Below are 137,333 nucleotides of genomic sequence, written 5' to 3'. Positions count from 1 at the left end.
CTCTCAATGTCTCTCTGTCCTGTCAAATAAAATGAAAGGGGCATAAAAGGAGCCAAGAACAGTGGATCCATCATGCAAGCACTGAGCTCTAGTCATAACCCTCATGGCAATAATAAATTAAAAATAATAATAATAAAATAAAAATAAGTAAAGCGGCCAGGCCTCATGGTCATCTCATGCAGGCGGGGGGGCCAGGCAGAGGTCCAGATGAATAGCTGACGTCCCCACTGCAGGTATAAGAGGATCCTGGTGAATGCGAAGAAGTTTGAGCTAAGCCAGCACCAGGTGATCCTGTGCACCTGCTCCTGCGCGGCCTCGGTTGTCCTCAAAAGCCTGAACGTCCGGCAGGTGCTGGTGGATGAGGCGGGCATGGCCACAGAGCCCGAGACCCTCATCCCCCTGGTGAACTTCCCCATGGCTGACAAGGTGAGGCACTGGGCACACCCTCCTCCAGGCTGAGTGCAGAGTGGCAGAGTGGGGGAGGTGGGGGAGGTGGCGGAGTGCCTGGAGGTGTCCGGACTTGCCTGCCTTTCCCTCCAGGTGGTTCTCCTCGGGGACCACAAGCAGCTGCGGCCTGTCGTCAAGAACGAGCAGCTGCAAAACCTCGGGCTGGACCGGTCTCTTTTCGAGAGATACCATAGGGAGGCTTACATGCTGGATATACAGTACCGCATGGTGAGCCCCTTGGCAAGCTCTGTCCCCTTCCTGCTGGTGTCCTACTCTGTGCTGTGCCCCCCTGGGTGGGAGACAGGGTAACCTCCACTGATGCATGGCCTTGCCTTGCAGCATGAGGGGATCTGTGCCTTCCCCTCCATGGAGTTTTATAAGAACCAGCTGAAGACCTGGCAAGGCCTGCAGCGGCAGCCTAGCGTCCTGGGCCACGCAGGCAAGAACAGCTGCCCTGTTATCTTTGGCTACGTGCAGGGCCACGAGCAGAGCCTGCTGGTGTCCACGGATGAAGGGAACGAGAACTCCAAGGCCAACCCGGAGGAGGTGGCAGAGGTGGTGGGTGTTAGCTTGACCATAGGGTCCCTGTGGCCATGGGATCCCTGGAGGGCAAGGTGGGTGCAGGAGCAGCGGCCAGGGCAGCCCCATACACAAATATCCCCTGGGTCCGGCAGGTACGCATCGCCAAACAGCTGACCCTGGGCAAGACAGTTGAGCCCAAGGATGTGGCCGTCCTCACGCCCTACAATGCACAGGCCGCGGAGATCAGCAAGGCCCTGACCAAAGCCGGCGTGCAGGGAGTGACGGTGTGCTCTATCACCAAAAGCCAAGGTGAGGGACTAAGGGCAGGGGATGTCAGGGGATGTCAGGGCAGTGAGGGAAGGCACCCCAACCCCTCCGCAGAATCCCCTCCCCCAGGAAGTAGCCCCCCTCACATTGCTCCCCTCCACACCCCGCAGGCAGCGAGTGGCGCTATGTTCTGGTCAGCACAGTTCGCTCCTGCCCAGAGAGCGACATGGACCAGCGGCCCACGAAGGGCTGGCTAAAGAAGTTTCTGGGCTTTGTGGTGGACCCCAACCAAGTGAACGTGGCTATCACTCGGGCCCAGGAGGGGCTCTGCCTCATTGGTGAGGGCTGCTCAGGGGACAGACTGGCTACTGCCAGGCAGGGCTGTGGAGGAGAGGCCTCTGCGGGGTGCAGGACTACTGCTCAGGGGGCGGGCTACTGTGTGTGGGGGGCATGTTCCTGGGGAGGGGCTGCTGGGCTGCTCCTAAGGGTGGGTTGCTTGTGGGGGCGGAGCTGCTCCTAGGGGCGGGGTTCTTCCCGCCCTTCCCGCTCCTAGGGGCGGGGTTCTTCCCTGAGTGAGAGGCTGCTCTTGGACGCCTGGGCCTTGGGGCTGGGAACTGTTCCTGGGGGCATGGGGTCCTACTTGGAAGCGGGGTTTGTCCCTGGAGGAGGGCCTATTCCTGAAGGCGGGTGGCCTTTCCTGGGGGCCGGGTTCCTCTCTGAGTTGGGCTGTGTCTGAAGGTGGGGTTCCTTCCAGGGGTGCGGCTGATTGGGATGGGGTTGCCTCGCTGTGGCATAGCTGGGGGCCCCCTCCCTGGAGGCAGCCTGGCAGCTGAGGTTAGGCTGGAGCTGAACTCCACTGCCTCCTCCCCATGTAGGTGACCACCTCCTCCTGCGCTGCTGCCCGCTCTGGAGTCGGCTTCTGGACTTCTGCCAGGCCCAGCGGAGCTTGGTACCAGCAAGCCAGGTGCGCGTTCACAGGAAGCCTTTGTGAAAAGTCCACTTCTGCACCAGTGGGCCCCGGGGGATTGGCGGCCTCCCTCTGCCGCTGTCTTGGCGACCCCACTCAGTGGGATCCCACGTGCCTTCGGTGGTCATCTGGCCACCTCCTTGGCCGGCCAGGGTGGGGGAGGCCCGCCACGGTTGTGCAGTGTCCACTGCCTTTTGGTGTCTCTGGGAAGGTCTGAGAAGTTGAGGCTGCTCCTTGATCTGTGGACACCATCCTGGACCAGACTGGATGCTGCCCCGTGGAACTCAGCTTTATTTTCTACTTGGAAATACATCAAGCCAGTGTCTTTTTTTTTTTTTTTCTCCCCTGGAATGGGATCCACAGCCCAGGCTCAGGGCAAGAGGTCTCCCTGGATGAGGGATTCTTTTCTCTGCCACCACAGCCCCATCTGGCTTGGGGACCATGGCCCTGTGTCCTCCAGGGGCCTCCCTAGCAGGAGAGGCAGCTCAGAACCCTATGCCCACACCACCCCCCCTCAATGTTCCGGGCCTGCTCGTGCAATACTTCCTGGGGTGTGGGGGTGTCTGGGATGGAGGCAACCCTGCACTGATGCCTTGTGATTCCACCCTGAGCTCTGCAGATCCTGGACCCTGAAGCCTGGTTATCAGGGCCCCAGGGACAGCCTGTCTGGGTATCTCTGCAGGGTGCATTGTGTCCTGCCTTCATTCTGGCCCCTACCCCCAGCCTGAGTCTCTGTGATCCTAAAAGTGTGACTCCGCTCTGTGCAGTACTCTCTCCCCCCCACCTGGGGGCGCTGCAGGCACCATGTTAATTCCCAGAGGGAATCTGCTCCCCCTGGCTGCTCTGCATGGGAGTCGTGGCAGTGTCTGATGCTGATGTTTTCTACAAATCATATTTCTACATTCCATTTTTAAAATCTTTTCTTAGACTCTGTATTATATGATTAAATGTTAATTTTATTATCAAGACCACTCTGCTTTCACTTTAGGGTATCTTGACGTTTGACTAGGGATCACACTGGGTGGGGTTAGGGGGAGGCTCCACTTGCTTTAGGGTTAAAAAGTGACTGCCAGGAGTCGGGCGTTAGCACAGCAGGTGAAGCGCACGTGGCACAAAGCGCAAGGACCGGCGGGAGGATCCCGGTTCGAGCACCCGGCTCCCCACCTGCAGGGGAATCACTTCACAAGTGGTGAAGCAAGTCTGCAGGTGTCTATCCTTCTCTCCCTCTCTCTGTCTTCCCCTCCTCTTTCCATTTCTCTCTGTCCTCTCTTAACAGTGATGGCATCAATAACAACAACAATAATAACTACAACAATGATAAAAACAAGGGCAACAAAAGGCAAAATAAATAAAATATTTTTTAAAAAGTGACCGTCATCGGGAGTCAGGCGGTAGCGCAGTGGGTTAAGCACACGTGGTGTGAAGTGCACGTGGCACGAAGTGCAAGGACTGTCATAAGGATCCAGGTTCGAGCCCCTGGCTCCCCACCTGCGAGGGAGTCACTTCACAGGCGGTGAAGCAGGTCTGTAAGTGTCTATCTTTCTTTTCCCCCCTCTGTCTTCCCCTCCTCTCTCTATTTCTCTCTGTCCTATCCAACAACAATGACATCAATAACAACAATAAATAATAACTACAGCAACAATAAAAAACAAGGGCAGCAAAAGGGAAAATAAACCAAAAAAAACTTTAAAAGAAGTGACTGTCTAGCTGTAGGGCCTGTGAATACAGTACACCTGCTTTGTCATGGGCACAAACCCAGGTTCAAGTCTAATCTTAGTGCACTGAAGGAAGCTTTTGTACTATGTGTCTTGTCTATGTTTTCCTATCTGGGAAAGTCAGCTTGGAGTGATGAAGCCCCCAGTGACTAAAAAAAAGAAAAAGAAAGAAAAGAAACTAAAAAGACTGTTGTAGCCAGATGCTAGGTAAGAGGCAGTCAGGGCTCTTTTACCTGGAAGGATAAGAACTACTTTTGTGGGACCAAGGGAGCTGAGGTGGGGGTGATACGGCCCAGAGGGCTTATATCTGCTGAACTGTTCCAGGTGGCACAGGCTCACCCAGGCCACTGAACTCTGTTCCAGGCAGGGCTGATTCCAAAGCTTAAGTTCAAAGTCCCTGTACTATCAGCCTTCATGATGTCTTGCCCTGTCTGGAGTCCAAAAGTGACTGACCCCAATGTCTGTGGGGGCCCCCCCACTCCCTCAAAGCCCATCTCTTTTTTTTTTTTTTTTTTTCTTTTTCTTTTCTGCTCAGCTCTGGCTTGTGGTGGTACAAGAGATTGAGCTTTGGAGCTTGTAGCCTCAGGCATGAAAGTCTTTCGCAGAACCATCACACTTGTTCCCCGGCAAGAGGAGCTCCATCCAGGTCCAGATATCCCTGCTGAGGTCTTTCCAAAAGTGTGGGCAGCCCCCAGCAAGACAAACCTCCATCAGTAGAAGGGCTGGTTACCCTTCCACAGCCATCTTGTCCTCACAGAGGGCCTGCTGTCTGTCATGGCAGTCTGACAGTTTTCCTCAACCAGATGATACAGTCGTCTTTCCTGCATGTGGAAATAGCCAGCCTAAGCAGCAAGCCTTGGGCATGGGGAGGGTTTGTGAGCCGACCACATGGAGGTCACAAGAACACTGAAGGGCAAGAGGAGACCTTGCTGTGTCAGCAACACAGCAAGGGGCAAGGTGCCACCAGATTGGGTCCTGGAGTGGATCTTGGGGAGACCCCCCCCAACTAAGCTGCCTGGCTTTAGGACGCTCACCATCTCAGGATGAGGTTGCAGGTGAACTTCAGCTTCTCTCTCTCCCTTGCTTAAGATTTTATTAATGGGAAAGATAGAGGAGAGAGAAAGAACCAGACATACCCCGGTTCATGTGCTGCCGGTGATAAACTCAGGACCTCATGCTTGAGAGTCCAATGCTTTATCCACTACTCCACCTCCCAGACCACTTTTTAAAAAAATATTTATTGGACTTTAAAGTTTTGTCACTTTAAAAATTCTTCTCTTGGACAGGGGTAGATAGCATAATGGTTATGCAAACAGACTGTCATGCCTGAGGCTTTGAAGTCCCAGGTTTAATCCCCTGCACCACCATAAACCACAGCTGATCAGTGCTCTGGAAAAAAAAAAAAAAATTGTTCTCTTGTGGTCTGGGAGGTGGCACAGTGGATAAAGCACTGGATTCTCAACCATGGGGTCCCAAGTTCAATCCCTGGCAGTGCATGTAGCAGAGTGATGTCTGGTTCTTTCTCTCCTCCTATCTTTCTTTTTTTTTTTACTTTTCCATGTTGCAGTCACAGTTGAACCCAATCTGTTTCCCCTACTTCAAAATCCCACTGTAGGGCCAGCAAGATAGTTCACCTAAATAGCGTGCTTGCTGTGCCAGTCATGCAACTCACATTTGAGCTTGGCCCCTGTAACTTCAGTGCTGTGGTGTCTTTCTTTCTCTCTTGAAAAAGTCAACCTAGTTGACAATAGCAAAGCCCGTGGCGATCATTTCCCCGGATACACTTTGCCTCAATGTTTCTTTTTCTTTCTCTTTATTATTTTTTAAATTTATTGATTCCCTTTTGTTGCCCTTGTTGTTTTATTGTTGTAGTTATTATTGTTGTTGTTGGCTAGGACAGAGAGAAATGGAGAGAGGAGGGGAAGACAGAGAGGAGGAGAGAAAGATAGACACCTGCAGACCTGCTTCACCGCCTGTGAAGTGACTCCCCTGCAGGTGGGGAGCCGGGGCTCGAACTGGGATCCTTATGCTGGTCCTTGCACTTTGTGCCACCTGCACTTAACTCGATGCGCTACCGCCCATTTTCCCTTTTTTTTTTAAATAATTTATTTCTTTATTGGGGAATTAATGTTTTACATTCAACAGTAAATACAATAGTTTGTACATGCATAACATTCCCCAGATTCCCATTTAACAATACAACCCCCACTATGTCATTCATCATCTTTCATGGACCATCCTCCTATCTTTCTCGTGAATAAATTCTTTAAAAAAAAATTGTTCTCTTGTGGCCCTGGAGGTGGTGCAGTGGATAAAGCATTGGACTCTCATGCATGAGGTCCCTGCATTGAATATTCCATAGTGATGCTCTGGTTCTCTCTCTCCTCTGTCTCCTAAATAATGAATAATATATTTTTTTAACCCACTTGGCTTCACGCACCCTAGCTCCGACAAAGCTGCAGATGACAGTACAGGGATCAATAGGGCTGTCTCCTGAGGGGTCAGGCTTAACCTGGGGTTGTCACCCCCCCCTTGAAGAACCTAGACCAAGATGGCAGGAAGAATGTCCCCAAAGCCGTATCCTTGGTACTGTGGTCAGGAGGCCTGTGGGGGAGACACAGAGTAGGCAGGTGCCAGCCCAGATATGTCTGTTCCATGGTCAGTGGCACTGGGAGGTTCAGCCTGGAGCTCTCCCTGGAGAAGAGGCTGGTGGGCGAGAGGGACCTGGTGAGAGAGGGCTGGGTCAATTGGGGAAAGACACTCAAGTGACTGCTGCAGCTTTTGAAACATGAGGAGGCTTGTGTGGCCAATGGCATACGTATGTTTATACTCCTCTTTATTAGTGGATAAATATTAGAAAATCATCTCTGGGAAGGCATGGTCAGGGGCAGGCCGGCCTTGCCCAGCCGACGGGGGGTGGGCCCCTCGGGAGGCCCTGGCTTGGTGTGCAGGGTGAGGCTGTCCCTCCAGGGCTCGTACACCAGCGTGTAGCTCTCGGCTCTCTTGACGGTGAATCTGTATGAGCGGTCGGGCAGCAGGTTGCGGACATCGAAAGTACAGGCGGCCACAGGGATAACGCCGCTCTGCAGGCCCTCCTGCTGCGTCCGAGGCTCCAGAAGCTTAAAGCGCAGCTCAAACTGCTCAGGCACTGCCGGCTGGATGGTGACGAACCAACGCAAGCTGACCCAGTCCCGGTGGGCCACCGACTCCTTGCGGTCAAACATGACAGGCATCTTGGTGCTCAGCATGAGCCGGATGTGGGGGACCTTGGTGGAGCCGATGTCAGACACCAGCCGGTGTTTGATGTGCAGGCGCCCTGGCACCATCATGGCCAGGAAATTGTCCATGACAGCTGACAGGTCAGCCAGCCGCTGCTCCACTAGTCCCCAGCCTGCCAGGAAGGGCCTTGGGTCAGGGGACTCCAGCAGGGCGTCCAGCTGGGCGCGGCCTCGGTCCAGCTGCTCCAGCAGGTCCCCCAGTAGCAGCAGCTGGATCTGGGTCTGGGCTGTGCCCACTTTCTTCATGCGCTGGAACTTCCAGGGATCGATGAGCTGGAACATGGTGTCGGGCAGCACCAGCGGGTTCTGGTCGCCTAGTGCCAGGTGCTTGGGGAGGATCTCGATGTAGTAAGAACACTTTCTGAGCAGCTCCATGCGAGCGTGATGGCGCTTGAGCAGGTGGGGACTCAGGTCTGAGCTCAGGAACTCGCGCAGCGCTGCACGCCGCCCCATGTAGGTCCGCCAGGCCTCCGGCTCCAGCAGCTGCCGGTCCTCCGCCTCCTCTGCCTCCTCCTGGTCCAGGAAGGACTGGGGAATGTCCAGCTTTCTCTTTTCCAGGCCCAGGCCTGTCATCTGGAAGTTCATTGTCTGGGAGCTGGAGGTGGAGGGCAGGGCATCAGTACAAAGAGACCATCCCCTAACCCCAGCTCCACTTCAGCTTGGGAGTAGTTCAGGCCACTGACCACCCCTCCCCAGACCCTCTGGCCTCCCCAATGGCCAGAGTATGGGGATAGCATATCCTTTGGACTGTGGGTCTGGATAAAAGTGAACACTGAAATGGCCTAGGAGGTGGTACAATAGATAAAGAGTCAAATTCTATAGCACAAGATCCTGAGTTTCATCCCTGGAATAGCACTTTGCCAGGATGATGCCCTGATTTTTTTTCTCTTTCATAAATAATCTTAAAAACATTGGGAGTCGGGCGATAACGCAGCGGGTTAAGCGCACGTGGCACAAAGAGCAAAGACTGGCTAAGGATCCCTGTTCGAGCCCCCGGCTCCCCACCTGCAGGGGAGTCGCTTCACAGGCGGTGAAGCGGGTCTGCAGGTGTCTATCTTTCTCAACCCCTCTTTGTCTACCCCTCCTCTCTCCATTTCTCTCTGTCCTATCCAACAACGACAACATCAGTAATAACTACAGCAATAAAACAACAAGGACAACAAAAGGGAATAAATATATATAAAAAAAAGAAAAGAGGGAGTCGGGCTGTAGCTCAGCGGGTTAAGCGCAGGTGGCGCAAAGCACAAAGATCGGCATAAGGATCCCGGTTTGAGCCCCCAGCTCCCCACCTGCAGGGGAGTAGCTTCACAGGTGGTGAAGCAGGTCTGCAGGTGTCTATCTTTCTCTCCCCCTCTCTGTCTTCCCCTCCTCTCTCCATTTCTCTCTGTCCTATCCAACAACAATGACAGCAATAAGAACAACAACGATAAACAACAAGGGCAACAAAAGGGAAAATAAATAAAAATAAATGTAAAAAATATATTAAAAAAAACATTGAAAAAATGTGGCCACTGAGACCAGGTGGTGGTGGCACCCAGTAGAGCACGCACATTAGAGCCAGTTTGAGCCCTCCATCCCTACCTGTAGCAGGGGAGTCTCACAAGTGGTAGAGCTATGCTGCAGGTGTCTCTTTCACTCTCTGTCCCTCCAATTTCTCCAATATCAAAGCGAAAAAAAGAAAAAAATGGGGAAGATGCTGGAAATGACCACTGGGAGCAGTAGATTTGTCAGTTAGGCACCAAGTCCCAGTGATAAACCTGGTGGCAATAAAAATAAATAAAAATACCTAACTTTTTTAAAAAAAAAGTGGCCACCAAGCTAAGCATCTCACCAAGAGACAGCCTCCAGGCCTGTTATGCTGGTGCGGCTGGGATACAGCCCTTGGGTCAGAGTGGCCTGGGCAGAAACCTGGTCACTGGCTATTGGAATGGCTTGTGAAGCTCAGTTCCCCTGGAATACGCTACTTCCTGAGAGGTTTCAGTGTGACATCTTGAGGTCCCCCATGCCCAGTGACCTGTCCCCTCTTCCCTCTAGGGCCAAGACTGGCAAAGACAGTTGAGAGAGAGAGGCAGGTGCCTGATATCTCTGAGCTGCTGAGTCCAGCCTGCTTGAGGCTCCCCCGTGCTGAATCCACTGCCCCCACCAGAACAGCCTCATAAAGAGGCAGGGTTCTACTGTCCCATCTCAAAGAGTTTAGGGCTAAGATACCCCCTAGGGACTTCTGTGTAGAACTTGAACCCTGTCATTAACCCCAGGACCTGAGTCCCCTTCTATTTCCCTTCCGGGCCCAGTGTCAGTGGGAAGGTTCCAATGTGTCCCACAGCTGGGTATTCTTTCAGTCCCAGGTCTCACTGGGACAGGCCACAAGGACAAAGCCTGTGGGGTTTCTTGGACAAGTCCAAGGTCTGAGTCCTGTGCTCCTCTCCACCTCCCAGGTCCACAAGTCATATCCTGGTGATTTCACTTGAGAGATCTGGGTCATTGGGAAGGTTGGTGAATGGCGGGGAAAGGGGTAGCTGCGTGGGCAGCAAGGCTGGGGTCTGCCTGCATTCTTCCCGGGGTCCAGCAGACATGGCCTTGGACACACAGAGAGGTTCTCTGGGGTGCAGTGCAAGCAGAGGCCAGCCACCCAAGTACTGGCATGGGCAGACCTCACACACATCCAGACACTTCTTCAGGGAAATCTAGGCCTGGACCTAACTATGGGGGACCTTGCCAAATAATTCCAGAAAGAAAACCACCAAGGAGGGTCTCCTCTGCCCACATCTCATCTCCCCACCCCCTTTCCTCAGCTCCCCAGCTTCCTGCTAGATCCAAGTCCCCCTTTGGGCTCCAGGCCCCCCTGTCCAGCCCCAGGTTCACCTGTACAGCCCCAGGACTCCTGTTCAGCCTCAGCCCATATTCCCCCTATCCAGTCCCAAGCCCTTCTGTCCACTCCCACCCCCAGTCCAGCCCTAGGCCCCTTTGTCCAATCCCAGGTAGTTTGCCTACTCCCAGGCCCACCTTCCAGCCCCAGACCACCCGTCCAGCTTCCTCTATCCAGTCCAGATCTCCTGTCCAGCCCCAGGCACCTCTATCCAGCCCCAGTCCCCCTGTCCAGGACCCTTTGTCTAGTCCCAGGCCCCTATGCCCAGTCCCAGGCCCTCGTCCAGCCTCAGGCGGCGGCCTCCAACCTCTCCCGCCCACTTGCCCTCTGTCCGGGAGCCAAGCGAGCTGAGCTGGGTGCTGAGAGCTGCGGGCGCCCAGCCTCTTGCCGCAGCCGCAGCGTCCAGCAGGTTGCCATGGGGACCACCAGCCTTTGTGACGTCCCGCCCCAGTGGAGGGGGCGGGGAGACAGGGCGGTGTGGGGGAGACCCAGCGGGCTGAGGCCAAGCGAAACCGCCCGGCAGCTTGGGAACCCGGTCCACACCTCTCCTCCGGGTGCAGCCCGCGCCCCGCCCCGAGGCCTCCGCCCCCACCTCCGCCCACCAGCTCCTTGTCCCTCTGGTGGAGGTGGGACTCACCCAGGTGGTACACGGACCCGCTCTCTCCCTCAGGCCAAACTCTAGGGTTCCACCAGGGGTAGACTGCGGTTGGCTGTTCTGCGGAGGACCCAGCATGGCGCCGAGGTTCTAGGGAGTGGGGAGGGGCTTTGCTACCTACTGCACCCCTCACAACAATATTTATCCCCTCCACCCCCAGCCCATCACAACATCCGGGTCTCCCATCCTGCCAAGCCCACGCCCCAATCTGAGCCTGGACCGATGGGGTCCTCCAACTCCCAGGAGTTGCTCAGTACAGTCCCAGACCCTTAGGAACTACAGGCTCCTTAGTCTACCCAGGGACCCGGGGTAGGGTCTCAAGATACTCTAAAGCCTCTTTGTGTGTCAGGTGCTGTCCCCTTCCTGAGTCCACAGACAGCTCTGGAGGCCCCCACTGCACCCCACTACACCCTCTCCGACCCCCCCCCCCCCAACATAGCCTGCTCCTGCACCCTCCCTGCTCTGGACTCCAGTCTGTAAATTCAGGCCATTACAGTGCAGGCTCCCTGATATCTGGGGTGTCTGAGAGAAAAGGGGAAGGGGAATGATGTCTGAAGGGAGAGGGGAAGAGGGAATAGCTGCTCTCAGCCCAGCCCCTGAGGTGGAAGGGAGCAGCAGAACTCCTCCAGCTTCTCTGCTATCAACCCCAGTCTTTTTCTGATTCTAGTTTTTCAGCTAATTTTAAAAACTGAATTTGTTTTTTGAGATCATTGTTTAAAAGGAGGAGGAGGAGGAAGAGGAGAATGGCATGTGGGGGGCTGGGTGATGACTCACTAGGCAGAGCACACACGTGTGTGAGGACCAGGGTTCAAGTCTAATCCTCACCTCTGGGTATGGAGGGCTTCATAAGTGGCAGAGCAGTGCTGCAGATGTCTCTCTTTTTCTCTCTTTCTCTCTCTGTCTCTCACCCTCTGTCAAAAAGCAAGAAAGAGGAAGTTAATCGCCAGGAGTCCTGGAGCTGTGCAGGCACTAAGCCCTAGTAATAAGCATGGTGGAAGGGGAAAAGGCATAGACCCCATATCCCTTCACCTGGTCTCCCAGCGATGCGATTGTTCAGAACTGCAAGACCGTGACAGTGATGCAGTCAAAGCAAATTCCACAGCGACACCTCATGTCCTAATCACAGTACCCCCTCCCTCCCCACCCTTCCTTGTCCATCATCCTACTCTCTTCTTCGTCTCTGTCACTATGTCACTTCTGAGTGTTGTGTGCACAGAACTGAGCAGCTCATGACATTTGGGGACTGCCCCCACTCCAGGTCCTTCATGTCCTTCTAGTAGCATGTGGGGGTTGTGGTAACTCCTCTCCTTATGGGATGTCCATGGGGAGGGCACACTCGTATTCTGTCACTTCTGACCCCATCTGCCATTACCAATTGTGCTGTTCCAGAATCCAAAAGGTGGTGTTTTGAACCCCATGGGGGCACAGAGATCCTGCAGTGTGTCATTCACACACAGGGTGCCCAGGATGGTGACACTGGACCTACAGTGGATTGCTCTGAGCCCATTCTCTTACTGCTCAGCCTGGGTTCTGTCTGAAAATGTTCTGGTCTGATGCACAGTGTCTCCTGATTTATAGGAGGTACCCAGATTGGGGTCTTTATGGCAGCTAGGACAGGCAGCCCACCTTGCTGTCCCTCCACTTTCTGGGACTCTTTCTGAGCTGACAGAAGATGTAGGAGGCAAGGCCAGAGTCCTGAGGGTGAGGAGGAAAAATGCTGATCCTGCAGGCCCTCCCCCCCCCCCCACACACACACACAGCAAAGGACAAGGAGTGACCAGGAGGAATCTGTGTGCAGAGTGCTTGACCTCAGGCCTGTCAGCACAACGGGTCCTCCCACATCAGGCTAATTACCCTGAAGCTGCTCCTTTGCAAAGCACAGCTGGATTCCTGGAGGGCTTCCTGGAGGAGAAGGATGTATATAGGCACAGAGGATTTAAGGAAACCTGTGGGAAGTCGAAACATACATACACAGCAAGTAGGGGTCTGGATTCACCAGTGCCCTTTCAGGGCGTCTCCTGATTTTGTACATATCTTCTTGGCATTATCCCTAGTGGGGTCTCTAGTCTGTTAGGCCTGACCCTGGAGTAGAGGCCTAGCCTGTATGACTCTGAGTCTCCTGGGAGCCTCTACAAGTGTACACAGTGGGGTGATGACAAATGCCAGCTCATAACATCACTGTCATAGAAGCTTTCAAAGAGGTGACCAGGAGGGGCTGGATGGTGCACCTGGTTGAGCATACATGTTACTATGTGCAAGGACCTGGTTCGAGCCCCTGGTACCCACCTCTAGGGGGAATGCTCTGCAAGTAGTGAGGCAGTGCTGCAGGTGTCTTTCTCCCTATCTCTCTCTTCCCTCTGGCTGTCTCTATCCAATAAAGATAAAAAAATTTAAAAGAATATATATATATATAGATACATACATACATACATATATACATACATACATATATATATATATATATATATATATATATTGCCTCCAGGGTTCTCAGTGGGGTTCAGTGCCTGCACTATGAATCCACTGCTCCTAGAGGCTATTTCCCCCATTGTGTTGTTCTTATTGTTATTACTGTTGTTGTTGTTATTGCTGCTGTTGTTGGATAGACCAAAGAGAAACCGAGATAGGAGGGGAAGACAGAGAGACACCTACAGACCTGCTTTACCGCTTGTGAAACGACCCCCCTGCAGTTGGGGAGCCAAGGGCTGGAACCGGGATCCTTACATCAGTCCTTGCACTTTGTGCCATGTGCACTTAAACTGCTGTGTTACCATCTGCCCCCCAAGAATATATATGTATATATATATGTATATATGTATATATATATATATATGAAATAAAAGGTGACTCAGGAGGTGGTGCAGTGGATAAAGCCTTGGACTCCCAAGCATGAGGTCCTGAGTTCAATCCTGGGTGTCACATGTACCAGAGTGATGCTCTGGCTCTCTCTGTCTCTCATGGATAAATAGTTAAATTTTTAAAAAAATATTTATTCATTTTCCCTTTTTGTTGCGCTTTTTTATTGTTATTGATGTCATCATTGTTGGATAGGACAGAGAGACATGGAAAGAGGAGGGGGAGACAGAGAGAGGGCAAGAAAAAGACACCTACAGACCTGCTTCACTGCTTGTGAAGCAACTCCCCTGCAGGTGGGGAGCCAGGGGCTTGAACTGGGGTCCTTTTGATGGTCCTTGTGCTTTGTGCCACCCGTGCTTAACCGCTGTGCTACCGCCTGACTCCCGGGTAAATACATTTTTAAAAAGCACAACTTAAAAAATTAAAAAGGAGCCAGGAGGTGGTGCACTAGACAGAACTCACACACTATCATGCACAAGGACCCAGGTTCAAGGCCATAGTTCCCACCTGAAGGCTTCCTGAGTGGTGAAACTGGGCTGCAGGTCTTTCTCTCCCCCTCTGTCTCCCCTTCCCTCACAACTTCTATCTCTGTCAACAAAAGAAGGGGGTGGAATGGCTTCTAGAAGTTGTGGATTTGTCATGCAGGCACTGAACCTCAGTGATAACCCTGATGGCAAAATAAAATAAGATAACAAATAGTAAAATAAAATAAACTTTCAGAGAGAAATGCTCCAGAAAAAGTGGCTACACACACCTCATCTCTGTGGTTGGAAAACCTCACCTCTGTGTGTGGGGCCTGTAGATGTGGAATGTAGATGGGGAACCTTCCAGCACTTCCCATTGAGGGGGGGATGCATCTATCACCGAAGTGTTGCTATGCTTCACATTGGTTTGGTCTCGCTCTCCCCCCACCAGGAGAATTGGTTTGGCCCTTGCTAGTTTCGAGCCTCTCTTTCTCCCCGCCCCCTATGCTATGACGTAGCCGCCAGAGGAGAAGGATGCAGGACAGATCTGTGTGGTGATTAGTTTGGGTTAGTTTATGAATCGTTGTTCATGAATAAATACAGCTTCCCGGCCCAGCCATGTGTCCTCAAGTCTCTGTTTACCACCGCAAAGCTAGCCCGGCCTGCTGGAGTCCTGAACTATAACAAAAAATGGCGCCCACGTGGACCTGACCTGCACATCTCTCAGATAAGTGAAGACAATTTGGCTACCTATGCACTATGGCTTTCTCTTCTGCTTGTGAAGAGATCTCCAAAGGCCTCTGCCCTTTCTTCACGAGACTGTTTCGCTGTTTCTGGAACATTTATCTCTGGACTACTCTGTGGTTTCTGCCCAACGCCAGCCCACAGGAGCCCAACGCCAGCCCACAGGAGCCGGCTTTCCGCCGCGTGGCGCGGGGCATTGGGCATGGGCTCCTCCCACACTGCTTGGCTGCCAAGAGCAGGGCACCAGACATGGCAGGCAAAGCTGTAGCCTCTCATGGCCGCCACCCTGGGGCACCTCGGCCTGCGCCTTCTGCACGACTGGCCCGCCCGCCCAGCTGCTATGAAGTCTGGGCAGATCCTGGACCACCCGGAGACCACGGGCTCCCTGCCGAAACTGGGCCCCCTGGCCGAGATCTCCAGCTTGGGTCTGAAGGCAGACGAGCTGGAATATGCAGAGATTCGTCCAGAGATCGCAACCTACAATTCCTAGAAGTGGAGCTGCGCTGGAGGCCACCTCCGGATGGTGATCCCCCCAACAACTAAGACAGTATAGATCTAAATTCGTGTTTAAAATGACATGTCTTCATAACAAAGGTTTCTCTCCTTGTGTATTAAAGACCATGTTTATGTGTGTGTTTAAAGTTTGGCAAACATTAACTTTAAGGTTAAAAATGTAACTTTAAGGCTATGTTCTTACCAGACAGAGTTAAATGATAAAGGTTTTCGACATAGTTCTCATAGAGGTAAAATTAACTTACATTCAAAGTCTGAGTAAAAAAATAGTTAAAAATCAATATATTTTAACTAAATTAGTCTAAAAAAAACAACCTGCGCACACCTAGGGTGTGTCTCCATCTTGAATGGGTGTAACAAAAGGTTAAATTGACTTATTGATATGTAAAATTCTCAAATTCCTTCTCAATTAAAAACGTTAGATTGCGCTATGGTTATGCTAATGATTCTCATGTATGAGGCTTTTTTCTTTCCATGCTTCTTATGTTTACCTTTCCACATTCTATTGTTTAAACTTTAAACAACCTTAAAATTATACTAAAAAAGACTTCCAATTGTAATAGAGTCATCAATTGTGATAAACTTCTTCTTTTTTTTTTTTGGAGGGGCCCTCCTCTTGGTGGTTGCGGTTGCTGGTGTGGTGCTGGCGAAAGGATCTTGGCATTCAGACGTCACCCTTCTGACCATCAGCTTCCTCTTCCCCCTGATTGGCCATGCCACGGGCTTTCTGCTGGCTCTCCTTGCCCACCAGTCATGGCAGAGGTACAGCTAAGTCACCCAGAAGCTTCTTAACGGAGAGGAAGTTCAGCGCCGGGCAGTGGGCGGGTTTTACACTCTGATTGCTCAGGACACATGAAGAGTTTTGTCTTCACAAGGTGGAGGGACCAGGAGGGTTTATCAGAAAGTGTGTGAGAAGGGCCAAAGAGTTCTGCACAGCAGCGGTGCACAGGGCTTGCCTGTGAGAAGTCTCAGGTTCAGTCCCCAGGAACCACCAGTAGCCAGAACCAGGTGGTGCTCATGTCAAACAAGTGAAAAAAGAGGATGAAAAGATCATGGTAATTCCATATGCAGAAAAGAGTGAAGGCTGAACTGATGGGAAGATATCATCTGAAATTCAAATTGGAGTGTTCACACAACTTGCTGAATACAATTCCATTATTCTGTTCTGCTCTCTTCTTTCTAGTAATTTTTTTTTTTTTGCCCATCTCAGCCATCCTTTATTTTTTTTTATCCCCTGAGGGGAAGTTTTTTTTTTTATTTAAGAAAGGATTAATTAACAAAACCATAGGGTAGGAGGGGTACAACTCCACACAATTCCCACCGCCCAATCTCCATATCCCACCCCCTCCCCCGATAGCTTTCCCATTCTCTATCTCTCTGGGAGCATGGACAATTGTGATAAACTTCTAACCTGCTACAAGTTTTGTTTCATAGTAAGTAAATTGCAGCTGTCAAGTTCTCTACAGAAAAGCGAATTCCAACAGCTGACCTTCCTTATACAACTTTGCACCCCCTGGCATTCTTCCGTGGACATCTGCTTTGGACTGGCATTTCTATCGGACTCACTGGTACACCTCTTGGACACTTTGCACAAAACTAGCAGCTTCCCTTTATGCTGCTGGGTTTCTCAAAGACTCTAGGCTTCACCCTCCCCCCCATGCTAGAAAATGCCTGTCTAGGCAAGTAAAGCCCCCCAGAGGCAAAAAAAAAAAAAAAAGGTCCCCCTCAGGCCTTCCCTTGGCAGCACACTGGTTCTTGTTACTCGCTTACATGTTCCTCCATGTTTGTGCCAGTTTCTTTTTTTAAAAAAAATGCCTGTACGATATAGGTTTCTGTTCACCCCACACCCCTGATACTATGGTCATTTAGTTAAAAAGAAAAGGGGCAATTGCTGCTATGCTTCACATTGGTTTGGTCTCGCTCCCCACCCCCCCAGGAGAATTGGTTTGGCCCTTGCTAGTTTCCAGCCTCTCTTTCTCCCCACCCCCTATGCTACGTAGTTCAGGAGTTCTTGGCACTGCAGAGGAGAAGGATGCAGGACAGATCTGTGTGGTGATTAGTTTGGGTTAGTTTATGAATCGTTGTTCGTGAATAAAGAAATACAGCTTTCCGGCCCAGCCATGTGTCCTCGACTCTCTGTTTACCGCCTCTCTGTTTACCGCCGCGAAGCTAGCCTGGCCTGCTGGAGCCCCGAACTATAACAACACCGAAGTACTGTGGAACTCAGAAAAGTCCTATAGGCAGTAAAGGGACTGGGCGGAGGGCAGGCAGCTCGGGAAGGCCTGCAGTGATCTCAGGCCCCACTCAGAGAACCACAGGAACCTGTCCTCTCCCACCCTGCCCAGCAAAGGCTGACCCTCAGGGCTCAGGTGACCTGACACTGTCATACTCAAGGGCCCACCTTTCCTGCCACTGCCACCCCTATTTATACCCCTGAGCTGGAGGACCTGCTGCCTGCCTGCCTTGTCCCTGCAGTGGCCAGGTGTGTCCTGGGCTAGAAGATGATGGAGCACTTCCTGTACCCACACTCGCCCCCAACCCCCCACCCCCGCATCTGAGAACCAGGGAGCAGAGCCTTTGCTTCAATTGGGGAAATTGCAGAGGTGGGGGAGGGGTGGAGAAGGACTGGGGGGAGGGGCTTGGCCTTTGCTGTCGGGGCACAGGGTTTTCACCTGTAGTCAAGGGTTTGACAACCTAAGGCCCCAAGCAGTTTTCCATACCAAGCCGGCACACTGCCAGGCCACCTATGGCTGCTGCTGCCCACTAATTTTGCCCCTCCTTTGTGAGCCCGGCTTCTTGGAGGGTAGGGCTCAGCTCCTGGGCAGGTGTGGGAGACACCTGTGGCTCGCCTTCTGTAACCTCTGCGGGCGGCTGGGGGCAAAGGAGGGAACTAACTGCATGCCCTGCAGGACCCCTTGGCCTCGCCCTAAGAACCTGCATCCCTCAGGACCTGTTGGCAGGAGCCCGGCCCCATCCTATTTTGAGGCCCCACCCCCGAGGCCCCGCCCCCGGGGCAGATCGGGGGCGACTCCCTCAGCAGTCCAGAGCGCCTTGCTCGTGAGGTCCCCGGGAGCAGCTGCCCCGGCCTGGGCGCAGGGCAGCCCCGCAGCTCCGCACCCCCACCTGGTGCTCGCTTGTTGGGGGGGGGGCCCTGGAGAGCCCCGGGCCCCAGTCCCTGTTCAGGGAGGCTGCCACCGGCCATGTCTCCCACCCTTCCAGTTTCTCCCCCCTGGGAGGCCCCAGTCTGGTGAGGGAGGGTATAGCTGCGGCCGCAGGCCACCCCCCCCCACCTCAGCGCCCCCTCAAGAGTGCGCTGACCCGGTCGCCCCCAGTCCCCTATGCGTCCCGCTGCTTGCGTTCCCCCACCACCGCCGCTCCCTCCGAGATGGAGCCCTTCCTCAGGAAGCGGCTGGCCTTCCTGTCCTTCTTCTGGAACAAGATCTGGCCAGCCGGCGTGGCAGATCCGGTCTCGGACCGGGAGCTGGAGCCCCGAGGCGCGGAGTTCCCAGCGGAGCCCGGCAGCCCCCCTGCGCCCGCGCGGCTGTTCCGGGCGCTGTCAGACTTCAGGGCGCGTTGCGCGGGGGAGCTGAGCGTCAGCCGAGGGGACTGGCTGTTCGCGCTCCAGGAGGATGGGGAATACCTCTTCGCCCGCCGCCTCTCCAGTCCGCTCTGCACAGGGCTGGTTCCCATCACCTGCGTGGCCAAGACCAGCCCGGAGCCCCTCTCAGATCAACCGTGAGTACCACCGGCCGCTTGGTACCTGCTTGGAGGGGCGGGAGCAGGTGGCGGCACACAGGTGCTGGGGTCCCAGGCCGCCCTGCTGCTAAGAGGGAAAGTGGTGTCTGCCAGCTGAGCACCCCACCCTTGACTAGCCAGCCTCCTGCATGTACTCAGGAGCAGGGCCTGGCCGGGAGCCCTGGCATTCTATGGTGTTTGCTGTGTAGGTGCTGAGCGGAGGGGCGGGGGCTGGGGTGCAGCTCAGAGGAGAGAGACACAGCTCACCCCAAACCCATTGCCACCCTCAGCAAGGATACAGGTGAGCAGAGACCACTCTGAGGTCCCCTTGTGTCGAGAGGAAGAGGTGGTGAGCTGGTGAGGTCATGTGGGATCAGAAGGGGACACTCCCTGTCCCTCTTAGCTGTCCACACTCTGACAGGACAGGTAGAGTGAGCCTAGCCCCCCACCCACCCACAGCCAGTTCAGGACACCCTCTTCCCTCCAGGTTGGGGGCAACCTGGGAAGGAAGAGGACCCAGTCAGGCTGCCCTGGAGGTCTTCTCAGAGAAGGTGCCCCAGAATTAGGGTCTGTGTTGCCTCCTGGTCCAGATGTGTGCTGGCTGATCTGGGCCCTCCCATGTGGGTAGGCACCACTGCAGCTTCCCTCTCCCCCATTTCTTGACCTGTTGAGAACCATGGGGCCAGCTCCCCAGTCTGCTACCCAGATCCTGGCTTGAGTGGCCCCTGTGCTGCCCAAAGTGATGCCAGCCTGACCTCGCCCCCCCCCCATGGCCCCTGCAGACTGTGTAGTCTCTCAGCCCTACTCAGGGTTCAGGGTTAGAGAAACCGTGGTGTCACAGGGGCTAGCAGGTAGCAAGGGAGCTTGGGTCACAGGACATGCTTTCTGGAGGATAGCCCAACCCCACCCCAGGCCAAGTGACCCCCAGATGAGGGGCCCAAAGCCCCCCCCCATTGTGGTGGCAGGGCAGGTCTCCTGGGGGAGGGAGGGGCAGGGATCCAGAACTAATGACTGTTTTCCTGGGCCCCAGATGAAATGATGGGCCACACTTACGGTGTCATTAGCCCCAAATGCCTGGCTACTGTCCCTGGGCCAGGTGACCAGGCAGGGGAGGCCCCTCCAGCTTCATAGCAAGTCTCCCACAGCCACAGGGAGAGACCCCAGGACAGCCCCAGAGCCCAGGTGTGCTCAGGGGCTCAGGCTTAGAGCTCCAGTTTCTCCCTCTGGCCCTCGACTCAGGGGAGCAGGGCTTTCTGCTGGAGGCCCACTGTGGACAGAGCTCAACAGCCTTGTGGGCTGAACCCTTGCTCCTCAAGTGAGCTGGCCAGCTTTCCCAAGCCTGCTGCCTCCCACTCCCTGCCACCAGGCCTCTTCTCCAGGCATCCACATTCATGCCCTTCAGTCTCACCTCACTCTGACTCACGCCTCTGCCTGCCGGCCCTGCTGCTAGTGCTGCCACTACTGACCCCTCCATGACTGCTGGTGCTCCCACTGCTAACTCCTCCATGATCACTGATGCTCCCACTGCTGGTCCCTCTGTGACCAATGGTCTCCTACTGCCAACCCCTCAGTGACCGCTGGTGCCCTTCTGCCAGGCCCTGTACCCCACATTCCAGAATGCCATAGCTTTGTCCACCTGGTCCCCTTTGGGGAGGACCCCTTTACCTTGTGTCAGCTCACTCTGAGTCATTTGGTGTCCTCTAGAGTCACTGCTGGTTCTCCCTGACCAGATCTGACCCTGCCTGGACACTGTTCTGTGCCTCCCTATTGTGGTGGATGAGGGGCTGTGCCCACAGTGGGGGCCTCCTGTCTCAGGTACCCCCAGAAGTTCCAGGGTGTAGGCACCTCCAGGGAAGAAGCTGATTTGGATGTGGGGTTCCTTTACCTAGTCTTGGGGGGCAAACAGGCGAAGGGAGAGGACAGGGAGTCACACCTGGGGTGAATCAGGTAGACCACCTGCCAGAAGGAGTGTCAGATGGGGAACCCCCGCTGGCCCCTACCCTGTCTCCTACTGAGATGTGGGCCCCTGAGTTTGGGAATCCTACACCAAGTGAGGAGTAGCCTTGGCATGGGGGTGGGGTGGTCAGGGTGTTCGATTCACAGCAGGCATCTGTGCACAGATGCCTGCTGAAAGGAGCTTGGGGCTGGGGCTTGTAGACCCATGAGAGGCTGGTGGTCATTCTATGGGGGAAGGTTAATGGAGAGTCTGAGGATGAGGAGGTGTTGCCCCCCTGTGGGGACAGAGCAATGGTCACTTCTGGGGCTGTCCTGGTAGTAATGCCACCTGGAGCTGGAGGTGGCAGCCCTGTGCCCCTAGGCTCTCTGGCCCTTGTTGAGTGCATGAGTGGCACTGTTTCCTCTGGCCAGTGCAGGGTAAAGTGCTCAGGCTGGGCCTGCATGGTGACCATGTCTGCCTTCTGCAGCTGGTACTTCGGTGACATCAGTCGCACCCAGGCCCAGCAGCTGCTGCTCTCTGCTGCCAATGCACCTGGGGCCTTCCTCGTGCGGCCCAGTGAGAGCAGACGTGGAGACTACTCACTGTCAGGTACCAGACCCCCACCGTGCTCTGCCCGGCCCCACCAGCCCTGGACCTTGTGTAGGTGCTCCTAATCTGGAACCATCAAGGCCCGAGAACACCCATGCTAGTCCCCTTGGTGTCTGCGGAACCATCATTCATGTGGTCACTTATTCACACATTCACTCATTTGTACACTCATCCCACACTTGTGCATTTATTCACTCATTTATTCCACTCATGAATGAATTTATTTGTTCACTTGCTCACTCGTTCCTTCTCTTACTGGGGGCTGCATTCTAGAAGCACCCAATGAGCTCTTTGCTCTCTGTACCATATAGGAGCCCTTCTCACTGGCTCCTGGTCTGAAGCTGCCCACATCTCCTCCTTCCACACCCTGGCTATTTCGACAATTGTCTGGGTGTCTCAGAGAGGTGGGAGTTGGGGCTCTGGGTCAGAATGCAGCCAGATGTGCACCCAACCCCTGTGCCCCCAGTCCGGGCCCAGGCCAAAGTGTGCCACTACCGCATCTCCATGGCTGAGGATGGAGGCCTCTACCTGCAGAAGGGTCAGTGCTTCTCCAGCCTGGAGGAGCTGCTCTCCTACTACAAGGCCAACTGGAAGCTGCTTCAGAACCCACTGCTGCAACCCTGCATGCCTCAGGTGGGCCCGCCTACCCCAACCCGCCTGCTGCTCTCTGCTGGCTTGAGATGGGAGGGGCAGCCATCTTGGGCTGTATGAGGGGGTATCCTGCAGGGCTGGGTGGTCCCATGACTCTCCCCCATGCTAGCTGGGACAAGGGCTCTCCATCTTTGGGGAACCCTGGGCAAGGAGACTGCAGATGCCTTCTCCGAAGGCCCTATTCTGCAGGGGAGAAGCAAGGAGGGCTGGGCCAGCCCAGGAGGACAGGGCTGCCCCAGTGCCTCAGGGCAGAAGTTGTGGGAGGAGATGCCCAGCAAATGCCCACATGGGCCTCAGTATGCTCCTCCCCCCACCACCAACAGCTAGCCAGACAGGGGCCAGGCCACGATCCAGTTCCTCTGGTCCTGTAATGACACCCTGACCAGGGACAGTAATGAGTGCTGATGGATGCTTGGCAGGCCCCAGTCCAGTGTCACTTAGGCCTCAGAACCATTAGGACAACCCCCCACACACACATGCACCAAGATCAGCACCCAGTCGTCCTTTTGCCCCAGCCAGGTTAGCACTGTGTGCTGGGCAGAGATGCCCAGGCCTGGTGCCCCTCACCACAAGAGAAACTACCCCTCCACATGGTGTGTGTGTGTGGGGGGGCAGACGAGGTCCTGAGTCTCCTCCACCCTGCAGAAGTCCCAGGAGCAGGACCAGTGGGAGCGGCCGCGCTCTGAGTTCGTCCTGCGCAGGAAGCTGGGCCAAGGCTTCTTTGGGGAGGTGTGGGAAGGCCTGTGGCTGGGCTCTGTGCCAGTGGCAGTCAAGGTCATCAAGTCAGGTGGGTGCACTTTTGCCTGCACCCTCATGTACCCCTGGGCCGTGGTGTGGTCAGTCCTGGAGCGCGCCCTCTCCCGCAGCCGACATGAAGCTGGATGACCTGGCCCAGGAGATCCGGACGCTGAAGAGCCTGCGGCATGAGCGCCTGATCCGGCTGCATGCTGTGTGCTCCACGGGCGAACCTGTGTACATCGTCACTGAGCTCATGCGCAAGGGCAGCCTGCAGGCCTACCTGGGCGGTGAGTGTGTCCCCTGCAGGCCTACCTTGGGAGTAAGTGTGCATCCACAGCAGAGCCCCCTCCAGGTCTCTCAGAGGACCTGTCCTCAGCACCAGATGCCCTGCATTGTTTGAGCTGCAGATTTCTGGTCCCGTGGGTGGGGCACTGGTTAGCAGCAGGTTCAGGGGCCAGGCCTGGGCTTCATGGTCCTGGTACAAGCTTCCCCTGGGGTTGACCTATCCCCTTATGCCCCCTTCCACCCCCCTTCGCATGTGGCCTCCCCTGTCCCCAGGAGGCTTAGTGTAGTGGATGAGCTGCATGACTGTGACTTGACACTCGGCCTACTGCAGCTTCCGTGGGCAGTACTGTCCCCACCCCCACTTAGAAGTGAAGAAATGGAGGCTGGGGGCACAAACTACCCACCTGCCTGTCTACCCTTCTGAACCCTGGCCTCTCCCTGCAGGCCCTGAGGGTCGGACCCTGAGCCTGCCGCTGCTGCTGAGCTTTGCCTGCCAGGTGGCCGAAGGCATGGGCTACCTGGAGGGCCGGCGCATCGTGCACCGTGACCTGGCCGCTAGGAACGTGCTGGTGGGGGATAACCTGGCCTGCAAGGTGGCCGACTTCGGGCTGGCCCGACTGCTCAAGGTCAGCAGGGGCTCGGGTGGGGGGCAGGGCTGGGGAGGGGCTCAAGTGGAGGGCACACCAGCCACTGTTGGCTACTCCCCCAGGATGATGTATACTCCCCGAGCAGCAGCTCCAAGATCCCCGTCAAGTGGACGGCACCTGAGGCCGCTAACTACTGCATCTTCTCACAGAAGTCAAATGTGTGGTCCTTCGGCGTCTTCCTCTACGAGGTCTTCACCTACGGACAGTGTCCCTACGAAGGTGGGCCCCATGGCCGGGAAAGAGGTCAGCCCCCACCTCAAGAAAGGAGCTCTGGGCAGTGAGGGTGTGTGTGGCTGGGGGGGGGGTGGTCCCCACACCATACTTGCATGCCCACAGCACTCCTGTCTGTGCTCTGCAGGAATGAGCAACCATGAGACGCTGCAGCAGGTGATGCAGGGGTACCGCCTGCCTCGACCGCCCACCTGCCCCGCTGAGGTCTATGTGCTCATGCTGGAATGCTGGAAGGGGAGCCCCGAGGAGCGCCCCGCCTTCTCTGTGCTGCAGGAGAAGCTGGGGGACATTTCTAGATGCTTCTACCCCACCTGCACATGACCAGGGCCCAGCCTAACTGGGGCCCTCCCAGGCTGTCCACCCAGAGCACAATGTGGGTCTGTGCCCACACACACCTGTCTGCACATGCCAGGGCTGCTTTCCCTGCCAAGGAGAGACTCAATGCAGGGCCAGGTGGCCTGTGCTTTCTTCAGACCTCACTAGACATGACCCCTACTGAGGCCCCTCCTGCCCACCCCTTCTCATCTGGTTGCTCACAGGCCCGAGTGCATAAGCAGCTTCTCATCTTGGTCCAAAGTCTCCAGGATCAGTGGCCCCAGAGCTGGTCCATGGTGCAGGCAGGGCACCTGCTGGGCACACCTTGAGGTGGACAGACCTGTTTGCATAGGAAGTACCACCCGACCCCCAGTTCCTCACCCCTGGGGTATCTGGGTACTGAGGTTGGAGTGGAGATCAGGTGTGCTGTGGGTGGCACAGATCAGACTACAGGAAGGACCAGACTGTGGTTGGTGGTCATTTCTGAGGTTGTCTGACTCCCTGGGGTGGGGAAAAGGACAAAGAAACAGAATGCCCCCTCAGTGGAGCAGTTTCTGGGGTGCTGATGGAGCTGGGTGTGTGGGTTCCAAGCTGGTCCTGAGCCTTCAGGAGACACTGTAAGCCAAGCTACATGGCAGCTTTGGCCTGAAATAACTGACCTCTGTGTCTTGTTCTGGGCCCAGTGGTGCTCTGGGCCTTGGGTTCTGTGTTTCCCTGACAGTCCTGACAGGAGAGCACATGGGGGCCAAAGTACCCCCCAGCCTGAGGCTCGGTACCATGAAGGGCTCCTCCTCATGCTGCCAGGGCTGGGAATCAGCCTCCCAGGAAAGGAATGTGCTGGCTTGGCCACCAGCCATGGCGGCAAATGTATGTGTGTGTGGGGGGGGTGTGGGACGCTGGGCATTCCTGGGGTGCCTGCCAGCCAGTGGCAGAACGGGTTTGCAGCCAGGGCCCGGGAAGGGCTTGCATTCCCATCTGGGAACTACTTCCTGGTGTAGCTCACAGGGAGGCAGAAGCTCTGCACCCAGGCCAGGGGACATCCCCTCAGCCTCACCCTCCCTGCAATGCCCACCCCCCCCACCCTAGTTTGTCGGGAATGTCCATGACCTTGTCCAACACATCCTGTGATAATCTCAAGGAAGTCAGTGGTTCCACTGTCTACAATAAAGGGAGGTGCCTGCAGTGGCTGGCCTGTGACTCCCTAGTCTCTGTGCACACCCTCCCTACCCACCCTGCAATGTGGGGGAGGGGTTTATATACCAGAGTCCCTCAGTTGCAGACAGACTGAGCCAGCTCTGGGACCTCTCCTGGCTAGATATGAGGGCTGTGATCCCTGGCTCCTGGCTCCTGAGTGGCATTTTTCTTTGGCCGATGGAGGCCCCTCAGTCCCTCAGTCCTGCTCAGCTCAGCATTCTGGGTCTCTCAGCCTGTCAGGTGTGGAGAGGTGGGGAGGATGGGCTCCCCAGGGTGGGGATACATCACTCTCCTACACAGCCAGCTCAGTGCTCTGGGCCACATCCATCCCCCCATTCAACTCGAGGTTTCATTGTATTTTCCTTTAGTGCCCAGGGGACAGTGGCCATTTGCACCTTATTTGGGCCTCTAGGTCTCAGGGCCAGTGTGGTCGCCTGAATGTTGGGTGATGATGGTGTCCAGATTCCAGCTATGTGGGGTCCTTGGCCCGAGGGTGTCAGAACAGTCAGGTCTGTGGGGCTTGCAGAGTGTGCCTCAGGCTGAGTGGGAGACACCCAGAGAGGGTGTCTGTAATGGTGTGGGTATGGACAGTTGCCCCACCAGGAAATAGATCTGATGGGGCAGGCAGGTGTGGGCCTGTCAGCATGGGCCCCGCCCACTGCCCTCCCAGTGGCTGGTACAGTCAGTGGCTCTGGGCACAGGCCTCAACAGGTAGCTCAGTCCTGCCACTGCACCCACTATGGTGTCCCGGGGCTGTGCCCTGCCGGGCCCCATGTACGTGGGGCTGTGGGACTTTGAGGCCCGCACAGAGGAGGAGCTGAGCTTCCAGGCAGGGGACCTGTTCCACGTGACCCGGAAGGAGGAGGAGTGGTGGTGGGCTGAGCTGCTGGACGCATCGGGCCGGTCCCTGGCTGAGGGCTATGTGCCCCACAACTACCTGGCTGAGAAGGAAACCGTGGAGTCTGAGCTGTGAGTGGCCATCAGGCCGGAGGGTCTTTCCACGGGCCCTGAGGCCCCTCAAGACTCAGGACAGGGCTGTCACAGAGCCATGGGTGCTTGTGGTTGGGCCTGGGGGAGTGAGAGCACTGGACTGACCCAGGATACTGGGGACCCCTGCCTCTATCTCCCTGTGCCCTCAAGTTGAGGCTGGGGCAGGGTCTTGATCCCAGGGTCTCTGTTGACTTTTTTTCCATGTGACATAGAGGCATGGAGGCAAGACCCCCCAGCTCCCCTCAGTCACTGTGGAGCCAGGACCCAGCGAGGACAGCAGGTTGGGCAGTGGGCTTCCAGGCAGTGGTTCATCCTTGCAGGAGGCAGGGAAAGGAGGCCTTTGGGTGAGAGAGGCTGCACTCACTCTCCAAGTAGCTGAAACCAGCCTCGTGACCTAGTTGAGCTGCAGGAAGGCCATTTCAACACATCTGGGTGTGGGTTGCAGGCTGGGAAGGTAACTCACTGCCCCTTCTTGTCAAGATGACCTGACCACAGTGGGCAGTGGGCATGGGTGCCTTCAGCTGTCTCTGATTCTGGGCAGGGCAGCATCTGGCAGGGTCTCCCTGGTCAGCCCTCTGGCAGCACAGTAGACCCAGAGAAGGCTGCCTCCCCAAAACCAGCAGCAGCGTGAAGTGCAAGGACTGGCGTAAGGATCCCAGTTCGAGCCCCTGGCTCCCCACCTGCAGGGTAGTTGCTTCACAGGTGGTGAAGCAGGTGTCTTTTTCTCCCCCTCTCTGTCTTTCCTTCCTATCTCCATTTCTCTCTATCCTAACAACAATGAAATCAATAGCAACAACAATAATAACTACAACAACAATACAAAACCAGGGCAACAAAAGGGAAACTAAATAAATATTAAAAAAAAAAAAAAAAAACACAGCAGGTCTGGATTCAGGCAGAGTGGCCCCAATGACACAGGCCTATGGAGTGCCAGGACCCTGAGTTCCCAGCGTCTCCAGATGTAGCAGGGAGGCAAGAGATGGGAGCATCATGGACAGGGGCATGAGCCCACAGGCTGGGATGGGGGAGGGCCATAGGACACACACAAGACACAGGAACTACCAGGCCCTGCCCAGGGGGCCAGAGTCCAGCCTGGTCCCTGACCAGGTGGTGTGTCCTGCCCGACTGTGGGCGTGACTGTGAGGAGTGGGTGCCTGCTGGGGCTGTGTGCAGGGCTCGGGTGTGTGTGAATGTGTGCACACATGCACAGCCCTGCTCAGTGACCCTCCCTCCTGGTCCCTTCAGCTAGCGAGGTGCATGTAATAGCATGGGGCCACAGGGTCACCTTGGGGCTGTGGGGCACCCAGTAGGAGGAGCTGGCTCTGACCCTGTTGGGAGGTGATGGTACCTCTCCTCTCGGTGGCAAAGAAGGGACCTCTGGGCCAGGGGTTAGGATTTGAGAGTTAGGATTAGAGGGTTAGGGTCAGAGGGAAAGGGTTAGGGGTTAGCAGGTTAGGTTTACATGGTTCATGCAAGGGGAATCATGGGTTTGAGGTTAGTGTTTAGAGTACTAAGGTTGGGGTTAGAGGGATGGGTCAAGGGTTAAGGTTTGCCATTAGCACGTTAGAGATTTAGATTCAGAAGCTTAGTGCTTACTGGGTAGAGGGTTAGGCATAAAGGGTTAGTGTTTTATAGCATTAAGGTTTGGGTTAGCAGGTTAGGATTGCAGGGTTGGTGGGTTATAGTTTGTTAGGCTTAAAAGGTTAAAGTTACTGGGTTGGTGGACTACTGTTAGTGGGTTAGGGTTAACAGGGTTGGTGGGTAATAGTGGGTTAGGGCTAGTGGGTTGGGGTTACAGAGTTGGTGGGCTAGTGTTAGTGGGTTATGGCTAGCAGGATGGGCATTCAAGATTGGTGGATAATAGTAGGCTTGACTTATAAGGTTGATAGGTGTTGGTTAGTGGTTAGCAAGTTAGAGAAGGTCTGATACTCAGGGTAGCAGGTTGGGATTATGAGTGTCAGGATGGGGTCACAGGTTCATATGGGGTCATGGGTGGCTCCCAGAATTGTGGAAGCTCAGCAAGGACCCCACCACAGGTGGTTCTCCGGCTGCATCTCGCGCTCAGAGGCATGTCACCGGCTGCTGGCCGAGGGCATGGAACAGGGGGCCTTCCTGGTCAGGGTCAGCGAGAAGCCAGGTGCTGACTATGTCCTCTCAGGTAGGGTGCCCCATGCTCTCATGCTTCTGTGCCCCTCCCCACACCCTTACTGGGGAACCTAAGGGTCCCCTGCTCACATGCCCCCTCTCCCCAGTGCGTGACCAGCAGGTGGTGCGGCATTACAAGATCTGGAGGCGTGCGGGGGGTCAGCTACACCTCAACGAGGCTGTGTCCTTCCCTAGCCTGTCTGCACTCGTGGCCTACCACCAGGCCCAGAGCCTGTCCCATGGTTTGCGGCTGACTACACCCTGTTGGAAGGTAGGCCTGACCACTGGACACAAGGCCTCAAGCCATGGGGAAGGGTCTAACTTGGGAGGGGGCAGGGGAGGCCCCCCACAGCTTGAGGAGGTCACCTGGTTCAGGGCTGGGCAGCCTGGGGACAGGGCCACACTGTGGTCCACCTGAGTGGGGCTCAGATCAGTATCCATCCAGAGAGGGGAGGGAGGGTAACCTTGAGGGTAGGACAGGGGCAGCTGCTGAGGCCAGACTCACTGGACATTCACCCCACAGTGATGGCCAGGTTAGGGCTCCCTGGCCAGGTCAGAGTGGGCCTCCCACAGGGATGGGCAAAATGACCAGCCCCCCCACCCCTGCTTCTCCTAGCATGAACCTGAACCCCTACCACACTGTGATGACTGGGAGAGACCCAAGGAGGAGTTCACACTCTGCAGGAAGCTGGGCTCTGGCTATTTTGGGGAGGTCTTTGAAGGGCTCTGGAAGGACCAGGTCCGAGTGGCCATCAAGGTGATTGCCCGAGGTGAGTGGCAGGGATGGGGGATTCTTTGGGCCCACCCAGTCCTGAAGGCCTTGCAGGCACTGAGGTATCCCACTTCCACTGCCTACACTCACACCTGCACTTGTTTAAATTTTAAAAATTATTTTATTTTTGTTTTGTTTTGATAGAGAATGAGACACACAGAGAGATAGAGATTAGAGAGATCTACAGCTTCTCCCCCTGAAAGTGGGGGTTGAACCCAGGTCCTCATGCTTGGTAACATACGTGGTCTATCAGGTGCACCACCAACTGATCGAGTTTTATTTTTGTATATGTGGTGTCAGAGCCTTGCACATACGCATTCTGCCACTCCTGGGAAGCTTTTATCTTTTTTTTATAATCTTAGAGAAGAGGTGGAAGGAAAAGAAACTACTCCACAGCGTTTCCGCGTGGCTTGGGCTTGAACCTGGCGTCTCTGGCATGTTGAGGTGTGAACTCTAGCAGGTGGCGCTATCTCCCATGTCCCTCATATTTCATTTATTTATTTACTTAATAAATATTTCATTTGTTTTTATTTTGAGATATAGAAAGATACACACAGAGACAGAGACCAGAGCACTGCTCAGCTCTGGCTGATGGTGCTAGGGATTTAACCTGGGACTTCAGAGCTTCAGGCATGAAAGATTTTTGCAGATTTGTAGAGCTGTCTCCTGGACCCTTCACATTTCTTTTAAAGGGGAATGTCAAACACCCAGGAAACGTAGTCACTGAAATACACAGCTCACTAGAAATGGGCAAAGCTTCACCTGGATCCATGGGGACCTACACTTGAGGGATCAGAATGCCCTGGGATTGTGGGGCCTTGCTGGACAGTGGCAGATGGACACAGAGGCCCCATCATTCAATACCAGGACTGGTGCTAGGGCAGGGGGTTCCCCCAATGTCAGCTGGCTGTTGTGTGTCAGAGACAAGGGTGCAGCTCAGCACCTCAGGTCCTCACCCACTGGGCTGCCCTCACAGATGACCTCCTGCATCAACACACCTTTCGGGCGGAGATCCAGGCCATGAAGAAGCTGCGGCACAAGCACATCCTGGCTCTGTATGCTGTGGCGTCCATAGGTGACCCTGTCTACATCATCACAGAACTCATGCCCAAGGGGAATCTGCTGGAGTTGCTGCGGGGTGAGCATCATTGGGGATCCCTTTCAGGGTGGAGGGGGCACAGGTAGCACAACAGGAAAGAGTCATGTCACCAGGCATTGAGGGCTTCTAGGCCTTTCAAGCCTCTCTTGCCTAACACATGGCTCTTAGCACATGTGCTCAGTGTGTCTCCACTTCTGGTGGAGTGGGCAAAGTGGAGGGGCAAGAGGTGGGAGCCCACAGTGCTGCCAGCAGCAGGGACCTGGACAGTTTAGGGGGCTGCTCATCCTTGTAGACATGTCCTTCCTGGTGTCTGTATGTGCACACTCACACACCAGCACACTGCACCACTCCTCAGACCCCAACATACTACATTCTCACACACTGGATGGAGCTGGAGGACAGTAAATAGCCCCCCTTCTGGGGGTCAGGTGGTAGTGCAGTGGGTTAAGCGCACGTGGCACAAAGCACAAGGACCGGCCTAAGAATACCAGTTTGAGCCCCCACCTGCAGGGGAGTCGCTTCACAAGTGGTGAAGCAGGTCTGCAGGTGTCTTTCTCTTCCCTCTTCTCTCCATTTCTCTCTGTCTTATCCAACAACGATGACATCAACAACAATAAGTACAACAATAAAACAACAAGGGCAACAAAAGAGAAAATAAATAAATAATAAGTCCCCCTTCTGGAGTCGGGCAGTAGTCCTGTGGGTTAAGCGCATGTGGCACAAAGCGCAAGGACCGGCTTAAGGACCCCAGTTCAAGCCCCCAGCTCCCCACCTGTAGGGGAGTTGCTTCACAGGTGGTAAAGCAGGTCTGCAGGTGTCTTTCTCTCTTCCTCCTCTCTCCATTTCTCTCTGACCTATCCAACAACAATAACTACAACAATAAAACAACAAGAGCAACAAAAGGGAATCATTTTTTTTAAGTCCCCCTTCTTTCATGCCCCTGCCCAGTGGGGCCTGAGTGCGCAGGTGCTCCTGGGAATAGTGTGCATTGTTGCTGAATCAGAGCCCATATGCAGTGCTCCCCACCCCAAGCAATATTTGTGATTCTGAGCACAAACTGCTTAACAGATGTGTGATTGCTGCAAACACATGTGTGGTATGAACTGTTCTTTCAGAAGTAAAGCTGTGTAGCCCAGGAGGTGGCACTGTGGGTAGAACACTCGAATCTCAAGCATGAGGTCCCCACTGAATATGCCAGGGTAATACCCTGGTGCTAACTTGTAAACCAATATTTAAGATAAAGGAAAACTGGGCCTGGGGAGATAGCATAACAATTTGTTATGCTATAGCAGGGGAGTGGGCAGTAGTGCAGTGGGTTAAGTGCACACAGAGCAAAGTGCAAGGACCTGTGGAAAGATCCCGGTTCGAGTCCCCAGCTCCTCACCTGCAGTTGAGTCACTTCACAACTTGTGCAGCAGACTTTCATGCCTGAGGCCTAAGGTTCAAACCCCAGCTCCTCTATAAGCCACAGCTGAATGGTGCCTTGATGAAAAATAAAATTTAAAAGAGGCCTTTTAAAAGTATTAATAAGAGAGGAAAAGGATGAGAAAAGAGTCAGAGCACCATCCTGGCATATGCAATGCTGGCGACTGAACTTGGGACCTCAAGCTTGAGCATCTAACATTTTATTTACTGCATTTACTGGGTGAGCTTTCTCTTCCCTCCACTCTTGGAAGTCAAACTTTTGAGTAGTGTAACAGTGCTGAAGAACATCTCTGTGCCTGGCACTGCAGAGTCCCTCTGGCTTTAGTGTAGGTTCCCACAAGAGCCACAGGGTGAAAAGGAATGTGATGCCTCTGGCCCTTGTGCAAGGCTGCTTCTGGAGGGCTGTGTGGATGTTTGACCCTGCTGTCCTTTGCCCTGAGCCTGTGCCTAGGTGCTCTGGAGCCCGGGCAGAGGCAACTGGCCTGGGCTGACCTGGCCTCTTCTCTCTGCTTTGAAGACTCCGACAAGCAGGCCCTGCCTGTTTCGGAGCTGGTGGACATCGCCTCACAGGTGGCCGAGGGCATGTGCTACTTGGAGTCACAGAACTGCATTCATCGGGATCTGGCCGCCAGGAACATCCTTGTGGGGGACAACAACATCTGCAAAGTTGGGGACTTCGGACTGGCCAGGCTCATCAAGGTGGGGCTCCAGGGGGTGGGAGACATAGGGTTGAAGGCATAGAGGAAGTGTGGGGCATGGAGTCAGGAGAAGGGGCTCTCTGTGCAGAGCTGGGCTTTGTGGGGGGATGCTGCCACCTCTCAGGTGCTAAGCTTTGCTCCAGTGGTGCAGGGTGTGGGGGGTACATGATAGCATTGCACTTATGGAAGAGGTGGCTCTAGGCCCTGGTCCCAGGCCAGCACCAGAGGCCAGGTATGTGGGCTGTGCATGAGGCCTGCAGTGTGCTTCTGTAAGCTTAGGGGTGTCTCATCAGCTGTCTCCTCTCCTAGAAGTTCCCCCTTCATTTTGTGAGGGAATTTCAAGGTGCAGGTATCCATATGAATCCCTGTGCTGTTATCTCCAGTCCCCCAGTATTGGACATGTTTCTAGAGGCCCCACTCCAGTTCCTCCTGTGGTTTTTGCAGAACCTGGTTCCGTCTTGAACTTTCACACTAGGGGCCAGAGTCCAAGTCCATTATCACTGGATCATTGGGCAATGCACTGTGCTGCTTCCTTCCTTGCTATAAGCTAGATGTTTCTAGGAAAAGACTCCCTGGGGGTCAGGCAGTGGTACAGCCAGTTAAGCACACATAGTACTATGAGCGAAGATCTGGGCTTGAGTCCCCTGCTTCCCCACCTGTAGTTGGGACACTTCTCAAGTGATGAAGCAGGTCTGCAGGTGTCTGTCTCTTTCCCTCTCTATCTCCCCTCTCAATTTCTCTCTAGCCTGTTGATTAAACTGGAAAAAAAATAAAAGGAAAAAGACTTCCCTCATCTACTCAGTGGCTGACTCTAGGATGCTCACCCATCCCACCCCAATGCTAGGGTCCTTCCACATGACCTGTCAGCTTTTCCTTGGCAGCTGGAAGCTCAGTGGCTCAAAGGTCTCTGGGACTCCAGCTGGCAGTCCCTCCCATGTCGTACTCACACTGCCCATCACTGGGCCCCAACATGACCAATAAGGGCCATGCTCAGCTGACTCTGAACTTCCAGCCGCACCCCCCCCCCCAATCTGAGGAAAAGCAGAAGACAGGATCTGGGCTGAGCGTGTTGGCAGCACCCCCTGGTGGCAGCATGCAGAGGAGGTGCCCTACCCCAGGCAGGGGACAGAGTGGGCAGCCCCCTCCCTCCCAGCCCAGCACAATCTGCTTGCAGGAGGACATCTACCTCTCACACGACCACAACATCCCCTATAAGTGGACAGCCCCTGAGGCGCTGTCCCGAGGGCTCTACTCCACCAAGTCTGATATCTGGTCCTTTGGAATTCTGCTGCACGAGATCTTCAGCAGGGGCCAGATGCCCTACCCAGGTACTGGGTACCCAAGGTGGCAGCTTAAAGTTCCTGGGTGGGTAGGATGTGGGACTTCCAGGGGTGGGGCAGAAGGGTTAGTGGGCAGGCAGCCGGCTCTTGGCCCCCAGCTTTTCTTATGACATCTGCCTCAGGCATGTCCAACCACGAGGCCTTCATGAGGGTAGATGCTGGCTACCGCATGCCCTGCCCGCTGGAGTGTCCGCCTACCGCACACAAGCTGATGCTGTCATGCTGGCACCGAGACCCCGAGCAGCGGCCCTGCTTCAAGGCTCTGCGGGAGCGGCTATGCAGCTTCACCCGGTATGAGAACCCCTGAGCACTGGTGCAGAGCCACCAACTTATCAGGACTGGCTGTCTCCATACCATAGAAGGGAGGCATGGCTCTGCCTGCCTCTGGACTTGGGGGACATGACTCCCCACCATGCTGCAGCAGATATGGCACCTGGTAGGAAGGTACTGATGGCTGACCCCCGGGGGCCAGGTCACTGTCACTGTCCTCTTGCCAGCATAGCTGTGTCATGTCTGAACACTGCTGGAAAGACTGAATGGGGGCTCGGGCAGCCCTGTGGGGCACTGCATCTGTGGGTGCAGGTTAGGGGTAGGGAATAAGGACTGTTCTACCCAGCCCTGCATGGACCATATGGCTTGGGACACAGGACCCTGGCTGAAGGCACAGCCATGGATGGCTAGGGTAGATCCTTGGGCTGTTTTGGGGGTTGGGGGGAGACCTATGCATACCCCAGGACAGACCCACCCTCACCTCCAGTCAACTTGCCCCACTAAGCTGCCTCCCCATTTCCCCAGCAGGCTTGGGTTCCCCTGTAGTGGACATGATCAGTTCACTGTTGGCTCTGCTCTCAAGGACCCTGTATCCCCCCAAGTCAGATTTTTCTCAGGGTGAGAAGGTCCCTCCTGGTATCCCTGCTCACAGGCTTGAGGTCTCTGAGTTAAAGGTGACAGTCTTGCAGGAAGTTGCTTGTCACAGCATGGTCCAACTCTCAAGTCCACAACCTGCCCCTTCATTACCCCATGCTGTGTGTGTGACTTTATCAAGGTCACCCCAGCTTGGCCAGGACCCAGATTGTGGGGAGGCTTCTGCCCTCAGCATCCACCCTGTAGATTCTCCAATGCCTACTCTTCCAAACTCAATAGCAGAGGGGCCCAGGAAGCAGGGCCCTTCTCCACCCCCTTCAAGAAGCTGGGAGGTTGAGGGGTACACGGACCACTCATCCCACCTGAGTACTGGCTGCTGGGAGTTTATTTCCACTAAGGGCAAGGCACGTCATCATGGTCATCATGGTATAAGGGAGTGTGCAGTGTGAAGAGTAAACAGCTCAGTTCCTCAACTTCCTTGTTTGGTCTGGTTGTTTTGATACAAAAGGAGCCAGCCCAAGGGGCAGGGAAGGGGGACATCCGGGTAGAAGCGAGGTGGTAAGCGAGGTAAGGGGGCACTCAGAAAGGGGGTCCAGCAGTGGTGGTGCTGGGGCTGCCAGGCTGCTTCCTCTCCGCTTCCGGTGGCAGGTGACTGCGAGTGGTGCCACTCACTGCACGAGGGACTTCGGAGCTGCAGAGAGTGCTGGGTCACAGGTTGCCCCGCACATCCCCCCTCCCAAACTGGCACCCAGGAGGAAGAGACTCACTGCTCCGGTGATTCCAACACCGTGGCCATGAATGGCAGAGTGGACTTCCCGAAGAAGAAGCTTGCCCACCAGTGCCCCGGGTCAGCCTTGGGGAGCCCTGGGAGAAGCAAAGTAGAGTCAGGGCGCCGCTGGCCTTCAGCCCCCCTCCTTGAGGCGCTGCTGCACTCACCCGGGTGGTGGGGGATGGTTTCCCCCGGGCACTCGGCACTTCCGCAGGAGCTGTTGCTGGAGGTGGAGCCCAGGCGGCCTGCAGAGAGGAGGGGTCACTGACCGGCCAGCGCAACCGGCCCCGGGGGCCGACAGGGGCGGGGCTGCCGGGGGGGGGGGTGCACTTACGCCGGTAATAGTCGTGGGTGGCCACTAGCGAGCCGCCGGACGGGATGGCCGCCATGGCTGCTGCGGGTTGCTGGGGACCTGCGGAGTGGGAGCAAGTCACGGCCGCCTGGGAGAAAGCCCCATCCCCCTCCCGCGGGCTCGCTTAGTAGGCGGGCTCCGCCTCCCGGCGCCGGCAGCGCCAACCAGCCCGAACCGGCCTCGCGGCGCAACAAAGGCGCTTTGTGCACCGGGTTGCCGCCCCCGGGCTCCGAAACCCGAGTGTGCACTCCCGGCCCCCGCATCCCCCTTCCAAAGGCCCCCTCACGCGCACCACCCGCGTCCCCAGCCCGGGCTCCTTTCCCAAGCCCATCCTCCCATCCGCGAGTCGGACCAGCTCTCTCCACACCTCGCGTCACCTGAGACTGATCTTGGCGGCGAACCTTCCCCGCCGCGGCGCGATCAGGGGTGCCGGGACCCGGGTACTAAGCCACCAAGTCCATTAGGGAGGCACGCAGAAACGAGGTGCGCACGCGCGGACACGCCCTAAGCAGTTGCTACTTTGGCCGGAGTCCGGGGAGGCGCCGCCCTCAGCCCCGGCTAGACCCACCCGCTAGCCCTATTGGCCCTCACCCCTGGTAAGCCACGCCCCAGTAGAAGAGGCCATGCCCCCACCTTGTTAGATCCCTCAACTAACCCTCTTGGGCCTCAGCCCCAGAGGCCATGCCCAATCTCTAGAACCCCGCGGCGCCTGGCTTCCGCCGGCCGCTTTCCGAACTCCGCCCTCTTTGCCTGACAGTCTGGCTCCGGAGGAGAGCAGTCTCTGAGCGCTGTGCAGTCCCCGCCAGGAATCAGAGAGGATTCCTGCGTCCTAGACAGCGCTTAGTATAACGGCGTGTCTGGGCCTGTCGCCCCCATTTTGAAAGAGGTCCCCTTTCCTCTATCAGGGCCTGTCCCCCTTCCCCAGCCCTGGCTATCCTTGCCCAGCCAGTCTCCGTCTCTTGGGGCGGGGTGGGGGCGGGAGTGAGTTCCAGACAGCACCCCCAACTCCAGATTTTCCCTCTCAGGCTCAAGATGCTCCTCTCTCACCCAGATGGGGAGCGGGGGGGGGGGGCTCATATTGTCTATTGCACGGCTGTCAGAGCAGACATGGGCTTCCAGCCGTGTCCCCCCTCACAGCTCTTGTGGAACCACCATTCCAGTGACTCAGCTCAACCCAGGTCCACCCACTTGTTAGGAGCTGAGGAGGTGTGGGGAGCATAGAGGGGAAAGAGGTAGGGGAGGCTGATCTGAGTGGAGGATGTATGCAGTAGCTGGTAACAATGACCCTATTCCATTTCTGAGAGCCCAGAAACGCTGGGGTTTAAATCAAGGATCTCTTACATAGTAAGAAATGTGCTCTAGTGGGTGAATTGTTTCCTAATCACTCTAATTTCTCAATGTTTATTTACTTAGAGACATAGAGAGGTTTCCCACTTTGGGAAACCCCAGAATGCCTCTCTCCATGAAGGTTGGGGCCCTCACATCCCTGTCAGTAGAAGAGGGCAGCTTCAGATTCCAACTCTTTAGCCGGTCTCTTCCCTGAAAATTGGGACGGTTTTGAGAGGCATGTAGGGGCTTCAGAGGGGAAGCGGTAGGGCAGACCCCCCAAACTCCCTCTCCTAGGACCTCCATCTCTTCACTCTCCAAAGACCCCCCAGGATTTCCACGTCTTAGTCCAACTCTGAAATCACCAGATAAAAAAAATCCCTGTGGGAAGGGAGCTCTGGCCATCCGTGGGCCCGACCCTTGATCTGGCTGTTGACTTTCTATGACCTGGCTCAGGTACTGGTGAGGCCCAGAACTCCCTGGGAAAAGGAGGAATTATCCAGCCATGGAACTCTCTTCCCCACTTCCCTATCATTTCCTGCCACCAGGTCCTGGCCCCTGCTGGCTACCAGGAAGAGGTCCCTTCCAGGGTCTTCCCCTGCCACCTACCTTCATGGATCTCCCTTGTATTTCCAAGCAAACTGCCTCATGTAGGCAGCAGCTGGGTTGCACACCCACTGCAAGAGAGGTGTGGTGTGTGGTGCCTGTGGGCTTACCCTCAAAGTTGTAGCCCCAAACCCCACTTCACAGCCAATGACCTCCTCACACAGACTATCAGCACCTGCATGCAGTTCAGAGCCAGCATCATGAGCTGATCTGAGTCCTGCCCCCTGTAGGTTGTAATTTGATCATAAACTGGGTGAGATTTAGTGAAAGTCAGTTTCTCTGTCTCTCAGTTGATCCCAGGACCTCACATTTGTGTAACACCACTGAATGTTCTACAAGGTCGAAGTTTTCAGTCTTTTGCTGTTGCTGCCACCAGGATTATTGCTGAAGTTTATAGTTTACTGCCTGCAAAACAAAATCCACCACTCCCAGTGTTTTTTTTTTTTTTTGCTTTGTTTTTGATAGGACAGTGAGAAATTAAAAGGGGAGGAGGAGATAGGGAGAATGAAAGAGAGACACCTGGTGAGACCCAGAGCACTCATGAGGCTCCTCCCACCACCACCACAGGTGGGAAGTTTGTTTACTCTTTAGAAAGAGACAGAAAGAGAGGACCACAGCACTGCTTCACTACCATCCACAGTGGTAGTGAATCCACAGAGCTTCCCTGTGGTGCTGGGGCTCAAATCAAGGATCTCTTACATAGTAAGAAATTGCCGGTCCCAATTTGGGGCGCCAGTTGCCGGTCTAGCTTCTCGGGCAGGAGACAGACGACCAGGGACTCATGGCTGAGTTGGGAAAGCAGTATCTCATTTATTAATCAGATACATCGCCTTTTATGCATCTCTTCACTGGAAGTGGCAAGGGAAAGGAAATGACAAGGAGAGGGGGTGAAGCAAAAAAAAAAAAAAGAGCGAGAATAGAGCATAGAAAGCTTCCATCTAACCAGTGGGGATTAAACCAATACCCTGCAGGCAGGGCGGGACCCAGGTAAAACAGTGGTTATGTAAATAGCCACATTGTAAGTAATACAAGCAAACCTAATGTGATGATCAAAACAGAAGGTCTTATAAGCAGAATTTAGAAGCATACCAACAAGAAATGTGCTGTAGTGGGTGAACTGTCTCCTAATCACTCTAATTAATTTTCAATGTTTATTTTCTTAGAGACAGAGAGAGGAGACTATAGCTATTTTTTTTTCCATTTTTGTTTTCCTTGTTGTTGGATAGGACAGAAAGAAATTGAGAGAGGAGGGGAAGACAGAGAGGAAGAGAGCAAGATAGACAGCTGAAGACCTGCTTCACCACCTGTGACATGACCCCCCTGCAGGTGGGTAGCCAGGGGCTTGAACTGGGATCCTTACACAGGTCCTTGCATTTCACACCATGTGCGCTTAACCTACTGCACTACTGCCCAACCCCCTCTTGATTTTAATTCCTAAGAAATGTTTTCCACCCCTTCTACTCACTCTCCAGCCTCTACACCTGCTGTGGATCCATTGCCTTGAAGCTGCTCTGGGGACTGATTGGGTCCATGCTGGGCTGGGGATCTGGGAGCTACCTGTCTGCTGGAGAGGCTATCTCCCTCCAGGTCTCTGACGCTAGCTAATCCTGAGCCTGGGTGGGGGGCAGAGCACTTTGCCTCAGCAGGCCAGTGTGCCCCCAGCCTGATGCCTGCACAAGGTGGCTATGCCTGCAGATAGACACAGTGGCTCTGTACCCATGCCTGAGTAAGGATGGTTCCCATGTGAGCTTGAAGGTAGATGGGACTGGATGTTTCCTGGTTTGAGAAGGTGGTGTGGGTGGCTGAGTGTCAGCTGTATGCTGGGTGCTGTGGGCAGGAGGGGCCCTAAGCTGACCCTGCATCTCTGTTTACTCAGTGTGCAGCTATTTCAATAACACAGGCACCTTTTTCATTCAGATATAAAGGGAGAGAGAGAAGTGCAGAGAGATAGATACAGAGAGGGAGAGACACTATAGCATCCCCCATGTGGCAAAGCACCTCCCATGTGGTTCTGGGGCTCAAAGCTAAACTGCCTGCATGACAAAGCACACACCTCCCTGGTGGTCTATCTCTCCACCCCTCACTACACAGTTTCATTGAGCAGTTGCTGTGTGCAGGTGACTCAGCCAGATTTGGGAGTGATGCAGGGGCCAGGCAGGAATTATTATTCAGTGTAGCCACCAGGCTACAGGTCAGGGTTTCTCTCTCAACAAAAAAGTTATGAATCAGTGAAATAGATCACTTGGATAGTGTACTGTTTTTTCCAGATGAGCCCAGCCCAGGTTCAAGCCCATACCTACCACACTGGAAGAAGCTTGGTGCTGTTATATCTTTCTACCTCTCTGTGTCTATCTAGAAAAAAGAAAATAAAAAAGAAGCCCTGAAATATTGCTCCAAGAGAACACAGTAGAATGATCTTTCTAGAACTGGGAGGTGGCTGGGTGGTGGTGCTCCTGGCCAAGTGCTCACATTACAGTGTGCAAGAAATGGAATTTAAGCACCTGGTCCCCACCTGTAGGGGGAGAACTTCATGAGTAGTGAAGCAAATGTTGTAGGTGTCTCTCTCTTTCTATCTCTGTTGGGCTAGCTTCGCGAGCGGGAGAGAGAGACGACCAGAGACTCATGGCTGACTGGTATGTAGTTCAGTCTTTATTCATGTGGAATGCAGCGCAATCTAAGCTATCTCTAATCACAGTCTTGTCCTTCTCTATTCTGAGGTGGAGAGTCAGGTCCAAAAAGGATGTAGGTAGGGTAGGGGGTGGGGAGAAGGAAACAGCAATGGAATCAGTGGGGATTAACCCAATGAAAACAATGATTATGTAAATAGACTACAACGTCAAGCAGTGTAACAGAAGGGGTCTTAGAAGGAGAATTAGAAGCATACTAACATATCTCCCCTTCTTTTCTCTATTTCTCAGTTCTGCCAAATTTAAAAAAAAAAAAAGGAAAAAATGGTTGATAATAATGGTGGATTCATTGTGTAGGCATTGAGCTCCATTGATAACCCTGGTGGCAATAAACAAAAACAAACCAATTGAGAAGTGTGTGCACTCTTCTGTGCATGAGACCATGAGTTTGAGGCCCAGCACCACTCATGGTACTGGGGGAGCTCCATGGATGGTGGAGTGCTATCCTCCACTCCCTGAATCTCTCTCTCTCTCTCTCTCTTTTTTCCTCTCCCTACAGAAAAAGGAAGAAGGGAAAACTTGGGTTTGGGAGGTGCTGCTAAATGGTGCCTTGCATGCATGAGGCCCTGAGTTCATTCCCAGGACAATGTAAATAATAACAATGATACTACTACTACTAATAAGCAGCAGCAGAAAGGCCAGGGATCTGGGTTGGAAGGACCTGAAATGGAAGAGGTAGCCAGACTGGGGGGCCACCAGGAAGTCATGGATAAGGCAGGTGGATGAATTATTTGACACCAGGAGGTTAAACATTCTGGCAAGACTCAGGTTGGGGGGGGGCAGAAGAGCACACATTTTACCATGCATGAGACCCCCCAGGAAATTTCGTACAAAGAAAAGCTTAAAGAGCAATGGAGCAATGCTCTGATCTCTCTCATTTTTTCTCTCCTTGACAGGTGAAGAAGTGGAAGGAAGAGAAGGAGGAGAGATGGGGGGGAGGAGGGAAAGAAGAAGAGAAAGAAGATGAAGAGGGAAGAGGAGGAGGGGAGGTGGAAAAGGAGGAGGGAGAGGTGGAAGAAGAGGGGGAGATGGAAGAGGAGGGGGAGGATGGTAAATAAGGGGAGAGAGAGAGGATAAGGAGGAGGGGGGAAGGATGGGGCAGAGGGGAAAGGGAGGAGGAGGGGACCCAGATTTGCTGCTTGTGTAACCACTCTCAGCACCCTGGACAGCTCACTGGTTTCAGGGATCCGCGTTTGAGCCAGAGAAGTGAGGGCTGAATCTGGGTACGGGGGCTACCATGGCTACTCCAAGGGGGTGCAGTAGCTGCACTGAGAGCCAAATACCCGCCCCCACCACACGCCTTCTGGACAGGATCCGGAGAACTGGGTTGCGGGGAGCACAGCTGCAAGGACCAGCAGGTGGGGTCCAATGGGCTGACCCATTCTGTGTGTGTGTGTGTGTGTGTGTGTGTGTGTGTGTGTAGGGGTGTGATCTGAGGGAGCAGGAACGGGCTGGCGTGCAGCCCCCGCACCCAGGGACCCTCACGCCGGGCCTGGAGGCTAGGTGCAGCCAAGCTTCCAGGCCGGGAGAGCCAGGGCTCTCGGAGCTGTTGTCTGGGCTAGGCCCGCCCTTTGGGTGCAGAAACGTGACCCCGATCTGTCTCCCTGCACTCGGGCTTGGGGACGTCACTCACAGCCCTCCAGACATTCGGCGCATGCGCAGAGCTTATTAGCGCCAAGCTGGAGATCCCGGCAGAGTAAAGGGAGAAAGATGGGGGGCGTAGGAGGGAATCTATGACACAGCAGCAGCAAGCTGTGTCATAGTCCTTGGGGACTCAGCCCCGGGCTCCCAGGATCTCGGACTCTCCGTGGGGGCTGGGCATAAGGGTGGGGTGACGGGGAGGGGGAAGGAAGAGGGGTTGGAGCATCTGATACCGCTTCTCCAGACTTCAGGAAACCCTGGGCTGAGTCTGCTGGGGAAGCGTTGGGCAGGGGAGCGGTGCACTCCCAGAGCCCGGGGTTGAGCCTAGTTCCTCCTTCTCGGTTGACTCATCCTCCCCAGAGTGTCCTGTAGACAGGGCATTGGGGGTCTGTGATGAAACCTGGCTCCTGTTTCCTGGAGTCACCCTGTAGGAGGGGAGGAGTTTCACCTCAACAGGCAGGGCACGCATGCCACCTGCTGTGACCGCCTTCCATCTAGGTGTTCCTTCTGCAAATGCCACAGTCCAGAAATTGGGTGTAGGGGGCATTGGATGCAGGCCAGGTCAGGGGGGAGGTCACTTGGATGCAGAGAGGACCCCGGTGGGCTCAGTCTGTATAGAAGGCTGCTTCAGACCCCCAGGGCAGTGCCTTTCCCTGCCGCCCCCCCTCCTGCTGGCACCAGATATAGTGCGTCCCCTTTTTTCCAAGGGAGCCCCAGGGCGCAGCAGCCCTGGTTAGGATGACCCTATGAGGCCAGCAGAGGGCGCTTTGTTCTAATCACTAAGAGCACTCCAGGCCTCCTTCGCCCCCAGACATATCTCTCTGCACTCCACCTTCCTTCTCCACCTCACCTAGGACTTCCATGCTAGAAAGTCCAAAAAGAGTTTTCGTTTTTGTTTTTCCCATAAGGCAGAAATGTAAAGCTGCATTTACTCAGCAGCATTTACCCACCTGAAGGCTGGGCCGGTCTGTTCCCACTGCAGGGACAGTGGAGAGAGTGGTGGCATGTCCCTGACTAAAGCAGGGAGGAGGGGAAGTTGCCTCTGATCCCCCCCCCCAAAAAAAAAACACCCATGTGTGTGCAGACCTTTCACCTCCTCCCTGGCACCATCTTGCTCTCTGGTCCCCAGGGAATGGCTCTAACTTTGGGAGTGCCCAGATTCTGGAGCCACACAGCCCTGAGTCTGCCTCTGCCTCCTCCTGGCAGTAGGGCTTGGCTTGGAGGATTCACAATGGGCAATGCTGTTTCTGGGTAGGGGGCCATGCATTCTAGTACTGTCTAATTGGAAGCATTAGGGGGAAAAGCCAGGATTCAGGCTGCCTTTTCTCACATACTCAGAAAGAGTATGTGAGAAAAGAAAGAGGACACCAATATATAGAAAGAGGAATCATCAGCAAAGGGGCAGCTGTCACTATGATTAGAGGGGAAGGCGGTGTTCTTGGAATGGAAGGATGGCAACTTTCTTCCAAGCTTGACATTATTTCCAAATTAAAACATTTTAAATATTTATTTATTTTCCCTTTTGTTGCCCTTGGTTTTGTTGTTGTTGTAGTTATTGTTGTTGTTGTCGTTGTTGCATAGGACAGAGAGAAATGGAGAGAGGAGGGGAAGACAGAGAGGGAGAGAGAAAGATAGACACCTGCAGACCTGCTTCACCACCTGTGAAGTGACACCCCTGCAGGTGGGGAGGCAGGGGTTCGAACTGAGATCCTTAAGCCGGTCCTTGTGCTCTGAGCCTCGTGCGCTTAAACCCTCTGCGCTACCACCCATTAACACATTTTCAACTTCAGCTTGCAGCTAGGATAAGGCATGGGTAGTGGGTTGGGTCTGCCTCTGGAAACAGCTCTGACACCTGACTAGCCAGGAAGAGGACCAAGAGGGGAGTGAGTGGCGGGTGGGGTCGGGTGGGGTGGAGGAAGGCAGGAGGTTCAGGCAGCCCACTCCTGGGGAGCTTGTGTACTACAACACTGCACTTGGGGCTCTGGTCAGAGCTGGTGGTCCCTGTGAGCACAGGGCTAAGGTCTGGGTGCAGGGCAGCTGAAGGGGGAGATGCTGGGCAGGGGGCTGATCTTTGTGGGGGTGCCCTCTAGTCTTTGGCTGAGGACTTGGTCAAGCAAGGAGCAGCCTCTCTGGTCATCTTCTGCTACATTATTTGAAATATATATCTTTCCACCAGGAGTTTTGCTTCAGTTTGAGCTTCCATGATTGCAGTGTTCACTGTTATTTACTTACTTATTTTTATTTATTTTTTTCTTATTTATTTTTAGATAGAGTGTGAGAGACAGAGAAGATAAGTGAAAGAGAGGAGAGACACCATGGCACTGATTCAACACTTGTGAAGCTTTCCCTGTGCAGGTGCTCCCATGTAGTGTGACTGGGGACTCAAGCCCAGGCCCTTGCATGGAGAAGAGTGTGCTCTACCAGGTGAGCCATCTCCCAGCTTTTTTGTTTAATTAATTTATTTTATTGCCACTGGGGACTATCACTGCGGCTTGGTGCTGGGACTAGGAATCCATTGCTTCAATGGCCTTTTTTTTTTCTTTCTATTTGATAGGATAGAGAAATTGAGAGGGGGAGAGGAAGATAGAGAGAAAGATAGACACCTGCAGACCTATTTTGCTACTCCTGAAGCATATCCCTTGCAGGTGGGGAGTGGGGATGGGCTCAAACCCAAGTCCTTGTACATGGTAATGTGTGCACTCAACAGGGTGTACCACCACCTGGCTCCTGCCCCTTTATTTGTTTTTACTGGAGTACCGTTTAGCTTTGGCTTATAGTGGTATTGAGGATTGAACCTGGTACTTCAGAGCCTAAGGCATGAGAGTCTTTTTGTGTAATCACTATGCGGTCTCCCTGCCTTCCTCCTTTATTTATTTACTTATTAGATAGAAACAGAGAAATTGAGAGGGAATGGGGAGATGGAGGGGAGAGAGGGACTTGCAGCCCTGCTTCACTGCTTGGGAAGCTTCCCCCCCTGCAGGTGGAGACTGGGGGCTTATACCTAGGTCTGTGCATGCTAACATGTGTGCTCAGTTAGATGTGCTGTTGTTGTAGCGGTCTGGTGTCGGGCTGCACTGCGGAGAAGAGAGTGGACGTCCAGAGCAAAGTGGTACACAAATCTTTATTATAGGATGGGGGGGGTTTGGTTCAGACCACGTGGAGCCAGCCGGCAATGGCCGTCCCCACTACCTGACCACGGGGAGAGAAAAGGGGGCGAGATCTGAGAGAGGGGGAGCTGAGAGCCCAGAGAGAGGGGGGGTGAGGGGGCTTTTTATTGAGCGACAACCAGGGGTGATGTGTGGGGCCAGGATTGGTTGAAGGGGGCACTGCTAGGATTTTGCGGGGTGTAGTAAAACCTGGGGGCGGAGACTGCATCAGAATAATTCCTCAACAACAACGTGCTACCACCTGCCTCCTCCCATTATTTATTTTAATGAGGGATCAGAGCCATGCTCAGCTCTGGCATGTGGGGGTGCAGGATGAGCCTGGGCCTTCAGGCATGCTGGCCCTGAGCTCTAACACTCTGAGCTCCCTTCATGCTCTACTGCACTTACTGTGTGTCTCATGCCCTATTCCTAAGGGTGTGAATCAGGGCAAAGGTTAACCTGGTCCTCTGCTCAGGTTTCAGAGTGCCAGCAAGGTGATACTTTTTTCCTAAGGCCCTCCTCTGAGGGGTGCCTGGAGTTGGCAGACCCATTTCCTTGGGCTGCAGTACCAAAGTCCCTCTATTTGAGTGGCCAATGGCCTGAATGGCCCTCTGTATTGAGAGTAGCTCACAGCTCTGGATGCATGGCCCTCAGGCCCATCTCAGAGCCAGCTCAGTCCTGTCTTCCAAGACAGACTCCAACAGTGCAAACCACCCAGTCGGTGTTGGCCATCACCTCTGTCACCATCTGGATGCAAATCATATTTCTCCCTTTAGGGAGAGGATGCTGCTCCAGGGTGTGGCTTTTTTGGGGCACCAGAAGTGGCATCCATCTTGGGGTGTCATAGAATGAAAATTCTAGAACACAAATGGTACTGGGCAGTGCTGGCATTAGGGTCAACTCACATGGAGAGACCTTTTCATTTTTTTAGGAGAGAAGACTATACTCCATAGGAATGCCCACTTAAGACTCAATGGAAAGGGCTGGGGAGATAGCATAGTGGTTCTCCAAAAAACCTTCATGCCTGAGGCTCTTAGGTCCCAGGTTCAACTCCCAGGACTACTATAAGCCAGAGCTGAGCAGTGCTCTGGTCAACAAACAAACAAAAGACCCAATGAAGAAAAGTTAAAATCAATCCCCTTAAAGATTCACAGTAGGAAGATGGGAAATTGGATCTAACCAAGTTAGAGGGGTTGGGGGAAAACTCTGAGCAGGCCACATACATAAAATCAGGATGTACAGTGCAGGGACTCCGAGGAGGCTGGAACAAGAAGCAACAGTCCTCTGAGGAACATAGCAGAAGCCAGAGACTCTCCCAGAATGCCAGTTTTTAGCACCTGCTGGGCTTGAAAAGAAAACAGGATGCACGATGCTCTTCACAGTCAAGGACAGAGCCAGGTGTCAGTGAACTTTCTCTCCTTTGCCCCTGGTTCTTTGTGCAGAAACTGTAGGTTCAAGTGGGAAGGTGAGTTTAGAAGGCTAGTACCACACACAGCCCTGGATCACCAGAACTGCTTGCACAGATACACAGAGGTCAGACATTTTCTTTTTGGTTTTTAAAAACTTCACTTAGGCACAAAGTGCAAGAACCAGTATAAGGATTCCAGTTTGAGCCCCATCCAACAACAACATCAATAACAACAACAATCATAACTACAACAATAAAAAAACAACAAAAGGGAATAAATAAATAAACATTAAAAAAAAGTTAAAAAAACTTCACTTAGCAGCTTGGAAGATGATACAGTGGATAAAGCATTGGGCTCTCAAACATAAAGTCTTAAGTCCCACCCCTTGCCAGGGTGCCAGAATGATGTTCTGGTCCTCTCTCATTAACACACAACTAAGTATATCTTTTTTTCCTTTTTAAATATTTATTTCCTTTTTGTTGCCCTTGTTTTTATTGTTGTAGTTATTATTATTGTTGATGTCGTCATTGTTGGATAGGACAGAGAGAAATGGAGAGAGGAAGGGAATACAGAGAGGGGGAGAGAAAGATAGACACCGGCAGACCTGCTTCACCACCTGTGAAGCGACTCCCCTGCAGGTGGGGAGTCAGGGGTTCAAACCGGGATCCTCACGCCAGTCCTTGTGCTTTGCGCCACATGCGCTTAACCAGCTGCGCTCCCGCTCGACTCCCCTAAGTATATCTTTTATAAAAATTTATTTGCTTAGTTGAGGTAGAAAGAGTCATATATGAGAGTCTTATATGAGAGAGAGAGGGAGGGAGAGATTGAGAGAGGGAGGGAAGGGGAGAGAGAGAGAGAGAGAGAGAGAGAGAAGACAGAGTACCACTCTGGTACATGTAGCTCTGAGGGTCAAACCAGCAGCCTAGGCATGCAAGTCCTGCACCTTTCCAGCTGAGCCTTCCTCCCTGGCTTCTCAAAGCAGCTTTTTTATTATTTTATTTTATTTTTTAAATTTCTTTATTGGGGGATTAATGGTTTATGGTCAAAAGTAAAATAAAATAGTTTGTATATGTGTAACATTCCTCAGTTTTCCACATAATAATTCAGCCCCCACTAGGTTGTCCTCTGCCATCATGTTCCAGGACCTGAACTCTCCCCCTCACCCCCAGAGTCTTACTATTTTACTCTGGAGCAATACACCAACTCCAGTCCAAGTGCTTTGTGTTTCCCCTCCTGTTCTTATTTTTCAACTTCAGTCTGTGAGTGGGGTCATCCCATATTCATCCTTCTCTTTCTGGCTGATCTCACTTCACATGATTCCTTTAAGTTCCATCCAAGATGAGGTGATGAAGGTGAATTCACCATTTTTAAAACTGTTTATTTATCCCCTTTTGCTGTCCTTGTTTTATTGTTGTAGTTATTATTGTTGTTGTTACTGATGTTGTCGTTGTTGGATAGGACAGAGAGAAGTGGAGAGAGGAGGGAAGACGGGGGGAGGAGAGAAAGACAGACACCTGCAGACCTGCTTCACCGCCTGTGAAGTGACTCCCCTGCAGGTGGGGAACTGGGGGCTTGAACCGGGATCCTTATGTCAGTCCTTGCGCTTTGCACCACCTGCACTTTACCTGCTGCACTACTGCTCGACTCCCAAATTCACTATTTTTAATAGCTGAGTAATATTCCATTGTGTATATAGACCACAACTTACTTAACCACTCATCTGTTGTTGGACACCTGGGTTACTTCCAGGTTTTGACTATTACAAATTGTGCTGCTATGAACATAGGTATACACAAATCTTTTTGGATAGGTGTGTTTTGTTTATTGGGATATATCCCCAGGAGAGGAATTGCAGGGTTATAGGGTAGGTCCATGCCTACCTTTCTGAGAGTTCTTCAGACTGTTCTCCACAGGGGTTGGATTAGTTTACATTCCCACCAACAATGCAGGAAGGTTCCTTTGTCCCCATATTCTCTTCAGCATTTGTTGCTGCTACCTTTTCTCAGAGGAGTGAAGTGGTATCTCATTGTTGTCTTTATTTGCATTTCTCTGATAATCAATGACTTGGAACAATTTTTCATGTTTTTTTGCCTTCTGAATATTCTGCTCACATCCTGTCCTCATTTTTGGATGAGGTCATTTTTTGTTGTTGTTGCTGCTGCTGAGCTCTTTATATTCTGTATTAGCCTCTTGTCTGTTGTATGGCATGTAAAGATCTTCTCCCATTCTGTAAGGGGTCTCTTTGTTTGGGTGATGGTTTCTTTTGCTGTGCAGGAGCTTTTTAATTTGATATAGTCCCACTGACTTATTTTTGTTTTAGTCTTCTTTGTAACTGGGTTCATATCATTGAAGATGCCTTTAAATTTTATATGGAAAAGAGTTACACTAATATTTTCCTCTAAATATTTCATAGTTCCTGGTTTAACATCCAAATCCCTGATCCATTTGGAACTTACTTTTGTGTTTGGTGAAATATAGTGGTTCAGTTTCATTCTTCTGCATGTTTCAACCCAGTTTTTCCAATACCATTTGTTGAAGAGACTTTTCTCTCCCAATTTAATAGTCTGGGCACCTTTGTTAAAGATTAGATGTCCATAGGTGTGGGAGCTTATTTCTGGACTCTCAATTCTATTCCACTGGTCCAAAGAAGCTTTGTGGCACTGACAAACTGGAAACTGAAAATGTAGTAGAAGTCATAAACAAATGGCTGGAAGTATCATTTCTTTTTTTTTCTTTTTTTTTTTTTAATTCTCTAAGAAGTGAAATTTTGGTGTCTGAACATTAAGTAGGAAACCTACCTTTTAATTTTAATTTTTTAAAAATATTTATTTTATTTATTTATTCCCTTTTGTTGCCCTTGTTGTTTTATTGTTGTAGTTATTATTGTTGTTGTCGGTGTTGGATAGGACAGAGAGAAATGGAGAGAAGAGGGGAAGACAGAGAGGAGGAGAGAAAGATAGACACCTGCAGACCTGCTTCACCGCCTGTGAAGCAACTCCCCTGCAGATGGGGAGCCGGGGTTCGAACCGGGATCCTTATGCCGGTCCTTGTGCTTTGCGCCACCTGCGCTTAACCTGCTGCGCTACAGCCCAACTCCCGGAAGTATAATTTCTATAAAGGCCTGTGGGAGAATAAAAAAAATATATATATACATACATGTCTATATACATATATCTATATACATATCTATATACATATATATATATGGCTTTTAAAAAAGAGATTTATTGGGGGTCGGGTGGTAGCACACCAGGTTAAGCACACATGGTGCAAAGCACAAGGACCCGAGTAAGGATCTTGGTTGGATTCCCCAGCTCCCTGCCTGCAGGGGAGTCGCTTCACAAGTAATGAAGCAGGTTGGCAGGTGTCTTTCTCTCCCTCTCTCTGTCTTCCCTTCCTATTTTAATTTCTCTCTGTTCTATCCAACAGTAACAATAACAATAACAACAAAATGGAAAAAATGGCTGCCAGAAGTAGTGGATTTGTAGTACAATCATTGAGCCCAGCTTTATTTTATTTTGCCACCAGGGCTATTACTGGGGTTCCACACCTGTGTATTTTTGCCACTCCCAGAATTTTTTTATTCATTCTTTTAATAGAAGGAGAGAGAGAAAAAGAGGAAAAGACAGAAAGAAGAGGCCACAGCAGGGAGTCGGGTGGTAGCGCAGTGGGTTAAGTGCAGGTGGCGCAAAGTGTAAGGACCAGCGTAAGGATCTCAGTTCGAGCCCCCGGCTCCCCACCTGCAGGGGAGTGGCTTCACAGGTGGTGAAGCAGGTCTGCAGGTGTCTATCTTTCTCTCCCCCTCTCTGTATTCCCCTTCTCTCTCCATTTCTCTCTGTACTATCCAACAATGATTACATCAATAACAACAACAGTAATAACTATAACAATAAAACAACAAGGGCAACAAAAGGGGATAAATAAATAAATATTAAAAAATAAAAAAAGAGGCCACAGCACTGCCCTGCTACTCATGAAACTTCCCCTGGGCAGGTACTCCCATATGGTGTCCAGAGGTTCAAACCCAGGTTCCGGTACATGGTGAGGTGTGTACTCTATCTCCCTGCCCCTGGTTTATTTATTTATTTATATATATGTAAATATTTTATTTATTAATGAGAAAGATAGGAGAGAGAAAGAACCAGACATCACTTTGGCACATGTGCTGCCGGGGATCAAACTCAGGATCTCCTGCTTGAGAGTCCAAAGCTTTATCACTGAGCCACCTCCCAGACCACTGGTTTATTTATTTTAATGAGAAAGTGAGATCAGAGCACTGCTCAGCTCTGGCATATGGCAGTGTTGGGGACTGAACTTGAGACCCCTGGGAATGTACTCTGACAGACTGAATTGCCTGAGAGCCCAGTGGTGGTCATGGCAGTAGAGTACATGTGTTAACATGTGCAGTGACCTGAATTCAAAACCTCATACCCTATATGGAGGAGGGGAACTTCACAAGGGGTGGAGCAAGGCTGCAGGTGTCCCTCCCCCCTCCCTCCTCTCTCTCCCTCTCCCTCTTCCTCTATCTCTCTCTCTCTTTCTCTCTCGAGAAAGCCTGCCAAGAATGGTAGGGAAGTGCAAGGACTGAGCCCCAGTGATAACCTTGGTGGGGAAGAAATTAATAGATACATAAATAAAAGTACCTCTCCTTTATATACACTGGCAAAAATGACCTGTGTGCTTACAAGTCAAGCTAGAGGTCACTTAGGGGCACGCATAGGCATCCCACCTGTTCATTTGCCTTTTAAACTAACAGTGAAGGATATTTGTTATAGCACCTTTTGCTCTGAGAATGGTTCCTGTCCCAGTGGGGCAGTTCTGCCTCTAATCTTCTCTCTTCTCTGCCCCTTCCCTCTAGCTTTCCTATCCTCGCCCCCCCCCCCATCCTCCTTGCTGTTGCCTTTGCTGGGTCTTTCCTGGGGTGGCTGAAAGGAGGTGACTTGCAGGGACCACACCTTGAGACCCCCCTCCACCTCGTGTATTCCCTGGGGGCTCAGATTCCCAACTGCCTCATCTAGTCAAAGAGCTGCAAACACACCTCTGGGGTTGCTAATGAGCTTCAGACTCCCTGGAGCCCAGCGCTGCCTGGAGATGCACCCCCTCTTCCCACTGGTGTGGGGAGAGGCTGCTGGGTGTGGGGGGGCGCTCCCTCACCTCTCATGGGAGGGAAGGAATCTGAGTTTGGTTAACCTTAAAGGGACCTGTGCATCTGCACCCCTCTTCCCACTCAGACTCTTGGCCCTAGGTATCCGTGGCCCCCGCTGGGTCTGGCCTTCCGCTGTGCTGTTGCAGTGGGCATGGGTACGGGGTACAGCCTTCTCCTGGTGTGGGGGGTGTGGTGGGCAGTGGTAGGCCTTACCTGAGCTGGGTTGGGGCAGGCCAGGCTGGCGGGGGACCATGGAGGAGGAGCCTGCTGGCAGGTCACGCATTGCCATGGTGATGGCTCCCCAGGGTCCAGGTGTGGCCCTGGAGGCGCCCTCACTGCCTGCCCTTCCTCTCCCGGAGATGCACTGGCACCCTCAGTCCAGTTCTGGGATGGGGCGGCTTGTGTGGGGATTTGGATTGTCCAGTCATAACCCGCCCCACCCCCCACACTTTTCACCTGCCCAGGCCTGAACTCCTGACTACAGCAGGAGCCCTGAGCTGACTGCTGGATGATTGCAGGACCACAGCCTTGTTTGTGGATGGGAGACATTTCTGCCTGGCGGGTGCTCATTTGGATGCTGGGGCAGGGTCTGTCCTGCTTCCTGGGACAGCTGGGACATGAGAGGCCAGGGCCCTGGGATGCCTAGCAGGCAGCTGGCAGCCTGGGTGCCAGGCACTCCAAGATGCTCCCAGCCCTCCACCCTGCCATACCTGGGCTCCAGGGATGATGAGGCAGACCCCCCACCCCTGACTGCTCCCCACAGCACAGGCACAGGCGGTTGGTTATTATTAACCAGCAGTGACATCACCAGCAGCCAATAGGAGGTACCTCTATTTTCAGGGCTGACAGCTTGATAACGTTAATTTTAGCTGATCCTGGTCCCCAAGGCACAGCAACTTGGCCAGCCAAAAGGGGGCTGCTTGTGTCTCCTCCAAACAGTGTTTGGCGGCTGAGGAGGCCAGCCACATGTACCCCCTCCTCCCTCCCTCTTAGGAGCCAGGTAGGGCTGTGCCAGCCAGGGTGCTCATGCCCCTGCATGAGAAGGGGGGGTAGGGAGACCTCAGAGGGGGGAGCACAGGAGGTCCTGGTGGCATTTTGGTCAAGTCACACTGCTCAGCTCAGGCCCTTCAAGCAATTACCTGCTGTGCTCTCATAGCTGTGTATCGTCGGTGTAGCACCCTGCCTTTCTGTGCCTAGTGCTTTCAGCTCCTGGTTCACTTGGCAACTGGGCTAGTGTGTTAGATGGTGTTGAGTTAGCACTCAGCCACTACCACATACTGTTCATGGTTGTTTTCTACTGCTGACTAATCGTTAGGTACTTAGTCACATTCCCTCATAAGGAGTCACTAGGTGCTACTCAGCAGTTCGTGGTTACTGAGTGCTGTTCATTGTATTTTGGGTACTGTTCAGCCTCAGTGGTCAGTATTTACTGGCTGCTACTTAGTAGATGGTAGTTATTGGGTGCCACCTGGTAGTAGTTAGTAGATACTTGCCAGTACTTAGCAATCATTGAGTACTATTCAATATTAAGTGCTATTCAGTACTTGGTGGTTATGGAGCATTAATTAGTAATGGTTTTGGTGTACTAGTCAGGAGCTGGTAGCTACTGAGCATATTCAGTAGTTGTAGTCTGCGAATACTAGTCAGTATCCTGTGGCTGAGTCTTGCTATTGGTGTGTGGTTCTCCAGTACTTGTACTTAGTCTCATGCCCACATGTGCTAATTGTGTCCAAGTGGGGGGGGGCTGTAGGGCAGGCAGCCCAGTGTGGTGCATGGAGCATGTCTGGAGGACACTGCCTCCCATCAACTGTGGCCTCCACTTCAGGCTGGTCTAGCCCAGGGGTCTAGGGTTGTGACTGGGATAACATAAAGATGTGCCTTGGATCCTGGGGCTCAGGATCCAAGAGCTGTCTGTACCTGGGGAAGCTGGTGCTGGTGGAATTCAGGGGTTTGACCCTTTGGTCTGGCCCATTTCAGCCTCATGCAATCACAGCACCTCTCAAATCTGGGGTAACCTTCAGGCAGGAGGGGACACATTAAATATAGAGACAGCTGCAGTCTGGTGGGCCCTGTTTCTTGCCAGGCATTTATATTTAAGCACTGGCTCCTGTTTGGTGGCATCAGCAGTGCTTGGCAGTGTCAGGTCATCTGAGCAGAGAGCTGGCAGTCTGTTGGTCCTGGGGGACAGACTTAGGGACAGCCCAGTGTGAGGACCGTTCCTTCCCCCAGAGGTCTCTCTTAGGGGCTGTGAAGACCTGTTCAGCCTCAACCACTACTCTGAGCCCCCCTTGACTTGCTGTCTTGCTGGGGTCCCATCACTAAAGCTCCCATGAATGATACCCAGTGGAAGGTGAGGGGTTTCACTTTCTAAACCCCCCCCCCCACCTTGTCAGCTCCTCTTTTTCTCACCCTGCCATTAGAGAGGCCCTGGGAATGGGATGGTGGGGCAGCCTACCACAGCAAGGTCAGAGGCCAGGAATCAGGAAACACCCCTCATGTCCATTCTGGTCATTACCCTGGTCTACCCAGCACCCCCGCATTTCCCACAGAACATGGCACTTCTGCTATAGCTTGTGTCTGTGTTTGGGAAAGACTGCTTCTCTGGCGACTCCACTCATACACAGACAACCCTTAAAACATAAGAAGTTCTGGCTTTAGATACTTCCTTAGTGGGGAGGGTCTTGGGTCTTAGGGTACAGAGAAGCCCTTGGGGCGGGGGCAGAGGATTTGCTGCATGAGCCTCAGGACTTGTGGCTAAGCAGAGGGGACCCTGGAGGTCACCATTCATGGGCCATGCCATGGGGACCAGGTGGGGAGACCAAGTGCCTGCTGGTGGGGGGCCCAGCTCCTGCCCTTCTGAGGGCACCCCTGCTACATCCACCCTGGGCACCTGGTTCTGACTGTGACTGTGTCCTGCTGTTTCCTGCCTGCCTGAGCTCTGGGTACTGCGGTCACTGTCCTCTGTAGTCTGCTGCTTGTGGCTCCTGTGATACGCTCGCCCCTCCCTCCCAGGGTGATCCTCACCCCCCCCCCCCCAGCATGTTTTCCTCTGCCGCCTGGCTCCCTCGGTCCCTGTCTGCCCGCCTGCCCGCCTAGCCACCCTCTCTGCAGCCGCGTCTCCGCCTCCAGCCCCGCCCGCCGCTACCGCATTGCCGTACTGCAGGGGCGCTGAGCGGGACCCCCTCCCGGAGAGATAAAGCCGCCAGCGCCGCGCTGCCAGGCCTCTGGCTGAGACCTCAGCTCCGGGTAAGGACGCTCGGCCTCGTGGGGTTGGGGGGCGTCCTGGTCTCCCACTCCCTGCGAGGGCTCATCTCGGGGGCTCGGGGGCTCGGGGGCATGCGGGGGACAGCACTCCGGGAGGTTGCGCTGCCCCCAGGCCCTGTGCTCGATGGTCGATGGTCGATGGTCGGTCCCCAGGCTGTGCGGTGGGGTGGGGGCACCCGGTGGCACTTGTTTACAAGACGCTGAAGGTGGCGGTGGCCCTGCTGCTGTGACCTTGGGGCCACCTGGGGCTTTGCTGGTTGGGGTTGGCTCGCTGGTGTTGGGCGGGGGGGGGGCTCTTCTGAGAGTTGGGCTGTGGTGCTGGGGAGAGGGCCTAGCGGAGGAAGGGGGCCTGGGACCCCTGTCACTTTGTCCCCACCCCGTGTCCTCCTGGAATCAAACCCTAAAATGGAGCCATTAACGAGGCCTTCCTGACACTGCCCCCCCCCCACCTGGCCCTCTGGCATTCCCACTGACCTCCAGATGGAGCCCAACAGTGACCCCAGGGAGGAGGGGAGGGAGGGGCTGCCCCCATCTGCCCCACCCCCACAGTGCAGGTCTGTTTGCCTCAGCTGCTGAGCTGGGTGCACCAGCTCTGGACAGAGCAGGGACCCCCACCTCATGACCCTGGGAGGCCGGAGCTATTCTGGCCCCCTGGCTGGGCATCCATCAGTGCCCGTCAGAGTCCTGACCAGCCTATCTCCCCTGTGCCAGCTGGCTGGGCAGGGATGAGAGGAAGATGGCGCTGGCCCTGCTTAAGGGGGGGACAGGGGAGCCCAGACTGTTCTCCCTCCCAGCTCTTTGAGTGGAGGAAGGGTGGGCTAGGGTACTTTGTGGGGTGGGGGTTCAGGATACGGGGGGCAGGCATTGGGGATAGGGCTTTGGAGAGTTGGGCAGGGTGACTCATCACCAGGCATCTGACTGGTCATGGGGCTCTGGATCCAGGGGGTGTTCACCCTCCCTGCTGGGAGCTCTGTGGTCTTGACTCCCAGATATTTGTTGTGGATCAGATTGTTCAGGCTGTCTGCTGGGCTTGGGGGGGGAGGGCTCTTCCCCTCACCCCAGTGTGGGCATTGATCCTGGTTCTGGCATCTGATGTGGGCAGTGTGGGTACTGTCTCACCCTGAGGCTCTCCATCACTTGTTTCCTGCCCCCCCTTAGAATCACTGCTTGGTACCCCCTCGCTCAGAGGCAGAGCACCTCCAGTTCTCACCAGCCCCTCCCCACAACCCAGACAGAATGGGCAAGGAGAAGACCCACATCAACATCGTGGTCATTGGCCATGTGGACTCAGGCAAGTCCACCACAACAGGGCACCTCATCTATAAATGTGGGGGCATCGACAAGAGGACAATCGAGAAGTTTGAAAAGGAGGCAGCTGAGGTGAGCCTGGGGGAGTCCTGGGGGACAGGGCTCCACTTATTACCTCCAGGGCATGAACCCGGGGACCCCAGGGAGGGGTGCATCTCCCTCAGGGTCCTGATGGGAGATGGGGGAGTAGGAGATTTCTTGGAGGTTTGGCTGTGCCCAGAGTGGGGCTCCTGTGTCCACAGGGCTGGGGGTTGGAGGGGGTGCTGCCCTCACTTGTCCCAGGGCTGGGCCTGGACCAGAGACACAGGGTAGCTATTAATAGCAGTATGATGGGCACCCAGCCTGGCAGCTCCATTTGCTTGTGCTGGGGGGTGTGGGAGGTTGGGCTGCTCGTCCAGACTGGTCCCTTAGTGGGTTCTGATGAGGAAGAGAGGTGGCAGATTCCCCCAAGTGACTGAGCCCTGTGGGTGGGCAGTGCCATCTTTCCTGAGGTCCAGAGGAGGCCACATCAAGGGCCTCTGGGGCCTGAGATGAAGCCCTTCTCTGGGAGGGCAATGGGGTGCTTTAGGCTCTACATCTGACTGCCCCCCCCCCCCGTGTTTACAGAGCATTTGGTTGGGGTCTGGCTGGGTCTGTCCAATGTCCCTCCTGCCAGGGAGGCCTCACCGGCTGGAGCCCCATCCCTTGTAGGCTTTGGCCAGCAGCTCGACCCAGTTGGGGAGCCTGATGTGGGGGGCTGGATGCCACCATTCAGGCAGCTGTGCCTGACTTCCTTTCCCCGGTGGGGCAAGGAACAGGGGGAGGAGGAGTTTTTGATGCAGTAGAAAGAGCTGGAAACCCAGCCCTTCCCGGCAACCTCATCTGTACTGCTTTCCTTTTATTTTATGTCAGAGGGTTTTCTTTTCTTTCTTTTTTTTTTTTTTTAGTTTGATGCCATTGGCATCAATGCCATTAGCCTCTGGGTGATGCAGAGTGGGGAGGGGGTCCCGGGCTTCAGATCAAGAGTGCTCTCAGTCAGGGAGGGGTTGAAGCCAACCAACCTAGCAGATTGGCTCTTCCAGCACCTCCCGGCCCTTGCGCCACCTGCTGGTGGAGAGCAAATAGTACTTCATAGGTTCCAGAGTGTCTTTGCGGTTTTGGGGGCCAGCTGCCTCTCTGGTACCAGTGCCAGGGGAGCAGGGGGCAAGGAAGAAGGAGGTTCTGTTCTGGGGTACATGCCCACAGTCCCAGGCCCCACCCTGAGATGTACACCCCATCTACTGTTCCAGATGGGCAAAGGCTCCTTCAAATACGCTTGGGTGCTGGACAAGCTGAAGGCGGAGCGAGAACGTGGCATCACCATCGACATCTCCCTCTGGAAGTTTGAGACCACCAAGTATTACATCACCATCATCGATGCCCCAGGCCACCGAGACTTCATCAAGAACATGATCACCGGCACGTCCCAGGTGGGAGGTGGGAAGGGCTTAGGGGTGGGACATGGTGGGGAAGGGGGGTTGGGATCACTGTAGGGGAATAGAGCCCCCTCTGCTTCTTTGCCAGAGCATGAGAATACCACCTTAGCCACTTCTCACTCCACCTGGTACAGAACCCCTCAAAGAGCCCCAGAGAATTGTCTGACATGTCACCCTGGCAAGCAGGCCCCTGAAAAGTTGGCCACTGTCATTCACAGATGGGGACATAGAGGCCTGGAGGTGGACAGAGGGGTAGACAGATGCAGGCAGGGGCAAGCAGATATCACAGGGGTGCCCATGCCATGGAGAGGCAGACAGGAAGACAGACAGAAGAACCAGCCTCCCCACCCCAGGAGAGGGGCCTGCCTCACCTTGTGCCCACCCCACCAGGCTGACTGTGCGGTGCTGATCGTGGCGGCAGGTGTGGGTGAGTTCGAGGCGGGCATCTCCAAAAACGGGCAGACGCGGGAGCATGCACTGCTGGCCTACACGCTGGGTGTGAAACAGCTCATTGTGGGTGTGAACAAGATGGATTCCACCGAGCCTGCCTACAGTGAGAAGCGCTACGATGAGATTGTTAAGGAAGTCAGCGCCTACATCAAGAAGATCGGCTACAACCCTGCCACTGTGCCCTTCGTGCCCATCTCTGGCTGGCATGGCGACAACATGCTGGAGCCCTCCCCCAATGTGAGTGCCCGAGGTCCAGGCTGGGTGGGGGGTGGGGAGGTGGCCCTTTGGGCTCCCTTTCATTGTGGGGTGGAGGTCCCAATGGGAAGGTCAGAGTCTGGTAGGGACCTCCACCTCCTCAGGGTCCAGGGATGCCTCTCCCTGCATCTGGGGAGCATCTGTTCATCATAGCATTCTGGGGACACTATCTCTGGGGTGGGGGTGCTGTGGAAGGGCACTTTCCCTTCCCCAAGTCTGTGGTTAGTAGACCCAGGAGTGCTGGGTGTGCTGCTAGAAGTGGGAGGTGATGGGGAGGCATGACCTCAGGGCCATCAGTGCAGAAGCTTTCTGCATGGGGGATCCCTCCTGGGGGGTTTGGGTTGGGGCTCCCTCCAGAGGGCTAGTCCAGAATCCTGTCTGGGTCTCAGTCTGAGCAGAATCTGGGCCTTGGGTGGGGCTACTTTTAGCCGGTCTCCCTTTCCAGAGAGAGGTCTCTTTCTTAGGGTCCTCAGAGGTCAGGAGTGGGAGCTGGAGGCAGGGGCCAGCTCAGCTTGATGAGAAGTGGCACAGCATGGACTGTGTGCCCAGGGTCCATGGGGGGTCTGACTCCCCCACCTCCTAGCATTTCCAGGGGGTCAGGGGGCAAGGGACCAAGGAGCAGGGCTGGGCAGGTGCAGGAATCACTAGGGTGGATGCCTCCTTTCTCTGACACAGATGCCGTGGTTCAAAGGCTGGAAGGTGGAACGCAAGGAGGGCAATGCCAGTGGTGTGTCCCTGCTGGAGGCCCTGGACACTATCCTGCCCCCCACACGGCCCACTGACAAACCCCTGCGTCTGCCACTGCAAGACGTGTACAAGATTGGCGGTGAGTGTGGGGTGCCCTGTGGGGGCCCCTCCCCGAAACCCTTTCCCTCCTGAGGCCAGGGTTCTGACTAGGAGCTCCTGGGCCTGCTTCTCTCTGCCTCTACTTAATACCATAAACCTTTTGGGGGACCATTCACCCATTTATGCATTCATCCATCCATCCATCCATCCATCCATCCATCCATCCATCCATCCCTTGAACTATCTGTCCATCCCACCTACCCCTTCATCTGTTCGACATCCAACTAGCATCCATCTATCCATTAGGCCACATGTCCAACCATCTTTTCATCTACCTACCAGCCACCCACTGGCCTGTCCAGGTCTTCCTCCTTCCAGATGGGGTTCTGGCCCTAGACCAGGAGTTGGTGGTACACAGTAATGACACAGGGGTGACTCCCCCAAGAGACCCCAGTCTTGTGGGAATGAGGTGTGCTGTTCAGGAGGTGCCATAGGAACTGTACCCAAGCTTGGGGACCATGAGGACACTGGTGGAGGACAAGGGGCTAGAGCCAGAGATGCTGGGAGCCTGGGTGCACAGACCATAGCCACCAGCTTTGGTCTCCATTATACAGAACCCCTCATGAGCCTCCATCAGCATTGGGGAGATGGGGTAGACCCTCTAAACCTTGGGAGGGGTCAGACACCTATGGGGGTCCCCAAATTCCCCCTCTGGGACTACAGGTCGAGTGGGCTGGACTCTCTGCACCCTCCCCCACTCTGTCCTTTTTCCTTGTGCTCCTGGGAATTCTCGGTTGGGGTTCCCCCGTACTCCTCACTGTCTGCTACCCTCACGGCCCCTTACCCCTGGGCTCAGGCATCGGCACAGTGCCTGTGGGCCGTGTGGAGACTGGCATCCTGCGGCCTGGCATGGTCGTGACCTTCGCTCCAGTGAATATCACCACAGAGGTGAAGTCTGTGGAGATGCATCATGAGGCTCTGAGTGAAGCCCTGCCCGGAGACAATGTGGGCTTCAACGTGAAGAACGTATCGGTCAAGGACATTCGCCGAGGCAACGTGTGCGGGGACAGCAAGTCTGACCCACCCCAGGAGGCCGCCCAGTTCACCTCCCAGGTGGGTGGCCCGTCCCTGGGGGTGGAGAACTTGAGGCTGTGGGCTCTGATGGGGGCTCAAGACATAGGGACAGCAGCCCCAGGTAGACACAGCCTGGAGATGCTTCTGTCAGCTTAATCCTGGGTGACTCTGTGCTACCCTTATCCTCCACACTGTCACTATGAGCCTCACCTTTCCACAGGATCATTTTAAAAGTTGTCTGTGGGGCTGGTAGAGTGCACCCTTCACCATCCACAAAGACCTGGCTCTAGTCCTTTGCTGCCACATGGGGGTCCTGGCATGGGGGACACTTCATGAGTACTCTCTCTCTCTATTTTGGCAACTGGAATTATGGCTTGGGCTCAGTGTCTACATGACTCCATTGTTCTGGTAATCATTAAACAAATGGTAGTGGGGGCCAGATGGTAGTACAGTGGGTTAAACACATGTGGCGCAAAGCACAAGGACCAGCATAAGGATCCTGGTTCGAGCCCCTGGCTCCCCATCTGCGGGGGGTCGATTCAAAAGTGGTGAAGCAGGTCTATCTTTTTCTCACCCTCTTTGTCTTCCCCTCCTCTCTCAATTTCTTTCTGTCCTATCCAACAACAATGACAGCAATAACAACAGCAATAAACAACAGCGGCAACAAAAGGGAAAAAGTAGCCTTCAGGAGCAGTGGATTTGTAGTGCAGGCTCTGAGCCCCAGCAATAACCCTGGAGGCAAAAAGAAAAGTAGTAGTGATTTAGTAGTGGTTCACACAATTATAAAATCAGAGGGGTGTAGTTTCATATCCCACTCACCACCAAAGTTCTATGCCACACCCATAGCCACCATAGTTCTAAGTTTATTTCCCAAGTCATTTTTTAATTTGTGATAATAATGGTTTACAAGATTGCAAGATTACAGGGCATATTTCCACACTGCACCCAACACCAGAGTTCTTTTATTGAAATTTTTATTTATAAAAAGGAAACACTGACAAAAACCATAGGATAAGAGGGGTACAACTCCACACAATTCCCACCACCAGAACTCCATATCCCATCCCCTCCCCTGATAGTTTTCCTATTTTTTAACTCTGTAGGATTATGAACCCAAGGTCATTATGGGGTGCAGAAGGTGGAAGGTCTGGCTTCTATAATTGCTTCCCCACTGAACATGGGCATTGACAGGTCGATCCATACTCCCAGCCTGTCTCTCTCTTTCCCTAGTGGGGTGGGGCTTTGGGGAAGTGGGGCTCCAGGACACATTGGTGGGGTCATCTTCCCAGGGAAGTCCAGTTGACATCATGTTAGCATTTGGAACCTGGTGGCTGAAAAAAAGCGTTAATATATAAAGCCAAACAAATTGTTGACTAATCATGACCCTAAAGGCTGGAATAGTTCAGATGAAGAGTTGGGGGGGGTCTCCATTTTGCAGATAGTAGGCTTATTTTGAAAGGCCCCATGACTATACTAGTTTTTTTTTTTTTTTTCCCCTGTGCCTGACATCTGATATGCAGGTGGATCCAAGTTATGGGGAGATGATGTCATGGCTGGAAAAAGGACCAGAAATCTGGATCAGGGAAGAGTAGCTCCCTAATATGGGAAAGGTGTATAAATATTGTTAACTGTAAACCCCATCAATGTGATCTGATCTGCGGCCCATATTCAGCTTAGGAGCCTATGTGACCTCTGCATCCCTGTAGATCCGACCTCACATTCTGTGGTCATGAGTAGGAACGTTTCAAGCTGCCCCAATTTCAGGACCCATTTTTCTCAGGTAGAACGTAGCCACTACCAAAGTTCTGTGCTTGGTCCCCTAGAACCACTATAGTTCTCATAAAGTCTTAGAGACAGTTTGTTACTTTTTTTTCTCCTTTGCAAGTTTGTGTGTTTCAATTCTTTATATTCTACATATGAGAAAAACCACCTGGTACTTGCCTTTCACCTCCTTACTGACTTGAATAAGCATCATCACCTCCAGCTTCATCCACTTTGTCCCAAAGGACATAATATCATCTTTTAAAATTGCAGAGTAGTCTTCCATGGAATATATGTCCCCCAGCTTCCTTATCCAGTCATCTGTTAATGAACATTTAGGCTGCTTCCACTCTTTAGCTATTGTGAGTAATGTAGCTATATATAATAGTGTATATATCCATCTGAACTAATGATTTCAAGGTTATTTATTTATTTTACCAGAACACTGCTCAGCTCTGGCTTATGGAGATGTTGGGGACTGAACCTTGGCCCTCAAATCCTTAGGCATGAAAGTTTTCTGCATAGCTACTTTGCTATCTCCCCAGCCTTCATAGTTGTTTTAAAACAGACAGTGTAAGAGAGATAGATAGCCAGAGAGGAGAGGCACCTGCAGCACTACTTTGCCACATTTGAAGCTTCCTTCTGCAGGTGGGGAGACCAGCAGATTGAGCCTAGTTCCTCCTGCATGGTAACATGTAAACATTACTAGGTGAAGCAGCACCTCTACCTCTCTCTAGTGTGAAAGTACAGAACTCCAGAGGTAACCCAAGGGACAAAGTAAATCAATAGAACTGGTTTTGTTGAGATTACTCAAGTATAATAATCAGGGGGTCAGGTGCTGTTACCTGGATGTGAACCCTGGTACCACATGGAAGTGCCATGGACAGCACTAGGGGGAGCTCTGTCAATGGTAGAGTGCTACTGAGTTGTCACTTTCTGTCTTTTCCTTTCTTGGAAAAAAGAAAGAAAGAAAGAAAGAAAGGAGAAAAAGAAGAAAATACACCCAGGCATGAGACCCTGGGTCCATTCCCTGGTATCACATAAGAAAAAAAAGAAATGTGGTCCTAGGGGGCTGGGCACACCAGGTTAAGTGTACATAGTACAAAGTGCAAGAAGCCATGCAAAGATCCCAGTATGACCCCCCCCCCAGCTCCCCACATGCAGGGGGGACGCTTCATAAGTGGTGAAGGAGGTCTGCAGGTGTCTCTCAATCTCTCTCACTTTCTATCTCCCCCTCCCACTTTCAATTTCTCTTTGTCCTAATAAAATGGAAAGAAAAAAAAAAAAGGCTGCTAGGAGCAGTGGCAGACACAAAGCCCCAGCAATAGCCCTGGGGGCAAAAAAAAAAAAAAGAAACGTGGTCCTGGAGATGGTCCCTAGCAGCATATGTATCAGACAGAGTGAAGTCTGGCTGTCTTTCTCTTTCTATCTCTCTCATAAATAAATAAGTAAGTAAAATATTAAAAAAGAAAGAAAGGCGTAAGGACCAGCGTAAGGACCCCAGTTTGAGCCCCCAGCTCCCCATCTGCAGGGGAGTCAATTCACAGGCGGTGAAGCAGGTCTGCAGGTGTCTTTTTCTCCCCCCTCTGTCTTCCCCTCCTCTCTCCATTTCTCTCTGTCCTATCCAACAACGATGACATCAGTAACAACAATAATAACTACAACAATAAAAAACAAGGGCAACAAAAGGGAATAAATAAATAAATATTTTTTTTAAAAAAGAAAGAAGTGTGTGGTTGTGAGAGGGCACACTTTCCCATGTATAACAACCTGGGTTTCAGCCCCAGGCACTACATGGGAGCACGATTCACAACATTGAGGGAATCTTCACGAACAGTACAGGTGCTGTGGTAGATCTCCTTTTCTTGCTTCATCTCTGTCTCTATCCAAAATTAAAAGGAAGAGTCCACTGAGCAGTGAAATTGTGCCTACACTCAATAATTGTGGTCTGGTTTTGTCATTGCTGCCTGAGCTATGCCTGCCGCCTTTCCAAACCTGCACTTGAGGATTGTCGCTTTCTGCATTTGCCAGTTGCTTCATTCAGGCCTTGGGTCCAGATCAAAGGGGTTGTCTCTCAAGCGGTCCCGGGCCCAGGTAAGTCTCATGACCCACTGTAACTCCCTCCCCCCAGGTCATCATTCTCAACCACCCTGGGCAGATCAGCGCTGGCTACTCGCCCGTCATTGACTGCCACACGGCCCACATCGCCTGTAAGTTTGCCGAGCTGAAGGAGAAGATTGACCGGCGCTCTGGCAAGAAGCTGGAGGACAACCCCAAGTCTCTCAAGTCAGGCGATGCAGCCATCGTGGAGATGGTGCCCGGGAAGCCTATGTGTGTGGAGAGCTTCTCCCAGTACCCGCCTCTCGGTAAGTGTGTAGTGGTGGGGGCTGTAGCCTCAGGCTGGCTGGTCTAGGTTGGAATAGGGATCCACTTGCAGGCCGGGCCCTTTCCTCTACGCTGCACTTACTGGGAACAGATAAGCCCACTGGGCAGGCCTGGTACGGGTATCCCCTCTGCAGAAGGAAGATCTCCAGTGACTGGTCCAAGACCGCAGTTAGTCTCAGGAGGAGCTAGACTGAGATCTACCCCAGCAGTTTGTTCCACAGGATCCCCAAAGGATGACTTCAGACAGCTGTGGGAGCTGTGTGGTTTGCCAAGATTTAGAGACAGCAGAACGACCCTGCTTCACACCCACTTAATTACTGCAATGCCTTTGGTGGGAGTCCAGAGAGCCCCACATACTTTGTCCCCTTAATGTCACGCCACACCTGGAAGCCAGTGACTTGGGCGGCACATGTGGGGGGGGGCGGAGGGGGGAAGGATGTTATAGGGGTAGTGAGCCCGGGCGCTGCATCGACCCTCCACAGGCCCGGCCCCGGCGGGCTTGTGGGTGGAAATATGGAGCCAGACCTGTGACCTAGGGGCCAAGTCTTGTGACTCGGAGGGCTTGGGGGCGTGGCCTTAGACTCCGCCCCTCACGCCCTCTCCCCCGCAGGCCGCTTCGCAGTGCGTGACATGCGGCAGACGGTGGCCGTGGGCGTCATCAAGAACGTGGAGAAGAAGAGCGGCGGCGCTGGCAAGGTGACCAAGTCAGCGCAGAAGGCGCAGAAGGCGGGCAAGTGAAGCGCGTGCGCCCGCGGCGCGACCCTTCCCGGCGGCGCCGCGCCCCGCCCCCCGACGCGCCCCGCCCCCTGCCGGCCCCGGCCCCGCCCCCGCCCCCGCCAGGCGCATGTCTGCACCTCCGCCTGCAAGAGGCTCTACGTCAGCGACTGGATGCTCGCCATCAAGGTCCAGTGGAAGTTCTTTAAGAGGAAAGGCGCCCCGCCCCGGCTTCCGCGTCCCCCCGCTGAGCTCAGTGCCCCTTTCACCAATAAACTGAGCGACCCCACTGCCGTGTGCGCCTGCTGCTGGGTTTGCCGGGGCTCTGGGGACCCTCTCTCCCGCACCCTTCCTCCCCGCCTGTTCAGAACCCCCCCAAACCTACCCCACTAGGCAGAGTCACCTTGCTGGGTCTTAGCTAGGAGACCACCTCAACGCCCGCTGGCCTGGCTTGCTCGAAAGTCGCTCTCAGTAAGTCAGAGAACTCACTTTGGAGCAGCAGATGGGGGGCTGATAGTTTGGGCATGTGTCTGAGACATGCCTGGGAGCTGAGGACCCCCCCCCCCACACACACACATACACACACCTCCCTGCAGGGAGGATGATTTTTACAAGTTATTCACTAGGACTCCTCCAGCTCTGAAGCCATCCTCCCCCATTACACTCCCAGGGCCTCCAGTTGCAGAACATTGGGGCAGCAGTTTCAGTGGGGCTGGGGACCTTGGGTCTTCACTGGGGTCACTGGTCAGTCTGGGTCAGAACTTGCCTTGTCCTGCTTCAGGATGTGCCCCCCCCACCAGCCACATAGTGAAAGGGGATGTGACACAGTGCTGTCCCCACGGTGTATTCCCACACCTGCTCCCTTATACATGAACACCCATGGGTACATATTTGAAGTTCATGAAAGAATGTGGGTCTTCACTTTTGTCCTTCTGCAGAGCGTTTTCTGACCCCAGGAAGTGATACAGTGGGCCTGGGACAGGCTATGAAGTCTTCAGGAGGCATCCCCAGCCCACTGCACTGTGTGAGGGCACCCATCTGGTTCAGAGGGGCCCAGTCTGCTCTGCTGGGTCCTTTGTTGCATCCATGGTGGAATGGGCCCTGAAAACCACAAGAAGGGGGACAGGGTCAAAAGACCCCTGTCAGGCAGGGGCTGTGAGCTGGTATCTCACCATCCTACAGGAAGGGTCTGAGGTGACCCTCTGACAAACAGACTGGGAATCCCAGTCCAGTGTGGGTCTCAGATGAACACTAATTATATATATATCCTTGTGCTGTGCTGACAGCCTGTCCTCCCCAAGGAAAAGGGGCTGGGTGTGACTTGCACATTTGACCCTATTAGAATGGGTTCAAATCCAAAAACCCAAGAGCATGGAGATTAGCCCATGCTGGTGTTGAAAGGGGGGACTCACTGCATTGTCCCCGAAGGGGGTCCCCACGTTCCTATCTGCTCTGGCTCCTGGAGCCCTGGTTGTTTGAGGCCCCGGGTGGGAGATGCCAGCTCCCCTGGAAGTTGGATGGGTGCCTGCTGCCCTATTGGGTGCTGGGATGGGGCACAGATCCTGGCAGGCTGGTGGGATCATGGTCAGATGACTTGGGACTTTGGGCCTCATAGACCCTAGTGCTTGGCTTAGGAAGGGGGACAATGCAGCAATCTAGAACATCCTCCTATTGAGGACATGCAGTATCTCCCGGTACCTACAGGGGGCGAACGTGCAGCACAGCCATGGCCCTTGCCAAGATTTCCCTGCTGACCTGGGAGTAAGGTTCACAACACACATTACACTGACAGAGGCAGCTCAATCTCAAATTTCTGGAACCACCCACACTCTTCACAAGGGATTTCTGGAGCAGTGGACAGTGACCACAGCTGGGGCCTGGCACAAAGTGTCCAAGACATACAGCTCTTGATGCTGTAAAAGCAGTTCTGACTTCCAGAGCCTTCTGGAAGGTTCTTGGGAACCAGGGTCCTGGATCAAATGCTCAGAAATGCTTGTCTAGGTGCCTCCTCCAAGGGTGCACAGGTTAGGGTCCAGATTCGGTCCCTGGGGGGGAGCAGGTAGTGCTGACCAGCCAGGTCTGTGAGTGCATAGTGCATGGTGGAGGGTGGAGTCCAGTCCCGAGCTGGGGAGTCAGGTGGAGGACACAGAGTGATGCTCACACCTGAGAGGAGGGCCTAGCCCACAAGGGGTTCAGGCTGGGGCTCCCTTTTGGGACGTCAGGGTGTCTTATTGGGATTCCCCTGTGGGTGTTGTTGTGCAGTGTGGGTACTTCTATTGTGTGACCCCGGGCGGAGCAGTAGAAGTCTGTGTGTGGCTGTGTGGCATGTCTTGGAGCCTTTGGGAGTGGGGCAATGATGCTCTAAAATGTCTGTGTGCACATATTTGAATGTGCAAGCATGCACATGCTTGGGAAGGTACAGACATGGGCTTTGCACAAGTGCACATGCACTATGTGTAGGACATATGAATTCCAGGTCCCCCCTGCCCTGCTGGCTGGAAATAGAGCTGTGTCCCTATGAAGCCCCTGAGCTGCAGCCACACATCAAGGATCAGGGGTGTGGGGGTGCTAGACTAGCTCAGGTCTGAGCTCCAGCTGACTGAGGGGTGGGGAAAGGGAGCCCCACCATGGTCAGATAGGGCTGAGCAGGCTCTAGAGGAGCCAGGGTGTTGGCTCCGCCTGGCTTCCTTGCTGTTTCTGGCCCCACTTTGAGGGTTGTGGTAGGAGGGAGGAGCTGCAGAAGCAGTCCTGCTGTGAGTGTCACCCACCAGGGCAGTATAGCTCAGGACATGGGTCTTTAGCTGAAAGCCTGTCACTGCCATTTGGAGCTGAGCCTACCAAGCCAGTGGGGGCTCCTGGGTTCCAGGGTTCAGTTGCCTGAGATGTGGGGACACTTTGAATAACACAAGGAGCTAGAGAACATACTTGGGGGCTGTATAATATTCTCTCATTGTCTCTTAGACTCTGGTATGGCCCTCACCTCTCGGAGTGGGCAGGGGGCAGGTAGGTGCACCCCCAGATCCTAGGTAGGGGCCTTGGCTGCAATGCCAATTCAGTGCCTTCCAGGGCTGGGTGTCATTCTCCCCCCCATCTCTCTCTCTCTCTCTTTCTCTTTCCCCCTTCCACCCTTCTTCCCTATACTCTTCCCTCCCTCTCTCATATTTTATTTATTTATTGGACAGAGACAAAGAAATCAAGATAGAAGGGGAGATAGGGAGAGAGAGACACATCTGCAGCACTGCTTCACCACTTTTGAAGCTCCCCCCTGCAAGTGGAAGCTGGGGGCCTGAACCCAGGTCTTTGTGCATGGGAACATGTGCACTCAACCAAGTGTGTCACCACCTGCCCCCCACTTCCGTGTCAAGAAGGACCCTCAGCTTTTGTCACAACCCTCAATCCCAACACTCACTCCCATGATGAGTTTGCTGCTGCCATCTCCACTCAGAGGCACCACCCAAAGTCAACTCATGAGTGAACCTTCCAGTAGGAAGCCTGGTGAAAGTCCCACTGTTCTTTGAGCAGGAAAAGCAGCAACTGTGCATTAAGTTAGAAAATGGGCACAGGGGGAACCTGGGTTCAGAGGACTCCAACACCTTCTCCCCAATAATCCCACTCACAGAATTCATCCCCTGGTTGGGGCACCCTCACAGGACATGGGGGCACATACACACATTCTTGCTTGACTTCCTACGAAGGTGTGACTGTCCTTCAGCACCCAGTGAGAGCGGCCCTGCTGTCTGACCTCTGCTCACTGTCACCACTAGGTGGAGCTGTCCCAACAAGACAGGGGCCCCTGCCACTGCATCCAGCACCAACTACCCTCACAGGACAATCAGAAATACAGACAGTGCTGCATGTCCACTGGGGGACAGAGCCACATGGTGACACGACTGACCTAAATGGATCTCATCTTGGTGGGGCTGTGTGCCAGGAAGGGGCAGGGTCAGTCTGCCCAGCTTGGGGAGGGACTGATCACTATCATGAGACAGTCCAACAAGGCTGAGGAGGAAGGTGTCTTGGAGTTGGAAGTGGGGACCCTGGAACCCCTCCTGGTGCTTCCTGGATACTTGTTCTGTGTTGGGTACTGCACCCCAACAGCCTCATGGGGGGCATATCTCTTTACCTAATCCATGAGGATGGGCTCTGCAAGAACACTTGGCCCGTTCAAGGTCTCCACTGCTGGTGGAGGTGGTCCCAGGAGCATCGGAGACAAGCCAAGGCCTGGCTCTGTCTCATCAGTGTAGACCAGATTGGCTGGCCGAATAACTCAGCCCTCTGTCACCTCCCCAGATTGGTGACCTTGTCCTGGGTGGGTGGGAGTGGTGAGGGGAGGAAGCTGCCTTCCCCAGGCCCTGGCCCAAGCTGGACATTCTGTCCAAAGCTGCTGGACATTTGGCCAGGCACTCAGGCACTCAGGCGAGGCTGGCTGGCAGTGGGCGGGCAGCCAGCCCTAGATGCCCACAGCTGGCATGTGGGCAGGATGGCTGACCGCTCTACTGGCCTGGAGCCAATCTCCACAGCACCAACTCCAGCTGCCCATGTCCTCCTGGAGGGCCTTCTTACAGCCCCTAAAACACAGCCCTTGCTGGTCTGGGGCTCCAAGTGACATTTAGTCCTAAGAAAAAGTGATCACTCACTCCATCAAAAAATGCCAAGAAGTGTCCTCCTTGGGGTGGGTGGGCTGTGGGTACCTGTTGAGGTGTGAACACAGGACACACAAATAAACCACACCATTTCTCACTGTGATGACAGCTAGGACTAGAGGGGCTCCTTCCAGGGGTGGCCCTGGACAGGGGGTGGGGGGTTGCCCATAGTGGGAAGGGGAGTAGGACAAGCCAGACTCTGTGCCTGCTGAGTCACCATGGCTATATGTGCCCAGGTGGGCAGCTGGTCCGAGAGCCATGAGGCCAGCCCCACCAGCACTAGGATGTGATGAGGACAGCAGGCTGGCAGAGCCAGTATCCCATCTTGGCAGGATCCAGGTCTTCTCTGTTCCTGCTTCTTCCCTGCCCACAACAGGGCCCATTCCAGAGTCTCTCTTGTCCAGTATATTGGATGCCCAATATAAAATCTGTGGGCAGGAAATGACTGGTATACACTCCCTCAGGACACCTGGAGCTGGCACAGCAGAGAGCACCTAGGCTGCCCTCCAGGGTCTGGAAGTTACAGATCAATGTTAGAACTTTCTGGATGTGTCTAGTCTACCTCCACTTCTAGTCTGTTTCTGACTACAGACACCTGGTGTCAAGGCTTCATCAGTTACTCAGAATCACAAGTCAACTCACTCATGTAATTAGCTGTCTTGCCGGGGGCTGGGGAAGCTTATTGAGAGCTTATGCTGGTCCTCTAAAAAACCCTATAAATTAAATTTTTATCGACTCGAGTGTGAGACTTTAAAAAAAAATCAATGTGTTCATATTTTAAGTTTTGTCTTCATTTTCCTCTTTCCCTTGTTTGCCACCCCCCCCCTCCAATGAGAGGAAAATTCTTTGGGGAGGAGGAGTACTGTAACTTTCTGTCTGGGGAGGCACTTCCTGTTGCCCAAATGATGGGATTAAAACAGCAACAGCCCAACCCAAGGTTCAGTGATGGAAGACCTGTCTCTTCTCATTTCCCCAAATTAAGTCTTGTTTTGGGGCCTGCTGGAGCCATTTCTCTGGGCCTCTGTCAGGATCATCTGTTTTCTGAAGACACCAGCACTGGGGAAGAGTCTTCTATGGGCTAAGGGTGGGGGGAGGTGGATAGAGGACACCCCCCTTCAGAGTGGGCTCCTGATGGCCACTGTGGTGGCTGGCCTCTGAGCCCCTGACCTAAGGGGACACTCAGATGAGGTATCTTAGCCTCTTCCTACCCCCGCCCCCCACTCTGGGACACTGTTGACATGGATATCCTAGCTGGTTTGGATTGACTCTCTCTCTCTCCCTCATCAACAGTGTTATTGCTAGGACTTGGTGCCTACACAATAAATTCAGCACTCCTGGTGGCCATTTTTTTTCCTTTTTTTAAAAAAAATGTGGGGACCAGGTGGTGGCGCACCTGGTTGAGCACACATTATAGTGCACAAGGACCCGAGTTTGAGCCCCCAGTCCCCACCTGTAGGCGGAAAGCTTTGTGAGTGGTGAAGCAGGGCTGCAGTTGTCTCTCTGTCTCCCTGTCTATCTTCCCTCCTCCTCTCAATTTTTGACTGTCTTTATCCATTAAATACATAAAGACATTAAAAAATTTTAAAAATGTATTGGATAGAGAGAGGGGCTGGGTGGTGGTACACCTGGTTGAGTGCACATGGACCAGTGTTCAAGCCCTCAGTCTTCACCTGCAGGTGCTGCAGCTGTCTCTCTCTTCCTTTTTTTTTTTTTTTGTCCCCAGGGTTATTGCTGGGACTCAGTGCCTGCACTATGAATCCACTGCTCCTGTAGTCCATTTTTTCCCATTTTGCCATCCTTGTTGTTCTCATTATTGCTTTTTTGCCACTGATGCTTTTGTTGTTGGATAGGACAGAAAGAAATCAAGAGAGGAAGGGAGACAGAAAGGGGGAGAGAAAGACAGACACCTGTAGGCCTACTTCATGGCTTTTGAAGCCACCCCCCTGAAGGTGGGGAACCAGGGGCTCACACCAGGATCCTTACACTGGTCCTTGCACTTTGAGCCACGTGCACTTAACCTGCTGCGCTATTGCCCGAGCCTGATCCCCTCTTTCTTCTCTATCTCCCCTTCCCTCTCAATTTCTCTTTACATCTAATAGATAATATAAGTAATATAATATAATATAATATAATATATGTATATATATTAAATTTATCTTTAAAAAGACAGAAAATGTGATAGGACAGAGAGAAATTGAGAGGGGAGGGGGAGACAGATGGACAGATAGACAGATAGATAGATAGATAAAGAGAGGCACCTGCAGCACTGCTCCACCAGCTTCCCCTCTGGTGGCGACTGGGGGTTTGAACCCAGGTCCTTGCACTTAGTAATATGTGCACTCAACTGTATGCACCACCACCCTGCTTGGCCCTTCTGGTTCAGTCTCTTAGGGTTCCAGTGTGCAGCCTGAGACTACAGTCCTAGCCCGCCTAATGCAGACAAGTGGCTCTGCCAGCCCCAGTATAGGAAGGGCCACTTTGTAGCTCCCAGAGGTGTGGGGGTGTTTCAGATGTGCCCAGTTGGTCTCTACTATGGATAGTTTAGGTACCGCTGACCACGTGTCCAAGGGCCTTCTTCTGTGCTAGGCTCAGGGACACCACAGGAAGCTCAGGAAGCAGGGTCACAACCCTCAGCTCCCAAGGGAGAGACAGGAGGGCACAGGAGTGGGAGAAGCGCTGGAGAGAACTCTGAGCTAAACGTGATGGGCTAGTTTGAGGGGCTTTTCTGGGCCACCCAGTGTAGCCAATGATGTGGGGATGGAGGAGGCAGCTGGGAGAGCAGTGGCGCTGAATACTGTGGTGCTGAATGGACAGCGCCCTAGTCAGCCACTCTCCAGCTAGGAGTAGGAGGAAGCCCACTTCCCAAACCGAAGTGGGCTTCCGAATTTTTCCACTTCTCTCTGGACTTCTCAGCTCAGTCTTGGCAAAGACAGCTTGAGTCTGAGAGCTTCTCTGTCTATTTTTAAAGAAATGGGATTCTTGTCGTTTGTATAGAATCCACTTCATCCGAGGCTCTTCCCCGCCTGCTGGGTCTGTGGCAGGGAGTGTGTGCCAGGTACCCGGATGTGGATGGGGCGGCCAGTGGTGTGTGTCTATCATATTAAGCTGCACAGGTAGATGATCATGAGCCTGCTTGTTCAAAGCCAAGGTAGACGTTTCTACATGGTGGGGGCAGAATTCACTTTCCGGAATCTCAGTGGCACCTTCTTCCTTGGAGCCAGCCCTCTGAGTAGGGCCACATCTGCATGGAGTCCCAACAGGAGGCTCTTTCAGGTGGACCCCCCCCCATTCAGGGACTTCTGGAGAGCACCCTTCACAGACAAGCCACCTACACTTTCCAGTTGCTGCATCCTTCCTTCTATTTGGCCACCCCCCTTCCTCAGCTTGCCCAGGGGGGCCTCAGCAGGCTCAGGGTGAGTGCTGTTTGGGGGTGAATCCACTCTCTGCTGTTGATCAGTTAGTGCCTGGCCCCAGGGCCTGAGAGGCAATGCACCAGCTGCAGTCTACCCCCAACATTCTGGAAGATTCTCCCACTAGCACCATACCTGCATCATCTATGATGTTTTCTAACTAAAGCAAAGCATAGCAGGCCACATGGTCCCTGGCTTTGGAAACCAAAGGCCAAGGGAACAGCTGACCAGGAGGGGAGGCCAGTGCTGACTCTGGAGCCAAGCTAAGATGAGGGCCACACTGACTACTGGGCCTGGTCTTTGTGTGGCATGCAGCACTGAGAAGGACTGAGTGTGGCTGCTGGAGTGGTCAGGGGGCTCAGTTAGGGCAGCTCAGGGTGCAGAGTGGGGCTCCAGGAAGTGTGTATGTGTGTGTGTGGAGGGTGGGGGTGGTGGGTGGAAGTGCTGAGCAGTGGGCCCCTCTGGCCTTTCGGGAGAAGTTCCCACAGCCCCCTCAAAGGATACCTGTTACTCCCTGGCTAAGGAAGGCTACCTATGCCCACTTCCCTCAGGGGAACATCCTACCTTCTGTGTGTCCAGAACCTGTCCTCCACCCAGTGGCCCCAGAGTCTTTCCTGGCCTCAGGCTTGCATGGGGCCCCATCACTCCCTGCTCCAGCCACCTTCTGGGGTAGGATGGGGGGGCGTGCAGAACACAGTCAGTCCCTGTGGGGACTCCAGGGATGAATAACCCCTTCAGCTCCTTTCTCTCCGAACTATTTGTGGTCCCTCTAAGGTATCCCCATGCACAGGCTCAAGGCGCCTCCATGCACACACGGCCAAGCAGAAGGAACCCTCTGACTTCTCCCCAGAGGTGAAGCCCATTCCCAGCTGCAGGCCCCTAGCAGAGTGGGCCCAGCCAGCTGGAGGGAGTCCAGGCCCAGGGTCCAGAGCCCTCGGGTAGACGGGCACTGACGCCGTTCAGGGTGCCAGGAAGAGCGGGACCCGGGCTGGCCGCTCCCAGGTGTCCAGGTGCGGGCCCTGCTGCCCGGGGAGCGCGTGGCCCGAGGGGCTGCAGTGTGGGCCGAGCGGGGGTCCGAGGCAGCAGGATCAGCCTCCCTACGGCGCCGCAGGGGTTAACGCGGGGCGGGCCTGGCGGCGGGGCGGGCGGAGCCGGCGCGGAGGAGCTGGGCTGCAGCGTCCCGGCGCGAGGCGGCTGGGCAGTAGCGAGCCACGGCCATGCGGCTGCCGGGCCGGGGGCCTGGGCTGGGGCCCGCGCCGCCCCCAGCACGCCGCCCTCTCTGACCGCGCCCTGGGCGCCCCGGCACCATGGTGCAGAAGTCGCGCAACGGCGGCGTGTACCCCGGGCCGAGCGGGGAGAAAAAGCTCAAGGTGGGCTTCGTGGGGCTGGACCCCGGAGCGCCCGACTCCACCCGCGACGGCGCGCTGCTCATCGCCGGCTCCGAGGCTCCGAAGCGCGGCAGCATACTCAGCAAGCCCCGCGCGGGCGGCGCGGGCGCCGGGAAGCCCCCCAAGCGCAACGCCTTCTACCGCAAGCTGCAGAATTTCCTTTACAACGTGCTGGAGCGGCCGCGCGGCTGGGCGTTCATCTACCACGCCTACGTGTGAGTGCCGGCCGGGGTGGGGAGCAGGGCCGGGAGCTGGGGGGCCTCCCTGCTACCCCCGCCCGCTGGCATCAGCCCCTGCCCCGCGGCATGGGGGGAGGGCGCCCCAGCTTTTCTTCCTCAGCCGCAGGCCCCTCCCCACTCCCACTACCACCGAACAAAGGGGTGGCCGGGGAGGGGGCTCCTGGCCAGACCCGACGTCGCTTGGGCACATCTTCCCCACCCCTCACCCCCCCTCACCCCGCTGTGCCCCACCGAGCAAGAGGTGGGGGAGGGGCGGGCCTACCCTGGTCTCCCTGGCCATCCTTGGCTCCTCCATCTGGGCTGAGCCTCTGGGTGGGAACACGGAGGAGGAGGAGGAGGAGGAGGAGGAGGAGGGGGGGGGAGGAGTCGTCTTCACATTCCTTCCTCCTCACCCCCCAGCACTAAGCTGAGGACCCTTGATGCTGTCTACTCCCATCCCTAAGCCAGCTGGCATCCCTTCTCCCCCACTTTTAGGGTGCTGATCCCTTTCCTTCTCAGCTGCCCCAGGAGCAGGTGGACTAAGTGCTTGGTGCTCGGTCTGAGCCCTGGACCGTCCTTGGCAGGAGAGCGTCTTGGAGGAGGGACGCTGGAGTGGGGTCACGGGCACTAGCTCTGGAAGGGGGACCACGTCTCCCAGGGGCTGCTCATGGGTGCCTGGCTCCTGGGGGGCTGTGGCGTGTGCTGAGGGGTGAGGGCACCGATGTGTGTGTGGCCTGAACCTGTGGGCAGGCAGGCACTGCTCTCCCAGCGGGACCCAGTCGGGACTCGGCCATTTTGTGTGGTAGGAGCATTTTGGGGCTGTAGGGAGAGGTGAATGGGGAGACACTGGTTCCCCCAGAGAGAGGGGTGTGTGTCCTACTGGTGAGTCCATGCCAGGTGATTCTGAGTGTGCTCTGGGTGGACTCCTCAAGGTGGGGGCCAAGTCCCTGGCAGGAAACACTGGACCACAGGCCAGGAGGACTGCCTGGGGAGAGAAGGCAGCCCTGGCACTGGGCGGGCCATAGCACAGAGCCCCTGAGAGTGTCTGAAGGCGGGGCCTCCTTAGGCTCTAAAAAGCACCCCTGCCTGCCCTGGTGGCTGCCGTGGCGGCTGCCCTGGCTCTCCTGGGACTAGCCTGGGCCTCCTTCCGAGGGCTTTCCCTCAGCACTGCCACCTCTGCTGGGGCAGCCTCAGGCCTCTCTCTGCTCAGTCAGACCCTGGTCCCTGGTGACCTTTGGTCTGGGGACAGAGCCCAAGTCAAGGCTCCTGGCTGACCAAGTTGGGGCTGCTGAGGCCAACTGTGCTATGGGCACAGTGTCCACTGGTGGGGGAGGATGGGGTAGGGTGGTGGGGTGGTGGGGGTGGGGGTCAGTCACCCTAGCAGCAGCACAGCCTGCTCTTCTCTCTGTAACCCTCTGGGTGGTGCTGCTCCAGCCTGAGCAGCCTCTTGGAGCCAAGGTTCTATGCCCCCTGCTCCTTGGGGCGGAGTGGGCGGGGCAGACTGCTGTTCCCTTTGAGGTCTGTATAGTTTCCACTTTGGCAAGAGGGGGCTATGGACAAAGTCTCTCCCTCCCATGTGAGGTTCACCTCAGGGATTCAGGGTGACAGCCCTCTCTGCCTGGGCAGCCCTGCCTACACTCTGCCCACCCCTTTCTCGGACCCTGTCGTGGGCAGATGCCCACTTTGTGGGGGTGTCATTTCTTAATGGGAAGCCCTACCAGCAGGAGATTTCTTGGCAGTGGGGTAGCAAGAGGGTCAGTGCTAGTGGGCATAACTGTCTGGTACTCCTAGGGGCCTTCCCAGACCTGTGACACATCCCCTTCCCCTGGTGCTGCCCCTCTTCCCCCACTCTCTTGCAGGTCCCCAGCTAGGACTTCTCTTGCTGTCCCCACACCTAAGTGCTAGGCTGGGCCAGAGCCTCCCTGGGGCCCTGAGCTCCCCAAGTGGGTCGCCGGCCCTTGTAATGAAATGAGTAATTAGCTCACTCATTTAATAAAGGCAGTCCCTCCTCTGGGCTGAGCCAGGGGAAGTGTGCTGGGCTGGACTGTCCACTGGCTGCAGCAGCTTGGCCAAGGCATCTCTGGGTCACCCCCCCAAATATGGCTTCTAGAGGGGGAGGGGCTTAGAGTCTGCTGTCCCAGCAGGTCCCTCAGGGGTTGGGGTGGGGGTGCTGTTAGAGAAGGAAGGCTGGCAGTCCTAGTACCCTAAGTATGGTATCACCTGCCTGAAGTGTCTTTTCTACAGCTCCCACCTGGAACAGAGCCCTGCTGTCACCCCCACTCCCTTAGTTCTCCCATAGGTCCTCCCTGAGCTGGGGGAGGGTCTAGACATTACCAGGAACCTTCCCCTGCCTATGTGTGGGTGGAGGGAGGGCCTTGGGTGGGCTGGACCTTCACATATGTCTGCTCCCCCAGAGATCTTTGGTAAGCAGTTCAGGCTACACATGGAGCCAGGGGTCAGCTGCTGAACCTGGTGGGCAGGCTATTTGGATGACTGAGCTATGGATTGGGGTCCTGCATGGGGAGTGGGGCTGTAGAGGGAGGGTGCAAGCACTCTATGGACCTCTGTATTTCTCCCCCTTACACTCCAGGGTCAAGGCAGGCCAGAACTCAAGGTTGGGGGGCCTGTACTCCTGGAAGCCTGGTGTATGTGTGGAGAGGGGTTTTCTAGGTCCAGGAGAGAGTTCCTGGGTTTCTTACAGGATATGTGAGTAGCAGAAGAGAACCTAAATCATGGTTTCTGGAGTGAAGTCTGGGCAGTTGGGGTTCATGGGGATTTACTGACTCTGCAGAAGTCTCAGGGGCTGGATTGTAGGGAGTCCTTTGAGAGCCACATCCAGGTGGCAACCCCTTCATCCTGCACTTGGTGGGACCATGTGATGGAGGCCAGATGATGCAGGGCTGCATGCACAGTGGGGTGGGAGGGGGTCCGCTCAGTCTCTCTGTGGATCGAGGAAGGATGGGAAAGGCAGCTGCACTTGTTCTGGACTTGCTGTGTGCTGCTGCCAAGCACTTCTCACTGACAGCTGTGAGGGGCTCACTAGAGAGGAAACTGAGACAGGAAACTTGTGTGAGCCCCAGAAATGCCCCACTCAAGCTGAAAAAGGGGGTGTCTCTATCTGAGTAAATTTGAAAGGAGCTGTGTGGACAGGGCTTTAGTGGCGGTGGGGGTTCACCTGACCCCTGGCTTTGCTTGGTAACTTCCTCTCTGCTTGATCCCTGTGTCCACAGGGTGGGAGGCAGCACACTGCTGGAGGCACCCACCTATCCAGGGTTTGTCTGGGCTGCCTGACCTATCTTGGACTACTGCTATGCCCTCCCTGCCAAGGCTATGAGCCCGCTGTCCTCCTGGGGTGAAGGGGTAGGCCCAATCTGGGTGCATCTCACTTCAGGAGTGGACTGGGACTTGCCTGCCTGCTCCCCACACATGAGAGGTGGCAGGGCCATTCTGCTGATGAGGCATCTGTCCCCAGAAGGCAAGTCCCTGAATGGCTGGCTCTCCCTCCCTCCCAGCTCAAGGAGGACATATCTATTGATTCCAGAGGTGGAGAATCTTATGGAAATTTCCCAAAAAGGTGAAGCCTCCTGGGGAGTCCTGGTTTCCAGGGAGCCCCAGGCTCAGCATACTGTGGGCCCCTGGCAGGTCCCTCTGCTGCCCATCACCCACAGTAGGGTCACTTTTGAGAGGGAACTGTGTACCTACTGCATCTAAGAGGCCTGGAGGGAGGAGGATGGAGGGAGAAGTGGGGATAGCAAGTTGGAGCCAGTATGGGGTGGTTTTGCTGGCTGGATCTGGTTTCACTGGAAATCAGTGCATGTTCGAGATGTCCCCATGGGGACTGAGAAGTGAGGTGCAGCTGGGCTTGAAGCCCTGTGGACACTGCTGTTTTAAAGGTACCAAGTCTGACACCCTAGTGGGAAGGAGACCCCAGTTATGAAGCTACTAGGAGGTTCTAGGAAGTTTCTGCAGGAACCCCTTTACTTCTTGGATGGGGGCCAAGCTGGTGGGAGGGCAGAGGTAGTGGTCCAAGTGGATTATCAGTGTCACCTTCATCATCGTTTGGGGGATGATGTCCCTCATTCTTACAGAAAGTCAACAGCCTGGTGGGACACAGGCTGGCCTGTCCTGGACAGCACCACTCACCTTGCCACCTTTTCAAGACATGCTTTATTAATTTATTAACACATAAACCATGCAAGAAAGAACCAGAGCATTGCCATGACACATTCGATGCTGGGGATCAAACTCAGGACCTCATACTTTTGAGACCAGTTCTCTAACCACTGCCCCACCTTCCAGGCTGTTCCTCTGTGTTTCTCAGTGGACACTGCTGGCCTTGAGCTGCAGAGCCCTGAGTTGTTCTCCTGTCCCACTCCTGGGGCCTCCCTGCAGGGATGCAGGAAGGTTTGAGATTGATGGGTCCCTTCGGGCAGGTGGTATGTTGCCTGTGCACCCCTGAGAACTGTGGTGGCAGACAGGGGCCTTCCATGCAGCCCTGACTGAGCTCACCTGGACAGCATGGTCTATAGGGCAGAGCATGGCATGGCTTAGAGCCCAGCTGTGCTTTCACAGTGGTTGACCGGCTGGTCCTGCCTCTTTCCCAGCACCATAACCTCACTTGAGGGACAGGAGCCCCTTGTATGGGCCAGATTTACTGAGCCTAATTCATGCCTGGTGAGGTGGGTCAGTGGTACATTCTTTTTTAAAAAATATTTATTTATTTATTATTGGATAGAGAGAGAAAAACTGAGAGGGGGAGGGAGGAGATAGATAGATAGAGAGAGACAGACAGATACCTACAGCTTTACTTCAACACTCGTGAAGCTTTCCCCCTGCAGGTGGGGGCTAGGGGCTTGAACCCAGGTCCTTGTGCACTGTAATGTGAGCACTTAACCAGGTGCGCCACTGTCTGTCTCCCCAAAACCATTTTTGCCTTTCTTGAGTCTCTTTTTTTTAAAAAAAATTTATATTTATTTATTTTCCCTTTTGTTGCCCTTGTTGTTTTTTTATTGTTGTTGTTGTAGTTATAATTATTGTTTTTATTGATGTTGTCATTGTTGGATAGGACAGAGAGAAATGGAGAGAGGAGGGGAAGACAGAGAAGGGGAGCTATAGATAGAAACCTTCTGACCTGCTTCACCACTTGTGAAGCGACCCTCCTGCAGGTGTGGAGCTGGGGATCCTTACGCAGGTCCTTGCGCTTTGCACCAAGTGTGCTTAACCCGCTGCGCTACTGCCTGACTCCCGTCCTCTTTTTTTTAAACCAGAGCACTGATCATCTGCGGTTTATGGTGGTGTGGGGGATTGAACCTGGGACTTCATAGCCTCAGGCATGGCAGTTTGTTTGCATAGCCATTGTGCTATCTACCCCCGCCCAGTGGTACATTCTTTCCACCTTCCTGTATTCCTTCCTTCCTCCCTCCCTCCCTCCCTTCTTCTTTCTCTTTTTCTCTCCTTTTGCCACCAGACTTATTGCTGGGAATAGGTGCCTATATGGCTCAACTGTTCCTGTCCGTCTTTTTTCTTTAGAGAGTGAGAAACAGAGACACCACGGTAGGTTCCCTCCTAGGGGAGGGTACTGAGGAGGCTCACTGGTCTCTTCCTGGCTGCTGGAGCTGTGGTGCTCTGGGTGGCCTGGCCTCCCATCAGCTCCAGCACAATGAGCTGAACTCTGAACTGACCTTGTTTCAGGACACACTCCAAACCTGGTTTTGAAGACAATCAGCTCTTCATTTGGAGGGGAGAATAATTTTGTAAATGTACAGAACAGCACTTGTTCCGGAAAACCCTGTGGGAGTCGTTGGAAGCCCGGTCTCCGGAGGGTCCTTAATCAGAGGTGGACGGTGGCGGTCTGCTGCCTCTCACAGCTGCGTGGTGCTGAGTGAGACTAGACTGCAGGAATCATGCTTCTAGATTCTTCCGGCTGGGCGGTTGGGCGGGGGGTAGGCTAGTGCTGTGTGAGGCCAGAGTGGACTGTGGACTGTGGGTTGTAACTGGGCCCTGCCTGGTCTTGGCTCTGACTGGGCCTATCCATAGACATACAAAGTTTGGAAATTTATTCTGCTTCCCCCCCGCTTCTCCTGTTTGTTTTGGGAAATCAGTCTTTAAGGGTTTTCAGGAGTAACTTAGGTGTCTTAAGTTTGGGGGGAGGTAGCCATCTTAGGTTTGGGAAGCAAGAAAGCAGGCTGACCCGAACAGGGTGTGGGGGTGCTGTGTGGGTGCTCAGCTGGGCTGTGCCTCATTGCTTGGGTGCAGGGCGAGGGCAGGTTGCCACAGCAGCCTGGCTAGGTCCTGAGTCCTGAGTCCTGAGATGCAGCTTTTACATAGTGGTGGCCTGGGGATGGCCCGTTGTTTTTTTTTTTTTTTTTTGCGGAGCTGTGCCATTACGTTCTTTGGAGACTGGAGGGAGCTGGCTGTGGTGCTGAACATAGACCCAAGCGCCAGCCAGGATCTGGCAAACTGGGAGACCAAGGAGAGTGACTTTGCCCCCCACTGGCTGGCTTTTGGAAGTGCTGAGTTACCCATTGTTTGCAGGAGGAGGGCCAGGGCAAAGACACTGGTACCCTACATCTTGCAGAAAGCAGGGTGGCACACACAAGGCATTACCTCTCCCAGCAGCCTCTCTTCAGTGGGCCCCTGGGGTCTTCCTCACAAGTCAGTGGGTTTAGCCAGCTGCTACTGAGTTACCATGGTCTGGCAAGAGATCAGGGTTCTCATTGTGGCAGTGGGCTTCAGGAAGCTCTCAGCTGCGCCTCATTGTCTGCTCTGATTATAAAAATAGTGCACGTCCACTGTAGGAAATTGGGAAGATTCTGAGAAACACAGGAAGAACATTTGTCCTTGCTGGTTTGTTTTCAAGCATCTGCACCTCTCTGTTCATTTCTTACAGAAAACAGGATAAGCCTCCCCTGGTTGATTCCTGCTTGTGGACATCCTGTGTGGGGGTGTGCTGGCCCCTTTGGGTGGATGCTGGTACTTTTCCCCATGGGAAAGGTCTGGTTCTCTCTGGGGTGGGAGATGAGGTGGCCTTGTCTCCTGACTCCTCTTCCCTTGCTTTTGCTCACTGGGGGGAGGGAGGAAGGAGGAGGGAGGAGGGAGGAGGGAGGGCGGAGGGCTGAACACCTCATCCTTATGACAGGCAGGAGGATGGTGAGGGGACAGTGAGCCCCTGTCTGGTGGCCCCTGGGGACCTGGCTGGGAGGGTACATTTAATCAAGGCCCTGCTGGTGGAGGCACGCACACACAGAGCCTAGTAGGGCACTTTTGGAGAGCTGTATGCCAGCACTTAGAGCATGGAGATGGGGTGAGAGCTATATGGAGGGTCTTCAGGTAGATAAGATAGCTGGGTGACGGCAAGGGGATGAAGGAGACTAGCCTTTGATGAGACCAATTGGGAGAGCCATTCCAATCACCCACGTGGGTGGCTGGTGTGGAATCTACTCACAAAGGGATGTGGGTATGTGTGCAGGGGTGACCTCAGTGAGAGAGGGGCTAGGAGCAAGATCCCCTCTCCCACGATGTTGCTCCAGGGATTAGAGGCTGTGTCCAATGTGGTCAGAAGGCAGGAGGGTGCACACAGCAGTTCTCCCTCTGCCCCTATCCCTGGGTGCTACCTCTCCAGGACTGGGGCACTGGGGGCTGTCATGGTCACCCCTGCTCCAGTCAGTTCCCTGAGGGCCTGTGTGCCAAGGATGCTGGTGGGGGGCCTGGGAGACACACTCAGGTAAAGCCTACAAGGATGGGAGTACATGTCCACCATGGGAGACAATGCCTGCTGAAGGAATGCCCTCCACAAGCAAAGGTAGGGCTGCCCAGTCCCCGTAGGAGAGGACTGGTAGACACACTGCAAGAGGAAGCAAAGCTGTTTATGCTTCCCCCTCTTAAATCAGGCAGATAGCCCCCATTGGGGACAGGATGGTGGGTGCTCAAATGGGGTGTCTGCCTGGCCTCACCTAGATCTTTCCTGGCACAGAGGGAAACTGAGGCACAGTGGAGGGACATTGCTGATGGATGGAATGAAAGGGTGGGAATGGAGAGGCAGTGTGTGTGGGGGACCCAAGAGTGGATGTGGGAACATGGTGGGCAGGTGGGTGGGAGAGGGCAGGGAGGCCCTTGTTGGCTCCCTGCACCTGTGGTCTAAGGGCACAGGTGGCTGTGGGGAGCCTGTCCCCTGGGAGCTGTGAGCTCAGAAGGCCCTGTGCTGAGCAGGCAGGTTTCTAGCCAGGTCTAGGAGGCCTCCTGACTGATAGTCTTTGGGGATCCCCCTCTATACAGCCGGCTGGCCCCAGAGCAGCCTGGCCTTTCCATAGCATGTAGTCTTTCCCAGGGCCCAAGGGAGCAAAGGGGCCTGCATCCTGGGGGTGGCCTGTGGGTGCTGCACAGTGGTGTGTGTGTGTGTTTGTGTGTGTGTGTGTGTGTGTGTGTGTGGTTTCTCCAGGAGCCTGTGGTCTCGGTGGAGCAGTATTGAAGGACACTGACTCCACAGCCCCCTTACTGGTGAGAGGGACAATGACCATCCCCAGGTGACCAAGAGGACCCCCTGGGAGCATCAGCCATGCTGGGTGCTGGGTGCTGGAAGAGGTGGGGTGCATGGCTGTGGGGGCTGAACGTCAGGTCAGGGAGTGACTACAGGGACAGTGGGAGTGGCCAGGAGGCCCAGGCAGTCTGGATTGTGTGTGGAGACCTGGACTTGAGTTCAGAGATTGACCTCCTGAGGGTCTGGTCTTACATCAGGTGGCTGGCAGGTACAGACATTGTGGGGAATTGTGGGAGAGGGCGTCCCACCTGCTCTCTTCTGCTTGCAGAGTCTCCAGGTGACTGAGCCTACAGTGACCTTTCCCTTGCTAGGAGATGGAGGCAGTGCTGGGCAGCAGCTCATTAGGGCAGATTTAGACTCCTTCAGCTACTCAGTGACCCCAGGGTGTGGGAGTGTTGGGGGGAGAATATGCTGTCCTCATAGTTACTCACTGTTGAGCCCCACTCGAGAGTCATAGCCTTACAGCATGGAGGGGGCTCCTTAGGAGGAAAGGGATGTTGGCAGGACCCTGCAAGCTCTCATGAGCCACTGCCAGCCGCCAGGGTCATGTGTGCTGTGTGTGTGGTCCCTGGAGGACACACCTGGATGTTAGCCTTTGGGGGTGAGTGGAGGCCTGAGGTTGAGTCCTATACCTCCTTGTTCTTCCTCTGTCTGAGAACATGAGGGGACTGGGGGCAACAGTGTCAGCCCCCTCTTCTGTCCACCCTGCCACCCCTCAGTTGAATGCTGTTTTCATGATATCATAGAGTGAGGGGAACTTCCCCACCCTCTCCCTAAACCACCTTTGGGGAGCCTGTGCCCAGGCATCCACCCTGGGTCCCCCACAGGCAAGTGGTGATCAGGAAGGAGGTGGCAGCTTTGTCAGGCTAAGTAAGCTCTGCAGTGAGATGGGGGAGTAGAGAGGCGGAAGCAGAGGGACTCTCTTCATGTGGGGAACCCCCTCAAGTGCAGGACAGGTGGGACACTGTGCCCTTGAGAGCAGCTGGTGTGGCCTCAAACTGGCCGTGAGTCTGGATGCCTGTTTGCGGTTCCCCCATTCTGAGCGAAGATGATGCTGTGGATCCTGGGGGTGCTGGGCTGGGTTCTGGGGTGCACTGGCAGGCCCAGGGCCCAGGGTTGTCAGGACAGTGTTGGCTGCAGCTAACCCGTGTGCCCACTGCTAGGCCTGAGTGCGCTCAGAGCCCCCTCCCCTGTCCTAACTCCCAGAAACTGGGCAACAACAACTTAAAGTGCTGTCTCCCTGGTCACTCCCCCAGAGAAGCACCCTGATTTGACCTCAGGGTTATCTGGTAGGCTTCATGGGGACTGCAGACACCCCCTTTTCCTGCCCTGAAGGCCACAGCAACAGCGACTGTCCGACCCCGCCTCTGGTAGTTCAGGGCCCAGCCTGCCTAGGCGGAGCTGGCCATACTCACTGGCACTGGAGTCTGTGCTTCCAAGCCACTTTCTTCCAGAGTTGCCATGTCCTCAGGACTCACCACCATCATGTCCCCTAGTCTGTCCCTGTGTAATGAGAGGGTTCTGAGGTGCAGCAGACCTATTTCCATTCAATCTGTGTGCCCAGCGTGCTCAGGGCTGGATCCTAGGTGTCCTGTCCTCTGCTGGGTGGTGCCTGGCTCCATCTGCAGGGACGAGCGTGGGGCTGTTGGCTGGGGTGCTGGGGAGTGGGCATTGTGTCTGGCCACTTGGGTGCCTTTAGAAAGGAAGGAGGAGGCCTGCTAGTGATGCCTTTTCTGAGGGTCCAGCTGCCAGGCCTGACACCTGGGTAGGGAGGAGTCAGCTGTTATTGAAGCAACCACCCTGAATCTGTGGAACCTCCTCCTGACTGGGGAACAAGGGGGGTGGCCTGTCCCAGTGCCCACTCTTCTCCCTACTATGGGAGTGCACTGGCTTCCTTGTGCTCTCCATGTGGGTGTGCCATTAAGTGACCCCCCGCCCCCTGTCAGCTGCAACCATCTGTTCCAGAAACTACACAAACAAAATTGGGATCAGTCCTGTGCTTTTTGGGTAGGGCTCCTGGAGAAGAGATGGGGTGCTTCCTCAGTGTGCCTGTTTGAAGGGGGTCCCCAACACAGCTACTACCTGCTGGTCATTGCCCTACCACAAAGGGTGGGTGATGCTGTCATATCCTAGAGACCTGGACACTGACAGCAGGTCCAAGCTGTGCTCAGGAAGCAGAGTCACGTTACTTGCCCTGGGGTCCAGGTCTTGTCTTTTATTCTCTAGAATTTTTTTTCTATGCCACCAGGGCATAGAAATTGTTTTTTCTTTGCACTTGTGTGATTCTACCACTCCCAGTAGACTCTCTTTCTTCCTTCCCTCCCTCCTTCCTTCCTTCCTCTCTTTCTTCCTTCCTTTCTTTCTTTCTCTCTCTCTCTTTCTTTTTCATTTCCTTCTCTCTCTCTCTTTCAACATATAAATGAGAGACATAGAGGGAGAGAGAAACAGAGGCATAAACAGTAAGAGAGACACCATGGCGCTGCTTCCCACAGCATGACGCTCCCATGTAGTCCTTGCACGTGGTGAAGTGTAAGCTCTTCCCCCTTAGAGAGTGTTTTACTTAAATATATCTTTAAAATTAATTATTTATTTTGGATAGAAACAGAGAAATTGAGAGGGAAGGGGAAGAGAGGGAGGGAGGAAGAGAGACACCTGTATTTCTGATTCACTACACAGGAAGCTTCCCCCCCTTGCAGACAGGGACCAGAGACTTGAACCCAGGTCCTTGCACACTATAATATACTTGCTCAACCAGGTGTGCCACCACCCAGCTCCCTGGATTTTATTTACTTATTAATGAAAGAGATTTAAGGAGAGAGAGGAAGAGAACCAGAGCATCTCTCTGGCAATGCACTGCTGGGGATTGAACTTGACACCTCATATTTGAGAATCCAACAGTTTACCCACTGAGCCACCTTCCAGACTGCAGCAGAGTGTTTTTTTAAATTATCTCTAGTTATTTATTTGGTAGAGACAGTTAGAAATTGAGAGCAAAGGGGAAATAGGGAGAGAGACAGAGAGATACCTGTAGCACTGCTTCACCACTCGTGAAGCTTTCCCCCTGCAGGTGGGGACCAGGGGCTTGAACCTGGGTCCTTGTGTGCTGTAATGTGTGTGCTTAGCCAGGTGTGCCGCTGCCTGGCCCCTGGAGAGTGTTGTTTTTTTTTTTTTTTAAAGATTTTATTCATTTATTAATGAGAAAGATAGGAGAAGAGAGAAAGAACCAACTATCACTCTGGCACAGCGGGGACTGAACTCAGGATCTCATGCTTGAGAGTCCAAAGCTTTATCACTGTGCCACCTCCTGGAGCATTTAAAAAATTTTTATTTATAAAAAGGAAACACTAACAAAACCATAGGATAAGAGGGGTACAACTCTACACAATTCCCACCACCAGAACTCTTTATCCCATCCCCTCCCCTCCCCTGATAGCTTTCCTATTCTTTTTTTTTTTGTCTCCAGGGTTATCACTGGGGCTCAGTGCCAGCACTACAAATCCAATGCTTCTGGAGGCTATTTTTTCCCTTTTGTTGCCCTTGTTGTTTATCGTTGTTATTGTTGTTGTTGCCATTATTGCTGTCGTCGCTGCTGGATAGGGCAGGGAGAAACCGAAAGAGGAGGGGAAGACAGACGGTGAATTGACCCCCTGCAGGTGGGGCTGGGGGCTTGAACCGGGATCCTTATGCCAGTCCTTGTGCTTTGTGCCATGAGCACTTAACCCGCTGTACTACCGCCTGGCCCCCAGCTATCCTATTCTTTAGCCCTCTGGGAGTATGGACCCAGGGTCATTATGGAGTGTATAAGGTGGAAGGTCTGGCTTCTGTAATTGCTTCCCTGCTGAACATGGGCGTTGGCAGGTCGATCCATACTCCCAGCCTGTCTTGGAGAGTGTTTTTAAACAGAACAAAGAGCTAGCTGTGGTGGGCATAGCAGTGAATGGTGTGATCTGTGAACTGACTATCTCCCTGGCCTGTGTGTCTGCTGCTAATGGTAGGTCAGCGTCCCCTCCTCCTTGTCCCTGGGTCCCTACCTGGTCAGACTTCCAGGACATATCATCCTCCCTTTCCCAGGTCACCTGCTTGCTCTCCCCTCTGCCATGAACATCCTCCCTGCTCCCTCTTGGCACCATCAGTTCCCACCCACGTGCAGTCCCATCCAGGGGCCGGTGGGCATTGAGGCTGAGCTGATCTGGGTCCCACCAGCTCTAGTGTCAAGGCCCGGTTTTCTGTCCCCAACCCTGTCCCCCAGGTAGCTGACCCTCTCTGCCAGTGGCATAGCTTCCCACTGCTTGGTTGGGAGAAATTCTGCCTATTGGCCAGCTGTGGTTGATGAAAAGCACACAGAATGTCTGGACATTATTTTTTCAGGGCTCAGTTAATTGAATAAATGGGCTAATGAGCAAAGGAAATTAATTGCAATTTTGAAATATGGCCATTTCTCTGACTCACTTTGTCTGTGTGACTCCCGTAGGCTGTCTGCCTTCTGAAGCCAGAGCCTCTGAGCAGGCATCCTTAGGCCACACACCCTGGGAGGTGTCGCTCAGCCTCAGGGGGCACCCTGGAATCCCCCTCAGGGCCCCCAGGGCTGTGGTGTTCAGTGTGTGCTTGGTGTGGCCCAGACTTGTGCCCAGTTTGGTCATAGTTGACCTGAAGGGTCTTAGTGGCCCCCACTGGGGAGGCTGGTGGCCTGATTCGTAGGCATTGGGTTTGGTGTTGGGGTGCTAAGGGTGGGGTGCTGGCCTGCTGCTGGCCTGTCCAGTTCCTTAACTACTTAAAATATTTTATTATTTTTGTTTATTGATTGGCTAGAGACAGAAATCAAGAGGAAATGGGAGGTGGAAAGGGAGAGAGACAGAGAGACACCTATAGCACTGCTTCACTGCTCATGAAGCTTCCCCCCTGCAGACAGAGACCAGGGGCTTGAACCTGGGTCATTGTGCATGGTAACGTGCTCAATCAGATGTGCCACTACTTGGCCTTTTAAAAAATTTTAAAAAATATTTATTTATTCCCTTTTGTTGTCTTTGTTGTTTTATTGTAGTTATTATTGTTGTTATTGATGCCATTGTTGGATAGGACAGAGAGAAATGGAGAGAGGAAGGGAAGACAGAGAGGGAGAAAGACAGACACCTGCAGACCTGCTTCACCGCTTGTGAAGCGATTCCCCTGCAGGTGGGGACCAGGAGCTCGAACCTGGGTCCTTGTGCATTGTAACATGTGCACTCAACCAGGTGCAATTCCACTCACCCCCAAGATTTATTAGTTCATGAAAGAGAGAAAAAACAGACTTCCTGCTTGAGAGTCCTGTGCTTAATCCACAGCGCCTCCTCCCAGGTCACCTACAGCTGTTTCATGCCTCTTGGGCACTTGGGGTCTGTGCTATAGCTGTTCCCCTGGTCCCCAGCCTATGGTGGTTGGGGTGCTGGGGCTGTTAGTGCTGGGCAGAGTTTTCTGTTTCTGGGCCTGGAGACAGTAGGTGAGGGTGAGGGGGGTGGCGCTTGACAGTGCTCTGGACATTGGGATGCCCCTTGCCTTGCGGCCCACTGACCACCAGCCCCTGCCGTTAGGTTCCTGCTGGTCTTCTCCTGCCTCGTGCTGTCTGTGTTCTCCACCATCAAGGAGTACGAGAAGAGCTCTGAGGGTGCCCTCTATATCCTGGTGAGCCTGGGGTGGGGGTTAGGGGGGTGGTGCTGAGCGCTGCACAGAGGTGGAGCTCTGAGCCCTGCATAGGTTGGGGATGGGGGCTGGAGCCCCTCAAAGCTGCCTTGGCTGGTGAAAGCTAGTGTGTCATGTGGTCTGCCCTTCTCTCCATCTTTGTCCTGCTCCTTGGTCCTGGGGTACAAGCTTGCATCCCCTTTGCAGCTGCCTGGAAGCTCCCTCAGCTCTCCCCTGTGTGCTGCCAAACCATTGCCACCCCCACAGGGTGGGCCTCCCATGCACTGCCATCCTGTTGGTTTAGAGTCTCTGATGCTTTGGTCCCCTCTGATCCCCAGACCCCAAGTTATGCATGCACCTTGTACCCTCTCCCCCACTGCCCCCCCCATAGGGTCCCTGTCCTCCATGGACCAGTTTGTCTGGTCCCATCCCAATTCCCCACAAAAGGTAGCCCCCCACTACCACACCACAGCACCCTGTTTCACTCATCTGCCCCCCTCAAATGATGTCACAGCCCCTAGCAGACTTCCTGGCAGCACCTCTGTTCTCTTTGAAGCTGAGGGCCCCAGGTGGCCTCCTCTCCAACAGAGGTGTGGGGTGTTCCCAGTAGCCCTGGGGTGCAGGGAGGAGGTGGAGCTCAGAGCAGCCCCTGATGGTAGGGCGATGCCATGGCAACCACAGCATAATCTCTCTGTTGCCTTGGTGACAGTGGGGGCTGGGGGTCCCTTGAGGAGGACGATCTTTGCTACAATCTACTGTGGGAAACCCTCCTTCCATTCCTGCAAGCCCGCACCCTTTGCAGTTAGTTATCTAGGACCTTCCCTCAGCTCTGTGCTCCCACAACATCACCAGCCTCTCCCTCAGCCACCCACACCAGGCCCCACAGGAGGGAACCCCACACCATCACCAAGTTCGCCCAGACAGCCCCCCAGACTATCACCACTACCCCCAAACTATCACCAGCCCCCCAGGAGAGCCCCCCATACCATCACTAGGACTCTAGCACCCAGGATACTTTCCCCATGGCCCTCCCCCCCCCCGGGCTCACTGCCGCCCCCTGCAGGAAATCGTGACCATCGTGGTGTTCGGCGTGGAGTACTTCGTGCGCATCTGGGCCGCTGGCTGCTGCTGCCGCTACCGGGGCTGGCGGGGGCGCCTCAAGTTCGCGCGGAAGCCCTTCTGTGTGATCGGTGAGGTGGGCGGGTGGCCGGGCCTGCGCGGGGGTCCCCGGCTGTCCCTCCCCAGCTGACTCCCCTTACTCCCTCCCGCCAGACATCATGGTGCTCATCGCCTCCATCGCGGTGCTGGCCGCCGGCTCCCAGGGCAACGTGTTCGCCACGTCGGCGCTGCGCAGCCTGCGCTTCCTGCAGATCCTTCGCATGATTCGCATGGACCGGCGCGGCGGCACCTGGAAGCTGCTGGGCTCGGTGGTCTACGCCCACAGCAAGGTGCCCGCGGGCGTGGGGGGCGTAGGGGCCGGCTGTTGCGCCCTGTCACCCACCTCTTGGGCTCTGCTTTGGGGCAGTCAACGGGGAGACTGCAGCCCCCCAAGTTCCCGGGAACCCTAAGGTCGTCCCAGTGTGTGTGTGTCTGGCTGTCATCCTGCCTGCCTGAGCCCCCGGAGCCTAATCACGAGAACAGGCGGGGGTGGGGCAGGGGAGCTCTGGTGGGGCGGAGGGAGCCCGGGGCATCGGGTCCGCCCCCCCCCACGCCGTGCTGGACCAGCCTGTACCTCCCAGGAGCTGGTCACTGCCTGGTACATCGGCTTCCTCTGTCTCATTCTGGCCTCCTTCCTGGTCTACCTGGCGGAGAAGGGTGAGAACGATCACTTTGACACCTACGCTGACGCGCTCTGGTGGGGTCTGGTGAGTACACAGTGCCTGCCAGGCCTGACTTCTTGGGTGGTGTGTGTGTGTGGGGGGGTGCTCCACTGACCACACCAGCCCCTCCTCCCCATTACCACTCGGGTGTGAGACTGAGATCGCTCTCTTGCGCCATCTTCTGGCCACTCTTGAACATGACAAGCAGAGGTTGTGGCTTTGAAAGGAGGGGGTGGCTTGGGAAGGTGGGGCCCACTGTTTCCTGGGACCCCAGACCCCGCTCTGTGAATGTTTCCTGTGGCCTTGGGCATGTCTGGTGCTGGGAGAAGGAAGAAGACCAGTGCATGAATACCTCATCTGTCGCTAAGAGGCCTGGAATCTATGTCCTCTCATCTGACCTTGTGGTGTGGCAGAGAGGTGTGGGGTGCAGTCACTGGGTCCCCCCCCTTGCCTGGTGACTGTCAGGCATCAGCTTTCCTTTCCCCTCCCCTACACCTTTCAAGGGCAACACCCATACTTTTTTCAAGATTTTAATTAGAATCTGTCTTATTTTTTGAAAGATTTATTTGGTGTGGAGTGAACTGATCTCTCTTGCATACGTGATGCTGGAGATCAAACTTGAAACCTGTGCTTGCAAGTCTGGTACTCCACCCACTGCAGATCTCCTGGGCTACTGTTGGTTTTTTTTTAATGTTTATTTATTTTCTACTAGCTTAGGATAGAGAAAAAGAAAGGAGAGGAGGGGAAGACAGAGAGGGGGAGAGAAAGACAGACACCTGCAGACCTGCTTCACCGCCTGTGAAGTGGCCCCCCCTGCAGGTGGGGCGCCGGGGGCTTGAACCGGGATCCTTACGCCAGTCCTTGCGCTTTGCACCACCTGCGCTTAACCCACTGTGCTACCGCCCGAACCCCCATCTGATTCTTAAGTCCCCTGAATACCAGGACCCCCTGAATTCTGGCCCCCAACATTCTGCTTCTCCCAAATCTTGGCCTCAGATATCTGACGCCCCTCCCCAAATGTTGGCTGTCCAAATGCTAGGCTCCCTGTATTGGACCCCTGAATTCTTGGGTTCCCCACAATGCTAGGACTGAATGGTGAGGCTCCCTGATCACCCACTTTTGAGCTGCCTGGGTTTGAATGCAGATGCTGATAGTTCCGAGGTTCTGGGGGGAACCACTTTTTGAGACTGCCTGTCTGAATGTCCCTATTCCAGCCCTCTCTCTTGGTGCTGGGGTGGGGTACTGGGCTGTGTGTGTGGGGTCTGCTCCCTCCTGATCCTTAGGCCCTCTCTGCTTCTCCATGAGGAGGAGCCTCCATGAGGGGTTCCTTCACAGCACTGGATTCTGGAGGCCTTGCTCCTGGAATCTCAGACCCTCAGTTCCGGGAATTGAAAGCAAGTCTTCCCATGGCCCCTTCCTCCTGGGCTCTGCCTGAGGGGCACTGAGGTGTGCCCTTTTCTCTCCCTCACCCAATATTGTGTCTGCCCCCCTATAAATTTGCTGTCTCCTGCACCAAGAAGGGGCTTGAGGGTGTCTGTCCCCTCTTACTTGTCGAATTGGTGGCTTCCTACTCACCTGGATGGGGTGTTCCCTCCCGCAAATCACTGCCCTCTCGTCCACCCCTGGGGCATCTCCAGCCCTCAGCACCTCTCTCCACCCCCACCAGACCCCCGGTTTCATTCCTACCTTCTTCCTCAGGATCTGGGTGTAGAGGGAGGGGGCTGATGTTGACATTTCCTTGTCTTTGGGATAGTTCAGTTTATGCTGAAAACAAGTAAGCAGGTTCGCTGTTCCCGGGGAAGCACCCACTGATTCCCCATCCTCAGACTGCATGCTGCCTCCCTCTCCAGAACATTCTATGAAGGTTCCATGTGAAGTCCCCCTAACATGTTCTCACAACCAGATGTCCAGGCCGAGCTGTAGTTTATTCTTCATTTGCAGCTTCAAGGCTTTCCCTCAGATCTACACAGCAGGCCTCAGGGGACTCTGCCACTTCCAGGTGTAGGGGAGGGGTGGGCCCCCGGGGTGGGTTGTGAGGGATAGGGGGTAGTGGTGGTGAGATAATTGAGTCTCTGTAGGGTGAGGACGGTGCTCCTGCTGTCTCTCCCCTGGTGTGGCAGCTCTGCCCTTCATGGTCTGGCCAGGGCAGCCATATTCCCAGTGGACATGTCCCCCCATCCCTTGTTTAACTGGGACCCTCTATCATGGGGCTTTCCAGAGGCACATCCTGCTGCTGGCCACACAGTCAGCAGCTCCCATCTGTGTGTGGCACTGAGTGTGGGCATCAGGCTGTGCTTCTGGGACTGAGTCTTGGCAAGGTTGTTTGTGGTGGGCAGTATAGCTCACCTGGATAGTGCGCTGCTCTGCCACGTCACGGCCGGGGTTTAAGCCCAGCCTCTGCCACACTGGAAGAAGCTATGGTGCTGGTGTCTTTCTCTCTCTCCTTCCATCTCTCTGTTTCTGTCATTCTCTATCTGAAAAAAGTCAGCTCAGGGAGGGGATGGTGGTGCACACGTCACCATGTTCAAGGGCCCAAGTTCAAGCTCCCGCTCCCCACCTGCAGAGGTGAAGCTGGTCTGTAGGTGTCTCTGTTTGTCTCCCCTTCTTTACCTACCTCCCCTCTCTCAATTTCTGTCATAACTAATAAAAGGAAAGAAAAAAAAAAGAGGAAAATATGGCTCCCGGGAGCTGACACCAAACCCCAGCAATAACCCTGGTGAAAATATAAAATATTTTAAAAAAGAAATCAGCTCAGATTGGTGACGCCCTGGTGATGTGATGACAGAAAACAAGCAAAACAAAAACAAGGTCACTGGCTATACAGGCCAGTCTGACTGGTCCTTCTCTGAGCCCTTCCGTCTTGCCCTGCTTATCCAGGTCACCTGTTTACCCTGCCCCCCAAACCCTCACCCTGTATCTTAGAATATTATTGCCTCTAGTTAGTTGATTTCTTAAAAATATTTATTTATTTTCTCTTTTGTTGCTTTTGTTGTTTTTTCGTTGTTGTTGTAGTTATTATTGTTGTTGTTATTGATGTCGCTATTGTTAGATAGGACAGAGAGAAATGGAGAGAGAAGGGGAAGACAAAGAGGGGGAGAGAAAGATAGACACTTACACACCTGCTTCACCGCCTGTGAATCGACTGCCCTGTAGGTGGGGAGCCGGGGCACGAACTGGAATCCTTATGCCCGTCCTTGCACTTTGCGCCACGTGCGCTTAACCCACTGTACTACCACCTGACTCTCTAGTTTGTTGATTTTTAATTGATAGTAAAGCTTTGAAACAAACGAAAGTCGCGGCCACTCTTGCACATAGATACACAGGTTGGAAACCATATCTCTAAAATTGTGTATTGTAAATCCATGTTAAGTCAATTAAGAAAAGCTATTACGTGGTCTGGGAGGTGGTGCAGTGGGAAAAGCATTAGATTCTCAAATGTGAAGTTCTGAGTTCAATCCCCAGGAGCACATGTACCAAAGTGATGCCTGGTTCTTTCTCCCTCTCGCCTCCTATCTTCTTCATAATAAGTTAATAAAATGTTAAAAAGTTATTGCACTATAAAAACACAACTTGGGGGGCCAAGTGGTGATGCACCTGGTTGAGCACACATGTTACAGTTCACTAGGACCCGGGTTCAAGCCCAGTCCCTAACTGCAGGGAGAAAGCTTCACAAGTGGTGAATTAGTGCTGTAGGTGTTTCTCCTCCCTGTCTCTCTTTCTCTTTCTCTTTTTTTATCTCTCTACCTCTCACCCTCTATTAAAAGAAAGGAAGAAAAGAAAGAAAAATGACCATGGGGAGTGGTGGAATCATATAGACATCAAGTCCCAGTGATAACCATGGCAGCAATAAATACAGTTAATACACACACACACACACACACACACACACACACACACACACACTCACACACCTACACACACACACTCACACACACACACACACACCTACACACACACACCTACACACACACACTCACACACTCACACACTCACACACATACACCCCTACCTGCTCACCATCCCTCGGAGTTCCAGACTCAAAGCTTGCACCTCACGCCTCGCACTGGGGTGGGGAGGGTAGGTAGGGGCTCCTGGCCCCTTCCTACCTCTCTATCCTTGGCTGCCCTCTGCTGAGCCATGATCTCTGACTCCCCCACCTCCATTCCAGCCTAGATGTTTGTGTCAGACTTCTGATATTTCCCCAGGCCCCCATTTCTCTGGGTTACTGCTGTGGAGTGGGGTGGGGAGACTGAGTTTTGACATGCTGTTGCAGGGATGAAGGATGGCAGGTACCACTCTAGCTTCAGGGGGACCTTTGATGGATAATGTGGGGGTGAGGGGGCCTCCTTGTGTCTTGCCTGGCCACTGAGAGGCCATCTCCCTGATGCCCAGCCTGGCCTGCGGCACACCCAGTGACCTGCACCTCTGCCCCACAGATCACGCTGACCACCATTGGCTACGGAGACAAGTACCCCCAAACTTGGAATGGAAGGCTGCTGGCTGCCACCTTCACTCTCATTGGCGTCTCCTTCTTTGCTCTTCCCGCTGTGAGTCCCGTTGCCTTTCAGCCTGAGGGTGGGGCATGTGGGGTCTTGGACCATTGGCCACAGGCAGCCCTGGACTCTTGTCCCTTTGAAGGATGGGCTGGGAGCTTCCCAGGACCAGATTCCACAGTGCTTATCCCAGCCTTTAGGGGTTCCCAGGACCACACTTCTGAACCTCAGCTGTCAGACATGGACAGTGCCTCCCAGCCTGTGAGCTGAGCAGTGCTCTGGTGAAATAAAATAAAAAAAGATGATGCTCCACAGCATTTGTCATAAGAGAAGCCATGAGATGCCATTTTGTGTTTGCAGTGGCAAAGTTAAAAAAATAGAAAAGAGGAGGCTGGGTGATGGCGTACCTGGTTGAGTGCACACATTACTATGTACGAGGACCTGGGTTCGAGCCCTTTTCCCACCAATGTGTGTGTGTGTGTGTGGGGGGGAGTTTCATGAGTGGTGGAGTTAAGGCTTGCAGGTGTCTTTCTGTCTCTCTCCCTCTCTATCTCCCCCTCCACTCTCAATTTCTCTATAAAAAAAGAGTTGCTGGGAGCAGCAGATTCTTAGTGTTGGTACCGAACCCCAGTGATAACTCTGCAGGAAATAAAAAGAAAAAAAAAAGGAAAGAGAAGAGTAGGTGAGGATGAGAAGCTGAGCCCACCTCCCTTCCCCAGTGTTGTTGGTGGGAGTGTCAAATGGTGACATTGTTCTGGGGAAGTGGGGGTTCTGTGAAAAGGCAGCTGAGGGCTAGATTGCAGAGGGTCAGGCCTGAGGGGTACAGTATAGAGTGCCTGTTTTGGGTCTCTGCAGTGGAGTCCCCAACTCCTCCCATGTCTGTGTGGACATGTGGAGGAAAGGGTTAGTGTTCAGCCAGGTGTGTCTGTGAGGACACCCCTGGGTTTCTTCAACCCAGGTCCAATTGCTCCCCCAGCCTGGTCTTCAACTCTTGGGTAGAGGGGGTGGGGGGATGGGAGGCCATAGTGTGTAGATGGGCTGGGCTTCCCTGGACAAGACCTGACTCAGGGGGCCATGGCTCTGACCGCCACACTCTGCAGGGCATCCTGGGCTCTGGCTTTGCCCTGAAGGTGCAGGAACAGCACCGGCAGAAGCACTTTGAGAAGCGGCGGAACCCAGCGGCAGGCCTGATCCAGGTAAGGTGGGGGACAGGGGACCCCAGAACTAGACCAGAGCTCCTGCTGGCTAGGGGTGGGTGGGGGTGCACAGACCTTGCTCCTCTGTGGGGATGTGTGGGATTGGGGGTCTGAGTGCTGACAGCAGGTGTGGCCACAGCCTGTCCTCACCCCACCCCTGCCTGAGCTGTGGGCAGCAGGTGCACCCCACATCCTATCCCAAATAGAAACTCCCATGCAGATGCCTCAGCTGTCTGTCCTGCAGGCTCATCCCATCCTCCTTTGTTCAGAATGGCAAGGTGAGAGGGGGGCAACAGGGAGAGTCAGGGTGCCCCCCACCCCCGGCTGAGCAATTTGAGGGTTAGCTACTGCAGACACCTCCTCGCTCCAATTAGGGGGTTGGTCCTGCTCCCATGCAAGGCTTCTGTGGACACAGCTGTAAAAGAGTTTAAAAAGAGAAAAAAAAAAAACGCTTAAAAAGAGCAAAAGAGTTTAAAGAAGCTAGAACAATGGGCTATGGTCCCACAGTGATGATGAGAAGCCACTGTGCTTATGTGGTGCAGAGGGATAACCAGCCCCCAGGAAGCACCCAGGTAGTGTGGCTAGCCAGGCCCCCACTGCGCCCTCTCCTCCCAGGATTGTGTCTTCCTAGCCCTGCTTCTATGATGGCAACTCAGGGCATGGCCTGCCAGGAATGAGCAAAAGGGAAGCATGTGTGCCAGGCCAAAAGGTTGCTCTGTGGCAATGTACTGGGGCTTCAGGAAGGCCAGTACTTATTTAGCAGAAAGACAGAGGCACTAGAGCACTGCTCAGCTCTGGCATAGGCTGGTGCCAGGGATTGAATCTTTGAACTCAGGCATGAGTTCAAGGATTGAACTTTTGAACTCAGGGTCCCAGGCATGAAAGTCATGCCATTTATCTGTGGGGTGACTCCTTGTGGAATCAACTAAGGGGTCTGCCTTTGTGTCCTGCCTGGAAACTTTCTCAGGCTTGGGTGGTTGAGTAGCCTTCTAGCCAATGTCTGTCAAAAGTAAGCAAGGGCAGACAGAGCAGCTGCAACCATTGGGGCAAGAGACAGTAGGCAGTGACCAGCCACAAACAGATGAAAAGTCTAGGAAGGGAGGGATTTGGAGACAGAGAAGGCCCTGGTCTGTCCTCAGGTGAACCCTTATGCTCAACATGCAAGCAGTGTGGCGAAGGAAGAACTGTACACACCCTGGCCAAATGCTAGCCATGGCTGCAACTCAGTCAAGACCAAGGGCATCTTTTCCTCTTTTACCTGGGTTTGATGAGACCTCTGTGATGTCACTAGCTGAGCACTGAGTTGATGGAATTTCACTCTGGCTACACAGGATGAAGACGTACTGTTGACAAGGTAGTTTAGATCAATCTCCAAACAATGATGATGGGCAACTAGCAGTGAGATGGAGAGATATCACAATGGTAGCACACACTTCATGCTTGAGGCCACAGAGGTCCCAGGTTCAATCCCCAGTACCACCATAAGCCAAAGCTGAGCAGTGCTGTAGTCTCTCTTTGTCTTCTATTAATTTGAGTAAAAAATCTTTAAAAAAAAACAAACCGATAAGCAGCAGCAACAAACACTCAAAAGTGGAGAGATTCCACACAATAGTATTCATAATGTCTAGTTTTCAACAAAAGTCACAAGGTAGGCAGATAAGCAGAATGCTTGTGGAGCATTCACAAGGGGTAAGAAGAAAAATCTCAGTCATCTGACTTGTCAGATAAAGACTTTAAATCTACCGCCTTACATATGCAAAGAAGAGTAAAAGGATACCTGAAGGGGAATTAAAGAAATCAGAATGATGTCTCACCAAGAAGAATGTCAAGAAAAAGATAGAAGTAGGGAGTCGGGTGGTAGCGCAGCGGGTTAAGCACACGTGGTGCAAAGCGCAAGGACTGGTGGAAGGATCCCGGTTCGAGCCCCCGGCTCCCCACCTGTAGGAGAGTTACTTCACAGGCGGTGAAGCAGGTCTGCAGGTGTCTGTCTTTCTCTCCTCCTCTCTGTCTTCCTTTCCTCTCTCCATTTCTCTCTGTCCTATCCAACAACAATGACATCAATAATAACTACAACAATAAAACAAGGGCAACAAAAAGGGAATAAATAAATATATATAAAAAATAAAAATAGAAGTTATTTTTAAGAAGTCAAAGGAGATTATATAAAAATAAGGTTGAATTAAAGAAAAAATGTAACTGAACTGAAAGCTTCACTAGTGGTATTCAGCAGAGGAAATGTGAGCAAGAAGAAGAATGAATCTTCAAATTTGAAAACAGATCAGATGAAATTACCCCGTCTGAGGAACAGAAAGAAGAAAGAATAGAGAAAGATAAATAAGTCTGGAACACTGTTAAGTGGACCAGCATATATACGTGAGGGAGAAAGCAAGAGAAACGAACAAAAGGAATGTTTGGAGAAAGAAAATCTATGTCCCAAACTTGATGAAAGATGAATTCATACTTCCAGTGCAAATTTAGAGACCCTCATGAGTATACCCATCACACGCTGCTGAAGCCCAAAGACAAAGTGAGAATCTTAAGAGTAGTAAGAGAGAAGCGGCTTTTCAATGGGGTCATTAGCCACTTTCTTGTTAGAAGTTATGGAATCCAGAAGCTAGTGGGATGAAAGGGTAAAAAACAAAACAGAACAGAACTGCCACTCATTAATTCTATGTCTGCCAAAATTATCATGCAAAAATGAAAGCAAAATCAAGACATTCCCTTGTAAGCAAAATATGATGACACTGAATGCCAACAACACTGCCCCACAAGGAATGGTATAAATAGCCCTTCAGGTTGAAATTAAAGAACAGTGGATCATAACTCAGGTCATAGGGTCACTGGTAAAGATAATTACAGAGGTAGATATAAAAATAAGTAGTACTAGGGCTGGAGACTTAGCTTCTAGGTTCCAGGTTCAGTCACCAGTACCACCTTAAGCCAGAGCTAGACAGGCCTCTGGTTAAAATAAAATAAATAAGTAGTAGTACTTTACTTTTTGGTGGTTAACTCAGCTTTCCCCCATGTGATTTAAAGACAGACACATAAGTATTAACATACATTTATTCTGGAAATATAATATATATAAGATGTATTTTACATGCTAAGGAGACAGACCATGATATGAGCAGAGTATTATACTTCTTGAAGCTAAGTTGATATTAATTCAGACTAGATTGCTATGAATTTTAGATGCTAATCATAAGCCATAGGGTAGCCATTAGGACAGCCACTCTTTTTTTTTTTTTAACCATAATGTCACCTTGAAGAAGCATTCCTTTTTTTTTTTTGCCTCAGGGCTTATTGCTGGGGCTCAGTGCCTGCACTATGAATCCAATGCTCCTGAAGGCTATTTTTTCCCTTTTGTTGCTTTTTTGTTGTGTTATTGTTGTTATTATTGCTGTCATTGTTGTTGGATAGGACAGAGAGAAGTCGAGAGAGGAGGGGAAGACAGAGAGGGGGAGAGAAAGATAGATACCTGCAGACCTGCTTCACCACCTGTGAAGCAACTCCCCTGCAGGTGGGAAGCTGGGGGCTCGAACTGGGATCCTTGAGCCAGTCCTTGCGCTTCACACTATGTGCCCTTAACCCTCTGCACTACTGCCCAGCCCCCAGAAGCATTCTTTTTAAGACTGATGCTGTAACAGGGGCACAACTCCACATTCCCCCAAGATAAGTGTCAGTATACCTCACCCTCTGACATACTGTCCTCTTCCATCACAGAGCATTGGGCCCCCAGCTGCACCAGAACACCTCTTCTCCCCCATCCAAGTTCCCAGATATGCTGTGACACACAGTCCACTAAGGTTTCCCCATGTATTAACCCTTGGGGACAGTCAACTTTAAAATAAAGAGAGGAGAGTAACAATTATATGGGGGTAGCAAAAGAACTCACTTGGATACTTAAATAACATTTCATCAAAAATTAAAACCTTTCATGTGTCTCTAAAGAGCATGAAAAAACAGTCCACGCAGTGACTGTCTTTTGAAGATATTCAAAAACTACAAATCTGTTTACCATTCAGAATCTATAAAGGACTTCTACAGCTCAATGAGAACAACATAAATGAATGACAGAGAATGCAAGGCCACTAAGCCCGTGAGAAGATGTTCAGCCATGCTTGGCACAACAAGGGACAGCAGGTAGAAACTGTGAGGCACTTGATGCCCCATGGACCAGCTAAAATTCCAGCAGTTGTAGAGTCGGTGTGAGAAGTGTAAGAGATGACATTGCTCTGGGAGAAGTGTGGTTCCTTGAAGCGTGCACCCCAGTTCCCAATAGCACCCCAAAGAAAAAATGGCTGTCCCCCAAGACATGCACACAGATGTTTATGCCATGTGCACTTAACCCACTGTGCTACCACCCAGCCCCCTAGATGGATGTTTGTGATTCACAGTGTCTGAACTTTGGGACAGCACTGCATGTCCATGCATGGAGGGACAGGGACGTTCTGACCCACCCAGCAGAGTGGAAAGAAGGAAGTGCTGACAGGCCAGGATATGAACGACCCTGGGACACAGGGCCGTGCAGCATGTGAGGCCACCCACAGGAAAGGTCCAGAACCCTGAAGTGCATGGACACAAGGATGGAACAGAGGTGGCCAGGACCTGGGGCAGGAGGATGTGGGGATTGGGTAGTCTGGGGGAAGTGGCGTTCCATCTGAAAAAGAGAATGAAAAGGAGGAAGTCGAGAGTGGCAGCTGCTAATATGCTCAGTGGTGCTGAGATGTACACTTGGAAATGAGAGAGGGAGTGCCTGAGTATTTTCCTACAATAAAAGGGAGATGTGGAGGCCTGGCCTTCTGGGGACCATCCACAGGGTCACTTCTGGTGGCCAGTCTACTCTGACTGTGGCTCTGGACATTAGGCCCACTCTGTCACCCAATAGTGAGGTCACTGGTAAGGGCAGGAAGGGACCCAGAACTCCAGCTACCTGAAAGACAGGAAATCCGGGAGGGAGCTGGGGCTTCCAACATACATCTAGTTTGTTGACTTGCCTCCCTCTCCAGACCCCACCAGAAATGGGGTGACTGTACGGCACTGCACAGATGGGCTCCCCAACATGTGGGGGCAACATGGGGGCTGGGGCATTCTGTCAGGCAGGGTCACTGTGCTTACTGACTTTCCCTAACTATGGGTGCCTGCCCCCCCCCTGCAGTCTGCCTGGAGGTTCTACGCCACCAACCTGTCGCGCACAGACCTGCACTCCACCTGGCAGTATTATGAACGCACCGTGACGGTGCCCATGTACAGGTACAATGCTCATGTCCTGTGGTTCATTCTCTTGTGATTCTATTTCCTATTTTCTTTTTATTTTTTTTTTTGTGTGTATTTTCTTTGTGTGCGTACTTTCAAGGAGTTTTGTGTGGCCCTTTTGCGGTATCTATTTTGCACTTTATTTTGGAGCCATTTTCCACCCCATCCCCTGCCCTTGCTTTCTGTCCTTCTGTCCTTGTGTTGTGAGGGTGGCAGAAGACAGGTCCTTACACACTCCCAGGTAAACTGAACCCTCTACCCCATGGCTCCCGTGGATGCAGCCCTGGGTGGCCACCAGCTCAGGAGGAAGAGGGGACACCCTGAGGCTGGAGCCTCTACAGGGAAGGTGCCACCAGAACATGGAGGCTTTGGGACCAGGAAGGAGATTGTAACAGTAGCATCCTGGATGTTTCCAGCAGGACAGACTCCAGGGTGCCCCTGGGTGGGGGTAAGGGGGGCGTGGTCTGAGCCAACAGGCTATGAGGCTGTGTGGGTGGACAGTGCATTGGGCTTTCAAGAGTAGGTGGCAGCTTAGATCAGGGACTGAAGTGAGGGGCTGGGGGCATCCTGGTGCTCATCAAATGCCCTCAGGGTAAGTGGGGGGGGGAAGCAGGGTACTGGGGTGTCCCACCCACTACCCTCACCAGCTGGGTCTCTCTGTACCCCTGGAACCCAGGGCTGTGCAGGACTTGGAGGCGGGGGGGGGGTTTCCCCCTGAGGGTTTGAGAACAGCAATACCATCAGATCAGAGACATGGCATCTTGCCACCTGCCTGTACACAGGTTAGGGTGCTGGAGGGAGGGTGCCCTTTCTCCCCTTTAGTATTCATCTTTCTAGAACATCTAGGTCCCTCCTCCCCCAGAATGCTGAGGCTCTGAGTCCTCTCCCCCACCCCACCCCAGGTAGGCCGACCCCCCATGCTAATTGTCTTTGTTTTGTTGTCCTCCCGCTCTCCTTGACTTTTGGTTTTGATTTTCATTTTCTTACCCCGTTCTTTCTTCCAATGTTCTGTTCTCTCCCCCCCTCCCCCTTGTGTGCATGTGAAATACTTGAAAGCTCGCAAAGTCAGACCTACGGGGCCTCCAGGTAGGACACGCATGGTACCCAGTGTGTGTGGTGTGGTCCCCGTCTGGGGCTGTGACGGCACCCCCCCTTTGGCATCCTGTCGTCGCAGAGCCGCTGCCTTCCCACCTGCACCTCATGTCCTGGCCAGTGTTTTGGGGCCTCAAGCTCCCTCTCATTCTCCAAACCCACTCTGCCTGAAGCCATCCTCCCTTCCCCCATGTCCCCTCTTCCCTGTCACCCTCCACTGTCCCCAACTCCCTGCTGCTCATGCTCTGTCCCAGGTGGTGTTTGTCACTCTTGCTTCCTGCTGTGTCCTGGAACCTGGGTCCTCCCTGGCTGAGTCTCACAGTGGGGGGCCCCTCTTCCCACCCTCACATTCCCTGGACCCCAGTTAGCACAGCACAAAGAGGGTGCCCTCCACTAACTTTAGGTTCCTTCTCTGGAGTGGACCCCATGTCTCCCAATCCCCCAAGAAGTGTGGGGTCAGTGGGATCCCTGGATGAGAACCTCCAACTGATCTGGTTTCTCCCTTCTGCTGTCTCTTGGCTTGAGAAAGAAACGGGGATGTTTGCTGGGGTCTTGAGCCACCATGGAGAATGTCACTCCACCCAGTGCCCTCCTGGTGCTGACACCCCCCTCCCGACATTTCTGTGCACAGCCAGGAGACCCTCTCCCTGAGATGGGTGTGCACTAATAGGAGCCAGCCCCTTCCCTGGTGCCCCATACTCCAGAGGAGGTGGCCTGGAGCAGACTCTGTGTGACTGCTGACCTTGACTTCTGGGCTCCAGGCTGCTGGGTAGCCGGGGGACCCCATTTCAGAGCTCTCAGGCTCCCCTGACCCATGAGGTCTCCTGCCCACCCCCAGTACCCATGGAGGTACCCACCAAATTGTTGTCCTCCCTGAGTCTGCTGAGCCTCCTCCCCAGGCCAGCCCCTGCCTTGTCCTGGGATGCCCCCACGTGTCCCCTGCGTGGCCCATCCTAATGCACGCTGCACCCTTGTCTTTGGGGGCCTGAGTGTGCTAGGGTGTGCGTGGCCCTTTTGTGTGGCCGTGCATGGCCCTGCCAACCCTGTACCCCTCCGCTGCTGTGTGCATCCCCCCCACTCCCACCCCAGGCATGATGTTCTATCTGGCTCTCAGGGCTGTCCATGTCCCTAACCCTGGCCTGTGTGGGGGAGGGGACAAAAGGGAATGGGTGTGGGGGCTCTGCTCTGGGCCTGTGGGGAAGGAGGCAGGGAGGTGAGGTGACCTGTGGGACTGTCCCTTAAGCATTTCTACAGTTGGGGAGTGAGGCTGTGCTGGGGCAGCAGGGGGATCAGGTGCCACTCCCACTATGACAGGGGATGGAGGCAGGGACATGGGGGAGGTTCTAAGTGGAGGGTGTCAGGGGGCTTGTAGCAGTGTGGAGGGTTGGGGTTCATATTGGAGGCTATGGGGTGCAGCCTGGGATTGGGAGGGGGCTAGCCTTGGGTAACAAAAAGGGATAAGGAAGGCACTGGTGGTGTCACAGGATTTGGCTCCCAGGCCTGAAGACAGGGCTTCTGGGAGGGAGTGTGGGAGGGAGCTTCTAGAAGCTCAGTGTGGGGAACAATGGAGCAGGTGCCCCCTTCCAATGGTGAGAGTAGCCCTCCCCCCAGGATGGGGTGAGAAGGATGGAGGTAGGGTTGGGCAAGATCTCTGCATTTGTTCTCAGGAGAAACTGGGTGTCACTGCAGTTGGGGTGTGGCAGGGTGGGAGGGTCAAGAGAGGCCAGAGGCTGGGGTCACACTTGTCAGAGGGTCAGAGGCCATTTCCTCCTTAAAATGACGGGGTGGGGGGGGAGATTCAGAGTGAGGGGCAGGTGAGGGAGGTGTATTTCTGGGTCTGAAACACAGATGTCCTGGGGGGTCTCCCTAACTTCCCTCAGGCAGCATTGATCTTTTGTGGACCCCTGCCTCCTGCCTAGGCATTGGCAGAGAGACCAGCCCTCCAGAGGACTGGGGGGGGGAATCAGAGTTGGGGGGGCATGTTTGCAATTGTACTGCCCCTGAGGGGCATTTGGCATTGGGAAGGGCAGAGCCTGTAGGGCCCATCTCCCTGGATGGTCTGAGCATGGCTCCTGTTCCCTGCTGGAGTGCCTCCCTCCCAAGGGCACCCAGGAGGGCTAGGCATGGAGCCTGGGGCTGCCTGGCAGGGGTGCTCGCCCTCTCTTCCACACCCCATGCTGGTGAGGTCTGGGTGGTCCTGGGCTGGCCGACGCTCACCCCCTTTCTTTCCGCAGACTCATCCCTCCCCTTAACCAGCTGGAGCTGCTCCGGAACCTCAAGAGCAAGTCTGGACTCACCTTCAGGTCAGCAGGGGCCCCTGGCTGGAGCTGGGGGGCATGTACCCCAGATTTCCCAGGGAGAGGATTCACCATGTGACCCAGACCCTCAGGATACCCTCGTAATCTTGTGAACCTGGTGGCTTCTGCTTCTCCCGCTGAGCCCAGGCACCCACACAGGGGCCACTGGTCTGTGGGTGACCCAGGACTGGGGGGCTGACGAATGGGGCTCCTTGGATAAGAACCAGAGGAGAGCACCCCAGAGCCACCCAGCCTGCAGTGCTGAATGATGTGGGAGGGCATGTGGTATAGGTGACCACTGCTTCCTGCTGAGCACCCAAGAAGAGTGTTTTGAGGCAGGCAGGGGAGCATGGCCCACTGATGCAAGACATGTCCCTGGGATCCAGTGACAACCATGCATCTGGAGAAAAATTTCAATTGGAATGCTTCACCAAAGAATCTCCGTCTGAGCACCTCTGGACTAGAGGTTCCCTAAATCCAACTCAAGGCAGCCAGTGACAACGTGGAAAAGCCCCCCAACCACAGGCACTGGGACTGGAGCAACAGGCGGCCTCTTTCCAGGACCTTGCAGCTAGCAACGGTCAGAATGAAGGTGGTTGCCCGTCCAGCATCCTGGATGAAGCCCGTAGCCCTGGAAGGACTCTGGCCAGTACAGTGGATGTATCCACTGGCCCCTGAGAGTGTGGCCGGAGCACACATGCAGGGGTTGGCTTGTGGAGGGGCAGGCAGAAGATGGCTGGAAGGGGCTCTGGTGGGCGTAGGAGGTGGCTGTGCTGTGCTGAGCCCCAGCTGAGCTGGCCTGGATATGGACTCTGACACAGGTGCCCAGTCAGGGCCTGGTGGACACAAGGTGTATGGATTCAGGGGTGAAGGAGAGCCCCCACCCACAAGACAGAACTCTGGGCTGGCTGGGTGCTGGGTGCTGGGTTCACGGAACTCTTTAGTACCTAAGAGAGAAGAGCCAGCACAAGGAGGAACTGCTCAGTGACAAGGGAGCCGTGCCTGGAGTGGTGGGGCTCTTGCTTGGCCACAAGCATGGGATAGCCATTAGGGGGCTTGCATCAGGCTGGCCAGAGTGGGGTGTGGACCTCCATGAGGGGTCCAGCCAGCCCTGCAGGTGGATAGCAACCTGGGGTGGGGTCTAGGACTCTGATACCCACAGAAGTGCTATCATGGGGGACAAGTTCAGGAGACCCTTGAGTCCTGGATAATGGTGTTTATGGTGGCCCTGGCCGGAGGCCAGGTTGGGGAGCCAGAGCTGCCCCCAGAGTGTGTGCAGGCCCCCCCCAAATAAAGGTGGGGGTGAGCCTGTCTCCTGTGGCCGCTTGCTTTGCTGGTTTTCCTGTTTCCAGGGTGAACTGTCCTGGGCTCACTTAGCAGGTCTGGGTATTGACATGCTGACTCTGGGACTTTTTGAAATAACAACATTCACATGAAATGGTGGACAATTCAGTCTCTGCTGGATGACCATGTGGGAAAGAGCAGCTTCACACCATCATGGGAGGCGGTGGTCATGGGAAAGGCTGCTGTGTGTGGGGGGTTGTCTTCTCAGGGCTCTGAGCCTCCTGCTGTCACCCTGATTGTCCCCATGACTGACTGAAGCCACTGTCCATCCCTCTTCCCCTGGGAATTGCCCTGCAGACCCTTGGGGATTCTCAAGGTTGGGGGCTTCTGTGTCACCTTGTGGGGGATAAAGGGTGGCTGTGGGCTCTGGTGGGAAGCCTGGGCTGGTGGAGACTCCCTGCTAACAGTCTGTTGCTTCTGTTTGAAGGAAGGAGCCTCAGCCGGAACCCTCTCCAAGGTCAGTGTTGCCTGGGTGAGGCCTGAGTGCCCTCACACTGTCTGCTCTGTCAGGATTACCGGGATCCCGGGACACGTCCCTGCAGATGTGTGTCCTGCCCCACCTGGTGGTGCTGTGACCCTGAAGCCCTTCTTTTGGAATTCTGGGACATTCTGGGTTCACATACCCCATCCATGAGGGCAGCCCATGGGACCCAAAAATGGGGGCCTGGGAGTACCCCTTCCTGTTCAGCACATGGGGGTCAGGCCTGTGGGAAGTGGGGTCACTCAGACAGGTGTCTGTTGCCTTAGGGTGTGGCCTCCCTTGGGTCAGGCTGGCCAGCAGGCCCTTGGGTTTGCTGCAGGCGAGTCAGGGTGGAACCTTGTGGTGGGTGCCTGTGACAGGTGGGGTGACATGACTGCTATTCTACCAGAGTCCAGCCCACTCTGGAGTCCAGGTTGGATGGGCCTGTCCAGTTGTGGCCCCAGTGCCCCGACTTGTGAACTCCTCTGGTGGCCTTGATGGCCTGTGGGGGAGCTGGAGCTGGGCCCAGCCCTACCTCATTAGAGGACCTGCTCCTCCACCCACAGGTTCCCCAGGGGGGTGACAGCAAGTAACTGGCACTGAACCACTGAAGGTGCCTGTGCCTGAACCAGGAAGAACACCAGTAACCAGCTTTCTTACCCCCCCACCCCCCCCCAAGGAGATTCTCACCCCAGGCAGAGGGAGGCTCAACCCAACTTATCTGTCATCAGGGAAGGATGGCTGCAGGGGTACCCTGAAGGGAGCCCCATTTTGTCAGCCTGGGATGCTCTGAGCTTGGAGCTTAGATGGAGGAGGGTCTGTGGTCCAGCTGATGGCTGCAGGTGCCTCCTGATACTTGTGCCCCCTCAGGCCTGATGTGGCTTTTGCTCTCACCCCACGACTTCTGTCCCTGCCTTTCTCTCTCTCCTCTCCCACCCTTCTCTGCCTGGAAAATCTTGCTGATCCTCAAATGCCTTTCATTGTCCCCTGCACTCAGACCTCCTCCATGTGCCATGTGAGCAGGACGCAAGGTGAGACCATATGGGAGTCTCCCTAGCTTTCTGGAATGTTGTGTTGCTCCTCCTAGCTTCCATGCCACTGTCTTCATGGGTCCCAGGCTCCAGGGCCCTCTGCAGGCCGACCTGGCCCATTGTCCCCAGGGAGAGCTAGGCTGGGCCCTGTTGAAAGGCAAGTGGCCGGGTTTTGCACCAACATATGGTCCCACATAGGGCTGAGGAAGATATGGCGCTTAGAGGTGACTGGAGGTTGTGACTGGCCCCTGGGATCCCAGGACCTGTGGACATGGCATTTCCAGCTTCTGACTGGGCATATGCAAGGGACCCTCATGCCTCCTACTGTGGCAGTGGGTAGACCTGCCTCCAGCTGCCCAGGGAGGGAACCTTCTGTCAGGTTCCAGAGAATGGTTTCCCTGGCCTCCCACTGTGGTGGAGTTATGCCTGCACCCCTTCCGCCAGCATCTTGACTGGTTCTAGCCACAGGCACTCGACTCATGTGCCTGGGGGCCCTGATTCTGACCTTAAGTATCATGCATTCTGGCCCATCTGTGCTGGTGTGGAATAAAAACTGCTTTGGGGTCAGAGTTAAGGGCAGGCTGTGGGCTCACATGATGCACCCCCCACTTGAGCCTGGAGGAGACTCCAGTTTCCCTAGTCAGTTATTCATTGTTCTTGGTGCAAGCAGCAAGATTGGATGTGTCTGTCCTGCCTGGCCTTGGTGAGAAAATGCGACTCCTGGTCACCCTCACCCCCCACCCCCAGACCTGCCCTGGCATCTGCGTCCAGTGGCAGACAGACCAGTCTTTCTATGGCTTGTGTGGGCAGGCTGGTGCTATCTGGGGCCTGGCTAAGCAGGTTGATTTGGGGTTCTGGGTGTCCCCCAATGCAACAGGGGGCTTGGGGTGGTGTCACCAGTTCCCCAGCTCCTCTGGTGCTCCGACTTCACAGGAATCCCTGGCTTCAGGTGACTGCTTCCATTTCAGTTACAAATCAATCCCGGTTAAACACACTCCTGTCTCAGAAGTGGGGGTGGGTGGGGGCCCATCATTTACACAGCTGGGTGCCACCCTATCTTCGCACTGGGCACAATTTAGGTAGGGCCATGTGGGGTGCTTTAAGGCAGCAAAGCTGCTCTGGGGACTGGTCTGTCAAATTTGGGGTTCCTACTTCTAGCCTTTTTTCCGGGGATTGAATCCTCCAGGTATGTGTGTGTTGGGGAGCATGTGATGGGCTGGGAGCCTTGTACTGGCAGAGGGGACCAGGTAGGGATCTGGGTCCTGGGATATCAGGTGACAGGGCCTTTCCCTCAGTGGGACCCATGCTTGGACATTGGTCTCACCTACTCAGGGGAGGTCCTGTGAGCACATTCTTCACGTGTGACTCCAGAGCCAAGAACTCTGCCCTCCAGAGCAGGTATATGCCAGTGGAGGCCATTGGGACTCTGGGCTCTTCAGGCTCACAGTTTAAGAATGTCTTAGCAGTGACAGCTCCAAAGGTAGAGGGACTTGGGAAGGCCCGGAGGGAGACAGGGCCTCTCATCAGTCCCCGCTTCTGTTTCTGCTTGAAGGCCTGCTCGTGCTAGTGTAGGGATCAGTTGGGCCATTGGGGGAGTTCTTGAGAGCTTGTTTGGAGGTTCTAGCAGGGGAGCGCAGCTACTCGTATACCCTTGACTGAAGACTGGTCTGTCTCTATCTGGGGAAGGCTGTCCTCTTCGACCGAGCACGCAACTTTGGGAGGGATGCACATGGAGCAGTGAGGAGGAAGGGGACACTTGCCTAGCTATTAGGGGAGTTCTTAGAAAGACAAGTGTGGAATGTGGGTGGGAGAGAGCACAGTGCTTACTTAATGAATCTTCATGCTTGCAACTCTGAGGGCCCAGGTTCAATTCTTGGCAATATCATAAGCCAGAGCTGAGCGGTGCTGTGGGAAAGAAGGAAGGAAGGAAGGAAGGGTGAGTTAAGCAAAGGCCGAGTGTTGCCACGGGGCTGCCTGAAGACCTTCTCTTCTGGGAGGACTTTTGCATGGAGGAGGTCTTCCTGAGACCCCTTCTCCCTCTTCTCTTAGGCTTCCCTCTGGTCAGAGGTGGGCATTGCCTCCTGGGTAAACTGAGGCCCACTTCCAGTGGAGCCAGTAACTGGGCTCAGCAGACCTGAGCCCTCCATGATTGAGTGGTGAAGCCAAACCACACATTTCCACCCCACCCTGAAACATGCACTTTCCAGAGCCCTGTGCGTCTAGAACTGCCTCCAGCAGAGTCTGAGCCTGTGTATTATTATCTTTTTTGCTTGGCATGAGTGGAGCAAAAAATAATACATGGTGTGAAAGACACCCAGTCCCAAAGTCTGACTCTGGAAAGAAAAAGCGTTTTTGGAGGAAGAGCCTGAGAACTTCTTGCTCCAAAAACTAGGGACACTTTCTTTTCCACGCCAGCAGATTTTGGAGGGCAAGTGTGCTGATGGGGTGGTGCCGTCACCTGCCAGCCTGCCCCATGCTTGGCGCCTAGGCTGTGGCCGCACCCTGGCCGCGCCCGGGACTAACTGTGCTCTCCTGTTTGCAGTCCAGGCGGGCCGTGCAGGGAGTCTCTGTGTGGATGCTGCCCCGGACACTCTAGGTACCGCGTCCGGCCATGCTGCACGCCCTTCCTCTGCCTCCTCTGGCCCTTGCTTACTAGAGGTCCTCGACCCACCTGGGAGAGGCTGGTGCCCACCCGGCCCCCCACCCCTGATTCTGATTGGCTGCTTACGGTGGGACACTAGGACCCCGGGATCCAAACAGCCCTGGGCGCAGGCAGAACTAAGGGATGGTGGCTGTGCCCAGGCCCTGCCCTCTCCCCAGGCCAAATGCTGCTGCTGGAGCAAGAGGGGTCGGCCAGGGGCTCTGAAGCCCCCCCGGAATGGGCGCCGGCACCTCCCGGGGAGCCCTCTTCGGCACCTCTACTATGCACCCCGGGAGGGAGACAACACCCATTCTCGACATGGAAAGCCAGAAGCCCCAGCTCCCCGCCCCGTGCAGGCCTGGTCTGGGCCAGACTGGAGATGCCCCCTTTCCGCCCCCAGTCCACGTGGGGGAGCATCTGTCCTGCTTGCTCTGGTGCCCCCACCCTCCCCTCCTCCCTGCCAGCGTGGCCCCAGCCTCGGGCAGCTGTGCCCTCTTTGCGTGCATGGCCCTGAAGGCGGGGGGCCATTGGCTGTGGGTGGGGGCCGCATGCCTGCACCTCTGCATCTGAGCATGCTCTGGACACCCCCCCACCCGTGCACCTGGGGGCTTGAGGCGGGTGCTGGTGGGTGACTGCTGCAGCCCTGGGGAAGGATCCTGGCATTTGGCCCAGCAGAGCTTTCCCGGAGCTGGTGTCCAGGTGCTTCCCAGCTCGGGCTGGCCCAGTGTGTGGTGGGAGGCCAGGCTGCTTGGGGCCCACCCAGGGCCAGGTGCCCGGATTGGCTTAGCTGTGTGCAGGTGTTACAGAGTGCACCCACCTGGCCCTCCCTATCCCACCTTGCCTGGGCATGGGCCGTGCTTCTCCCTGTGGATGCCGGCTCCTCGTGCTGTGCTAGGCAGACTGGGGCCATCACCTTCCAGGGGAGCTGGGGGCGGGTGCAGACAGGGAAGGAGAGGCTCGGCTCGGCTCTGACTTCATCCTCACTCTATCAGGCCCCCTCAAGCCATGGGCCCTGCGTGACCCTTGGCCCTGGGGCTGGAGGCCAGGGCCTCCCCATCCTCACCCCTGCATCCGCCTATGGCTTCTGGAGCTCAGGTCTCCCCAGCCACCTGTAGGACTCCAGCTCTGTGGGCACCTTTATGTGTCTGTGTGGGGCCTTTGGGCACTGGGCTAAGGGGTCTGGGGTTCAGGGTCCACCCTGTGGGCTCTTCCCATCTGCCAGGCTTTGGCCATGGGGATGGTGGGGACAGGTCAGGCTCCCCGCTGTAGCTCCTGCCTCTAAGCCAGAGGCTAGGTCCTTGGAGGACCAAGGCTTCGGCCAGAACACGGACGCATTTCCTTGTTTTGAAGGGTCAGATGGCAGCTCAGAACCCCAGTGGAAGACAGTCCTCCCTAACAGGGGCTGCCCAATCTGGAGGGGTTGCCCAGAAGAAGTGTTGGGGGAGGTTGGCACTGAGGGTAGAGAAAAGGTTCCAGAAGCTGGGTAAAGTCCAGGGACTGTCTGGATCCTGGACTTGGTTCTGAGCTATGGCCCTGTGCTGCTGGTGCTCAGAGCCTCTGTCCAATCCCCTGATGGACTTTATTGCATGCCCGGAGACCCCTCCTGCAAAGACACCAGCACTGGCACAGGAGCCTGAGCAGCCACCCAAGGTGTGGGGCTGGGAGGTCACACAACTGGTCTGTGGTGTCCAAGTGGGTGAGTTAGTCACCCTTCTGCTGTCTGATGACCATGTCTCAGAGGGGGACCCAGGGGTACCATGGTGGGGTGGCCCTTTCTGGGGACCACTGGGTGGTGGTGGCACCTGAGCACATGGCTTGGGTTCCAGGGACTGCGCTGCAGCTGCTCAGGCTGGCAGGGGGTGTGGGATGACTCTGGCGGTGTGGCTGGGTGTGGGCCTCACAAGGACCTCACTCTCTGACCATCGGTGGGAATTGTCCAGGGAGTGGTGAGCAGCCCCTTGACTAGCCCCCAAGCTTCCCCCTGTTATTCTCTTCCTGTTCTGTACATGGGGATCTGGGGACAAGCTTGCAGCCCTCCTGAGCCTAAGTCTGGGCAGGTGGGGTATAGGGAGGCTATGCCCTGACTGGTTCTGGGGGTAAGGGTGGGGGGACAGGGAATCCACTGAACGCTGGGCCCAGAGAAGGCAGGCGTAGGATAGTAGGGACCCAGTGGTGGCAGTAAAAGTGACATGAGAGCCCAGTGATATCATCTCTGTCCAGGGGGAGCTATGGGGGCCACCACTCTGCTCCATGTCCTCCTGGGGCCCCCCACAGCTGCCCCCCCCAGTCACTGACTTCTCCAGGCCTCCCGAGGGGGCAGTGCCCGCTTCAAGTGCTTGTTTTGCAGAGTGACCTCTCTCGATGTCTTTCTGTGTGTCTGTCTGTCTGTCTTTGTTGGTTCTCACGGGAGCAGCCAGAAGGTCAGTTTGAAAGACCGTGTCTTCTCCAGCCCCCGAGGTGTGGCTGCCAAGGGCAAGGGGTCTCCACAGACCCAGCCCGTTCGGCGCTCGCCCAGTGCTGACCAGAGCCTGGAGGACAGTCCCAGCAAGGTGCCTAAGAGCTGGAGCTTTGGAGACCGCAGCCGGGCTCGGCAGGCTTTCCGGATCAAGGGTGCCGCCTCTCGCCAGAACTCAGAAGGTGGGTAGGGGACCTCCTGCATCCCCCCCAGGGAACTTTTCTGCTCTGTCACCTAGAAACCTCCTTATAAAAGCAAAGAACAGTCTAGGCAGTTAAGCACAAATATTGCCATGTGCAAGGACCCAGATTCGAGCCTCTGTTCCCTACCTGAGGGGGAGGGGGAGAAGCTTCACAAGTGGTGAAGCGGATCTGCAGTTGTCTCTCTGTATCTCCTCCTCCCCTCTCAATTTCTCTCCTTCCTATTCAATAAAGTAGAACGAAAGAAAAGGGAGTGGGGATAGCCAGCTGGGAGGTGCAAAGCCCCAGCAATAACTCTGGTGACAACAAAAAATAATTATAAATAAGAACAAAGAACTCTAGCAGCTGGTGTCTTTATGATGTTGAAAAGCCATTTTCTCCTTCTGGCTCCAGAATGTTCCATGCTCCCTCCAGCCCCCAGGTCCACCTTGCTTTGTCTGGTGGGCTAATCCATCCTGGACATGTCAGGATGTGAAATGGTTTTGTTTGTTCTTGGCTCTGCTCCTGGGCACATGCCAGGAGCTGCCTTTTCTGTCCACCACTGTATGCTGTCCCAGTCCTCTGTCCACTCATGAATACATCCTTTTTGTTTCTCAAGTGTCCATCCTAGGGGTCACAGCCTGAGGGACAAGGTCCTAGCCAGGGCAGCAGCTGAGGAATGTAGGATGGAATGTGGGGGACATGTTCCAGAAGGCACAGAAAGGCCCTGGACCCATGGAGCGTGAGGCAGGAGGGGACGTGGGGTGGTGGTGTCACAGAGGCCTCCTTCCTCCCAGAAGCAAGCCTCCCTGGGGATGATATTGTGGACGACAACAAGAGTTGCAACTGCGAGTTTGTGACAGAGGACCTCACACCAGGCCTTAAAGTCAGCATTCGTGCTGTGTGGTGAGTCCCGGGCCATCAAGGGGTGGTGGTGGTGTGTGTGTGTGTGTGGGGGGACCACCTCAGAGGGCCCCCCTGGGTCTTAGTGCCCTGTGGTCCCCAGCTGGTGTGATTCCTGCCCAGCTGGGGTTCCTGTCACAGCTGGGCCCAGAGAAGCACCCCAGCAGCAAGCCCAGGCCATTCAGGGGGTGGTGTTGGGGGCGCTGGGAGGGCCAGCAGGTTGGGGCAGGTGGACCTGGCTCACTGTCCATTCATTCCCTACAGTGTCATGCGGTTCTTGGTGTCCAAGCGGAAGTTCAAGGAGAGCCTGCGGCCCTATGATGTGATGGATGTGATCGAGCAGTACTCGGCAGGCCACCTGGACATGTTGTCCCGCATCAAAAACCTGCAGTCCAGGCAAGAGGCCACAGTTGGTTGTGGGGCTGTCATATGGGCCAAACCTGAGGGGTGCAGCAGGGGGTGTGTGTGTGTGTGACACAGTTGCCTCTGAGGAGGCAGGGCATTGGCCCTGCATGCTTTGACTTCCCAGTCCCCACCCCTCACTCACTCCACCAGCCCCTAGGTGGGTTTCCTGCCATGTCCTCTCATGTGGTCACTTGTGAGCATCTCTGTTGTCTCTCCCCCCATGCTGTGGTGTGTGTGTGTTTCATGCCCACACATGGGAGAATGCATACGTGGGCTTGTACAAGTTTGTGTGTGCACACATGTCACCTGCTGTACATGTGTGCTATAACTGTGTACTGTGTTTGTGCGTGTGTGTGTGTGAGTTTGCACTGAGATGTGAGCCCAGGGTTTTCGTGAGGCACCAGCTATGCCCCTTGGTGGCTCTCCTTCCAGGAGGGGTACACCTATTCTTTCCCCCCACCACAAGGGAGTGCCTCTCCCTGGGTAGCATGAGAGGAAACTCATGAACGCATTGCTGTCTGTGCTTCGTATCTGAGCACTAGTTTGCCCCTAAGTTAAAGACCCCCAGGCTGTGCCCCTAGCACACACACACACTCGTGGGAAGGAGTATTCGTGGTGCATGCACAGAACCTTGCACACTCCACATGTGTGTGTCCGCACACAGCCAGCGTGAGTCCACATGTGCTCATGGGCATCACACATCGCCACCCCACAAACATGAGCAGCATGTGTTCTTGGGGGCTTTAGGGGGGGGTCGCAAGGCTCACACATTGGTGGTTGAGCCCTCTGGGACCCAGGATGAGGCACTGGCTAGAGCCCTGGTGTGTGTGTGAGCACATATGTGTGTGTGAGAGAGACTGTGAGCATGTGTGTATGGGAGAGAGAGAGACAGAGAGAGACAGAGAGAGAGCGGACCTGTCAACCACTGTGTGTGAGCAGATACCGTAGCTCGAGGCAGTGTGAGTGGCCGTCTGTGTCCTGGCCTCCTTGTGTCTCACTGGAGCTGTTTCTGTCCTCAGCCTCCTCCTTTCTTCCTTTTGCCACTTGGAACTTGGGTGCTCAGGCCTTGGAATGGTGGGTTCTGGCAGGGATCTGCGGCTCCACCCTGGGACTGGCCCTGCACCCCTGCACTTGCAGGTGTAGCCAGTCCCCTTCGTCCCAGCCCAGAGCCTCACCTGCGCCGGGAGGGAGGGACAGACGGACACCTGTGGGCTTGTCCGCTGACCCTTGGGGGCTCTGGGCCCCACTGGCTCCCCTTCTGTGTGGCTTCACGACACGTTTGCTGCTCTCTTTCTTCTTGTTCACTCCTGCCAGGATAGATATGATTGTGGGCCCCCCACCCCCTTCAACTCCCCGGCACAAGAAGTACCCCACCAAAGGACAAACGGCCCCTCCAAGAGAGTCGCCCCAGTACTCTCCTAGGTTAGGACGCCCCTACCCCCACCTCCCACCCATGGCTTGTCTCTGTGGAATGGCCAGCCCCCTTCATCCCGGAACATGACGGCGCCCCTCACCCCATCATTCTGCAGGGTTCAGGGACATCCCTCTGTCCCCGTGGGGTACCTGGCGTTGCTCCCTCATCAACTCCCTCCAGGGCATCCTGGTGTGTACCCCCCACAGGAGCAGGAAGGATAGCCCAGAAGGAGCAGTGTAGGGTCCTCAGATCCTATCCAGTGCTATCTGCTCCAGGAAGGGTGGGTGGGAAGTTGCTGCCCTGACGTGACCTCTTGGGCCTGTAGTGCTCTGGGGTCTTCAGTTACTGTCACTGTGAGACTTGAAGGCAGACCCCCAACTCAGGCTCAGCCAAAACTGGCCCTTTGGTGACCATTGCTGGCTTCTGAGGGCTGGTCCTTTGTCCCCAGGCAGGGCCATGAGGTGAGTTGCCTGCCCATGTGTAGCCTAGGGCCAGTACACTGGGTCCCTGAAGAGAGTGGGGCAGTTGGGGGGGGGGGGTCCCTGTGAGCAGACAGGGCTCCCTGGACCTCTCAGACTGTGCAGACTTGAGTACCTCAGCCCCAAGCAGCCTGTGAGAGCCAGGCCAGAATCTAGGCCTAGGGTGCTGAAGGCTGACGGGGAGAGGTGCAGGCCTCTTGGCCCTTGCAACCCCATCTTCCACTCATGGGCAATGCCATGGAGGGTTGTAGGATAGCACATGAGAGTCACTGGAGGGTCCTTCCCCCTCACTGCCCCTAGCCCTCCACCCCCAGTAGCTCCAAGCTAAGCCTGTGACCAAGGGTCCCAGCGCCCCCTCCAAGCAGGTGGCCGTCATGTGTCGGGGGTGAAGGTGCTGAGCACCATGCCTGCACCGCGTGCACCTGGAACCCACAGAACCCTCTCCATCTTCCACCAGCATCTGCTTGGAGCTCAGGGGGACACCCCCACAGTCCCCTGTGCCCGCCGTCTTCCCTGCATGAGTCAAGCATGGAGGCCCTGAGCATGATGTGCTTTGCAGTGGCTGCCGGGCCTGACCCCCTCCTGCTTCGTGCGATGAAAGAAAACAGCACCCAGCTCCCAGCGCTGTCTTGCCCAGGCAGACAGGGCAGCCTGCAGGCAGGCAAGGGGCACCCTCCAGCACCCCAAAGTTCCCAGGTGCCCTTGGTTCCAGAGACCAGGAGGGAGCTTCAGCTCCTAGACTCAGAGCGGCTGTCCCAGGGCCCCAGCCGGCAGGAGGTGTTTCTCAGTCAGCACCCACAGACTTGGGGGTCCCCAGCCCACAGTCTCAGGACCCCCCAGTAGCCCCAACTCCTGGCATCTGTGGGTTCCCTGCCATCAAAGAGAAATCCTCGGGCCAAGGACACCACCTCCTCTTCTCGTTGGCATTTGTCACCCCTTGCATCCTACATGCACACACCTATGCACATGCGTGTGCACACACTAAGCACATGTGAATTCAGCAAACAAGCACAGGAGGTGGACATTTCAAGCCTGCATGCACCATGCATGTGGGCACAGTCCACACTCATGTGCACAGACAGGAGCACATGTGCACAAGTGTGACACTGGAAGGATGGCAGCAGTGCACTTGTGTGTGCCCCTGCACACACACAGCTAACACGTGCACTCACAAGTGCAAACATGTGGACACACACCAGCTAGTCACAGGTTTGCACACATGTGTTCACATGTGGGTTGAACTTACACACACACACACACACACACACACACACACACACACATGCCTTCTGGTTGGCAGTGGCTCTGTCTGTCTCCTGTGGTGTGTTAGTGACTTCCCGTGTCGGTCTCTGTCCCTCCCGTGTGGTGCATGGAACCTCACCGCCTCCCTGCTTCTGTCCCCCTGCTGCAGACATATGACCATCCCCACCCACCGTGGGCTTCAGTGGCACATTACATGGGAGTAAAGCTCGGGCGGGGGTGGGGTTGGAGGCTTGGGGACCGGCCCCGGTCCCTCCACTTTACTCCTGGTTAATGTGCCAGCCACCAGGGTGGCATGGCCAGGGAGCCACTCAAAGTCATCAGAGCAGGAGACCCAGGTGCCCGGTCCACCTGTCCTGGTGCCCCATTGCCCCTCACTCAGTCCTGAGCTCCGGGGAGCCTGGGTCTGGGGGCCGTGGCCTGGATCAGGGGGAGAGGGCCCAGGTCAGCACATGTGGTCTGCTCACAGGGGCTGTTCCCTGCAGGGTGGACCAGATCGTGGGCCGGGGACCCACCGTCACTGACAAGGACCGCAGCAAGGGCCCTGCTGAGGCGGAGCTGCCTGAGGACCCCAGCATGATGGGCCGGCTGGGGAAGGTGGAGAAGCAGGTGGGACAGCCCTGCTCGCTGACTGGAGACCCCACAACCTCAATCCCACCTGGTCCAGGCCATATCCCTTCCTCATGCTCTAGCCACATGCCTGCCACATGGGCTGGGGTTCCCTGTGATCCCCACCCCCCAGCCCTGGACTAGTCACCAGCTCATCCCTCTGTCCTGCTCTGGCTGTTTGCCTGGCCTTGTGTCCCTGTCCCCGACCCCCCAGCCCATCCTGGCCCCTGAGGTGGGGAGCCTTGCCTGCCCGAGGCCCAGCATCCCGTTTCACAGGTGCTGTCCATGGAGAAGAAACTGGATTTCCTCGTGAACATCTACATGCAGCGCATGGGCATCCCCCCCACTGAGACAGAGGCCTACTTTGGGGCCAAGGAGCCAGAGCCAGCGCCCCCATACCACAGCCCCGAGGACAGCCGTGAGCAGGGAGCCCGCAACGGCTGCATCATTAAGCTCATCCGCTCCACTAGCTCCATGGGCCAGAAGAATCTGTCGGCGCCTCCACCTGCCGCACCCCCTGCCCAGTGCCCGCCCTCCACCTCCTGGCAGCAGTGTGCCCCACGCCAGAGCCACGGGATGTCACCTGTGGGGGACCCTGGCCCACTAGTGCGCATCCCGCCACCCCCAGCCCATGAGCGCTCAGTGTCAGCCTACGGCGGGGGTTCTCGGGGGGGCGGCGAGCACCCCCGGCAGGAGGAGGCAGTGGCTGGCCTGCGGGACAGCGACACGTCCATCTCCATCCCATCGGTGGACCATGAGGAGCTGGAGCGCTCCTTCAGCGGCTTCAGCATCTCCCAGTCCAAGGAGAACCTGGACGCGCTGGGTGGCGGCTATGCGGCAGTGGCCCCCTGCGCCAAGGTACGGCCCTACATTGCCGAGGGGGAGTCGGACACAGACTCGGACCTGTGCACGCCCTGTGGACCCCCACCGCGCTCTGCCACGGGTGATGGGCCCTTCGGGGATGTGGGCTGGGCCCGGAAGTGAGAACATGCTGCTTGGCCTCTGGGCTCCAGGAGGACAAGGCCCCTCCAGTGGGCAGGGTATAGGGGGCTTCCCAAGTACCTGGCATTTTTGGGGGTGGGTGTGGCCTTCCCCAGGCTGGAGGTCCTTGCCAGGAGTGGGGTTCCTGGCTGCAGGCCGGGTGGTGTGGGGGTAGCCTCCCTCCCAGGGAGGGTAGGCACCAAGGAGCAAGATATCAGGGGTCCCTCTGTGTGAGGCTTTGAGTCTCCCCCCAGCCCTGGACCAGTCACCAGCTCATCCCTCTGTCCTTCCCCAGCTGTCTGCCTGTCCATCCATAGCCCTTAGGCATCCACAGAGCCAGCATCTCCCCTCCTGGGGGTCCTGTGATGAGCGCTTTCTGGAGTTCAATGAGCCCCAGAGCACAGCTGCTGAGTATCTGCTCTGGTGGTGAGGGACGTCTGCACAGGAGAGGCTAAGGGGAGCCTGGGAAAATAGGGGTTTGGCATCACCATGGCCTCTCTGGACATGGCCAGCAAGGGGGAGGGTAGAGGGTGTGGTGGTATGATGTTACTGGTCCCCATCAGTGTCCTGACATACTGGGAATGGGGGCGCCAGAAAAGATAGGCCCCATAAGCAGAGGGCCACATGCTAAACTACATGCTCTGTAGGCATTCTCATGGCTGACCCCTGTCCACTAACCTGCCCTTGGGCTGTCACTTCCTGAGCCCTGTCCCTCCTGTCACAGGCATGTGGGCCAATGGGCAGCAGCTAGAGCCTGAGAGGAACAGGAGTACAGTTCCCGGCCTTGTAATCAGGACCTGGGAGTGTCTGTTGTATTGGGTGATGGCCCTTGGGTTGCACCACTCAGACCCAGTCCAGACCCCCAACTTCCCTAAGACACAGGGTAGAGGGAGAACCTTTAGTGGTCCTTGGTTGAGGAGGGATCATCTAAGAAGGACCCCAGAGCAGCTTTTGAGGGAGCCTTGGCTCTGGCCTGTGGAGTCCTGGTGTCCAGGAGCATTTGAGGAGCTGTGTCTGCCTTCCCTGGGGAGTATTTGCTGAGCTTGCAGGGGGCCCTCCCTGCCTGGGCCACACCCCCATGCTATCAGGGGGTGCTGCTCTGCCACTGAGAATCCCTCATCCTGCTGCATCCCTACCTTTGTACACCCCCCCCCCGGCACTCCATCTCTAAGACTTGTTCCCCACTTGGGACCTGGGAGGCATGAAGTGGGAACCCCAACAGGAGCCCCTCACTCTCCCAGTATAGCAGAGCTCCAGCTGGAGGCCTTGAGTAGGGTACCCCCAGACAGGGCACCCCCAGGCCAGCCTCCCAGCCAAGCATCCACATGGACCCCAGCTCTGATTTCAGGAGTTTCATCTCTGGCCTCCAGTACTGGACGTCTGGGGCCCCACTGCACCCTCAGCCCAGCTCTGGGGCCCGAAGTCTGTGTTTCTGTGGGGCGGGGTCCACAGAGGGTGCAGTTCTCTGAGTGTAAAGGGGTAGAGGCCCCATCTTGCCTCCTCCATACCCCAGGGTGCAGGCTCCCTGTCTTCAGATGGGTGTTGGAGGAGGCTGGGGACTTCCCCAGAAGTCTGGCACTTTCTTGGGTGTGTGTTGAGGACAGGAGTGGCCAAAGGCCAGCTGCCACTGGCCATCAGTTTTTCCTCAGACATACCTGAGCAGATGCACATCACAGGCATCTGTGCATATGTGTACATTCATCGACAAAAGATGTGTGTACATGAACACCCAGATATAAGCGCACACACACACACACACACACACACACACACACTGACATGTACACAGCACACACACAAGGCTCAGATACATAAGTCACATTCACACTAGAGTTCACTGCACACACACACACACACACTGACATGTACACAGCACACACACAAGGCTCAGATACATAAGTCACATTCACACTAGAGTTCACTGCACACACGTGCGCGCACACACACACACACACACACACACCACATATGTGCACATGTGTCAGATTAGCAGCCTTTTGAGCTCTGCATGCTCTCAGCTTAGGGGGAGTGACCAGGGCTGGGGGGCTGAATGTTGTTCCTAGGGCAGGGGTGCCCATAGCAGCACTGGTAGGGGGTCTGTTTGGCACCCCAGGGTCTCAGCTGGCTGGTGGGATGCAGAGCCTTGGGCCTATCAAATACCAGGAGGCCTTAGGGGCAGGGCCAGGAGACCCCATGTCCCTGTGGATGTGCAGATATGGCATTGGGGCTCCTTTTGCCCTCTTCAGCTGCAAGGCTGGCCCCATTTCTGGGGTGTGGTGAGTGCTTGAGGCTTTCTGGGGCTGGAAGGACTGTCCAGGGCAGGGGGCTCCTTCCAGAATGTCCCCAAGGGAGGTCACAGCTATCTCTTTAGTAGCACTGCTCACCCTTATGAAGGACCCCACATGCTGCTCTGTGGGACTCGGACTGACAGGAAAGACAAGGGACAGGCCCCAGGTCTGGTCACCAGGCAGCACTGAGCCCTCACTGACCTCCCCCGGCCACCAGGTGAGTGTGTGTGTGTGTGGGAGAGTTCTCTCTCTTGCCAGCCTCCACCCCACACAGAGAGCCCCCTATTCTCACTGTGGGTGGATGGAGCTGGCCCTGAGACTTTTCTAGACGCTTCCTGCGGAACCTGTGGGTGGCAGGCTCCTGGAGACCTTTGTAGAAACCACACATTTGTATCTATTTCCTAGTCACCTGATTGTAAATAACATCCACGGGCTAGGCCCGGGCCTCAGACCCAGCAGGAAGGATAGCAGTGTCCTTGCCTTCCATGGCACAGAGCCCTGAAGCTGTCAGATGTGAGAGGGACAGCCAGAACCTGCCACTGGGCCTCCATGATGATGTGGGGTGGGCTAGGGTGCTGCTGCCTGTGCTAAGTAGGAGAGAACCGGGGAGGGCTTCCTGAGGAAGGCAGTGGTGGGTCTGGCTGGGAATCGTCTCTCTAAAAGACGGGGGAGCCTGCTAGGTCTCGTATGGCACCTAGGGTGTGAACAAGAGGTCTTGTTAGGCCAGGGGGGGCTTCCAGGTCCCCCCCTCAAGGAGTGAGTAAAGAGAGGGAAATTTAGGAAACAGGGTTAGTGGGGTCAAGGGTGTGAATGCCCTCTGTCTTAGACCTGAGGCCTGGCTCTGTGGTGCCTGGGAGACCCAGAGCAGGAAGTGGGGGTTCCTCTGGGGGTTCCCTTAGCCTCAGACTCCTGGTAGGTGTATGGGCTCTGCTCTGGCCACACGCCCGGCTCTGAATGCATTTCACAAAGTTGTTGCCTTAATGCACATTGGCATGAGTTCACCCAGGTCCGCTGGGTCTGCAGGCACCCACTGGGCCAGGACCCCCCAGCAAAGTGACCCCATGGAGGGCGCCAAGCCTTGCGTCCCCCTGGAGCCCCTGCGACCTGTCCCCCACACCACCCCTGGGGGCTGTCCCCCTCCCTGCGATGCCTTGGCTGTCTGCACTTCTGTTCATGCTCCAAAGAATACTCACATGCCTTCAGCACTGCCGCGCTCCCCCATTTTGTATGCACCCCACAATCCAACAGCCTTCTTGTGGACGCGGCTGCCGTCTCCCAAGGTCCCGCCTGAGTCTGGGGGTCCAAGATGCCCAGAGGTGGGGGGGTTGTTTTCCAGGGGCCTGGGGGACTCCTTGTTGGGCTAATGCTTGCACCTGGACACTGCCAGCTTGGTTCCCTGGGGCTTCAAGGCCAGAGTCTGGAAGCAGGGATGTGTGTGGAATGTTCTGGAAGTTCTGGCACGGGGCCAGATGCCCAGGAAGCAGGGATGTGTGTGGAATGTTCTGGAAGTTCTGGCACGGGGCCAGATGCCCATCGACCTGTGCACTTAGTAAAATGCAGTGACTCAACCTGCATGCTGTGTGGTGTCTTTCCTCCCTGGCGGCCCTGGGCTGCCAAGTGTGGAAGGCTGCGGTGTCTCCAGCTCAGGAGGCAGTCCCTCCTCGTCCCCTTGACCTCTGCTCCTCAGGATCTGTGGGTGAGCCCCAGGCAGATGGGTGGATGTGGTCACCCCAGCCCCCCAGATCCCTCTGGGGGCTCTGCTGTGTTCAGAGGTGCAAGAAGAGCCAGCCTGAGAATCTGCTGCTCAATGACCCCTGCTCTCTGGAGTCCCCCCCCATTAGGACTCTATGGGGTCTCTGATGTTAGACCAGCAGGAGACACATTGGCTACAAGGCCTGGGTCCCCCCCACCCTGGCAGGGTATGGAGGCCTGCTGCAGCACCGCATGTGGCCATGCTTCCAGAAAGTTCCAGCTGGCTGTCTTTGGGTGTGGAGGTGCAGAACTGGGATCACCCAGAGCACTTACCTCTGATACATAGTGCCCACCAGGACTGTGGTGGGAGCCCAGGACTGTGGCAGGAGGCTAGGTCCTGAGCCCAGAGCTGTAGTTCCCTCTGCATGGCTCCAGGGGTTGTGACTCAGCTGGACCCCAGGGATACTTAGCCATCCTCACATACACAACCATGTTTGCAGAGGGGGTCGTGTGAGGCAGGAATCGCTGTCCTCTGCCCCCATGACCTGGAGAGGACATTTACAATCTTGGTCCTGCTTATCTCTTTTCTCTGACACAAGGTCTGTCTCTCCCTTTCTCTCTCTCTCTCTCTCTCTCTCTCTCTCTCTCCATCATTAGCCTTAGCTTTGGCTGTAATTGACAGCAAGTAGACCTTTGTGTATCTCTTGTGACTGACAGGTGTAGTGGGTTACCTATGGGCCAATGTAGTGGTTGACCCCAGTGCTGCACCTGGAAGCCCTCCATTTTGCCCCTCTTATGTTAGCCTTCTGGCCCAAGGTCACTCCACTCCATGGCCCAACACAGCTGCTGGATCCTGGCCATTACACCTACATTCCAGCCAGTGGGATGGGTGTGGGAAAGAGAGCAGCCTCTCCCTTTAGGGATGTGCACAAAGTCTCTCTTACATCACACACACACACACACACACACACACACACACACACACACACACACACACACACAGAGCTATTTATGGCCCATCACTAGGACCAAGCCGCAGACAGTGGCTCTTAAGTGTGCTTGCCTAGCAGTGGCTAGGGCCTGAGCAGGATAGGAGGGCAGGGTTCTGGTCTGCTGTACCCACTGCCCTATGATCTGTCAGGGCACTGAGTGCCCACCTGGTGTTGTCCACATGGCCACATGCCCGCTGGGTCCCAGACCTTGAATTCACATGGTGCTCTGCTCTTGTGCTTGCCACCCACCCCCCTTTGGTCCAGCCCAGCCACAGAGGAGGACCTTGGGACCTGGGGAGCATGGCAGCAGCCCTGGGCCCCTTGGCACCTCCCCTCAGGCCCTCCTAGTCCCCTGACCCTTGTCACCTGCAGGGGTGTGGTCAGTGGGGTGACCAGCACATGGTGGACAGATGGGTAGTGAGCTGGCTGCTGAGGGGCCTAATGGGGGCTGAGGATGGTGGGTAAAGGATGGCTAACCATCCTCGAATCTTGCTGCAGGGTCCATCTTGCCACCAGATGGCAGCACTCAACTAGAGAATGATGGCTCAGCAGCTATGAGCAAACCGGCCAGCCTCTCCCAACCTAGACTTTCCCACACCCAGCCCTCCCAACTCAGACTCTCCCCTTCCCCTCCCATTAGCCTTGTTCCCCATCTTCCCAAGAACCTGTCATTCCTATCTTGAGTTTACACTGTCTCTGGGTGGTGGGCAGCCTGTACCGGCCCTGGGATGCTGGGCTGGGCACTCCTGCAGCCCCAGATCCCCAGGCCTGATCCCAGTGCTTAACTGAGTCTGGGGAAAGGACCGGGTTAGGAGGGTCCTGTCCTGGGGTCTGGTTCTGGGAAGTGGTCATAGGGGGCTCCAGGTTCAGACTCATCTCAGCCCTGACTCTGAGTTGACTCTGCAAGGTGTTTTGTTTTGTTTTGTTTTGTTTTTTGCCTCCAAGGGTTATTGCTGGGGCTGGTGTCAGCACTATGAATCCACTGCTCCTAGAGGCCATTTTTTCCCCCATTTTATTGGATAGGACAGATAAAAACTGAGAGGGGAGGGGGAGACAGAGAGGGAGAAATATAAACACCTGCATACTTGCTTCACCGCTTGTGAAGTGTCCCCCTGCTGGTGGGGAGCCGGGGAGGGGGTTTGAACTGGAATCCTTATGCTTAGTACTATGTGTACTTAACCAGGTGTACCACTGCTTTTCTCCCTAACTCAGCAAGGTTTCTATTCACTCACTTACTCACTCATTCATCTATCTGTCACTCTCTTCCTTCTCTATCTTTGTCGGCAATTTAAAAAAATGGGGAGCAGATGATAGCTCAGAGGGTTAAGCGTACATGGCGTGAAGTGCAAAGACTGGTGTAAGGATCCCGGTTTGAGCCCCCAGCTCCCCACCTGCGGGGGTGGGGGGTCACTTCACAAGTGAAGCTGGTCTGCAGGTCTCTTTCTCTCCCCTTCTCTGTCTTCCCCTCCTCTCTTGATTTCTCTCTGTCCTATCCAACAACAGTGACAGCAGTAACAATAATAATAATAACAACAACAATAAGCAACAAGGACAACAAAAGGGGAAAAATGACCTCCAGGAGCAGTGGATTCATAGTGCAGGCATTGAGCCCCAGTAATAACCCTGGGGGCAAAAAAAAGGAGTCCAGGAGATAATTCACCTGGTTGGGCACATAATTTGCATGCATAAGGACCAGGGTTCAAGTCCTTGTCACCTCATACAGATGCTATGCACAAGGGAAGGCAGAACAGTGGTGGTGGGGTAGTGCTATAGTATCTCTCCTCTCTCTCTCTTTTTCAATCTCTCTCGTATCTGGAAAAAAGAAAAGTTTCTTGGGGTAATGTAATCACATAGCCATAAAAGTCTAGTAGTAGAAGAGAGAGAGATGGAAACAATAATGGCTACGTCATCCAGCAACTCCACTTCCAGGCTCACACCATGGGTGTATGTGTGTGCTCACATGTGTGAAGCAGGGCCCCTGGGAGTCTGGAAGACACTGGAACAATCACCTGGGGAAGCAGCATTATGTAAAACCTGGAGTAAGAAGGTATATGTGGACACAAATGGGTCCCCTCCATGGGCTGGGTGTCTTTGTGGAACCCAGGGCAGCAGGCAAGGTCAGGCCTTGAACCTGGACCCTCTGAGAGGACAAAGACACCCAGGTCTGTGATTGTCTGAGTCCAGGCAGGGAATCAGACTCAAGGCAGCTTGAGGCAGTGCTGCTTTGGCTTCACTAGGATCCAGAGCTTGGAGTAGAGAGGGGGGTGCTTCCCTGTGTCACTGGGGTCCTGCAGAGGTAGGAAACACCCCCCCACACACACACATACACACACATGCACACATAACTTTCTTTAGCCTCCGCAAAAGTCCTAGGGCACTGACTGAGCATGGGTACCTAGAACATCCCAGAAATGGGGTGCCTTTGGATCCTGGGAACCCCATCTACCTGCTATAACCATCATCAACTTTTATAACAACAGAAATATAGGACTGATAGAGAGCTCATTCAAGCTTGAGGTGATGGGTTGGAGCCCCTGGCCACCACATGTGAGCCTCATGTGCTGCTCCTGGGGGTAGAGGGTGTCAGGAATGGTGGAGTGACATTGTGGTATCTCTCCTCTTTTTCACTCCATCTCAATCTCTTTGTGTCTGAAATGAAAAAGGGAAGCCATGAAAGCAGGAATGTAGCTTTCTTTGCAAAGCAGACTGGGAGCCCCGCTCGGCTTACTTCCCTGTGTGTGTGTGGAGGGGACGGGTGCTTGTCCTCAGTGCCCCCAAAGGAAATACCCTGAGAGGTGTGACTCAGTCCAGAGGCTGCTGGGACACAGGGGCTGTTCCCACCCCTAGCCAAGGGACCCTGAGCTGGAGGCAGAGGGAGGATGGGGGCCCAGGGTCTGTGTCATTGTCCCCACACTCTAGGGGAGGGTGGGGCAGCCTTCAGGCCTGTGTCAAGGACACAGGGGGATATCTGTTCGTTGCTGTTCTAGCTGCAGGTTCTGTCATCCCTTCTTCAGATGCCACCTCACAATTCCCCGACTCAGGGGTCCTGGGCCACACAGCCTGTTTCCCTGTACCACCCACTGCTCCCCATGGCTTGTTTTCACCCTCCATGCCTGTATCTCAGTGGCCTGGTGTCACACAGACCCTCTTCACATGGAGCAGGCTGAGCCCAGGACTCCAGGGTGCCCATCCCAACAGGCCTATAGTGTTCCCCCCTTCTTCCTTCCAAACATCAAGCTTACAGTGCAGCCTCACTGCATCCTAAATAGTTTGAGGTCCACTGAGACTTTTAGTCTTCCTCCTGACCCACCCTCAGGCCAGGACAATGGGCTCAGGTCTTCATTTGTCTGCTCTGGGTCAAGGACCTTTTGCCCCAGTCTGTGCTCGTCTTCTGGTCTGGACTGGAGAGCACTTGGTCCCAGCCTCAGAGAGCCCATCTGGGCAGCTGATTTCTCTGGATCTGTCTCCTCCCGGGGCTCCTCCCTGCCAGAGATGTCATCCTGCCTGTCCCCCTTGTGTGTCTGGGCATTAGGAGGGGGTCAGGTGACTGGTTTGTGCCAGGACACTCCCCAGCCACCTGCCCTAGCCTCCCCAACCCCCCCCCCCCCCGCCACCTGCTCTGTTCGCCTGCTCCCAGGCTGGAGCTGCTGGGAACCGCGCACATGGCACCTCGGCGCCAGACAGCTGAGGCCTCCTTGACATTCAGAGCTGCAGCTTCCCAGCTTCCTGCAGTGGCTGCTCTGACATTTGCGTTGGAATCTCATGTTCATTCCCTCTGCTGCACTTGGGACCAAATCCTGGGGCTTGGGATGGGGGTGGGGTGCTGGGGCTCCCCACCTATCTATCTCTTTCATACCATTTCTGTCTGTGTCTGAAGTGAAAAGGGAAAGCTATGAAAGCAGGAGTGTAGCTTTCTTTGCAAAGCAGCCTGGAAGCCCAGCCCAGGTTTGCTTCCCTGTATCTGGGGATAGAATGGGGGTGGGGTGCTTGTCTTTAGTGCACCATGGGAAATGCTCTGAGAGATGGAACTCAGCACCTCCAGGCCCCCCTCCCAACCCATAATGTGGGCATCTGGCCTCTCCCATCTCCAGGACCACAGCTGGCGGCAGGGCAGCCCTGCCGCCAGCCCTGGCCCCCGGCTCGAGGCCCAGGAGCTCTGTTCCTTCCCTTCCCCCACTCTCACCCCCCTTCACTAGCACTGGGCAGTGCCCCTTTGCCCCCCAACCCTGTCAATTGGGTCCATATTACCTGGACTCTGTATGCCGTATATGCAGTAGGTGCAGAATGGGTGTCACTGTGGCAGCTGAGACACAGCTCAGTGATTAGGGTGTCTGTCTTACAATGCATGAGGCCCAGGGATGACCCCAGCACCACATGAGTGTGCCAAGACACTGGGGGAAGTTCTGGTGCTGTGGCATCTCTGTTTCCCTTCTTGGATGGAAAAGTGGACCTGGTGGGGCCAAGTGGTGCTACATTCAGTTGAGTACACACCTTACTATGCTCAAGGACCCAGGCTCAAGCTCACACTCCCCACCTACAGTGAGGAAGCTTCATGAGCAGTGAAGCAGGTCTGTAAGTATCTGTCTCCCTCTCTACTTCCCCCTCTTCTCTCAATTTCTCTCTATCTCTATCAAATAAAAATAGAAAGAAAACCGGGCCGGGTGGTGGTGCACCTGGTTAAGCGCATACATTATACTGCACAAGGACCTGGGTTCAAGCCCCTGGTCCCTATCTGAAGGAGGAAAGCTTCACAAATAGTGAAGCAGGGCTGCAGGTGTCTCTGTCTCTCTCCCTCTTTATTTCCCCCATCCCCACTCAATTTCTCTCTGTCTCTATCCAATAATAAACAAATAAATATTAAAAAATAGAAACAAAAAAGAAAAAATGTTGTCAGGGGCAGTGGATTCATGGTACTGTCACCAAGCCTCAGCAATAACCCTGGTGGTAATAAAAAAGAAAGAAAGAAAGAAAGAAAGAAGAAAAAAATCACCCCAGGAGTGATGAACTGGTACATGCCTGACAATAAGATTTTCCAGAAAAAGAAAGTAAATAAATAAAAACAGTGCTGCGGGAGTCGGGAGTAGCGCAGCGGGTTAAGTGCACGTGGTACAAAGCGCAAGAAGCAGCATAAGGATCCCGGTTCGAGCCCTCGGCTCCCCACCTGCAGAGAAGTCGCTTCACAAGCGGTGAAGCAGGTCTGCAGGTGTCTATCTTTCTCTCCCCCTCTCTGTCTTCCCCTTCTCTTTCCATTTCTCTCTGTCCTATCCAGCAACGACGACATCAATAACAACAATAATAACTATAATAGAACAACAAGGGTGACAAAAGGGAATAAATAAATAAATATTTAAAAAACAGTACTGCATCACTATTTTGTGTTTATATAAGAGAGAGAAAGAGAGACAGAAGAGAGAGAGAGAGAGAGAGAGAGAGAGAGGAGAGAGACTGAGAAGAGGCACCATAACACTACTCCATCATTCATAGAACTTTTCTCGGTGCTGTGCAGGGTGCTCCCATGTGATGCTGGGGGCTGGAACCCCGGTCTCTGTGCATGACTGGTTGCTTCCAAGAGTTCTGTTTGTCTTCATTTCTCAGAAGTTAGAATCTGATGTGTTTGGGAGATGGGATTTTTTTTCTCTTTGTTTGGAACCCCTTGATCATCTTCTGCTGATGATTGGGTGTGTGTGGTCAATGTTGAGAGAAATGTATCCACTGCTTCTCTGAGTGGCTCTTCTTGTTCTCCGCCCCCACTGCAGCCCCACTCACTGTGAGAGTTAGTTTGGTCAGTCTTCATGTTCATTCTTTCTTTCTGCAGCTAAATCAAACTGTCCTCACCCAGGACATTTTCACCTCTGCCATTGTATTTGCTCCTTTTGCTATATTTTGTAACACTTCCATTTGGTCCTAGGCTTCTCCATCTTGTCCTTAACCTTTCTAGCTTTCTGCTCAAATTACTCATCTTGCCTTGTGCATTATCCCTCTTCGAGGGGTGCTGCTAAGATGTCACGTGCAGTTATTTTGAGTTCCCTCCGAAGACTTCCAACATCTGTGTCGTATGTGATTCTGGCTTTGATGATTGCTTTATCTCCTGGGAATGTGTCTTGTCTTTCCTTTCATAGGCTTCATACTTTTGGTTGAAAGCCAGACATTTTGTGTAGGACAGTAGCTACTGGGTAAGTAGCTACTGGACAGTGATGAGATCTGCCTCCTTCTCTTTGTTGCGGAAGTTTGTGCTAACAGTCAGGAGCTGGGCCAGGTGTGAGGTGGCGGTTGCCATGGTTACCCCAAAAATACCTGGAGTGAATCCTTGTTCTTAAGGTATGAGTTGGTATGCCAGAGATTTGTCTCAATTCCTCCTTTTTCTTTTCTTTTTAAATTTTTTATTATCTCTATTTATTTATTGGATAGAGACAGCCAGAAATTGAGGGGAAGGGGAAGAAGGTGGGGGGGGGAACAGAGAGACACCTGTAGTACTGCTTCACCACTTGCGAAGCTTTCCCCCTGCAAGTGAGGACTGGGGGCTTGAACCCAGATCTTTGGGCATTGTAACACATGCATTCAACCAGGTGCGCCAACACTGGGCCCCAATCCCTCCTTTTCCTAAATGGAGATATAATTGACATTTAACATAGCATTCATTTCAGGTGTGCAACATTCAGATGTGATATTTGTAAAAATTGTAGAATGGACGCACATCAAGTCTGCTGAACATTCAACACAGTACAAAATCACTGCCTTTCACTCTTTTTTTTTATTTGATAAGATAGAGACATTGAGGAGGAAGGTGGAGATAGAGAGGGAGGGAGGGAGAGAGAGGCACTTGCAGTGCTGCTTCACTTCTTGTGAAGATTCCTTTCTGCAAGTGGAGGCTGGGGGCTTGAAACTAGGTCCTTGCATTTGGTAATGTGTGAATTCAGGGACACATGAATGAACCAACAGTCTCAACCTAGCCAGGACCCTAATTCCCCTGATGCTGTGAGGGGCAGAGAGAGACACAGTGACCTGAGGCCTGACCCCTCCATCTGCATCAAGGACGCAGTGTAGGACATCCAATTCCCAGAAGAACCAGTTAAGATAAAGAATGTCATGGCCATGCTGGGTGACCTCAGTATGCAGATAATACTAGGACAGGAAGCTTGTCTGACCTGCTCTGCTCTATGGAGTTCCTAAAGGCACCTGCTATCACCTCCCTTCATGTCCATGCAGGGTTTTATATCTCCACACCAGGATTCAGTCTTTGGGCCAGCTTTCTCAGAGCAACCTGAGGACTCTTCCCAGGTTCAATTCCCTGTTGGATTTGAGTCCTCAGTTTAATTCTTGAATAAATTCCCTTGTAATTTTAAATTTTAAATAAATTCCCTTGTAATTGTAAAGCCACGTCTACTTTTCCACGTCTACACTCCAGGACTCAGGTGGCAGGAGCACTCCAGGGCCCCAGGCTGGGCCCCTGTTCTGTGATGCTCATATATATCCAGGGGTTGGGTAAACTCAGGGTCTTGCTATCAGAGAGGATGCCAGCCAAATTTAGTGGCTCCAGAAGTGTCACTGGCACTGAGATACTTGTGTAGAATGCTGTTGTGGCCTCTGGGCTCCAGCAGAGGTGGGAAGAAGATGGGAAGAGCTCCTGTACCCTTCCTCACTGGACAGGCCTCTGTGTACAGAGTGGGCTCAGCTCTGCACACAGGCTACCCTTGGCCCTAGCTGGGCTTGGTGGAGCAGGCTAGGCCCCTACCATCAGAGGACACTGATGGACTGTGACCACAGGTCTGGGTCTCTATGGAGACTCAGAGGCCCTTGGGTGGGCTGGAAAGCATGGTCTGATGGGGTGGAAAAGCTGGGCAGAGGGGTAGGGTGGAGGCTGGCCTTGAGAAATCTGAAACTTCTGGAATGCTTAGGCAACCCACCTTGGCCACACATCAGCATTTACTTATTTATTATTTACTTATTTTCTTGCAGAGCCAGGACTTCTTGTGCCATGGCTCCCAGGAGATGTTTTCATTCAGAGACAGAGAAAGAGAGAAAGAGACACCACGGCCTCAGGGCTTCCTCTGGCACCTCCATGTGGTGCAAGGACTGGAACCTGGGACGTGCCTGGCAAGGTAGATGCTCTGTCCAATGATCTATCTCTCTAACCCTTGAGTTGTATTATTATTACTGTTATTTGCTACTGTCTTGGCTCTGTCACCTCCTACTCCTTGTTGTACGGAGGTGAGCCACTGTTCCTCTAAGTGCTGGTGCCTCTTTTCTGCCAGTGCCCCTGAACTATGGAGACTTAATTATCCTATAAGAATGCCTTCAATGGCACTGAAACTGCACTATGTGTTCTCACAATTAAGGGACCCTGAAAAACCTCAGATAGCCCTTATTGGATTACTGGAAAAGTCATGACATACGTTTGCATAGAAAAATATTTCAAAAAATACAACAGCCCAATAGTTTAGCTAAAAACACTTGGAAAAGCAAAGTATGAAGATTTCTTCAAGGTCCTTTTGGAACTTAAGCAGCACCTGAAAAATACAGTTGCTATTAGTCCCTTCCTAGAAAACTTAGAGTCAGAAAGTAGACTGACCATTATCACTATGCTGAGTATTCTTTAACAGACTTTATCTGAAACTTTCAAGCCTTCCATTTGTTCTTCCATAGACATCTTTCCCCCTATTCATCGGAATATAAACCCCTATCTCTAGCCATATTCTAACCTTTAGCCATCAAGTCTAAAGGTTCCTGCGAATGTTAGCAAATGTTGTCTTTTCTCCCCATAATATGAACTCAAATTAGAAGAGGGAGATTTTTCTCCCAATATCACCTCAACCCTTCTTTTTTAAAAACATATATTTATTTATTTCCTTTTGTTGACCTTGTTGTTTTATTGTTATAGTTATTATTGTTGTTGTCATTGTTGGATAGGACAGAGAGAAATGGAGAGGGGAGGGGAAGACAGAGAAGGGGAGAGAAAGATAGACACCTGCAGACCTGCTTCATCACCTGTGAAGTGACTCCCCTGCAGGTGGGGAGCCGGGGGCTCAAACCGGGATCCTTACGCCGCCGGTCCTTGTGCTTTGCACCACCTGAGCTTAACCCGCTGTTCTATGACTCCCCACCTCAACCCTTCTAATAGATAGCCATAGTACATTTCCATCTCTCTCTCTTTTCCTTCCTTCTTTCCTTCCTTCCTTTCTTTCTTTCATTTCTCTCTCTCTCTCTCTCTCTCTCTCTCTCTTTCTTTCTTTCTCTCTTTTGCAGAGCCAGAGCCTGATGCACAATGTCACTACCCCCTAGACTGATTCTATCATTCTGATAGACAGAGAAAGGGAGAGAGACAGAGCGAAGGAGCATTACCACAGCACCTGACAGAGAGTGCCTGGGCTTGAACCTGCGCCTTGTGCCTGGCAAGACCTGTGCCCTGATCACTGTGCTGCCTCTCCATCCTGAGTCAGCATCCTGGAAACCATTTCCATATGAGTGGAGCATTTAGACCCACAGCAGGTAACTCCAGACCAGAGCAGGGCCATGGACCATGGACCATTGCCGTCTTCTGGGGACTACAACAGAACTTCCCAGTCATGACACGACTGCCCCATCCTCTGAGAGGGGAAGGAGGACAGAGAAGAAGGACAGCTGGGAGTGGAGGAAAGGCCTGCATAGCCCAGCACACCCTTGAGCCTGTAGTCCACCACCCCCCTCTGACATCCCCTGCCCTCTCTATTCCTCATCACAGGCCCAGACATGGCTCTGACTGTCACCCTGAACTAGAATTTCTGGACTTGTGTCTGGGGCAGAAGCCCTGTTGACATAGCACCCTGCTGCATCCTGGGTGGGACTGGGACTCGTGGAGGTGGTGGTTGTTTTCCACACTCCAGAAGACCTGAAGTTCAGTGTGCCAGAATGTTCTGGCAAGGGGCCGGCACGTGTATCCGCTCAGTCCTGGAGGCATCAGGAAAGGTGCTGCTCTTAACACAGAGGGACAGAGACACAGTGGAGCCAGGGAGGCTGGCTGGGCTCTCTGTGGTAATGGAATAAAAAAGTAGTAACAGGAAGATGTCTGGGGAATTCCAAAGACTTGAAAATTAAACAGAACACCTTAGGAACATCTAAGGAAGTATTATTAGCCTAAGGAAGTATCTCAAATGAAATTAGAATATCTTTTTAACTACATAAAAATGAAAACACAGTATGTCAAAACTCATGAGGTGCGGTTAAAGCAGTACTCATAGGGAAACTTTAGAACTCATATGTTTAAATTACAAAACAAAAATAAAAACTGAGGGCCCAGAAAAATTTAATCTATGACTGGGCAGTGGTGCACCCAGTTGAGTGCACAAGGACCCGAGTTTGAGGATGCACTCCCCACTTGCAGGGTTGATGCTTTACAATGAAGCAGGTCTGCAGTCCTCTCTCTCTCTTAGACACACACACACACACACACACACACACACACACACACACACACACACACACTCTGTCTTCCCTTCTCTCTCAATTTCTCTTTGTCCTATCAAATAAAAAAGAAAGGGGGTTAGGGTTGCCAACCAAACTTCCCTGGACAGACAAACCTACCACTGTGTCCTGGAGCTCTGGTTCCCCAGAACCCCACCCAACTAGGGAAAGAGAGAGGCAGGCTGGGAGTATGGATGGACCTGTCTATGCCCATGTTCAGCAGGGAAGCAATTACAGAAGCCAGATCTTCCACTTTCTGAATCCCATAATGACCTTGGGTCCATACTCCCAGAGGGTTAAAGAATAGGAAAGCTATCAAGGGAGGGGGTGGGATATGGAGTTCTGATGGTGGGAATTGTGTGGAATTGTGTGGAGTTGTACCCCTCATCCTATGGTTTTGTCAATGTTTCCTTTTTATAAATAAAATAAAAAATAAAAACTGTTGCGAGGGTTTTAACTGGTAAGATGAATAATAATACCCTGCAGGTAGGGAGGGTCTTGAGGGTAGAAAGAAGATAGATCAAAGGAATGGAATGGGTGGGGATCTTTCAGGCAAAACAATGATTATGTAGATAGGCCATAGTATCAGGAATGCAGGGTGGAGCAGGGGAGCTGGCTTAATATTTTAAGGAATGCCAGGCTCCTGGAAACAGAAAAATGCAGGGTGCTTTGTGAGGCTCCTCACCATTTCCCAACACAGTAGCACAGCGGGTTAAGTGCATGTGGTGCAAAGTGCAAGGACTGGCATAAAGATCCCAGTTCGAGCCCCCGGCTCCCCACCTGCAAGGGAGTCACTTCACAGGCGGTAAAGCAGGGGTGCAGGTGTCTCTCTTTCTCTCCCCCTCTCTATCTTCTCTTCATTTCTCTCTGTCCTATCCAACAATGATGACAACAATAACTATAACAATAAAAAAACAAGAGCAACAAAAGGGAATAAATAAAATAAATAAACAAATATTTAAATAAATATTTAAAATAAATAATAAATAAATAAATATTTTAAAAAAAGAAGAGCAATGTTACTTTGCACCCTCAGAGACATGGAAAAGATAATAATGGAAAATAGCAAATAGCTTTGTGCATGTGAATTTGACAATTCAGGTGAATTGAACCAATTCCTTGAAAGATACAAATGATCAAAACTCAGTCATGAAAAAACTGACAACCTAAATATCCCAATTAGATAAATTGATTCATTTCAGGAAGCTTAAAACCCTTCCAACAAAGAATATTCCAGGCCAAGTAGCTTCGCTGGCCAGCTTTAGCACAGACAAAGGAATAAATAATTCTCAAAGCAACCTATAAAAAGACGGGCAAGAAAAGAAAACTATAGACAAAATGCCATCACAACCATAGAGGCAGCAGCCCTCAACTCAGTCCTACTCAGTAGGACCCAGGCAACAGATAATAAAAGGGAAAATACTTGTGCCGGTGAGCGAGCCAGGAGGGAGCCTAGGAGATAGGACAGACTCAGAACCAAGGCTGGCCCAACACTGGAAATCCAGCAAAGCAGCTGAGTAGATTAGAGATGAAAGAAAAGGGAATAAAGAACATACTAATAGATGCATTTGACAAAATTCAACCTCCATTCATGATTTTAAAAAAAGCTTTCAGCAAATGAGGAATAAAAGGGAAGCTTGGTTTATTTTTTTAAGATTTTATTTATTTATGAGAAAGATATGAAGAGAGAGAAAGAACCAGACATCACTCTGGCACATGTGCTGCCAGGGATTGGACTTGGGACCTCATGCTTGAAAGTCCAAAGCTTTATCACTGCGCCACCTCGCGGACCACTTGTTTTAGTTTTGTTGTTTTTTGTTTTTAATCTGGTGCTGGGAAGTGAATTTAGGGCCTTGTATATGTGAGACAAATGCTGAGCTATCTCTGGTCAGACTTTTCTTTTCATTTTTTATTTGAGTCAGGTATAAAGAGATAGAAATGATGGGAGTCGGGCAGTAGTGCAGCGGGTTAAGTGCAGTTGGCGCGAAGCAAGAAGAATCCTGGTTCAAGCCCCTGGCTCCCCACCTGCGGGAGGAGGGTCACTTCACAGGCAGTGAAGCAGGTCTGCAGGTGTCTTTCTCTCCCCCTCTTTATCTTCCCCTCTTCTCTCCATTTCTCTCTCCTGTCTAACAACGATGACATCAATAACAACAATAACTACAACAACAATAAAAAACAAGGGCAACAAAAGGGAAACTAAATAAATAACTAAATAAGTAAAATTAAAAATTTTTTAAATTTAAAAAAAGAGATAGAAA

At 54.1% G+C, this 137,333-nt stretch overlaps 7 protein-coding genes across 26 annotated transcripts in view; 5 read left to right on the top strand and 2 right to left on the bottom strand.

Annotated features, from left to right (window-relative positions):
* HELZ2 (helicase with zinc finger 2) overlaps positions 1-3,169 on the top strand; it is a 15,964-nt gene extending 12,795 nt beyond the window's left edge. For all 3 annotated transcript variants that reach the window (XM_016188722.2, XM_060171624.1, XM_060171625.1), the window contains 6 exons: positions 234-426; positions 541-675; positions 787-1,005; positions 1,122-1,278; positions 1,407-1,574; positions 2,112-3,169. In XM_016188722.2, coding sequence (XP_016044208.2) covers positions 234-426; positions 541-675; positions 787-1,005; positions 1,122-1,278; positions 1,407-1,574; positions 2,112-2,227 — 988 coding nt within the window. In that variant the 3' untranslated portion in view covers positions 2,228-3,169. The remainder of the gene's footprint in view (positions 1-233; positions 427-540; positions 676-786; positions 1,006-1,121; positions 1,279-1,406; positions 1,575-2,111) is intronic.
* A 3,568-nt stretch (positions 3,170-6,737) lies between these two features.
* Positions 6,738-7,824, bottom strand: FNDC11 (fibronectin type III domain containing 11). The gene has a single exon (XM_007524424.2). The coding sequence runs from the start codon at positions 7,779-7,781 to the stop codon at positions 6,780-6,782; it is 1,002 nt and encodes a 333-aa protein (XP_007524486.1). The 5' UTR covers positions 7,782-7,824; the 3' UTR covers positions 6,738-6,779.
* Positions 7,825-18,405: 10,581 nt separating this feature from the next.
* On the top strand, positions 18,406-25,626 carry SRMS (src-related kinase lacking C-terminal regulatory tyrosine and N-terminal myristylation sites). Of its 5 annotated transcripts, none has more exons than XM_060171622.1 (8): positions 18,406-19,029; positions 21,453-21,574; positions 22,041-22,207; positions 22,871-23,012; positions 23,092-23,250; positions 23,693-23,874; positions 24,045-24,114; positions 24,254-25,626. In XM_060171622.1, exons 1-8 carry the CDS (start codon positions 18,680-18,682, stop codon positions 24,445-24,447), a joined length of 1,386 nt encoding a protein of 461 aa, XP_060027605.1. In that variant the 5' UTR covers positions 18,406-18,679; the 3' UTR covers positions 24,448-25,626. The 5 variants fall into 5 exon arrangements, with proteins under 5 accessions (XP_060027605.1, XP_060027604.1, XP_007524541.2 ...); XM_060171621.1 differs by having other exon boundaries at positions 24,045-24,138; XM_007524479.3 differs by having other exon boundaries at positions 23,958-24,114.
* Positions 25,627-26,066: 440 nt separating this feature from the next.
* PTK6 (protein tyrosine kinase 6) lies at positions 26,067-35,441 on the top strand. Its single transcript, XM_007524422.3, has 9 exons — positions 26,067-26,604; positions 28,662-28,783; positions 28,878-29,041; positions 29,387-29,540; positions 30,519-30,680; positions 32,584-32,765; positions 33,939-34,092; positions 34,227-34,475; positions 34,507-35,441. The coding sequence occupies exons 1-8, from the start codon at positions 26,375-26,377 to the stop codon at positions 34,409-34,411; spliced, it is 1,353 nt and encodes a 450-aa protein (XP_007524484.1). The 5' UTR covers positions 26,067-26,374; the 3' UTR covers positions 34,412-34,475; positions 34,507-35,441.
* On the bottom strand, positions 35,336-36,593 carry PPDPF (pancreatic progenitor cell differentiation and proliferation factor). The gene is made up of 5 exons (XM_007524478.3): positions 36,457-36,593; positions 36,072-36,149; positions 35,905-35,982; positions 35,736-35,832; positions 35,336-35,659 (listed from the first exon to the last, which is right to left on the bottom strand). The coding sequence occupies exons 2-5, from the start codon at positions 36,124-36,126 to the stop codon at positions 35,548-35,550; spliced, it is 342 nt and encodes a 113-aa protein (XP_007524540.1). The 5' UTR covers positions 36,127-36,149; positions 36,457-36,593; the 3' UTR covers positions 35,336-35,547.
* An 18,516-nt stretch (positions 36,594-55,109) lies between these two features.
* Positions 55,110-65,790, top strand: EEF1A2 (eukaryotic translation elongation factor 1 alpha 2). Its single transcript, XM_060171619.1, has 8 exons — positions 55,110-55,296; positions 56,473-56,694; positions 57,891-58,070; positions 58,467-58,763; positions 59,457-59,607; positions 60,424-60,680; positions 64,534-64,768; positions 65,398-65,790. The coding sequence occupies exons 2-8, from the start codon at positions 56,551-56,553 to the stop codon at positions 65,523-65,525; spliced, it is 1,392 nt and encodes a 463-aa protein (XP_060027602.1). The 5' UTR covers positions 55,110-55,296; positions 56,473-56,550; the 3' UTR covers positions 65,526-65,790.
* Positions 65,791-74,687: 8,897 nt separating this feature from the next.
* KCNQ2 (potassium voltage-gated channel subfamily Q member 2) lies at positions 74,688-121,932 on the top strand. Of its 14 annotated transcripts, none has more exons than XM_060171618.1 (17): positions 74,688-75,157; positions 89,264-89,354; positions 90,415-90,541; positions 90,624-90,799; positions 91,091-91,216; positions 95,608-95,718; positions 96,765-96,860; positions 102,019-102,113; positions 103,173-103,202; positions 105,443-105,511; positions 107,277-107,306; positions 113,395-113,618; positions 114,413-114,521; positions 114,783-114,914; positions 116,238-116,345; positions 118,562-118,685; positions 118,962-121,932. In XM_060171618.1, exons 1-17 carry the CDS (start codon positions 74,862-74,864, stop codon positions 119,667-119,669), a joined length of 2,652 nt encoding a protein of 883 aa, XP_060027601.1. In that variant the 5' UTR covers positions 74,688-74,861; the 3' UTR covers positions 119,670-121,932. The 14 variants fall into 14 exon arrangements, with proteins under 14 accessions (XP_060027601.1, XP_016044201.1, XP_016044202.1 ...); XM_016188715.2 differs by lacking the exon at positions 116,238-116,345 and adding an exon at positions 110,883-110,936; XM_060171616.1 differs by lacking the exon at positions 116,238-116,345 and adding an exon at positions 110,883-110,936 and having other exon boundaries at positions 74,752-75,157; positions 113,431-113,618.
* The last annotated feature ends 15,401 nt before the right edge of the window (positions 121,933-137,333 follow it).

The sequence above is a fragment of the Erinaceus europaeus genome, chromosome 14 (assembly GCF_950295315.1).
Source record: "Erinaceus europaeus chromosome 14, mEriEur2.1, whole genome shotgun sequence".
Classification (NCBI taxonomy): Eukaryota; Metazoa; Chordata; class Mammalia; order Eulipotyphla; family Erinaceidae; genus Erinaceus; species Erinaceus europaeus.
This window is presented reverse-complemented; position numbering and strand designations above follow the sequence as displayed.

Excerpts from the sequence above, each read along its gene's own strand:
- PPDPF (XM_007524478.3), bottom strand. The coding sequence starts at position 36,126 with ATGGCGGCCATCCCGTCCGGCGGCTCGCTAGTGGCCACCCACGACTAT. Across the intron at positions 35,983-36,071 it reads CACCCACGACTATTACCGGC|GCCGCCTGGGCTCCACCTCC; the intron begins GTAAGTGCACCC and ends TCCTCTCTGCAG. Across the intron at positions 35,660-35,735 it reads GTGTTGGAATCACCGGAGCA|CTCCGAAGTCCCTCGTGCAG; the intron begins GTGAGTCTCTTC and ends CACTCTCTGCAG.
- FNDC11 (XM_007524424.2), bottom strand. The coding sequence starts at position 7,781 with ATGAACTTCCAGATGACAGGCCTGGGCCTGGAAAAGAGAAAGCTGGAC.
- KCNQ2 (XM_060171618.1), top strand. The coding sequence starts at position 74,862 with ATGGTGCAGAAGTCGCGCAACGGCGGCGTGTACCCCGGGCCGAGCGGG. Across the intron at positions 91,217-95,607 it reads ACGCGCTCTGGTGGGGTCTG|ATCACGCTGACCACCATTGG; the intron begins GTGAGTACACAG and ends TCTGCCCCACAG. Across the intron at positions 114,522-114,782 it reads GTCAGCATTCGTGCTGTGTG|TGTCATGCGGTTCTTGGTGT; the intron begins GTGAGTCCCGGG and ends CATTCCCTACAG.
- EEF1A2 (XM_060171619.1), top strand. The coding sequence starts at position 56,551 with ATGGGCAAGGAGAAGACCCACATCAACATCGTGGTCATTGGCCATGTG. Across the intron at positions 59,608-60,423 it reads AGACGTGTACAAGATTGGCG|GCATCGGCACAGTGCCTGTG; the intron begins GTGAGTGTGGGG and ends CCCTGGGCTCAG. Across the intron at positions 60,681-64,533 it reads CCGCCCAGTTCACCTCCCAG|GTCATCATTCTCAACCACCC; the intron begins GTGGGTGGCCCG and ends CCCTCCCCCCAG.
- SRMS (XM_060171620.1), top strand. The coding sequence starts at position 18,680 with ATGGAGCCCTTCCTCAGGAAGCGGCTGGCCTTCCTGTCCTTCTTCTGG. Across the intron at positions 21,575-22,040 it reads TGGAGACTACTCACTGTCAG|TCCGGGCCCAGGCCAAAGTG; the intron begins GTACCAGACCCC and ends CTGTGCCCCCAG. Across the intron at positions 23,013-23,091 it reads AGTCAAGGTCATCAAGTCAG|CCGACATGAAGCTGGATGAC; the intron begins GTGGGTGCACTT and ends CCTCTCCCGCAG.
- PTK6 (XM_007524422.3), top strand. The coding sequence starts at position 26,375 with ATGGTGTCCCGGGGCTGTGCCCTGCCGGGCCCCATGTACGTGGGGCTG. Across the intron at positions 29,042-29,386 it reads TGACTACACCCTGTTGGAAG|CATGAACCTGAACCCCTACC; the intron begins GTAGGCCTGACC and ends TGCTTCTCCTAG. Across the intron at positions 29,541-30,518 it reads CATCAAGGTGATTGCCCGAG|ATGACCTCCTGCATCAACAC; the intron begins GTGAGTGGCAGG and ends CTGCCCTCACAG.